The sequence below is a fragment of the Rhinopithecus roxellana genome, chromosome 2 (genome assembly GCF_007565055.1).
Source record: "Rhinopithecus roxellana isolate Shanxi Qingling chromosome 2, ASM756505v1, whole genome shotgun sequence".
NCBI lineage: Eukaryota > Metazoa > Chordata > Mammalia > Primates > Cercopithecidae > Rhinopithecus > Rhinopithecus roxellana.
The window spans coordinates 31,030,173-31,168,984 of record NC_044550.1 but is presented as its reverse complement, the minus strand read 5'-3'; the positions used below and the strand labels follow the sequence as shown (position 1 = coordinate 31,168,984).

Genomic DNA, 138,812 nt, shown 5'->3' with positions numbered 1-138,812 from the left:
ACATCCATTATTTCTATTCAATTGAAGGCTGTTTGCATTTTTCTTCCTCTTACCAACAACAGAAGAAGAAACACTATTTTTTAAAATATAGGCTAGGTGTGGCTCACGCCTGTAATCCTAGAACTTTCAGATGCCAAGGCAAACAGATTGCTTGAGCCCAGGAGTTTTGGGACCAGTCTGGGTAGCATCAGGAGATGCCCTCTACAAAAAATAAATAATTAGCCGAGTGTGATGGTATGTGCCTGTGGTCCCAGCTACTCAGGAGGCAGAGGTGGAAGGATGACTTGAGGTTGAGGCTGCAGTGAGCACTTCAGCCTGGGCAACAGAGTGAGACCCTGTCAATAAACATAAAAAGTCAATAAACATAAAATAAAATAAAATAAAATAGCATATATATTCGAAATAACAATCGAGTAATTTATATGCATTCCGCTATAAACCATGGCTTAGTGCGAAGTTTTGCTGGTAAGGAGGACTTCATTATCCTGTGTTAGGTTGTATAATCCCCCCTAAAAATCTATATGCGTCTCAAAACTAGTATGTGTAAACTCCAATGAACAAGAAGATTTTGGGTTACTTACTTCAAAAAATAATTATTGAGAGCCAATAATGTATTTAACCCTATTAGATGATACAATAACTAAAGAGATAATTCATTTCACAGGACATTTTCTGAGCACCGAATATGTTACTTGCACACAGTGCTAGGCACTTAGGATAAAGCTGAAAAAACATATATGGTTCCTACCCTCAAATGACTCACTGACTAGTTGTGAGGTCAGGTATAAATGCAAATCACAATATACCGTGTGACATGGGCTAGAAGAGAAGTATAATACATCCACTATGTTATGGTATCCCAGAAGATAAACAAAGAATTTTTCTGGGAGTTGTGATGAGAGGGCTACTTATGAAACACTGCCAAGAGAAGAAATTATATTTGAGCTGGACTTTATAGACCGAAAAAGGGAAAGAGAAAGAGAAAGAGGGAGAGAGATCTGAGTGCTGCTTGCGTAAGGATATATGTATGTAAGAAATCATTAAGCTGTAAGTCTGGTGGACTTTATGTAAGTTATATCTTTAAAGAGATAATGTAGATAGTAAAAAGATATAGACAATAATTATTGTTATGACATCTTCACCTACTTTAATCTGTTTCTTAGCCATATACATCTCTAATATCATGTCACTGGCATTTTCCTGAAAAATGTTTTATTTTACTATAGTCTAATTATTTTGTATGGGCTTCACAAAGTTACTGGTAATACTTAAAGTGGCATTTTAATGGTTAATATATCTGAAATTATTGACATCTTCAATTGATTATTCTCTTTCAATGAAACTTTTTTAATATGAAAATATTGTCTCTACAGTCATGCAACAGCTACTCAGATAAAAAGTAATCCTAAATTGAGAATATTCTCAATTACAATTGCTTTGTATTGAAACATACTAATACCTCAGTTAAAATATTTTTACTGTCTTTTTGTCTCCATTGACAGTAATTATTTCGACAAATAATTCATCAAGCAAATTGTCTATATGATTCTTTTGAATGCCTACCATATTTAGATTCTCTTAAATTTCATTCTATTTCAGCACAGAGATTTTTTCCAACTAAAACTAGAAGATTTATCAAAAGATTCTTTTAATGAGTCAAAACATTACAAAGCTCTACCATCAAATTTCAAAATCAAATATTGCCCATCATTTGAACCTTATTTAATGTGTTGTCTTTTTTTTTTTTTTTTTTTGCTTTAGTAAAAATAAATTGGAACGTCATCCCGTTTACAAGTATTGTTGTCATTCATTGCACTTGCTAAACCCTTCACTAGATGAATTTTGGGTACTCTATTTACTGACAGTTTTGATTTTGAACACTTGCAAGTTAGTTTGATATTATTGTGTAACACTTAGATCCATTTACAAAAATGCTATGGGCTCAAGCATTTCTCAATTTGATTAATAATGAGTAGCAAAGGAGAAAGTACCTACTTCTGTGCTGCATCTGAATTAGTTTTTATTTCAACATTAGGTGTATAAAAATTATATAGTTCAGTTACTCTGTGGATATGTACAAAGTATTTTTACAATTTGACAACTATAACTTCAATTTCAGTTGTTAGCTCTTTCAGGATGCCATTATGCCTTTTTTATATACCACAACCAATTATAAGCATAATTTCTCCTTATATGTTTGTTAATTTGGTGGAATATTGTTTTTATAATGACAAGATGTTTCACTAAAATTTGTATTGATTTTATTGCTGCATAAGCAAAAAATTTTATCTTCAATGCTGAACTTTTAAAGTAAATTTACAATGGCTTTAACAATAGTATTAGACGTTTCCTGACAGAATGAACTTAAACTAGTTTTACTTTGATTCCTTGATTCATATAGAAAAAAAATTGAACCATTTTGAATTGGCGGTTTTCTATTTGTAGCATCTAATATGTTGCTATAAAATTCTCTTTTAATTATTTGTGAACTTATTCTGTTAATGGAACCAATAAAATCATAGTTATTGCTTTACTTTTTGTATGATTACAAGAAAACTTGGGCTTTAAAATGAATAAATGGAAAGTCATGCTTCACAGAGTGACATGTTAATACATTTTCTGCAGCTGTACATGTTAAATCATGATCTCTGGGCAGGTACAATCATCTTAAGGTAACATTAACTTCTGAAGCAGATTCTTTGGCTTTTGTGGAGTTAGCAATTATGTTCCATTGTTGGATGGGAAATTTCAACATTTTTCTAGGTGACACTTTTGTCATTAGCTTTTTTGAGAAACAGAAACTCAGTACTTAATTTTTCACTAAATACTCTTAACTTTTGGTTCATTGCTGCCAGGAGAGTCTACTGCATTTTTTTAAAAAAAGCGTTGACAACAAAATAACATATGAAAGGTTTACACAATAGAATACTGACAAAACAGCTATTGCAATAGCATCAGACCACTCTCTGTACAAAGTATGGTATCCAGCCTCTATTTCCTGCACATATTCCATGGACACCTAATCTATAATTTCCCACATTTCCCCATGACACTGCTGATTGGCAGCCTGGTAGCCTGGCAACTTCTTACATATTGAATCTTGCAGCACAGGGCATGGCATAATTGGCTAGAATGCCAAGAATGTAGGAGGCAATGATGTTGAAAACTTCTCTGGCTACCCCTAAGACCAGAAGGATTTAACCCTCCCTAGCCACTTGAGTCCAAGTCCACATTGTTTTACCAGTTATGACTCTGCACACTGTCCTGAACATACTGTCCTAAAGCAGGCATTAATTATTCTGTAGTTAGAAAAGTTCTAAACTAGAGAAAGAGGCTTATCTCTGTCTTTATGTGGGTTAAGATGAAAGTTCTGTTTTCTGAACCACAGTCTCACACTTCTGGGTGACTAGAATAGAAATTGAAAGTGCCAAGTTCAGGTCCATCAAATTCATGCTAACATTCTATTGCAATGCTTAATATTACTTATTTAAATCAGGAGGGGGGCAAATATCCTAAATTTGATGGTATATGAAGAGAATACACGTAAGTGGGGATCATCTTGGGCAAACTGGGACATAATGAAACCCTTACAGCAGTTGAAATTCACAATGGAAATAAATTCAATTAAAATCTACAAACATCTGTTGATAACCTACTAAGCCCAAGAACTTTTGCTATGACCTGAAAGGAAAATACAAATAGGAATGAAGTCAACTTCTTCCTCTTATCTCTAGGCACGTATGCAAAGAATTCATATTTAGAGGAGAATGGCATGACATTTTCTTGAAAATTAATGAAGTGACCCTCTTACATCAAAGAAAAAAACTCTCATGTTTCTTGCCAAGGATATAACTTCAGCTTTCAAATAAAAATAAGAATTTGGAAAAGTTGTATCTGCCACTGTGAGCTTAACAATTTCTTAATATTTAAAAGCTTTTCTGATGAAATTGATGGTAATATTAACAAAATGTAATAATGAAATATGTCAACATTTGGAGGACTTAAATAACCCAGCACATCAATTTTTTAAAATTTAACTTTTAAGTTCAGGATACATGTGTAGGTTTGTTACACAGGTAAACTTGTGTAATGGGGGTTTGTTGTACAGATTATTTTGTCACTCCGGTATTAAGCCTAGTACCCATTTGTTATTTTTCATGATTCTCTCCCTCCTCCCACCTTCCAGCCTCCAACAGGCCCAGTGTTTGTGTTCCCCTTTATGTGTCCATGTGTTCTCATCATTTAGCTCCCACTTATAAGAACATGTAGTATTTGATTTTCTGTTCCTGTGTTAGTTTGCTGAGGATAATGGCCTCCAGATTCATCCATGTCCCTGCAAAGGACATGATACTGTTCTTTTTTATGGATGCATGGTATTCCATGGTGTATATGTACCACATTTTCTTTATCCAATCTGTCATTGATGGGCAATTAGTTTGATTCCATGTCTTTGCTATTGAGAGTACTGCTGTAATGAACATACGTGTGCGTGTTTCTTTATGATAGAATGATTTATATTCCTTTGTATATACACCCGGTAATAAGATTGCTGGGTCAAATTGTATTTCTGTCTTTAGGTCTTTGAGGAATCACCACACTGTCTTCCACAATGGTTGAACTAATTTACACTCCCATAGACAATGTATAAACGTTCCTTTTTCTCCACAACCTCTCCAGGATCTGTTATTTTTTCTTTTTAACAATAGCCATTCTGATTAGTGTGAGATGGAATCTCATTGTGGTTTTGATTTGCATTTCTCTAATGATCAGTGATACTGAGCTTTTTTTATATGTCAAATCAATATTTTCTAAGTGACAAATGTGTGATGTTGCAAAATCATACATGGGTAAAAATTCACGATTCAAATTGCATGATAGACCAATGAATTTTAGTATAACAGTTTGAAAACTTTCTTGATTTGTTTTCAGATTCCGTGTTGTAATTAACCTTTAGGGGGAAAAAAAGTTCTTGCTGAGTTTTGGTGTGGTATCAAAGAAGAATATCCACAGTTTTCTGAAAAGACTATTAAAATACGCCCTTTCCCCCGCAACTACATCCCTGTATGAGACTAGATTTTCTTTCCATATTTCCACCAAAATGGCACATCACAACAGATTGAACATAGAGGTGGTTATGATAATCCAGCTGTGTTCTATTAAGCAAAACATTAAAGAGATTTGAAAAAATGTAAAATAAGGCCACTATTCTCGCTACACTTTTGTTTTAAAAAATATAGCATTTTTAATCAAAATGTTATTTACATTGACATGCAATGACATTATTGCTATTTTAAATAAGTTAATAAATATTGTAACAATATGTGTTTTAATTGTTTTATTCTGTAATATTGATAGCTATATCTTATATAAGCAAAAGCTCTTTGGGATCCTCAATCTTTTTTTTTCTTCAGGTGGAGTTTTGCTCTTGTTGCCCAGGCTGGAATGCAATGGTGCAATCTCAGCTCACCACAACCTCTGCCTCCCAGATTCAAGCAATTCTCCTGCCTTAGCCTCCCGAGTAGCTGGGATTACAGGCATGTACCACCATGCCAGGCTAATTTTGTACTTTTAGTAGAGACAGGGTTTCTCCATGCTGGTCAGATTAGTCGATCCTCAATCATTGTTAAGAATGTAAAGGGTTCCTGAGACCAAAAAGTTGTTGAAAGACTGTCTTAAATAAATGTTAAATTTCATGACGCTGGGGTTACTAGGACAATGTGAGGAAGAGAGATCATGATAGTGGTCAGGAAAGTTCTGACATAAGACCTGGTGTTCCACTTAGACTCTGAAAAGCGAGTAGCGTTTTAAAACTCCTTTTGAAAAGATGAAAGGTATGAGTAAAAGCCGAGAAACAGTGAAGCACCTGATATTTGCAGGCAATAATGAATAATGAGTTCAGGTGACTGAAATATAAAGAGGACACGATTCATCTCCACTTCTCTTCCTACCTGTGTAACCATTCCTCTTGTCTCATCTCCTTTGTGGGAGGCTTTTCTTCCTTTCTCATTCCTCAAATATTGATGCTTCCTATGGTTCTGTCCTTGGATCTCTCTTCTCACTCTATATGATGGTCTCCCTCCCCAGTCTGATCCATCCTCAAGATTGGAGCTTTGCTTCTGAGCTGCTGAATTCACATCTTTACCTCACCTTCACTCCTGAGCTCCAGAACAATATGTTCTGAATATTTTGAAGGCCACAGATTGAAAGTGAAACAAACGTTTTCCTGGAAACCACTCTCTTCCTGTATCCTCTTTCTTGGCCCCTCCCCACCCAGCACATCACCTTAGTTTCCACACTCACCTTCCTCCGCCACATACATTCAATTGGATGCCGCTCTATTAACACTGTTCCTTGTTTTTCTTTTCTATATTATCGTGCTGTTTTCTTAGTTCTTTTTGCCCCTAGTCTCGCAAGCTTCCATTCCATCCTCTACATTGCTGCCAAAACCAATAGTACAAAAGCAACAAATCATGCTGTTTTCCTGTTTTGAAACCTTTTGATGCCTCCCTCCAGGATGAATCACTAACACCTCAGTGGTACTTAAAATGCCATTCATTATCTGGCCCTTGATTGAATCTTCATGCTGTTGCTTGGTGAGGCCCCTCCTCAGCCATGACAAACATGTTCCTTGCTGCTGCGGTATCAAAAAACTTGCAGTTCCCCCTAGATCTCCAGGTTGCTTTACATTTCTATACTCTTGTTCAGATGCTTTCTCTTTCAGGAATGCCCTTTCCTGCTCTACCAACAAAGAATAACAACCACTTTCCAGATTGTTCTTTCTAAGAACCCATCTCTTCACTTTGGGTTAAATAGTATATTTAACTCATTTTAATACAAACATCTTGAAAATGATTACAAAAGATCCACAATTTAGGAAGATTCCACAAAGGTGATACAGTTAATAAAAATCATACTTTGAATTTTGAATTTTGATTTTTTTCCAGAGTGTGATATGCAGTGCAATGCTACTCTCTTGCAGGATGTTGGGCAGTGGCAGTAAGTTGCAGCTCTCAGTCAGCTATATGATCATGAGGTTAAATACCCTGTAATATACAGTTTACTGTGCTGCTAGATGATTTTGCCCAACTTTAGGCTAATACAAGTGTTCTGAGCACATTTAAGGTAAGTTAGGCTAAGTTATGTTTGATAGGTTAGGTGTCTTAAATGCATTTTTTTTTTTTTTTTGAGACGGAGTCTCGCTCTGCCGCCCAGGCTGGAGTGCAGTGGCCAGATCTCAGCTCACTGCAAGCTCCGCCTCCTGGGTTTACGCCATTCTCCTGCCTCAGCCTCCCGAGTAGCTGGGACTACAGGGGCCCGCCACGTCGCCCGGCTTGTTTTTTGTATTTTTTAGTAGAGACGAGGTTTCACCGTGTTCGCCAGGATGGTCTTGATGTCCTGACCTCGTGATCCGCCCGTCTCGGCCTCCCAAAGTGCTGGTATTACAGGCTTGAGCCACCGCGCCCGGCCTTTAAATGCATTTTTGACTTATATTTTCAACTTACAATGGATTTATCAGGACATAGCCCCATCTTAAGTCAAGGAGTGCCTGTATTTGCATTTGAAACCTATTTCTAATACTATTTTTAATCCACTTCTCCTCTCTAGATCCAGAGAAGATGAATTCTCCTTGCATGCACAAAATACTATGGTATGAGGCATTTTGTGTAGACTCACATTATGTTAAATAAAGAGCAAAGAAGACTCAAATGTCTCACAGAAAGTACAAAATTTGGTAGTTCTTCTTACATTCCAACATATAACCTGGCAAACAAAGAGTTAGGGTTTATAAAATACATGTCCAGTATACAAGCATGTATTATGCCCTTGTTTCACAAATTATTTAATATTGCTAGAATTCCTTGAATATTATGTAAATTAGGTTTTTTTTTTTAAACAGATTTGACATTTCTTTAATTTCATAAGAGGGATGTTGTTTTGTGAGATTTCTTTCCCCAGAGTCAACTTTCTAGTCTTTTATTTTAACATAGCTGGTCATTCACAGTTCTTTTGAAAAAGGATTAAAATTCTTAAGTACCAGCATCATGGCCCTATTTGCCATCCCCTGAATTCAAGTGATATCAGTGTTAGTTACAGATAAGCCTGCCAGGGACTTACTTCATGATTGGGCTCAAATCCCCATAATCAGTGAGCCCTTGCAGTTTTCTGTGAAAAGTATAGAAATTTGGAAGGGTGTTTTATGAAAAGGGTGTTTTAGAAAAAATGGGATATTCTTAGTTTATAAAGCACTTTCAATTAAATTATTTATCTACACCTGACACTGCATATGAACTCATAATGATCTGAACTTCATTAAGTTTTCTAATTCTATGACTAAAAATAATCTGTAAGAACAATTTTGTCAAATAAAAGGTTTATAATAAGTGATATAAGCAAGGAGGTTGTTCTCAGACTTAAATCCTCATTGTTCTCTATTTTCCTGGTCTTAAAGACAGAATGCTGGCACAATATTCTTAGTAAGGCGCCTAGAGATCTCGTCAATAGGTGCTGCCTAAACACAGAGCTAGAAATAACTTGTTCAAGACAAATTTGGCCCAGGTACAGTGGTTCAGGCCTATAATCCCAACACTTTGGGATCACTTGAGCCCAGGAGTTTGAGATCAGCCTGGGTAACATGGCGAGACCCCATCTCTACAAAAAATTTTTAAAAATTAGCTGGGCGTGGTGTTGCGCAACTGTGGTCCCAGCTACTTGGGAGGCTGAGGTGTGAGGACTGCTTGAGCCCAGGTGGTAGAGGCTGCAGTAAGCCATGTTTATGCCACTGTACTCCAGCCTGGGCAACACAGCAAGACCCTGTCTCAAAAAAAAAAAGACAAATTTGGGCAGAGATATATATAAATTACTGAGGAGATGCAGAATATTCAAGTTTTTATGGTAGATTTTACCAATAGGACATTATTTTACTTTTAGAAATGAGTGATACTTTTATACATAAAGACTCCATATCTATTCATTCATCCTCAGAGCAGAAACAATAATCACAAAGGCAGGGGAGGCATCACTTATTTGCTACTGGGGGGATTCAGTGACATTGGATTTGTAGTAAGCTTGTTATAGGGGTGATGCTTTTCGGTAACTTGTAAGCACTATATTCATGAAAGCAGGGAGCTGATTTTTTTAAAAGGACTAGTAGAGAAAGACAAGAAAAAAGAAAACAAGAGAGAAATTACAGAAGAAAAAAAGAGATGTGAAAATCATCTAAGAAATTAGTCAACATTTGTGGAGACTATATAAGAATACAAAAGTTAGGGTCCTTAATATTAAGAATGAAAAAATCAAGACTTACTGAAGTCTGGGTGTGGTGGTTCATGCCTGTAATTCCAGCATTTTGGGAGACTGACACAGGAGGATTATTTGAGCCCAGGAGTTTGAGACCAGCCTGGGCAACATAGTGGGACCCCCGTCTCTACAAAAAAAATAAAAATAAAAATAAAAATTAGCCAGGCATGGTGGTATGCACCTGTGGTCCCATCTGCTTGGGAGACTGAGGTGAGAGAACAGCTTGAGCCTGGGAGTTTGAAGCTACAGTGAGCCATGATCTCCCCACTGCACTCCAGCCTGGGCAATAGAGTAAGACCTGTCTCAAAAAACAAACAAACAAACAAACTTATTGAAGCGAAGTTTTATGTAGGAGTGATGAGATCTTCAATAAACTAGATGTTTTTTCCACTTATTTTTCTGTTTAAAATATTGTTTTATTGTAAGCTGTGTGGTCAGTTTAGTGGGAGTAACAAATGGTTCGAAAGTATGGTAGGGAGAGTAGAGGAAAAGGCATTAGCAATTCATTTAAATAGGAAAGATAGCTCTCAGCCTCAGGAACAGGAGGAAGGAGGCTGTCTCGCCTCTCTGAAGGTGTAAATGGTAAAATCATCCTATCTAAGGAGAACAGTTTGGTTTTCCAACTTCTACTCCCCACTCAGAGACACTTTGTTCCTGCTTTATGCAAAGATGAGATGTTAAAGCTGAAATCTGGAGGCAGAAGAACTGGCTTTTATAGTTAAAGCATCAGGCTACAAAAGCAGTTTTGCACCTTCCTTTGGATTACTTAGAAACAGTGGATCCCAGCCACAGAAAGAAGGCATAGAGCCTAGAAAGGCAGAAGCTGAGAGCCAAATCCTCAGGTTATCAAGGACTGTACAGTGTTGGGTAAAGCAAGCCATAAATGGAAGACTTTCCCTTCCTTTCCCTTCCCTTCTCTCCCCTCCCCTCCCTGAGTTATGTCTGTGTGTGTCCGTGTGCATGGGTGGAGGTGGGGCCATTTATATGTGTGTGTGTGTGTGTGTGTGTGTGTGTGTGTGTGTGTGTATGTATAATTTTTTAAGAAGCTTATTCTGTTTTTTAAAGTTGGTTTCAAAGTATCCACTTAACATGCAGTTGCAGTTATAATTTGAAATTAAACTCTTAAAAGAGGCTTTTGAATGAAAGTAAAGTACAGGAAATGTGGAGAAGGTTTAGAATCATAAAAAAGACACTGGAGTGCAAATTGAGATTTAGGTTCTAGTCCCAGCTCTTCCAAAATTCATGGCACTATGAGCCTGACTTTCTGAACCTCAGCTTGCCTATCTGGGGAATGAAAGTATTGGGCTAGAATGATCTTTGAGGCTACAGCTCTGATACTTGATTATCCTGTGAATTCTAGGTGATGTTAAGTAGACAGCCACTCTTGCGTGGTACATTAGCACCTGGTAAAGAGACACACCTAAAAGAGTAAGAGTAGGGAGGGGCAAAATCAGCTTCTGAAATATTGAAATTACTCCCCTCAATAAATGAGTAGCTTGCTTCATAACAGACAGGAACAAAAGAGATCACAGTAATAGCAACATGTAGTATTTCTCATAAGTAAATAGGGCTAAAAGTAGCAAAGCCAAGGGTACATACATAAGTTCACCAAAAGACAAGAACCAGCATATGTGCTGGGCTGCCCTCTTCACTAGAATTTCCAGATAAAATAGATGATGCAAATAAAATTTAGAAATTTAATGCAGTTGCAATATGGAAATAAATCCAGTGCGAAGCCAAAACTCTCATTGGAGCATTGCAATGGTTTAGGGATTAAGGGGTCAACAGATCTGGTTGGGTGTACTTGGCTTGGCCACTTACCAGCAATATGTATCTGAATAACTGAATTATGGGTTAATTGTAGAAAATTTGGAAAATACAGAAAAAAATCAGTGAAGTTTTAAAACCCTTAATGCAAGGAATTTTGGAAAATGTAGTTTTAGCTTTCTACTCTCTGCTAAAGGAAAGCAAGCAAGCCAGAACGGGTGTTTCTGTATTTGCCATGCCCTCTACTTACACTAGTCAGGGTTCTCCTGGGAACAAAAGTGCGGATGGCAGATTAATGTTTCAGCTCAGTAGTCAGCTAGAGAGAGAATTCAACTTTCCTCTACCTTTTTGTTCTATTCAGGCTCTCAACTGATTGGATGAGGCCCACCCACATTGGGGAAGGATATCTGCTTTACTCATTCCATCAATTCAAATGCTATTCTCTTCCAAAGACCATCACAAACAAACCCAGAAATTGTGTTTAATCAGATATCATGGCACAGTGGGGCTGATATATTAAAATATTATTCTAAATGCATATGCTAAAGTCATTTCCTTTAAAAGCACAACCAGAGAGAAATGTTCAACAGCAAGTTTATAAATCAATATTAGTTATCAATATTATTTTGGGGTTTCTTGCAAGTGCAATAAGAAAAAAATGCTGATGAGGTTGCTGCACATCTAGAAAACCCCAAAATTGCAATTTTAAAGTAATAATATAAGAAAGATAATTTGATAATTTGATCACTCATATATATTTAGAAATTTCTTTACTGGTAACAAACACTAGAAATAGAAATGGAAAAAAGCAAATTCACATAAAACATAATAGTAAAAAAATAGGTTAAAAAATACAGGACCTATACATTAAAAAACAAAAACACGGCCGGGCGCGGTGGCTCATGCCTGTAATCCCAGCACTTTGGGAAGCTGAGACGGGCGGATCACGAGGTCAGGAAATCGAGACCATCCTGGCTAACACTGTGAAACCCCGTCTCTACTAAAAATACAAAAAATTAGCCAGGCGCGGTGGCAGGCGCCTGTAGTTCCAGCTACAGGGGAGGCTGAGGCAGAAGAATGGCGTGAACCCGGGGGGCGGAGCTTGCAGTGAGTGGAGATTGCGCCACTGCACTCCAGCCTGGGCGACAGAGCGAGACTCAGTCTCAAAAAAAAAAAAAAAAAAAAAAAAAAAACACCTAACTTATTGAAGGGCCCAAAGGCAAAAAACAAAACAAAACAAAAAAACAGGTTATGTTCTGGGTCCAGAAATCTTAATATCACAAATATATCAAGCCTCTAGAAAAAATCATAAATTCAATGAAAAAATGTTAACAGCTTTATTGAAGTCTATTAAAATACAATGAACTACACATATTTAAAACATACAATTTGATACATTTTGATATATGTATATATACATATACACATCTGTAAAACCAATCTAGATAATGAACATATCCATCACTTCAAAGTATCCCATTCTCCTTTATAGTGCCCCTCACCCACCTCTCTCTGCCCTAGCCTCAGTTCCATGTTCCATGCAACTACTGATCTACCTTATGTCACTATAGATCAGTTTGCATTTTCTTGAAATTTATGTAAATACAATCATATATTCTTTGTATGTCTGGCTTCTTTCATTCAACAATATTGTGAGATTTATTTATTTGCTGCATGTACCAGTAGTTCATTTTTTTCATTGCTGAGTATTCCTTTGTAAGGATATCCCACAATTTGTTTGTTCACCTGTCCGTAAACATTAGGGTTAATTTCAGTTTTCAGTTATTATAAATAAAGCTGTTGTAACCATTTGTATATGAATCTACTTATGAACATAAACTTTTTTTTTTTTTTTTTTTGAGATGGAGTCTCACTCACTCTGTTGCCTAGGCTAGAGTGATATGTGCGATATTGGCTCACTGCAACCTCCACCTTTTGGATTCAAGTGATTCTCCTGCCTCAGCCTACTGAGTAGCTGGGATTACAGGTGTGTGCCACCATGGCTAGATGACCTTTTGTAGTTTTAGTAGAGACAGGGTTTCACCACATTGGCCAGGCTGGTCTCGAACTTCTGACCCCAGGTGATCCGCCCACCTCGGCCTCCCAAAGTGCTAGGATTACAGGCATGAGCCCGCATGCCTGGCCTATTTATGGACATATACTTTTTATCCTTTTGGAACTTAGAAGTATCCAGGGAAAAAGGAGAAAATCTTTGTGATGTGATCTTAATTTTCATTTAGGTTTATACTTTATTTTGAATTAATTTTTTTATATGGTGCAAGGTAGGGATTGAGATTCTTTTTTTTTTTTTCTTTTTTGCCTGTGTATACCTAATTGTTCCAGCACAATTTGTTAAAGAGACAAGAAAAGTGTGTCTACACCTGTGCCAAAAATCAATTTATATATATGTGGATCTATTTCTATCATGCTAACCTGTTTTCTTAATATTTTTATCTTGATGGCAATACTATATTGATTTGACTTTTGTAGCTTTTCTTTACCAGAACAAATGTTGACTCTTCTATTGCACTAAATGAGAACAATTTCAACCTGGAAATAAATCTTGAAAACTGAAATCTAAAAAGTGTGTTCTCAGAAGACAATATGATACTATCTGCTAGTGATATATATATAATGGGACAAGCTCCTGTCTTTTCACTGAATTCAGTCCCCACTTAAGGGTGACACAGTGATTTCTGAAGATTCTCCAGGGATTGAATTATAGCTATTTCTGAGTGCAGTCCTCAGATTTGTCCATTCTAGCCAGATCTTACCACTGTGCTTTGCCATCTGCATCTCCTCCACTCCTCAGGTCTAAAACCAGAGAGACCCCTGCCCCTCGGGATCAAAGAGTTGCTCTTGACTCTTGTTAGTGGTGATGGAACTCAGAACTGCCCCTGTGGGGCTGAAGGGCGCTGACACATGGGGCTGGCCCAGAAATGGCCGCCCAGCCTCACTGCTGCCGCTAACACAAGCACTGGCTTGAGACCTGTCTTCCTGTGGCTGAGATTAACTCTCGAGATGTAACTCTCTCAAGTGGCACAGTTGCAGACTTTTCAGTATCTCTCAGTCTAGACTCAATGTTTAGACCTTGGAGGAAGAGGAAGGGGAGCCTCTCCTTTCTCAATCCAAAAAGTCACCTTCATTCTTGGCCAATGAAACAGTATCCATTGTGATTAACAATGGGAACATCAACTCTCTTCAAAAGAGAAATCCACCATCAGGGTATGTTTTTACTGAACAGCTCCATTAAAACAATAAAATCACCAGTCTATGTATTTCCCTCTTTGTGGCTAATTCAGTTTTATCCATAGTCCTTTTCTTACTCTAGTAGATTATGATGTGTTATTTGATTGTTTCTTGTGGTAGATTCACTCTGACTGGTACAATTTACAAGTATCTCACTTAATTTTTAAAATATGCTAATAAGTGGCTCAAACTCCATAAAGTTTCTTTTTCTCTCATGTACCAGCTCAGAGGTAGACACAGGGTTCAAGAGGGGTAGGTGGCCCTTGTTATGAAGACAACCAGAGACCAGGGTTCCTTATTGCTTGCCATCAACCCTAGAGGATTATCCTCACCTGGAGGGTTAATTTGGCTTTACTGCTACCATGTCTCCATTCTAGCTTGCAGAAAATGAAAGACTCAGGAAGCGACTTTTAAAGATGAGACAAGTTGCACACATTATGTCCACTGTACTCTGTGAGCCATAAAGCTACAACCAGCTACAGGGGAGGCCAGGCATCCACACACCAGCCACAAACTCAGAATAATGGATATTCCAGAAAAATGTCCAGTCTCTGCCACATATACAATATTCCAAAATCCAAATTTCTGATATTTCTTATTTATGCAACAATATAGTATTGCATTATTTTTCTAGGTAATCACATAAGTAGATTTGAGGAAAAAATCAAAGGAACATCATTTCTTCCTACTAATGATCACATATTCAGGTACTGACTTCAATTAGATCGTTAGTACCATTTTTACCTCTTCCTATTATTATGGTGACTTAGGGGCTTTTAATTTCTCAGTTCAATACTACTAGCTTGCCTGAGGTCTCCTTAGATCACTCAAGAAAATCAGTGCAATGAAAACATTGAATCACATCTTACTCACTTCATCAACTGGAAAATCTTTCAAATCACCAGGAATGTGGTGGGAGTGAGGGGTGAGCTATGAATACAGAACTGTGGTCGTGCAGCAGTCACAATTCAGTTTACCACCTGCTTTCATAGTTCAGTAGGCTCCAAAACACTTCCTGTTCTTCTCAATTCTTGGCCATGACCAAGAAAACCTGTGTGAAACCAAACGATTAGAGAATACATTTCTGAGGCCTGAAATCTCACTGAGACTATAAAAATAAATATTGTTCTGAACACCTGCCTCCCATATCAGTAAAAAAATATTGGAAAATGAGTCAAATCACGTCATTCCTCAGTTCAAAACCTGTAAGGACTCCTTTTTCATCCAAATTAAAAACCAAACTTTAAAATAGCCTAAGGATCCTATACTATCTGCTCACCCCCTTACCTCTAGCCCCTCCTCTCTGACAACCTTCCCCTCATTTCCTCTTCTCCAGTCTGTGTGGCATCCTTCTACTCCTGAAACATGCCAAGCACCTACTTCCTGACATAGGAACTTTTAGGGGCTCTCTCTTCTGCCTGAATTCCCTTCCCCATGCCAGGTGATCTGTGTCGCTAACTCCTTTACCTCCTCCAATGCTTTGTTCAAATCTCACCTTCTCAATGAGGCTGTCAGGCTAGGTCAGATGAAAAGCACACAACAACATGGAACGAGATATGTAAGAGATTTATTGGGAGAAACACCTATAAGAACAGATGAGCTAGGGACCAAGAGGAGGAGAGAAAGCCTTCTGGTGCATGCAGATCTGACACCCGTGACAAAGAGAGGGCAGGAAGGAGGACGAGGTAGGATGAATCTCAGACTGCAGTGCAGCTCTGAGAAAGTCTTGGCCAGGGCAAAGGGAACCCCAGAGAAAAGATTTCCCTCTAGATGTGTCCCCTGTTAGGCAAAAATGCTGACTTCATTAACTCCACCAAGTGCAGTCATTGGCTAGGGGCTGCTGAGAGAGTGGCTTTGTGCTAAGTGCCTTAGCAGCTCCAAAGGGGTAGCAGCTGAAGGTTGTCAGTCACTTACATTCCTCCGAGCAGGTTATATTGAAAGGAGAGCTGAGTGGCACTACTTCCTGGCCCCAAAAGCCCTGCCTACCTACGCCGTATAACACTACTGATCACCAGCTCAGCATTCCCAGTGCTTTTTACCCAGGGTCTACTTTTACTTGTTTTACTCCATGACAATGAGAGAAATGTAATATTCCTAATTTACAATGAGTAAACCAAGGTTTAGTAAACTTAGAACATGCATCTATTCTAGGGTTCCCAGGCGTTTCATCCTTTGACTTTACTCATGTGGCTTCAATTGTCACTTACATGTTATTAATAATGATTGGGATGATGATGCCACAATGGTAACATTATTGATCAGTTGCTATGTGCCAAACATTGTACTGAGTGATTTACTTGTATTATCTCACTTAATCCCCACAACGACTTTGAGATTATTATTATTATTCCTTCAATTTTTTAAAGATAAAGATACTAAGGTTCAGGGAGGGTACACACAGCTTGTAACAAACAGAACCAGAAGTCATGACTTGGTCTGACTGCAGAGCCTGATTGATCTCTTGCCTGCCAGATTGATTTTCTAATTTTCATTGCTGGCTGCCTTCTATTGTCTCCAGTTCACATTTATCTCCTAGCTGCAGACACACGTATCTGACAGGTGACTGGACACCTCCACGTAGATGTACCACAGATAGCTCAAAACGAACTTCTCCAAAACTGAATCCATCCCCTCCCCATATCGCTCTTGTTTTTGTTTCCCTAATCACTTATATAGCTCTACCATTCATCCACTAATTCTCCCAGATCAAAAATCTGAGTGTCTGTCCATATTCTGCCTCACTTTCCCGATTTCTGTACCCAGTTCCACTGATGCACCTTATAAACCTCTTTCCCACCTGTCTGTCCTCTCCACTCACATCTCCACTACCTTTGTTTAGGCCACCATATTCTCATCTGGATTATTGCTGACGGTGTCCTAATTCTTCTTTACCCCACCAGTCTTGCCTTTTCCTCTCTTCCATTCTTTCACTAACTCTAGACTGATCTTTCTGGAAAGAAAAATAACAATAATCCACTGTGTCATTCCCATGCTTAAATTGTTTCATTCCCTTTCCAGTGCCTTTGAGGGATCCATGAGCTACCCTAGCCTACCTGCTTAATCTCATTTCCTTTAGAAACCCATGTCCAAGCTGTACGGGAATTTTAGCACCTCTAAATGCCCTATGTTCCTCATCTTCCTTAACTCACTCAAGCTATTCCCTGCTGCTCTTCACCCCTTTTCTTTTGGCCTTATTACTGTCCTCAGGTCCTCAGCTCAGGTGCCACCTCCACCACGGAGATGTCACTCACTTTCCAAATCTGGGTTAAGTGTCCCTTCCTACATGTTCTCATGGCAACCTGTGTCTCCTCATAGAATGAAAATGAACTATATTATAATTGTACATCCTGCCAGACCAGGGGGCAGCAAACTTTTTTCTGTAAATGGCCAGATAGTATGTATTTTAGGTTTTGCAGGCCTTGTGGTCTGCAAAGTTAAGTAAAAAATAATTACTTAACTCTAACATTTACAGTACAAAAACAACCACAGAATATATGATAATAGAAAAGCATGGCTGTGTTCCAAGAGAACTCATTTATGGCCACTGAAATTTGAATTTCACATAATTTTCATGTGTCACAAAATATTAAAAACTTCAACTATGTAAAACTAAAAATGCCATTCTTAGCTCGAAGGCTGTACAAAAACAGGTGGGTGGGCCAAATATAGTGTACAGGCTGCCACTGGCTGATCGTTGCACTATTCCATGAGCTTCTCACAGCCAGGGCAGTGTCTCATCTGACTCTGTATTCACAGTTCTTAGTACAGTATCCTGTTTATAGTAGGTGCTTAATAAACATTTGTTGAATAAGTAAAACTTGCACAGCTAGTAGTAAGTGATAGTGTCGGGATTTAAACCTGAGTCAATTTGAGTTAGCAGTGTGATGTCTCACTGTCCATTTTGTGATTGAAACTGTATGTGATGTAACATACTTAGAACATATTTGAGATATCAAAAAAGTAATTCTAGAAGCACCTTGGGTATTACTTGAACTCTTTCATTACTGTTATTAGCTGCTACTCAGCCTACCGTACCATGTACCCTTTCCATCACCCCCCTATAACTTGACCTTATTTACTCCATTTCCAGGTGTTTAAAATAGTCCAGGATTCGGCCACTTAAATTTTTTTTTTTTTTAAATAAAGCTTCTAACTGTTTTCAGCTTTGGAAGCAGAAACCTCCAAACTTTGTAAGTTACATAAATGCTTAGAGCATCATAACCTTCAAAAGGTTGCCAATTAGAAGAAATCTTAAGCATTGTCAGGAAATTCCTTCTCTCTATATACAGTCTTATGTATAGTTGACTCTCTGCTTTCTTTCCCTTTAAAAGTCGGAACACAGAATATAGAACTCCACTACATGGGCACTGTGAGGTCCTTGTGACCTCACCTTTCAAACAGGATATGGTTACCTGGGAAACTAAGTTAATTACATATGGAACATCAGAGGTTAAGCTCAGGTGGCAACAGGATGGGTCAGATCAAGGAAGACTGAGACTCCACGCCAACCCTCATGGCTGGTGAAGGCCAGGGACCCAATCACAGGAACAAGGTTAGGAGTTTGTCACCTAAGGCATGGGCACTTGGGGACAGGACAAGAGAAGCAGGACGCAAACCAGAAGCCCATTTCATTTAAAAAAGAGATTTGTGACAAGTAACTCCAACTGTTGGTGGAACTATGCAGTCAGTTAATAGTTATTTGAGAACTTGAATATAAGGCAGTCACAGGAGAAAAAGGCAGAACCAGTTAAAAGAAAACAGCAAATCAGAGTATCAGAAGGTAAAAAGCATAGGGAGGTGAGGCCAGGCATGGTGGCTTATGCCTGTAACCCCAGCACTTTGGGAGGCCGAGGTGGGCAGATCACGAGGTCAGGAGTTCAAAATCAGCCTAACCAACATGGTGAAACCCTGTATCTATTAAAAAATACAAAAAATTAGGCGGGCGTGGTGGTGCACGCCTGTAATCCCAGCTACTCAGGAGGCTGAGGCAGGAGAATCATTTGAACCCGGAAGGTGGAGGTTGCAGTGAGCCAAGATCGCGCCACTGCACTCCAGTCTGGTGACAGAACGAGACTCCGTCTCAAGAAAAAAAAGCATAGTGAGGTGAAAAGAGCTTTGGAATTGGAAGGGATGACTTCCAACTAGCTATAAATGACTAGTAAGTCATTTAAATTTTCTCAATAAACCTGTCTATTAGTCTATTAGATGATTAAACTGAATTCAGTTCTCACTGAATATTGAGTTGAATACTCATATCTCTAAAGTCCCTTCCAGCTTTAACATTTAAGAATTAAAAACTGTTTTAGAATTGAAACCACAAATTGTCCTGGTTTCAGACAAGTTTGGTACCTGAGCAGGAGGCAAGGAAGTATTTACAATTCAAATGTAGTGGTTTTATAGGAGTAACAAGTCAAGCAGGTCATCACATGTTGTGACTGTTTCTGACTTTACTCTCTCCTATCTTTGTATCATAGCTTCACTCGCTCCTTGTAATGTAGCTGTTATATGACAACTTCTTTCACTGCTTTTACAAGCTGTACTGCTTCAACACTGGCCAAAACTTCCTAAACTTCCACCAAACATTTTCATCACATTGAGAATACAAGAAACAATTTGAAACAAAATTTTCAGTGTGGTTTTTCAAACCTGATCAGTGATGAAGCTGGATGTAGGCAGGATATCTCACCTTAAAATCTTTTTTTCTTTTTCTTGAGACAGGGTCTCACTCTGTTGCCCAGGCTGGAATGCAGTGGTGTGATCATAGCTCACTGCCTCCTGGCCTCAAGCAATCCTCCCTGCTTGGCCTCCCAAAATGCTGGGGTGACAGGTGTGAGCCACTGTGCCTTGCCACATACCTTAAAAACTTATAAGAGTGAGAAAAAGGGACCATAAATTTTTACGGCTAGAATGACTTAAAATTCCTGCACAATTCAAGTAGCATTTCAGGAGTAGCAACATCCCCACATACGCTTTTACCTAGGCAGTTCATCAGTAAAGGTATTTGTCAAGTAGCTTTCTTGCAGCCTGGAAGAAAGTACATGTTAAAAACAACACCGGGGCCGGGCGCGGTGGCTCAAGCCTGTAATCCCAGCACTTTGGGAGGCCGAGATGGGCGGATCACGAGGTCCGGAGATCGAGACCATCCTGGCTAACACGGTGAAACCCCGTCTCTACTAAAAATACAAAAAACTAGCCAGGCGAGGTGGCGGGCGCCTGTAGTCCCAGCTACTTGTGAGGCTGAGGCAGGAGAATGGCGTGAACCCGGGAGGCTTGCAGTGAGCTGAGATCCGGCCACTGCACTCCAGCCTGGGCGACAGAGGAAGACTTCGTCTCAAAAAAACAAAAAACAAAAAACAAAAACAAACAAACAAACAAAAAAACAAAAAACAAACAAACAAACAAACAAAAAACACCGGGCTGGTTTTTACTTGGTAAGTTTGAGCAAAGTGGTAGCTATACCAAACCCGGGGGTGGCTGAATGTCTTTCTATTTAGCAGTGAAAGTGATGGGAAACCAGCCAGATGGTCCTGATTTTAGGGTGAAATAGAGAGGTAAGCGCCAGATCTCATATAGGTTGCCTTTATTTCTGAGCGGTTTCTCTCAGGACGGTGAGCTAAACGCTGGGTGCTTTTACAGGCAGAGATTCCTGTTTGGGGCTAGGATCAGCCATCCTACTTCACAAACAAGGAATATGCGGACGAAGGAGTATACAGAACGCTAACAACCCCAGTATCAATGGAAACCCCACTTCCCAAACTTTTCCTTTGGGACATCTCCCCCACCCCCCACTCCTCCCGTGTTACACGTTGCCAGGCTGCTTTGGGCGTTCCTTCCTCTGTAGTGCATTGCACGGATACATCATCAAATGTGCGTGTACACGTGCCAGATTCGCCTTTAAAAGGTAATTTCCTCTAGTTCCAGATCGTGTACTTTCCTGTATGTAACGGTAGTGCAGTACCTGAACTATTAGTTATTTAAGTAATACGTAATGAATGAAGAGCTGAAACTGCAACCTGTTGATGGAAGAATGAATGAACGCGCTCCCCTCCTTCCTACCGGGCTGCGCGGAGAAAATACCGTTCTGATTTAGCCATGACGTTAAAGGCTTTGACCTGTAGGGGGAGGGTAAAGAAAAGACGGGAAAAAGAAAACCAAAACACAAAAAAACCGGAAAAAGGCAAAAAGCGAAAAGCGGGAGGTCGCTTGGCTGCTCGCTGGCCCAGTCCGGTGGCCCCGCCCCGCGGCGGCCGGTAGCTGTGCGCGTGCGCAGGCGGGAGCGCGGCGGCGGGTCCAAGCCCGGCGCTGGGGGCGCGCAGCCGGGAGAGGGTTTGACGTGGCAGTTCCCAGCCCAGCTGCAACTCCGAGCGTGAGACCAGGCTGAGGGGACGCCGGCCGGGTAAGAGGCTCGGGGGAGAAGCGGCCGCAGCGGGAGCCGGGCCGCCGAGGGCTGCCGGCAGTAGACGCAGAGCCGCCAGCGCTCCGAAGCCCGCGGGGTGAGGGAGCGGGAGCAGGTAAAGCCTCTCACCCGCGGACGCGCTCAGGCGGGACAGTCCCTGCCCAGGCACAGCGGAGCGGGTTGCCGCGCCGGGCCCGGGGACAAGGCGGGAGACCGGGTGCTCACCTGAGGCAGGGGCGGCGGGAGAAGACCTCATTCTTTGTTCCTTTAGCCTTTTAGTGCAGTTTAATAGTGGGGCGGGCGGGATGGGGGAGAAGGAGGTGGGGTGGGCGTGGGCATTTTTTACCCGCCCCCACCTTTTGCCTTGGGATGCAGGAATTGCCTAGTTAGGATCCTCAGTGACCACCATTCGAATGTCATTGACAGCGGTTTTCTCGTCTCCTTATCAACTTTATTTCCTTTTTTGAAGGAAGGGAATGTTGGATGTATTCATGGTGAAAATGGCAACTATATCTTGAAGCTTCGGGACATCCGAATAGTGAAACTGATCTGGCCAAATACGAACTTGTTCCAGGGTTAGAAGTGCACCTTGGCTAGAGTTGCTGGGTGACAGTGAGCCAGGGGGCCGTTCTGGGATTGGGGCTCCCCAGATTTTGATCCTAGGCCTGCTTATGCCAAGTGGCTTTCTGCCATGTCGCCGCTTGAAGCTGAGTCAGGTTTCTTTAACTTGGTGCTCTGTGTGAGGAAGTTTGACGTGGCAAACTGGGTAGCGTGAGGAAGCTGATTCCTCTCAGTACCAGTTCAGAGGGACCTGTGGCTGCTTCCTGTTCTTTGGAGTGACCATCTCAGCCTCTCTTTTCTGTCACTCAGCAACAGGCTGCTACTTAGGTGTGTTCGTGCCGACTTCCTAAGGGCTCTTGGTTGGATGAGCTTGACCAAAGCTCAGGCTGCCACGTCTCTCTCTGCTAAGTGGGAGGAGGAAACAAGGGTTGTCAGGAACAAAGTGGACCAGAAGGCCTTTGCCTGCCTCTCTCCTCTTTTTCAGTTCTCCTCTTCCCAGAAGGAAGTGATCTCACAATATTTTTACATGGTTGCTTTTATTTTGTAAACTTATAGTTTAATATGGAAACAAAATCAAATCACAAATTTTAGGCTTCACATTTTAAATGTGAGATGTTATTTCTTGAGTATAGACAGATTCTAAGTCTTAGCAGGTACCACCGATCTCTTATCTTAAATTGTAGCAAATAAAAGAACAAAAGGAAGAATATGCCTGTATGGGGGCAAATAAACTGGAGATAAATTGTAGAATCAGTGGAAATCTGAAAAGGCTTCATTTCCTAAAAGAAGGAACTGAGGCTTAGAGAGGTTCTTCAGCTCATTCCATGTCACACAGTTAAGTATGGCAGATATAGAATGAAAACACACTTCTCTTGCCAGGATTCAAAGCATTTTCTGCCGTATTTAAAATTTTTTTTTTTTTTAAATCATCAGTCCTATGAAATATCTCTTATTTTGTTAAAACCTGGAAAAAATGGAAAATTTAAAGCAAAATTGAGTTCTGATTAGAATCAAGATAAAAAAAAGAATCAAGATGAGTCTGTTATATTTGTGATGTGTGTGCCTACACACTTACAAAATTACACTTTTTTTCCTTAGTCCCTTAAATATAGGTGCATATGTTCTTAGAGATGTGATATCATTTAAATTAGAAAGAAATTCTGTCGCCTTTGAAAAACCACTGACAATACTCAAGTGGTTATAGTGACCACCTGGCTTGGTCTAATTATGACTCATAAAATAAGCCTATTATCAACTTTATCTGTTGCTATGTTTGTTGGACTATGATTTCTCTTTGTCTTAATGACTAGATTAAAATAACTAATTAGAGGAGCACTAAAAAGACATAAGTGATAAAACATCTGATTGCAGACTACTGGCAGTTGTGGTGGTCAGTCAATTGAATGGCATGGTGTGCTCTGTGCTGAAATGTGACCATGGAAACCAAAAGCACAAAATCATAGGAACACTTATGAGAGACTATCTGCGAAATGCTTCAGGCTTCCGTTAAAAAAGTGGTTGGGAGCTGTTATTCAAGTCTCATGCTTGAGAATTTGCCCAGAATTATTGAAGTGATTTACTGAATTTCAGAGAGCTATGGTTAGACCCTTTTTAGGGGATAATGATACATTGTATAATACAAAGATTTCTCATGTACCTGATAATTGTACTTTTCTTCAAACCATCATAAACATGTATTAACAGTGTTTATATTTTTAATATTTAAACACTAAATAAACGTTTAAATTAAGTGACTAAAACTCTCTTGGTAACATGTTTCTTGTTTCTCTGTTGCAGAGTTCTTTTGTAGATTTATCCTTTGGAATGATATTTTCATAATGAGTCAACAAGGTTACGTGGCTACACCCCCATATTCTCAGCCTCAGCCTGGAATAGGCCTTTCTCCACCTCATTATGGGCACTATGGGGATCCGTCGCACACAGCATCTCCAACAGGTAAAGTGTGTTATTTTGACTTGTATGTGATTATTTAGTTCTCAGGCTCAGAGGCGTAAGATGTTCTGAAAGAGGAGATTTGAAAGCATTGAATGATCATTATATAATGAAATGGCTTGAGATTACAGGATCATTTGGAAAAGGCTCTCATAGCAGAGCTCTACATCACTAGTTTGGTTATTGCATGGAATACAAGTTTGGTTTTTAAATATAGACTAAAACAAACACTTCCTGTTTTATTTTTACTGTGAGTCTTGTTCTTGCTGTTAATTAGTGATATAAGATTATTGTAAACATTGAATAAAAAAAGAATTACATTTATAAATGAATTAAATTTGCATATCCTTATCTAGGATTGGCCCTAGATAAATCTGTCCATCAGTTATATGTGAGGATAATTCTTTGTACAATTCTTTATACAAATGGACCTTGTATAAATCAATGAGTAACTCTCAGAACTCACTGGAACTAGCTCAGATATCTGGGATCCAGGCTGTGCTAGGTAGAATGTATATGGTACAAAGTCAGCAAGGGGTAAGGACTCCCTGTAGCGGGGCTTGATGTTAGCAGCCACACAGAGTATGCTGCAGAAGATGCTCTGAGATTGTGAATTACCTGTGGAAAGTCACTCTTATGATTTATTCCTCCCCAGATTTTAAAGATGTCCAGATGAAGCCTCCCTCTTCTTGTTCAGGACAATTCTCTCCAGAATGTTTATAATCTTGCCTTACTGGATCCTGTAGAAACCATTAACCCCTCCACTTTCTATCTGGTGGTTCATTTCTCCTCAGCATTTATTTATGAAGATAATTATAAATTATTCTTTTTTATGATCTATCGAAGTCTGGCCCTAAAAGCTTTCCCTGTACTGTCTTATTTAATCCTCATACAATGCTATGAAGTAAGTTATTTTTGCAGGTAAAAAAACTGAATGTCTGGTGTCGTGGTGTCATGTGACTTGTCTGAGGTCACAGATAGCAAGTAGTAGCACCAGGATTCATACCCAGATCTCTCAAGAAGACAAAAAACAAACTGCATACACACCTAAGTATAACACTTTGTATTGTTCACTCTTCCCTCTTCACAGGCATCTTCTTGAGAAAGTACTCACTATGCTTGGTGATCTCCACCTTTGCCTCTCCTTCCCTCCATGGCTCAGCATAGTTTACACTTCATAGTTTGTCACCCCATCCACACTTCCACTTCCCTCACCAGGACTATCGGTGTCCTATTTCTCAAGCAGAAGACATTGTGCTGTCTGTCCTCTTTTGTATTTGACACTGTTTACCACTCTCATTTTTATGAAACTCTTTTCTCCTTTGGTTTCAATGACACTATCCTTTTGTTATTGTTTTTTGAGGTGGAGTCTCCCTCTGTCCACCAGGCTGGGGTGCAGTGGTGTGATCTCAGTTCACTGCAACCTCCACCTCCTAGGTTCTAGTGATTATCCTGCCTGCCTCAGCCTCCTGAGTAGCTGGGATTACAGGCGCCCGCCACCATGCCCGGGTAGTTTTTGTATTTTTAGTAGAGATGGGATTTCTTTTTTTTTTTTTTTTTTTTTTGAGACGGAGTCTCGCTCTGTCGCCCAGGCTGGAGTGCAGTGGCCGGATCTCAGCTCACTGCAAGCTCTGCCTCCCGGGTTTACGCCATTCTCCTGCCTCAGCCTCCCAAGTAGCTGGCCCGGCTAGTTTTTTGTATTTTTTAGTAGAGACGGGGTTTCGCCATGTTAGCTAGGTTGGTCTCGATCTCCTGACCTCGCGATCCACCCATCTCGGCCTCCCAAAGTGCTGGGATTACAGGCTTGAGCCACCGCGCCCGGCCGAGATGGGATTTCACCATGTTGGCCAGGCTGGTCTCGAACTCCTGACCTCAAGTGATCCACCTGCCTCCGCCTCCCGAAGTGCTGGGATTATGGGTGTAAACCATTGTGCCCGTTTTTTTTTGGTTGCTTTCTGGACATTTCTTTGGAAGGGGTTCTACATGACCCTTAAGTGTTGCTGTTTCTCCCTCCATGTTCCATCTTCACCACTGTTCTCCCACGCTGTAGATTTTTCCCTAAGCTGGATCATTCACAGAAAGTGCTTGTCTCTCAGATCTATTTCTCCAGCCCAGATGCCTCTCCTAAGCTCTAGACCAGGGGTATCCAGTCTTTTGGCTTTCCTGGGCCACACTGGGAGAAGAATTGTCATGGACCACACATAAAGTATACTAACAATAGCTGATGAGCTAAAAAAAAAAAAAATAATAAATCAAAAAGATCTCATAATGGTTTAAGAAAGTGTTCAAATTTTTATTGGGCCACATTCAAAGCTGTCCTGGGCCACATGTGGGCCGTGGGTTGGAAGAGCTTGCTCTAGACCCATATTTCCAGTTGTCCGCCTTTGTTGAGGCATATCACAATCACCATACCCAAAACAATTCCATATTCATCGTGGAAGCCTATGTTTTTTGGCATTTCAGATCTCACTCATTAGCATCACTTATTTGGTGATCCACACCAGAAACTTTATTTAAAAAAAAAAAATAAAAACAAAAACAAACTTGGTGGGGTGTGGTGGCTCACACCTATAATCCTAGCACTTTGGGAGACCAAGACAAGTGGATCACTTAAGGCCCGGAGTTTGAGACTGTCCTGGCCAACATGGTGAATCCCAGTCTCTACTAAAAAAATAGAAAAAAATAATTTGCTAGGCATAGTGGCACATGCTTGTAATCTCAGCTATTTGGGAGGCTAAGGCATGAGAATCTCTTGAACCAGGGAGATGGAGGTTGCAGTGAGCCAAGATCATGCCACTGCACTCCAACCTGGGGAACAGAGTGAGACTCTCTCAAACAAACAAACAAACAAGCAAGCAAAAAAACCTCTCCCTCGTTTTTACCTCCTCCAGTGCAATTGGTCTCCCAAATCTTTTTGGAGTGATTGTAAACAGCTTTCCTACCTGCTTTCTCCTTTCCATTCTCCTGTCACTCTTTTTGTTCAATCCATCCATCTCTCACATGGATTACTAAAATGATCATGTAACTATTATCCCTGTCTCCAGTACTGCCTTTTTCCAAACCATCAACTCCTGAGCCAGAGGGATTTTTTATACCATGCAAATCTAATTTGAATTCTACTTTTGTGTTCTAATACTTTTGCAGGCCTCTATACTATTTGCCATACTGTGTTATAATAGATGTTCCTATAGTAGATGTTCCTGGAGCAGAGAAGGCACTCATGACTACTTTAAAAAAACTTTTTTAAATTTGCAAATAAAAAACTATATGTACATATATATTATGTACAACATATTGTTTTGAAATATGTATACACTGGAATGGTTAAATTGAGCTAATTATAAATGTTTATTCAGTGAAGTGAATGACAAACTGTAGCACTCATTAGCAAAACACTCTGGTATTCACCAATATTTAATTAAATTAAATTAATTTATTTATTTGAGACAGGGTTTTGCTCTGTTGCCTAGCTTCCGAGTAGCTGGTAGAGATGAGGTCTCCCTGTATTTCTCAGGCTGGTCTTGAACTCCTCAGCTCAAGTGATCCTCTCGCCTTGGCCTCGCAAAGTGCTGGTATTATAGGAGTTAGCCTCGGCACCTGGCCTTACCAGTGTTTTTAAAAACTGTCTTTGTTGGATTAAATCCTTCACACTTTAATTTAAACTGATTTCTCCTTACTTAATGGATATTAAATATCAGGTGAATAACCAGGCTATTATACTCTCTGCAAATATACCTTTCTATGCATATTATGGTGTTTTAGTTTAATTATTTAAGACTTTCACTAAATTACCCCACCTCTTATATCTCTGATTATATTCTGCTGAATAACCTTAGATACCTTAATCTTCAGTCTTCATGTGTCTTGTCTAACCTTTTAGTGATCCTTTTATTGGTCTCCTGACAGACACAAGCAAACTTGTTGTGATTCCTTGAAGTATCTGTTCCACTGTAGATCTGGCCAGTGCTAACTCTTGCTTTGTGTTGCTCACATTATCATATCTCCATTTATGCCTATTCATTGTGTTTTTGTAAAGCTAGTGCTGTATACTAACACCTTTTTTTTTTTTTTTTTTTTTTTTTGAGGGACAGGGTCTTGCTTTGTTGCTCAGGCTGGATTGCAGTGACGAGATTATAGCTCCCTGCAGCCTTGAACTCACAGGCTCAAATGATCCTCCTGCCCCAGATTCCCAAGTGGCTAGTACTATAGGTATGCTCCACCATGCCCAGCTAATTTTAAATTTTTTTTGTAAAGATGGGGTCTCACTATGTTGCCCAGTGCTGTCTCGATCTCCTGGCCTCAAGCCATCCTCCTGCCTTGGCCTTCCAAAGTGCTGAAATTACAGACATGAGCCACTGCACCCAGCCACAAATTTAACAGATTTATTTGATGAACAAAATAATTGTGGTAATATGACATTGAATAAAAGAAGCCTAATCTCAGTCCTCATAGTGTTTACTTTGTGAGAAATGCACTAAATAACAATGACAATTTTGGGGGGAAGTACTGTTGTAAAGGAAGTAGAGGGTGGTATGGAAGCACGTGGCAGGGGCGCCTAAACAAGACTTAGGGTGGAAGGGCTGCTTCCTGGAGGGAATGCCTTGAAACATGAGTGAAAATTAGCCAGGTCAGGAAGCAGTTTGCTGGGACTGGAAGGCGGTACTTTTCAGGACCTGCAAGACATTTGGCATGGCTGGGGAGTAGCATGGGAACGGTGAGAGATGCCACTGGTGGAGAAATGTAGGATCATTTTAAGGAATTTAGGCTTTATTGTAAGGGCAGTAGAGTACCACTGAAGTGATTTAATCTGGGAAGGGTCACAATCCAATGTATGCACATTTTAGAAAGCTACATAGCACATTAGTAAGTGTGGAGAAGTAATTACAGCTGTGCGTACTGCTCTCTGCAGTAGGGTTTTTCAACTTCAGCACTATTGACATTTGGGGCCAACGAATTCTTTGTTGGGGGAGGGTAGCAGGGTGCCATCCTGTGCCTTGTGGGATATTTAGTAGCATCCTTGGTCTCTATCCATTGGATGCCTGTAGTACCTCCCCCAACCTTCTGGGAGTTGTGGCAACCAAAAATGTCCCAGACATTGCCAGATGTCCTATTTTAGGGACAAAATCGCCCTTGGTTGAGGACACTGGTCTGGAGACTGACAGTTAAGAATTATTAATGTCCTATAACTAGGACGGGGCTGTGGGGTGGTGATAGGGCTCCTAATAGTGAGCTTATATAGGTGCACCATCCAGCACGGTGCTTTAGGGACCATAGCCATTACAATTCTACCCATATAATAGGGAGTTTATCTTTGTTTATTTTAGATAAACATTTTTGCCCCCAACAAATGGCTTTTACTTTTGGTTTTAGTTTGTCAGGTCCAGGACCAAATTCAAGGCATGCTTTTCTGTGATGTGGTTTGGTGAGTGTTCCTTTGCTGATAACAGTACCCTCTAGTGGAAAGGGATTTGTTAAAGGGTATCAGGAAGCAAACAAAACATCAGAAAAAGGCAGAGAACCAGACTTGGGAGTATGTGGTCCATGAAGATGAACATTGCCCATGCAGTACCATTCCACCAGAAGTCACCACCTTTCTTCCCCAGGAGAATCATCTCTGCCACCAGGCTGACCAGAGTCTCCCAGAGGTGTGCTGCTTTGCTGAATTTAGAGCACATGGCAAAACAAATTGTAAGGCAGTCTAGGAATTTTCACTTTTCCACCTCAAGACCGTATATTAATATTAATAGAAAAGCAAGTAAGAAGGGGATTGGAATTGTTGAGTTTACTGGTCTATAGTATCTGCCACTGTATTAGAGACCAACTTGTGATCTTAGATTTTTTTTTGATGGGGTTTGTCTAAGAACAGTTCATTCTCATTACATGGTGTTCCTTTCCTATTAAAATTCTTATACTGCTCTATAAAGAACCTGATTCTCTTTGTGTTTGAGTACTTTTGAAAATGCCAGTAACATGGCTGGGGGAAGACTATGACTTTGCAGATATCAATGATACTGACTTCCCTTTGCCCTGGGGGTGGAGTGCAAGTGACGCATAGGACTTTGCAGTCTGATCCCAGCCAACCTGGACAGCCTCCACTCTGGCTACTTTCCCTCCCAGCCTCTCCACACCAAGCCTTTCCTCTGTCCTGATTGTGCCATCTCTCTCATGTCTTTGCTCAAGCTTTGCCTTCTAACTGGAATCCCTTATCCTGTCTTCTATATGAAGAAAACTGCTTCTCCTTCAAGATTCAGCTCAAGCAGTCCTTCTTTGAACTCTTCTCAATTCCCCCAGGAAGAGTTAGGTAGTCTCTCTGCATATTGTAACAGTCATCACAAGACATTGTAATGATTTGTTTACATGGTTGTCTCTTCTCTCAAATGGCTCAAAGGCACCTTAAGTGTATGTTGAATAATAATGAGAATGATTTGAGAATGCCACAGAATGATTTGAATCATTGCCATAGGGTTGATTCCCAAACAAAAGAGAGAGCACAGTAAGATTGATGTATAAATTCTGCGTGCATCTATCAGAGCTGTTTTTTTTTTTTAAATTCTCTAGACATGTTTATAGGGGTTTTCATGAAAATTGCTATTATCCTACTTATTTTTTAAAAAGGGGAATATTTTTGGGGAGCCGGGAGGCAAATAAGAAAAAAGAAAAAAAAAAGAAGAAAAAAAAGACCGAAGTTGAATGTATATTAATGCTACTGTTGTGAATTGCCTACTTTTGTCCAAAATAATGTTTTTAAAATGAAAATATAAATGTGTTTGTAATTATGGTGCATATGCTTTGTTAGAATAAAAATGCTCAAGAAAAGAGTGCAGGGGCTATGGCCAGGGAAGACGAAACAGCTGTTTTGAAAACTGTCATATCCATTGCTTCATTTAATTCTCAGAACAATCCTTGGAGCTAGGGAATATTATTGCCATGACATGGGATTACAAGTTGAAGCTCTGAAAAATAAAATATCTTATCAGAGTCACAAATTCAAACTTGTCTGTGACTGCAAGTCTCATGTTTTTCTAACTTTGCTGGGTTTGGGGTTTAGAACTTTGTATTAAAATGTAGTGTTATAAGGATAACATTTATTGAAAATAGTGGTGTATGAATTTGCTAAGTAAAACTATGTAGAATTAATATAAAAATGTCCTCAGTTTAAGGAATCCTATTTTAAGAGAAGAAACCTTGAAAAGTTTCAATATTATTCACGAAGACTGGCACTTCACTGGATACCTGTCATTTTAGATTATGCAAACATCTGAAAGCATTCTCTTGAAAGCAATATGACAATATAAGAAACTCTTCCTGGGTGACTACACGTCATCAGTCAATTCCTTTCTATCCAAGGGAATAAACTTTCTATCTGAGGGAATAAAGGAAACGTTAATATGAAATACCACGACGAAGTGAAAGCGGGGAGTGCATAGCAGGCAGCTAGGTGGTCATCGAAGACCTTGCCAGAGAGCAGGGTATGGTCAAAAGTAAATTGAACGAGTGAAAACAAGCAAGTGGAGAGAGCAGATAGAATAATTGAAGTTTTTCTCTTTTTTTCTTTCTAGAAGCTAGAAAAGGTCTTAGGTAATCTAGTCTAAGCCTTTCATTTTGCAGGAAGAAAACTGAGGTCCTTAAAGATAAGCTTCTTGCCAAGGGTCATACAACTAATAAGTAACCATGTGGGGCCTTGAACTGCTCTAACCCAAGCCCAGTGATTGCTCTCCTCTATTGCAATTTCTCAAGAAGAAAAGAGAGAAATGTCTGAAGACAGTTCCAAAGAGAAGTCTTTAAAGGTCTCTATTTGAGAAGAGCTGCTAATAAATGAAAACAGTCATTCCCAGAAGCATTCATTAATTGCATGTGGTCCCCTATTTTGTCTGAGCAAGCATGATGAGTCTGACTGTCAGTGAGCAGTCCCCCAGCTGTTTATCATCCAGCTGTTTAGGATCCTGGAAAAATTATTAAGCTCTGAAGGAAGTGCTCAGGATTTTTAGAAAAATAGACCCTACTCCCCATCTGCTTTTGTTGTGCTGTAAGTCAAAAGCATTTCTAGTGTTCTCCCCCATGCCCCATTTAGTTACAGTTAGAATGCTGTACCATGACCCTTCCTGCTTTTTCCAGGTTTATTTCTGATATCTAACTGCCGTTTTTCATTGCGCGTTCTAGTATTCTTTGCGTGATAATGTGCTTTATCAAATGCCTCTGTCATATGCAAATTTATTTTTTTCTGTTTTAGTTTCTGTTTAGTGATAAAATGGTTCCCTTCTTTTCTCCTCTTTCATCATTATGATAGTCAAATACTCATGCCAGAGCCTGGTGTTGACAGGTCTGTAGGTGATGGTTAAGCTTGAAAGAGATTTTGTTCTAATCCATTTATTTCCCTCCTCCTCCACCTAGTTTTCATTTTTAACCTAATGACTTTGCCTCATCTCTCTTTGTACTTTAATACACTTCTAAATTCATGCCCCTCTCTTGTAGGTATGATGAAGCCAGCAGGGCCTTTGGGGGTCACTGCCACTGGGGGAATGTTGCCTCCGGGTCCTCCACCTCCTGGGCCCCATCAGTTTGGTCAGAATGGAGCTCATGCTGCTGGTCACCCTCAACAAAGGTAAGCTAGGTAGATTCCAGCCTTCGTTTGTATATTCTCCTAATATGATTTCAGAAATACCTTCTAAGCTTGTATGTTTATTGGTTGAAAGTTTGACTGAAATGTCTACATCCCTGAAAGGATCTATTAGATAACTGCCCTAGGAAACAAAGCAATAAGAAAAGTTATGGCTGGGCATGGTGGTTCATGCCTGTAATCCCAGCACTTTGAGGGGTTGAGTTGGGCAGATGGCTTGAGCCCAGGAGTTTGAGACCAGCCTAGGCAACATAGTGAGACCCCGTGTCTACAAAAATAGAAAAAATTAGCCGGCCTGGTGGCGCATGCTTGTAGTCCTAGCTACTGGAGAGGTTGAGATGGGAGGATCCTGTAAGCCCGGGAAGTCAAGGCTGCAGTGAGCTATGACTGTGCCATTGCACTCCAGCCTGGGCAACACAGTGAGACCCTGTCTCAAAAAAAAAAAAAACAAGAAAAGTTATGAAGAAAAAGACAATATTAGTAGGTATTTTAAAATGTATCAAAAAGTACTTGTGTCAATACCATACCTTTTAGTTTTGAGTTATGTTCATTTTAGACTTTCATGTCAGTTTCTAATTCCTTTAGATGCCCATGGCCTATATTCTTGAATAAAATTTTAAATCATTCTATTTTCTTAGATCCTTCACAGAACTGAGCTCAGTGCCAATGGGTGCTTAATAAATATTTTAAAATTAAATCAGATTGTTGCCAGTGGTAAAGTCTAGGAGCTTGATGTGGAAGGCACACAGATGCCAGTGAGGGATTCTCAAAAGGCAGAGCTGTAGTAAAAACAACACAGGAAATAAATCTTGTGTTTGTATTTATAATAAATTGAGGAAGGGAAAAGTTGGAAGCAGGCCTGGAGAAGCCAAGATGTATGAAATATTTAGAGCCTGCAGCCCACTAGGGACTAGTCCCTGGGAAAGAAGCCAGCATCAAACCTTCCCTGTTAGAAATCCCGTTATTGTTTATCCGGTGAGGTGTAGCTGCCGAGAACCTGTGCCAAGCCAGTGCCAAGCCACAGGCAGTGTTTGCTTTGGAGTGTCTCCCAGGATTACCCAGAGGCTTCATTTCTCAGATTCCTTCCCAGGTAGCAAGGTTTGAGGGTGGGGGGGGTGGGCAGTAACCCCTAGGTATGACTCTAGACCCTCCTAATGGTGAAGCCTTTTAGTCATGGCCTTTCATGAAGCCTATAGTCCTCCATAATAGGAAAACTCCCTCTGGGATTTTTTTTTTAAGTCATCAGGTTAATTCTCCTACAGGGCATTTGTGAGTTAGGCACTTGCTGACTCTTGTTTGTCATAATAACATTTGCCGGTTGAAATGGTAGCTATGGGATGCAGAGGGTAGGTCATTAAGTGTGATAGTGGTTTAAGCTTGGAGCAAGAAGTCAAAGGGCCTGACTCGGGACTTGACTCTACTGCCCTGAGTCTCAGAAGAGTGACAGAAAGGCAAGAGAGGAAGAGCAAAAAGACGGAGAACCAAGATGCCTCTTCTGGTTCAAGCAGTTTGCCACCTGTGGACACTGGTGAAGTTCCTTGGCCATGCCCGTCCTCATTTTCCTCACTTGTAAAATGAGAATATAGAATTCTCAGTCCAGAAGTAAAGGGGAGAAGACCTAGAAAAATTCATCATTGCTGGGTGTGGTGGTTCACGTCTGTAATCCCAACACTTTGGGAGGCTGACACGAGAGGATCGCCTGAGCCCAGGAGTTCGAGACAGCCTGGGCAACATGATGAGACCCCATCTCTACAAAAAATTTAAAAAATTAGCCAAGCATGTTGGCATGCACCTGTGGTCCCAGCTACTTCAGAGGCTGAGGTGAGAGGATAGCTTGAGGCCAGGAGGTCAAGGCTGAAGTGAACTGTATTCATGCTATTATACTCCATCCTGGGCGACAGAGGGAGACCCTGTCTCAAGGAATGAAAGAAAAAAAAAAAAAAAACATTATTGTTGTGAACTTCTAGGGATCTCAGATTTTTTTTTTTTTTTTAAAGAAATGCAAAGATTGAACAGCTGGTTTCAAGTTGAGAAAAATGTTTTAGTCACTGGTATTAGCCTGGAATTGATTTGTTTTGTTTTGTTTTGTTTTGTTTATTGCCATTTATTTCACTTGAGTAGGTTGCTTAGGAGTGAGTAAACCATGGACTTTGCCATCAAGCAGGCCCTAACTTTGTGATTGTGAGCCCAGCACAGGGTCTGGCCCAGTGAAGAGCAGAGGACTCTAGAGTCAGGACATGTTTGCTCATCTTGGCCTAGATGGTTACTAGCTAGATAAGTTACCTAACCTCTATGTGCCTAGGTTTGCTCATGACGATTTTAACAATAATACATGGTTTTGAGGATTTTAGTGATTAACGCATGCAGAGTAACCTTTCCCAGTGCACAGTGCCCATGGACTCAGCACCTTAGCATTTGTCAGTATCATTTCCATTGAATCTGAAAAGTCCACTGTTTATAGCATGTCCATCCTTAGCTCAATGTAGTTACTCATGACAGCTCAGAAATCTCTTGACAGCTTAAAGAAGCTGCTTTTATGGTGATTCCTAGGGAAGTACTGACAGATTTTACTCTCTCTCTTCTACTGTTCACTTGCTACAACTTGCATACTGGTTTGAAGGTTAGAATTGGGGTTAAAAACTGAAAAAGTCAGGGAAAAGTGTAGTATTTCAGGCTGAGCCTTCCTGCTGCCTTGCCCTCATGGAACACACTTCTGTGAATGTAGCGCAATGCAAGGGTAAAGTGCACCGTGATTGTGCAGGTGAATCATACCAGTCTGATGACAGAGGCTGTCAAAGAGCATAGATGGCATATGACTTTTCTTTGTGGATTCTAGCATTTTATCTGTGTCACTTGTACTTAGTATACCAAAGAAATATTTTAATTTTACTGTATCTAAATTATCAAACAGAAACAAGATATAAAAAAGTTACTACATTGATTTGAGTTTAACATGTAAAATTTTTATATGTAAAATACTGCTATTTTAAATATAATGTTTTATAAAATTTAAAAGTCATACCTAGTTATTTGTCTTTTTGATTTGACTGAGGAAGAATAAATTCCTTAAACTTGCAAGCAGTGCTAAAGTTATCTATATAGAGTTACTACTGGGTAGGATATTAAATAAAATCTGCAACCTAAAAATCAATGTTTTAAATTATAAGATAAAAATTCAATCAATCAATTGTAAGTGATGTATTCTGATGAAGAAACAGTGAATTTGAGGGAACAGGGGACCCATCTTCCCAAATTGAAGCTAGTATGTGTGAATCTACTAAGAAATTGATTGCAACAAAAGATGAAGGAAGGAGCAATAAAAATATGAGAAATAGTTGTTTTTTCTTCAATTTTATTTAATGTGGAAAACGATGCTAGGATGTAGTGGAACTTTCATTTTTTCTACTCTATGGGCTAGGTATTCAAAATTCTGATTTTGTTTCAACCAGATTTTGAAAAATTTGGGATCTTAATTCCGCATACAAACTTCAGCATACATCTCATTTCTTGAGCAATTTGTTGCAAACTTGAAAATGGGAAGTGTTTGAAGTTGAACAGGCCACAGAAAACGGAATCAACTCTACAGAGGATTAGGATTAAATCGAGGCAAAATTTTCAGGTTTTATTAATCATCTGGTAGTAATTCTTTATTGAATTCTTTCTGATGGTGAATCTGCTCTTCTCTGACATTCAGTGAAACAGTAAATTAAAATATATACTTGACATTCAATGAAACCATAAATTAAAATATATAATTGAATGTTTTTCAGTCTAGAGCCATGTTAAATAAAGGCAGTCAACATGATAAACATTTATTTAACTCTGTATGGTTCTTCATTTTAACATTATAGCAAAAAAAAAAAAAAAGGGGGTCATTCCATTTTACTTGCTCTTTTTCAGAATTTGAAAGCTTAGAGCTACAGAGATTAAGTGGTTTCCATGCTACGGCAGGAGGACCTGGATTCCCACCTCTGCTTTGTATGACATGCTATGTGACTTTGAATAAAGTAATGAAGTTAAAAAATATGGGCAGGGCGCTGTGGCTCACGCCTGTAATCCCAGCACTTTGGGAGGCTGAGGTGGGTGGATCACGAGGTCCAGAGATTGAGACCATCCTGGCCAACATGGTGAAACCCTGTCTCCCCTGTCTCTACTAAAAGTACAAAAATTAGCTGGGCATGGTGGTGCATGCCTGTAATTCCAGCTACTCGGAAGGCTGAGGTAGCAGAATCACTTGAACCCGGGAGGCAGAGGTTGCAGCTGAGATCTTGCCATTGCACTCCAGCCTGGGCAACAAGAATGAAACTCCATCTCAAAAAAAAAAATAAATAAATAAATAAATTTGTATATTTAAGATGTTCTTTCATCTCTTTCCTCATTTATGTGAGGGTTTTGTTAGCCATTTAATACTATTCTGTTTATTTTAAAATTGATAATAATTGCTTTTAAAAACCAAATCTATTTAAAACTTACCATATTTAAGTTGGTCAGAAAGAAATAATTTATTTGTGAATTTCTGAAATCTAACTCCTGGGCTACATGTTAGGCACTGAATGATAAGTAGGCATTTATGGGTTGAAAGTAATAACTGATGGTTATACAGTCTCTCATTCTCTATTTTAAATCCTTAACTTTTGTTAAGTTAAAAAAAAATACTTGAAGCTGCTTGTGTTATAACTCCTGTTTGAAATATATTTTGTCCTACCTGTATTGTAAAAACAAAAATGATTCACAGAATTGTATATTTAAAAGTATTAACATTTATGAAACACCTTTGACATTGTTTTGGGGGGCTTTTTTCTCCATATAAATGCAGCATCCCCAGTTTCTGCTTATCAAATCCAAAGTGTGTAACCATACCTCACTGCATCCATGAATATATTCTGTAGTACATGTGTATTCTGCCTGTGTGCAATTACTTCATTTATTCCCTATGACAAAGTTTTTTTTGTTGTTTGTTTGTTTTGAGACAGAGTCTCGCTGTGTTGCCCAGGCTGAAGTGCAGTGGTGTGATCTCGGCTCACTGCAAGCTCCACCTCCGGGGTTCACGCCATTCTCCTGCCTCAGCCTCCCGAGCAGCTGGGGTTACAGGCACCAGCCACCACGCCCGGCTAATTTTTTGTATTTTTAGTAGAGATGGGGTTTCACCGTGTTAGCCAGGATGGTCTCAATCTCCTGACCTCGTGATCCGCCTGCCTCAGCCTCCCAAAGTGCTGGGATTACAAGCGTGAGCCACCGTGTCTGGCAGACAAAGTTTTTTTAAAAGATGACAAAGTATTATTTCTTAAAAAGAAGAAATGTTTTCATCTTAGGAAACAATGGATTTACAAAACAGACCTTTAATATAATTCTTGAAATCATTTTTTTAGTGATCACAACATATTTTAAATGTGTCATGTGAGACTAGAATTAGATTTTTTGTGCTTGTGTTTCACCAGTGTCATTAATTGATTAGAGATATAAAGAAGACTTTTACTGTGAAAAGTTAATGTTTGTATTTTCTGTCTTTTATTCATTTTCTTCCAAAAAGTATTTAAGTCAAACGGTGCTTAGTCTAATTGTGTTGGGCTTTTTGGAAAATTTGACAGGAGAGAAATTGGATAGTTTTGTTTAACAATATTTTTGGGTTACAATGTTATTCATTCAATCATTTCTAGACAATTTTCTGCTATAGGATAGCTTGTACTTGTGGGTACATTGGAAAGAGCATTTTCTTTCTTTCTTTTTTTTTTTCTTGCAACATGTATTTTATTAGGCAGGCTTTTCTGCATCATTGCAGAAGAGTCCTAAATTACAAAGTCAGTTCCGGCTTCCGATGAAACATACACTGCAGAAATAAGCTGTTCAGAGGTATGAGTGGAAAAGAGAGTTTTCATCACTCACCTATTTATCTCAAAGTGTGAGATATTATTCTGCAAATATGCTAAATGTCGTTCACTCAGAGTAATGGTTAGAAGGTTACTTTTCTGTTTTGTTTGTAATAATCAATTTAAACATATGGAGAAAAATGACAACATAAAATTAGTGTGATGCTTTGAAAAGTGCACTCACTGAAGACCTGGAAAAACGCTGGTCCTAGTGTTTTCACAAATAAATTGTGAGACTTTAGGCAAGCAATGGCTTCCCTCAGGCTCTGCTCCTAACCTCTCAATGGCAGTAGGAGGCAGAAGGCAAGACATGGGCCATGGGGAAATAGTTTCCAGTTTACAGAGAAATCGAAAGCAGAGTATACCATTTGGGAAAATTCAATTTTATTTAAAATTCATAAGAATTTATAATGTGACTCTCAGGCAGGCTTTAATCCCATTTGGCAGATTAACCATGCTAGGTACACTGTCCAGATAGTGGCCATTGTTTAATGCAGAGCAAGAAAAAATAAATAATAAGTTCAAGCTAAATCAAAGGTAAAGCATGATGTACTTTTTAGATTTTTTTTTTTTCTCTTTGGGACAGGGTCTGGCTCTCTTGCCAGGCTGGAATGCAGTGGCGCAGTCTCAGCTCGCTGTAGCCTTGACCTCCTGGGCTCAAGTGATCCTCTTACTTCAACCGTCCAAGTAGTGCCAGTACTCTTGGCTAATTTTTTATTTTATTTTGTTTTATTTTTTGTAGAGACAGGGTCTCACTATGTTGCCCAGGCTGGTCTTGAATTCCTGGGCTCAAGTTGTCCTCCTACCTCAGCCTCCCAAAGTGCTAGGATTATAGGCATGAGCCACTGCTTCTGGCTGTATTGTTTTCTTAATTTTCGTTCTACTGATGATTAACTTTAGTATAGATAAGGCTCTGGTGGGCTCAGTTTCCCAAACTGATTTCCAGAACTGGTTTTATGCTCACAGTAGGATTTTTTTTCTGTCTTGGCATGTTCAGCATGTGAGCATAAATATAAGATGATGCTACATGATCATATTGAGCTCATGTCAAACTTAATTAAAGATTTAGTATATAATATCAGTCATTTTCCTAGGCCCACTAGACAGGCTTATTTAATTACATTGTTGTATGTCATTTGCTTGAGATGCTATGATATTGTTTAACATCCTGTTTTCCTTGCTCAGATTTCCAGGCCCTCCACCTGTCAACAGTGTGGCATCCTCATATGCACCATACCAACCCTCTGCACAATCATCTTACCCAAGTCCTATGTCCACTTCATCTGTCACCCAGCTGGGCAGCCAGCTCAGTGCTATGCAAATCAACAGCTATGGTAATAGTTTTATTATTAGTGTTTATTGACTGCCTTGTGTCCTGGTTATTTTTAATGAGGGAGGTGTTCTTCATTTTTAAAATAGATGTAACTAGGGCATACTGTGTTGAAGTAGTATTTGGACATTTTAATAATAAAGCATCTATCTTATGTAGGGCTATAGTTAATTGTTTTCTTGATCATGCTGCCACTTATTTCAAGGTAATTGAAGGACCCTCAGAATACCTTCCATTCAATGATCAAACAATAAAAAAAGACAAAAAATCCTGACTTAACAAATAAGCATTAGAACAGTGAAATTATTTTAAGAAATAAAATAAGGATAATTTAAACCTTGTATTTTTTGTGATGGGGCCCCCAAATCAGAAATATAGTACTCATTGTTTCACAGTGCATTTTAATTATGTGTTTAGATCATGGAAAGAATGGAAGCTCAGATGTTATGAGGCAGAAAAGAGAAGAATAAGAGAGGAAAGAGTCACAGTACTGAGATTTACATCAACAGAAATGCTGTATATCCTATGAGTCATGGAAAGCTCCACTGTAATGACAGCACAGTCGGCCATTTATCTAGATGAAGAATATTTCCATGTTACTTAAAATTAGTTTTCTGAAGTGTAATTAGAACCCCTCTATTTTCTGTCTTTTACTCATTTCAAAATGGATAAGTCTCCAAAGAAGCAACCCAGTTTCCCATAATCAGAGAAAGGAAACATAATCTGGTTTTACAGCTGTTTCCAATATGATTGGAGAGCATGTTGGTGGCCCTTCTCTTCTCTCTGGTTATTTCTACCTAATTCTGAAATTTGTTTGATCAAGTCACGCACAGGATGCAAATAATTTATTGAATGTGCAATTTACCTGAGTAATGCTTGTTATGTAATAGAATTTTTATACGATTTTCTAGATTTTTGTACCAGATACAAATTCTTTAATTAATGTGTACATCATGTAATTACACAACTGAGTTAAAATTTATCCTATGAATTCCCTTGCTTAAATTATAAATGTTGCTTTTACCTTTTAAAAATTTTCCAGACCAGGCATGGTGGCTCACACCTATAATCCCAGCACTTTGGGAGGCCAAGGAGGAAGTACTGCTTGAGCCCAGGAGTTTGAGACCAGCCTGAGCAACATCATTAGACCCCATCTCCACAAAAAAAATAAAAAATAAAAATAAAAAGAAAATGAACTTGGCATGGTGGTGTGTGCCTGTAGTCTCAGCTACTTGGGAGGCTGAGGTGGGAGGATCACTGGAGCCCTGGATGTTGAGGCTACAGTGATCCATTATCTTGCCATTGCATTGCAGCCTCAGTGACAGAGTAAGACCCTGTCCTAAGAAACAATCCCAGTTGTGTAAAATAGTATTTGTTCTGTTTTCTGAATGAAGATTTCAATTTGTGGCAAAAAAACCCAAGCATGTATTTCTAAGGGTGTCCTCTTGCTTTATGTCAGGAAGACAAGCATCTCTATCATGTACTTTGCAGAAGTCAGAGAATTAAGAAATGTGGTATTTAAGTGGGCTGGTCTTCTTTCTCATGCAGGTTCAGGCATGGCTTCTCCAAGCCAGGGACCCCCTGTCCCTCTGTCAGCCACATCATTGCAGACTCCTCCACGACCTCCACAGCCGTCCATTTTGCAGCCTGGATCTCAAGTTCTTCCACCACCACCCACCACACTCAATGGTCCTGGTGCCTCACCTTTGCTTCCACCAATGTACAGGCCAGACGGGCTCTCTGGGCCTCCTCCTCCAAATTCTCAGTACCAACCCCCACCTCTTCCAGGCCAGACCCTGGGTGCTGGATATCCTTCACAGCAGGGTAAGGTAGACAGGGTGCAGGGAAATGCTTTGGGTTACCCAGGGGAACCCTTAACTGAAAATCAGCTTTGTTCCTATGTTACTAGGTATTTATCACTTACTTTTAAGAAACGGTAGTTTTTGAAGAGTTTTGGCAAGAGCAAAGAAATGGGGAACCACATTCACACTTGATTCCTTGCCTTTTTTAATAAGATGAGAAATACAACATGCTTGACTGAACAGCATAATATCGTCACAAGTCTTACATGCTGGATTTGGGATGATAGTCATTTCTCTTTAAATTTTTTCCAAGCAGCCAACTCTGGCCCCCAGATGGCAGGCGCACAACTCTCTTACCCAGGAGGCTTCCCCGGAGGTCCTGCACAGCTGGCTGGTCCGTCACAGCCCCAGAAGAAGCTGGATCCTGATTCTATCCCTAGCCCAGTAAGTGCTCTACTCACTCTCAGAGTCTCACTCACAAAGGAGCATTCATTTTTCTCAGCAACTCGTCAGTTTGTTAGCATTTATCCTGTTCATTATCACAGAAGTTAGGAGATACTCATCACATAGAGGGAAGGCTTCCTTCCTTATATGTGTGTATGGGGGGAGGTATGCTAGGGTTATGGGCATACTAAAGGTCTCCATGAAAGAGCAGCCTATGTTAACTTTTTTTTTTATTTTTATTTTTTGGTGTTGTATAAACTGGGAAGTGTCTATAATGTTTACATTGACATATTTTGGCAGTATCTATTGCTATGTAATGAGTAATTAACAGACTATATCCTATAGAAACATGCTATTTTAGATAACTAAAGGATCCTTTTCAATAAGAGAAACCCATAGAGACTGAAAGTATATTTTACATCTTGCACATTAAAAAAACAAAATTTGTTTATGTAAAGTTAGAACTAAACTCTTCACTCAAGTGATTTTTTTGTAGGGTTACTCTTTAATAATTTTATCAGTCAAGCTTTACAAGGCTATTCTGCATAGCAAACAATCCCCAACTTTGCTTACAACTGCAAAGATGTATTTATCACTCAGCTTACATGTAGGCTGCAGCAACTGCAGATTGGCTTTAGGCTCTGCTTCATCCGTCCTTATCACTCCAGAATCCAGAGTAAAGAGGCATCCACTACTGAGGACATGCTATTTTGTGGCGGAGGGAGGAAACAGCTGGCCAAAATGTGCAACAGCTCTTAAAGCTTCCACTCATGTGTGGCATGTGTTATAACCACTCATGTGCCCTTGGATGAAGCAAGTCATAAAACAAAGCCCAATGTCAATGGGGCAGGGAAGCTGCCAATTTTATGGCATTGGGATGTAAAATCCTTTTGGAATAATAATGAAATTGGCTACAGTTAGTTTGTGTCTTTGAATAGGTTCTGTAAACATAAGTAGAAGAAGTTAGAAATTAAGGAGCACGAAAAGCTACCATATTAGCTAACTTTTGCTGTGTAACAAACTGCTACAAAACAGTAGCTTAGCGCTACTATTTAATTAATTAATTAATTAATTTGTTATTATACTTTAAGTTCTAGGGTACATGTGTACAACGTGCAGGTTTGTTACATATGTATACATGTGCCATGTTGGTGTGCTGCACCCATTAACTTGTCATTTGCATCAGGTATATCTCCGAATGCTATCCCTCTCCCCGCAACCCCACAATAGGCCCTGGTGTGTGATGTCCCCCTTCCTGTGTCCAAGTGATCTCATTGCTCAATTCCCACCTGTCAGTGAGAACATGTGGTGTTTGGTTTTCCATTCTTGCGATAGTTTGCTGAGAATGATGGTTTCTAGCTTCATCCATGTCCCTACAAAGGACATGAACTCATCCTTTTTAATGGCTGCATAGTGTATATGTGCCACAGTTTCTTAATCCAATCTGTCACTGATGGACATTTGGGTTGATTCCAAGTCTTTGCTATTGTGAATAGTGCCTCAATAAGCATACATGTGCATGTGTCTTTATAGCAGCATGATTTATAGTCCTTTGGGTATATACCCAGTAATGGAATGGCTGGGTCAAATAGTATTTCTGGTTCTAGATCCTTGAGGAATCGCCACACTGTCTTCCACAATGGTTGAACTAGTTTGCAGTCCCACCAACAGTGTAAAAGTGTTCCTGTTTCTCCACATCCTCTCCAGCACCTGGTGTTTCCTGACTTTTTAATGATTGCCATTCTAACTGGTGTGAGATGGTATCTCATTGTGGTTTTGATTTGCATTTCTCTGATGGCCAGTGATGACGAGCGTTTTTTCATGTATCTGTTGGCTGTATGCATGTCTTCTTTTGAGAAATGTCTGTTCATATGCTTTGCCCACTTTTTGATGGGGTTGTTTGTTTTTTTCTTGTAAATTTGAGTTCTTTGTAGGTTCTGGATATTAGCCCTTTGTCAGATGAGTAGATTGCAAAAATTTTCTCCCATTCTGTAGGTTGCCTGTTCACTCTGATGGTAGTTTCTTTTGCTGTGCAGAAGCTCTTTAGTTTAATTAGATTACATTTGTCAATTTTGGCTTTTGTTGCTGTTGCTTTTGGTGTTTTAGACATGAAGTCCTTGCCCATGCCTGTGTCGTGTCCTCAATGATATTGCCTAGGTTTTCTTCTAGGGATTTTATGGTTTTAGGTCTAACATTTAAGTCTCTAATCCAGCTTGAATTAATTTTTGTATAAGGTGTAAGGAAGGGATCCAGTTTCAGCTTTCTACATATGGCTAGCCAGTTTTCCCAGCACCATTTATTAAATAGGGAATCCTTTCCCCATTTCTTGTTTTTGTCAGCTTTGTCAAAGATCTGATGGTTGTAGATATGTGGTATTATTTCTGAGGACTCTGTTCTGTTCCATTGGTCTATATCTCTGTTTTGGTACCGTTTTGGTACCAGTACCGTGCTGTTTTGGTTACTGTAGCCTTAGCACTACTATTTATTAATGCTCATGACCCAGTGGGTTCCCTGGACAGCTTTGCTAATCTGGGCCGGGCTCACCTGATTTTGGCTGGGCTTGCTCACGCATCTGGGGTCAGCTGGAGGCTTGGCTAGGGTATGGATGGTTTAGGATAATGTATTAGTTTCCTATGGCTGCTGTAACAAATTTGTAACAAATTACCACAAATCAGGTGACTTAAAACAATAGAAATTTATTCTAAGCAGGGCTGTGCTGCCTCTGAAGGCTATAGAGGAGAATCTATTCCTAGGCTCTTTCAGCTTCTGGTGGCTTCAGGTCTTCCTTGGCTTGTGACCATATGACTCCAAGCTCTGCTTCTGTGGTCACATTCAGTCCTCCTTTTCTTTGTGTCTTCTTCTCTGGGTGTCTGGCTCAAAATTCCTCTACCTCTTTCTTATACATGTGATTCCATTCAGGGCCAGGATAAGCTCCTCCTCTCAAGATCCTTAATAAAATTATTTTGCCATATGAGGTAATGAAATGGAAAAGGTTCCCTTGTCCCTTTCTCAGGACATACAATGGGGATGTGGCTCACTTCTTCAATGCCCCAGTGCTCAAATCTCTAGGGGAGCATACAGATGGGCAGGCTGTGGGGCTCCAACTCCCACGGCAGTGTCTAGGAGTGAATGTTTACAGTTGAAGCCCCAGTGGACATGTGTTACAGGGTGCTCTTTTAGTTGCCATCTATAGGTAACTTGTATTAACCAGCTCAGTTAGACCCCTTCCTTATCACAAGGACAGAGGGATTTCTGTATCCCAGGTTTTTGCCTTGGTGTACTGGAAGAATTGGATCACTCGTGGGCTTGGAGAATGAGTGCAAGGTTTTATTGAGTAGAAGTAGCTCTCAGCAGTTGGGGGAACCAGAGGGAACCTGGAGTCCTACCACTCAGTGGCCCGGGCTCTCCTCCGACTGCCCCGCCCAAACTCTGCATCTGACCATGTCTGTCAGTGTGCTCTTCCACCGGTGTTCTCCCTCCACGTCCTCTCGCCGTTCAGCCGCTTGTATCTTTATCCGCTGATGTCCTCCTTTCCACATCTGGCTGCCTGTGTGTCTGCCTGCTAGGGACTTGGGTTTTTATAGGCCCAGGATGGGGGCATGGCGGGCCAGGGTGGTCTTGGAAAATGCACCATTTGGGCATGGAAACGAGTGCCTGTCCTCACCTACGTCCCTGGGAGTAGAGCCCTACCCGGGGACCCACCTTTCTCTACCCAGCACTTCCCTGCCCCCCTCCTGTATCAGTAATATTCACAGATTTCAGAGATTAGGACATGGACGTATCTTTCTGAGGGGCACTGCTCTTCCCATCATAGGTAGTGTCATTTGTGTATCTTGTGTTTGGTACCCATCTGTTCATGGGGGATGACCAGGCCACGTTGTCAAGCAGGGTACACTGGGTTTGTTCATGGGGTGGCAGACATCCAAGAGGGAAGGTAGGAGTGTGCATGGTCTTTTGAGGCTTAGGCTTGGAACGGGCACATCGCTGCTTCTGCTACATTTTCTTGGCCAAAGCAAGTCACAAGACTGCCTCAGATTCAAAAATGGACTTTGCTTCTTGATGGGAGGAGGGGCAAGGCAACATGGAAAAGAGCATTTATATAGGGAAGTGCAGATAATTTTGACTGTTTTTGTAATCTGTTACTTATTCTATATTTATTTGAATTTAACATTGAAGATTTGTAATACTGTCTACTGCTGTAACATGTTAGAAATTAAATTTTGACAATTCTTAGTGCCTTTATTGATAATCATATTCCCAGTCATTACTTTTATGGCTTAAAAGAATGAACGAGGGAGATTTATTTTAAGTAATGGTTTTACTTCATTATGGGGACTGAATTGGAAAGTTAGGACAGTAGACTGGAGACCTAGGGAAGAGTTGATATTGCAGCTCAAGTCTAAAGGCATCTGGAGGCAGAATTTTCCTCTTTCTCAGGGAACCTGTTTCTCCGAAGGTGGTCCACTGATTAGATGAAGCCTACCCACGTTATGGAAAGTAATCTGCTTTACTCAAAGCCTGCCTGTTTAAATGTTAATTCGATCTTAAAAAATACTTTAAAAATGCCTTGACAGCACCATCTAGAGTTAGACTAGTATTTGTCCCAAAAATGGCCTAGCCAAGTTGACACATAAAATTAACCATCACATTCCCTTTCTCTTGCATCATCTACACTTCTTTGAAAATGAACTTAAGTTTTTCTCTGTCTAGTTCATTCTCGTCAGAATATAAATATCCTATGATGCCTCCCATCATTAATAAAAGAAGCTTTCTTTGGCCTCTCCCCAAACCTGGATTCAGTTTCCTCCCATCTCTTGGCTTTCTTTTATAGCAAGAAATCTCCCAAAGAGTTGCCTATATCTGCTGTTTTCAGTTCATCTCCTCCCACTCACTCTTGATCCTATTCCAGTTTAGATTTTATCACCACAACCCCACAATACTGTGCTAGTTCAATTACCAATGACTTCCTGTTGCCAAATCTAATGGTCATTTCTCAGCTTTCATGTGACTTGACATCAGCAGCAATTTGACACATCTGTTTACTCCGTTCTCCTTGAAATGAAACTTTTACATTTGCCTTCTGGGATTCCACCCATTTGCTTACATCTCTGTCTACCCCACTGGAGGCTCTGTCTTCTTTGTTGATGTCTCCCCATCTCTCTGACCACCTAGTGTTAGAAGCATCCTAAGACTTAGTCTTTGGACCTGTCCCTTTCTCCATTGACGTTTACTCTCTAGATAATACTTCTCAAAATGTGCTCCCAGGACAGCACCATCAGCATCATCTGGGAGCTTATTAAAAATTCATGTTCTCAGGCCTCAGCACAAACCTATGGAATCAGAATCTCTAAGGGTAAGGCCTTGGAATCTGTGTTTCAACAAGCTGTTCAGATGATTCCTAGGCACACCTAAGTGTGCAAAGCACCACTCTAGATAATTCCATCTATTTTCGTGACTTCGAATGAGTGCAGATATTCCTAGTAAAGACCTTTTCCCTGAAATCCAGATCCAATTCCATTCTTCTAGCTCCTCAGGCCAAAAACCTGGGAATCATCTCTGATTCTTCCTTTCTTGCACATCTCACATTTAGTTCTTTAGCTAATTCTCTTGGTCCTACCTTGTCTGTTCATCCTGTTCCAAGCCTCTACTATTTACCTATCTAGGTTTTTATAAGAGTCTTCTAATTGGTCTCCCTGCCCTTTCAGTCTGCACAGAGCAGCCAGAGTCATCTATTCAAATTCTAAGTCAGATCATGTCATGGCTAAGGAAACCAATACTCCAGTTAAAAAACAGAGTTCTTACAGTAGTCTACAGGACCCTACATTATTTGCCACCCCTGGCTTCCCTCACCCCCTGCCACATGCGCGCGAACACACACACACACACACACACACACACACACACACACACACAAACACCCCCTACCCCTGACCTTGTCTCTTACCACTCTTCTCCACCCCCTTTGACCAACCACACCAGCCTCCTTATTGTTCCTTGGCAGGCCAAGCATGGCCCTAACTCAAGGCCTTTGCCTTTATTCTGCTTAGATACTCTTCCCCTAGATGTATGCAGGGCATGACTCATGTCCTCATTTCCTTAATGTCCTCATTGCTCATCCTCAGTCTCCCTGGCACCCCATCCATATCACTCCATATCCACAGCACTGATTACTGCCTGATGTTGGGTGTATTACTTGTACATTTGTTTACTTATTGCCTTTCTTCTGCACAAGAATGTCCACTCCATGAGGGCAAGGATTTGGTTTTGTTCACTGCTGTGTCTCTAACACTTAGAACAGAGCCTGATACATAGTATATGTCCACATATTCCTTGAATGAATGAATGAATAAATAAATAGGCAATGAAAGCAAGAAGGAGTAGATGCTGTGACTCATCCAGGACCCTTATAATACATACAGACAAATCAGTCCAGTATTTATTTTTATCTTAAAACTAATGAAATTGTGATGGTCAGATGGAGCCTGTTCGTGTTCCTATTACCAAAGGAATATGCTTTTGCTAACAAAATAAATTTTTCCTTCTGGAAAGAAAGATGTAAAGTCACATTTACTGAGCTTCTGCTATACTCCAGTCCTGAGCTAGGTGCTTAGGTGCTTATTACAACCCTTTTGGGTGGTGGTTTTAAATAAATTTTGAAAGTAAGGAAATGTATCATCATCAAAACTCTTCCTCTCTCCTTTTCTGTGTCCATAAGAGGATTATTCAGTAGTTGGGTGCTTTCTACTCCCTTTATCTTACCACTCCAAAATTCACATGATCCTGCTAAGCAGCCTTTCTTGCATGGCACACACATCTTCCTGTTTTTCCCTTATCCTTGTTCACTTATCTCAAGATAATCACTTTCTTTTTTTCTCTTTTCCAATTCTGTTTTATGAACTCAGAATGCTCCACTCATAGCAGATAAATGTAACCGTAATTCTAGCAGTACATCTTCTGAAGGAAAAATAAGTCTATAACTTTTGAAGTAGTTTTGGAATTATCAAGAATCACTGTCATTAAAGCTAAACCCTTCAAGTACAGAGTCACAGTCAAAATTGCTGTTGATGCTTCTTTATCTCTAAGCCTGTTTTTCAAGAACATGCATTTGAGGTAAATAAAAAAAGGCAGAGTATTTTTTAGCAATTATCAGAACTACTTTAATATCTCCCACTCTTTTCTTTGTAGTATTCCATCCAAGATATAAATTAATTTAGAAATGTAATTACTACTGATAACATTGTTTCTTTGGAGGCAGGGCTTTGTAAATTGCAAATGGATAATTTAAAAATAAACTTTTTGGAAATATAGTCTATTGAAGACTATATTCAATGTGTTCTGTATATTATGCACACTAATACATTATCATGGTTTTTACCTCACTTTCATATTTGAATCTTTGTTGGTTGAAATGATTGCAATAAATACTGATAATATAAAAACAACTCTAAGCCAGGTGCAGTGGCTCATGCCTATAATCCCAGCACTTTTGGTGGCTAAGGTAGGAGGAAAACTTAAGCCCAAGAATTTTAGACAAGCCTGGGCAACAAAGTTAGACCCCATTTCTACAAAAAATTTAAAAATTAACTGGGCATAGTGGTGCACACCTGTAGTCCCAGTTACTTGGCAGGCTGAGGCAAGAGAATGACTTGAGCCCAGGAGATTGAGGCTGCAGTGAGCCCTCTTCATGCCACTGTACTTCAACCTGAGCATCAGAGCAAGACCCTGTCTCAAAAAAATAAAAATCAACTCTATTTTTAATGAATTCGATTAACCTTGTGGTCAAAATACAGAATATAATTACAGTGTTTCAGTTTCTCTGCTTCTTGTCTCTGCTCATGGTAGCTTTAGGCTTATCTGTGTCTGACAGCAGTTACATTTGGAGCCATTTTATGTTTTAATCTAATAACAATTCACATCCTATGAAATTAGGAGAGAAGACCTGTAGACTTAAAGGCAGGCTAAATCTGTCATCAGCATTTCATAAAACCAATGTTGTCAGTACCAGCTGGGGACTGGATTGGATGGAATGGGAGGGAAAAGTAGAGACAGCAACATTTCAGAGTTTGCAGAAGGCAGTTTTCATATCATTAATGGTTTTAGGAATATTAAAAACTGCACCCTTGGTGCAGTTTGGACACACTACTCCAGTCTGGACACACTTCCTATTTCTCCAGTTTTTTCTTCCTCTTCTTACACCCTCTCCATTTTTTTTTTCCTTTTATTCCTCCTTGTTTCTCCTATGAAGAAAGAAGCGAGGGAAGGGAGAAGATAAAGAGGGACATAATTATCGGGATTCTTTCTTATTCTCTTTTTAACTGCATACTACTAGATTTTGCTCATAATTTTCACTCCTAAACAATCAGAACAGAAAGACATTTTGTATCTCTTATAATCTTCATCAATAACAATTGTTTTTAAGAGAGAAATACCAGATGTTTCCACATTAGATGACAGAACTTAAGAGTCTTTTGCTCCTGTTGACTTCTCTATAGTGGGCAAAACCCACATGGGATTGCTTTATACCGTTTGTGTCTTACATCTCAAGGAGCCAGGGATACAGTTGGGGAAACTTGAAAAGGAAATTGAAGATCAAAAGACATTTGAGGAGAACGTTAAGGTTTTTTATAGGTTGTATATTATAAATAATTTCTTCTGAGATAATTTTTAGCCTTTTGGAAGTTTCTTTTATTTGAAAAAGTATTTCCTTTCTTTGTTTATTTTGAGATACGATCTTGCTCTGTTGCCCAGGCTGGAATGCAGTGGCACGATCATAGCTTATTGCATCCTTGAACTCCTGAGCTTAAGCAATCCTCCTACTTCAGTCTCCAGAGTAGCTGGGACTACAGGCAGATGCCACCATGCCTGGCTAATTTTTAAAACCTTTTTAGTAAAGATGAGGCCTCACTCTGTTGCCCAGGCTGTTCTCGAACTCCTGAGCTCAAGTGGTCCTCCCGCCTTGGCCTCCCAAAGTGCTGGAATTACAGACATGAGCCATTGTACCAGGCCAGTATTTCCTTTAAATAGTTGTTTTCAATTTCTTTTGTTACCAGATTTTTTTTTTTTTTTTTTTTTAAGAAAATGCTGACCAGGTACAGTGGCTCACACCTGTAACACCAACACTTTGAGAGGCCAAGGCAGGAGGATTGCTTGAGCCCAGGAGTTTGAGACCAGGGCAACATAGGGAGAGGAGACCTTGTCTCTGCAAAAAGATGAAGAAAAAGAAAATTAGCCAGGTGTGGTGGCACCCACCTGTGGTCCCAGCTACTCGGAATGGCTTGAGTCAGGGAGGTGAAGGCTGCAGTGAGCCATGATTGTGCCACAGCATTCCAGAAAGAAAATGCTTACCTATGTTCCTAACTAACAAATTAGATAAAAATAAAGTTCTCTGAAGGGTCACGTTGTTAGATTTGAAGCTAAAGAATTACAGAATATAATTGGAAATTACTATTCTAAAATTGTAACCATTTTGACTGAAGACACGGTAGGTTTTTCCATGACAATTTGATCTGAAATGAACAGAAAGGATTTAGAAAATGCCAGTTTGTGTGAGTGTGTGAGACTGTGTGTGTATGTGTGTCTCTGTGTGTGTGAATATTGAGAGGGAGGGGAAAAGGAGGGAGGAGAGAGCAAGGGTACTCTCTAAATGGAATGTTGAGAAGGACCTGAACCTACTTTAACGAGCTCTTGATGTCTTATTTATCAGATCCAGGTGATCGAGAATGATAGAGCCAGCAGAGGAGGACAAGTTTATGCCACCAACACCAGAGGCCAGATCCCTCCGCTGGTCACTACAGATTGTATAATACAAGACCAAGGTATTTGTTTTTAATTATGCCGTTTATTAAGGTTTTAAAGCTTCCCATCGTTTTTAAAGCAAATACACTGACACCCTTCAATAATGCTCTTAATAATGGAAAACCCCATTATAGCTGATAATGAACCAGTTCTCCATTAATCCCTCAAGTACTAAGAGGGTGCTATCAACTGAATTTTATTCTCTGTGTATAGAAGTCTGGAGAGTTTCCAGTGAGGTACAGAGCAATATATCTGCTTAAAACAATTATTTATTTTAATTTATGGGTTTAAATTAGTTTATACCCTACTTTGGTTTAATTTATTCACTATGTTGGAAAGCTGGCACAAGCAGAGCAGTAAGGAATTACACTCTTTGAGATGTCAGCAGACCTGGTTCTAGCCCCAACAACATTTTCTAAGCAGATCTTTTTAACATTTTGGGTTCTATTTTCCCACATGTAAACTGGGAAGAGGAGAAGCTGAGCTGCATCTCTACTGTTCCATACCTCTAAGCTCAAGAATATATTACCATATTGTTCATGACAAGTTAAAAATATAACTCGATGAAATCTGATGTCTGAGATTCTGAATATACCATTTTAATGAATCGTGTACTCAATCCTAGAAGCGTAACATCAGTATACAAACAAGTATTTTGTCTCATCCCAGAGTTGTTGAGCTAGCCAAGCTCTAGTTGAGGATCCTCTCTCTATCCTCTGTGCTGCCTTCGGAGCTAAGCTTATAGAGCAGATAGTACAGTGAGGTAGAAAGAGGTTTGATTGGGAGAATTCAGACTCCACTCCTTACTGCCCAAGTGAGCTTTGTCCATTTCACCTCTCTCTCAACCGCAGCATCACCCTCAGTAATATGTGGAGACTCAGACTGGCCCTGCAAAGCCAATGTGAGAATTAGAGGTGACTGTGTGCATGAGTCTTTGTGTGTGTGTGTGTGTGTGTGTATGCACGCACACATATAAGTATGCTTATATGTGTATAGAGGGCTCAATACACAGAAGGGTTTCATGTAAATTATAGGTGTTGTAGATAGTAATATTAGAACAATTCAGATGACTTCATTTATTATTCTAAAAATAATTTGTTCTTCTTGGCCTTTTGGCTAAGATCAAGTGTAAAAATAATTTTTTTCTTCCTCATTACTTACAGAACCCATTCCAACTAGTTAGATGAGTTTATATTTGTAAAGCATTTAGGGCTTGGTAGATAGTAGGTTGAGCTATATGAAATTGTTGATTTTTTTCCTATCACTGTGACCCATAAAAGTGGCAATTTAATTTCAACCTAATGATAAGTGTTATATAAGTGTTTTAGTATCTATTTATTTTATTTAATATTTAAAATAAATATAAAACATTATGTGGGGCTTTTTCTAACCTAAAGAATTTTCCTGACCAGCCTCATCTCCCACCTATTTCTTTCTTTACAACTGCCTTCATATAGCAAACTCATCCTCTTTCTCCTCATGCCTCTCATTTTCACATTGTACTGTTTTCTGTGCAGCAGCCTGAGGATGGTTTTTTGTTTACCACTGTATCCTTAGAAATTCATCTGGTATCTAGAACATACTAGTTGACCAATATTTATCAGACCCATGTACTTGGAATATATGACTTTCACCCCTTTATTTGGGAAACATTTAGTTCTTTCAAACTTCCAAACTCAATTTAAATTTTCTTTTTGAAGTCTTTTCCAGTGTCTTTTCCCGTAATACTTCATATATATTTCACCCCATCACATTAAATTTTACTGTGGTTTAGATAAGTCTCTCCCACAAATCTTTGAGCTAACAGGGATCAGAATTCCACTTGTTCGGAACTTCACTCATTCGTGTGTACATCCAGAAAATGTTTGTTCAGTACCTATTATGTGCCAGGCCTCTATGCTAAACCTGAGGTTAATAATATAATCAAAATATACAAATTAACATTATTATAGCTAATAGTTGCAGGTACTTAGTATGTATCAAGACAATTTTCTAACCACTTTATATGGAATAATTCATTTAATCCACCTGTAATGTTATGAGATAGGCATTAATATCATTCTCGTATTACAGAGTGGAAAACTGAGGCACAGAATGCTTAGGTTAATTTACCTAAGAAATGTAGCTAGTAGGAGGCAAAGCTAGAATTTGAACTCAAGCATTCTGATGCAAGTGCCTGTGTTCTTAACTTCACTGCCTCTATTCAGAAATAAAAGACACGACTCTTTTTTTATATGAGTGAACAATCTGGCAAGGAAAAAGAGATAACTAAATATTAATTCAGTGAGATAAATGTTATAATAGAAAGATAAACAACATGTTGCCATGGGAACTTAAATGTGAGGTCACCAACCAGATAACTGACCCAGCCTGTCTTGCTCGAGGCGGGGACACCCACACTGTGTCTTTAGCAAGCAAGTGTAACCCACAAGACTAGGGAGGTGGGGGAGGGGAGGGTTGCCAGGCAGAGGAGGTGAATGTGCTAAAGTATCATAGTGGGAGAGAGCATAGTACATGTCAAGTAACAGCATGTGCATAGGTTTTTGTTTTTTGAGGGACTTGTGGGTAGTTTTTAAATTGTGGTCAAATCTATATATATAACATAAAATTTATTATTTTAACAATTTTTAAGTGTACAATTCAGTGGCCTTAATTACATTCACAACGTGCAACCAAATCATTCTTATTACTTGTTTCTAGAACTTTAAAAACAAATCATCCCACCCTGAAACTCTGTACCCATTAAACAATAACTCCCCATTCTTCCACCCTACCCATCCCCTGGTAGACTCTATTCTAGGTTCTATGTCTTTGAGTTTGCCTACTCTGGGCGCCTCATTTGAGTGAATCATGCAGTATTTGCCCTTTTCTGTCTGGTTTATTTTACTTAATATTTTCAAGGTTCATCTACCTTGTAGCATATATCAGAATTTCATTCCTTTTTAAGGCTACATAACATTCCATTTTTTATACATACCACATTTTGTTTTCCATTCATCTGTTGAAGGACATTTGGGTTGTTTCCACCTTTTGGCTATTGTGAGGAATGCTGCTGTGAATATTTATGTACAAGTATCTGTGCGAGCCCCTGCTTTCATTTCTTTGGAGTATATACTGTACCTAGAAGTGAAATTGCTGGATCATATAGTATGGAAAGAGTACGAGGGAAGGAGTGGGTGAGCAGGCAGGACTAGTAAGGTGGCAGGGTTTCAGTCATTGTTCTCTCTCCTTAGCCTGCAGTCTAACCCTTGGCAAGAGGAGAGAGCTGCCTAGGTATGAAGTCCCAAAATTGGCCCAGTCATACCCTTTTGCTATGAAGCCCCTTTGTCTGACCTGGCTTATTTGCCAATAGTAATAAGCTTTTTAGGATGTAGCTCAAGATTCTCAGACATGTACAGACATTCACAGATATAAGCAGAACACAGAGTTGGAAGGAACCTTGGACTTTCTTTGCTCAGCTCTCTCACTTTACAGATGTAAGGGTAAGGCCCAGGGAGGTTAAGTGGCTTGCCCAAGGCCGTACAGCTGGTTAGGATCAGAGCCAATAAAGAAAAGTTTAAAATATTCTTAAACTTTAAAATATTACTCCTTTGCCTTTGGCTCCAGGATCTTATTTTAAGATTCCACTTGTCCTTTGGTTCGCATCCTTTAAGACCCTGTTCAATGACCTCATCCTTTGTGTAGTCAGTTCTGGTCTAAGTGACAGAGTCATTGCCTCCCTTCTTCTATTTCTTAATCTATTTGCTCTTCTGTGATGCTTACCATGCTATGTTGCAATGATCTATTTTTACTGTTACTCTTTCCAACTAGATTGCGAAGCCAGAGACTTCACTCTATTCTGTTTCTAAGCCCTTGCCTGGAGTTTAGCTTAGTAAATGTTTGTGGAATGAATTTGTTGAATGTTTTCAGTAAAATTATCCCATAATGCTCTTTATGAAGCACTCAAAAAGTTTCAAGTTGTAGTTCCTGAGGTTGCTAAATTATCCACGGTAGCTAGACTTTTTATGCCCCACTGTCGTATACCTGTTTATAAAAACAAATTCTCAATTGCTTTTTCAAATTTTATTCTTTATGTGCATTATCTTCCTGAACGAAGCATTTGTTTAGTCACCTTCAGAGCTCATTCATTTATGCATATTTCACTATCAAAAAATAAACCCTTTAAGGGTAACAAATATCCAGCTTCAATATTTTATTGGTAATTCTAAGGAATATAATTGAGTGCAATGGAAAATTAAAATAAACTTTAAAATACTTTTAAAATTCTTAGTTCATCATCTATATAACATTTTGTGATGATGATAATAAAGTTTTGTTTAAATATGAAACAAACACTATTAAGCGTTCAAGTGTATTTACATTTATCAATATTACCTAAGAGTTCCTTTACTTTTATTCCTGCTGCCAAAAATCTGGTTTCCTCCTCTATTACTGCTAACCTGGGCTCTTAAAGCAATGGACCAGTTTACCTGTCTCTATTCTTTTTCTGTTCCTAGAAGCTATCTAACTTTGGGCAGATTGATTTTCTTCAATTACTTATTTGATCATTTTACCCTTGCCAAAAAAAAGTTCTGGTTGGTTCATTGGTTGGTGGTGGTGGTGGTTTTTTTTTTTCTCCCTTGCTAAAACAATGTCACTGTTGCCCATGGGCAGACAGGGTTGGTCTCAACTCTCATCCAGCATTCCAGGCCTTGGTGACCTGGACTTAATTTTTCTGGGATGTTGTAGAAAATTATAATTTGTTCTAATCCCACTTTTGCCACTTACTAACTCTGACTTTTGGAAAGTCACATAACCTCCCGGTGTCTCAGTTTCCTCCACAGTAAAGTGGATTATAAATATATTAATCCATAGAGTTATCGTGGGGCTAAATGAGTTTACATGTAACAGCCTTAGAATTATGTCTAGCACATTGGCTGCTATTATTATTATTATCCTTGTTGTTAGTACTATATCTTCCCCTTCTCTCAGATGCTCTGCAGTCCAGCCCAAGGACTGGATTCAGCCTGCAGTCATGTTAATTTGTCCTACACAATAATTTCTTTTGTTTCTGTTTGAATTAATTGTCATTATTTAAAAATCAGAGTACATTATATAAAAATCCAGATTTCTAGTTTGTCCTAAAATCTGTGAAATCTAGCACTAGTAGCTTGGAAATGAGCAGAATAAAAGCTTTCTTAAGTCCAACCTTCCATTCATTTCAGGCCTGCATCTGTGCAGCGAAACATGGCCAGAGAAAGGCTCACAACCCCGCCGCAACCTCTATTTAAACTCAGGACCATAAACTTCCCAACACACTCTATTTCCCAAGTCTTTTCACTTTTCCAGCCTCCTTAGTGACTATTTCACACTTTTTCAAACCTGCATTACCTTCTCTCGCATCTTTCTTTTAGCTGCTTTACATCCTCCTTTCAGAAAGGAAATTCTGTGTACCCCACCACCACATGGACGCCCAATCTCAATGCATCCTCCCACTGTGCCCGCCTGCATTTGGCCCTTGGTGAGCAATCTGTGCTCCAGCCGAAAGCCAGTCTCTCTCCCTGTGCACTACTCAAGTATACATTTCCACAGTAAGGCTCCCCTCTTACTCTTAAATCATCAGTGTTTTTCTTTCTACAGAATGATTCCCATCTTTTTTTAAAAAAAAAACCTTCTCCCATCTTAAAATATAAAAATGTTTTCTTGATCCACTTCCCTTACCAGCTAGCATTCTTTTCTTTCCACCCCTCTACAGCAAAACTTAAAAGGACTATTGCCAATTCTTCTCCTTCTGTTATCTCTTAAACTCACTCTGAGCAGATTTTCCCCCAGCATTCCACCAAAACTGCCTCTTTTGGATCTCCAGCAGCACCATCTGGCACAGATGATCATGCCTCCGCATGAAATACATCCTACACTTCACTTCAGGACGCTAGGCTCCTCGTTTCATCCTTCTCAGTCCTTTGGCTGCTTTCTCCTCCTTCTCTGACCTCCTTATCTTGGAGGACCCCAGGGTTCAGTACTTGGTCATCTTTTCTTCTTTGGCCATAATTATTCCCGTGGTGGTTTTAACCTGGTTTCATGATTTCAGATACCATCTCTATATGCTAAGCATTCCCAAGTGTGTATCTCCAGCCCAGACTTCAGCCCAGTCTCCAGATGTGCATATCTAATTGTCTACTCAGCATTGCTGTTCGACAGTGTAATAGATTTCCCAAATTGGACATGTCCCAGACTAGATTCCTTATCTCCACCCACACACCTGTTAAAACATCCCTTCCCTTCCTGCAGCCTTTCCTTTGTCAGTTGATGGCAATTTTATGCTTCTGGTTTCTCAGGCCAGCAACCTTAGAGTCATTCTTGACCGTCATGCTCTCTCACACCTCACATCTTCACACCTTATATGCCCTTTAACAAATAAGTCACTGTACCTTCGAAATATATCCAGAATTTAGCCACATCTCAACACTTCTACTGCTGTTGGGCTAGTACTGCAACAGCCTCCACATGGTCTCCCTGGTTCTACTCTTCCCCACTGCAATCCATTCTGAAAATGCAGGCAGAGGAACCTACATTACAGCATGACACTCCTCTGCTCTAAAACCATCAGTGGTTCCTCATTTCTTTGAGAGAAAAGCCAGAGGGCTTAAAATGGTCTCAAGAGTCTACCTCATCTGGCCTGTTGCTTCGCTGAACTCCACACCAGTTGGTGCCCACCACAGTGGCTCCATTCCAGCTCCATGGGCCTCCTGCTGTCCCTCTACTCTGGGCGTGTCCTTCCCCAGATACTCGCTTGGGTAAATCGCTTGCCTCCGGTGACTCTTTGCTTGGATGTTACCTTTTAAATAAGGTATACCTTGTAAGTATTTAAAATTGCAAGCTGCCTCCCACTTCCTGGTACCCCTTCACTAGATATGCTCTTTTATTTTATTTTTTTTGAGACGGAGTCTCGCTTTATCGCCCAGGCTGGAGTGCGGTGGCACCATCTCAGCTCACTGCAAGCTCCGCCTCCTGGGTTCACACCATTCTCCTGCCTCAGCCTCCGAGTAGCTGGGACTACAGGCACGCACTACCACGCCCGGCTAATTTTTTGTATTTTTAGTAGAGATGGGGTTTCACCGTGTTAGCCAGGATGGTCTCGATCTTCTGACCTCATGATCCGCCTGCCTCGGCTCCCAAAGTGCTGGGATTACAGGCGTAAGCCATCGCGCCCGGCTAGATTTGCTTTTTTCACAGCATTTATCACCTTCTAGTGTCCTATATAATTTACTTTTATTAGGCGTAATATTCATTATCTGTGTCCTCTGCAAGAACATAAGCTCTGCAAGCACCTAGGACAGGGCCTGAAATGTCGGAGACACTCAGTGAACATTTGATTGATGATTACATTTTTTTAGTCATAATATTTTATTTCAAAATTTATTTTAGACAAGTTATTCTAGTGATAAAAATATTCTTTATGTCATAGATATTGTTTTAACACTCAGATATGCCACGAAGTAAAGATATTTGGTCAAGAAGCCTAACATCTATTAAAAATAGATTAGGGTGTTTTTGAAAACAATACTTCTATTACAAGTAGAATTTTCATTTCTAAATTCAATATCCAAATTTAGAAAAAAATAGTCAAATGGAATCATATTTGACAAAGTATCACTTGCTAATATGAAATGGTATAGAAATGCTTACCTTTCGCATAAGCAAGTAGAAGAGGATGAAGAAGAAATGACTTTGATTCAAAAATTTTGTTCTTTCGTATTTGTGTGTCTTTGTTTAATTTTTTCCATTGAATCTAAATACCTCTCAAATCCATAGTAATGCTATATTAAGACTGCTTATGGAAAATAATAGTAACTAAGATACTTACATCTTTGCAGTAGGAGTCAGAGTATTTTTATTTTGTAAGAAATTACAGTGTACCTAGAATATAGATTGTAGAATTGCACAATACTACTTTTTAAAAAAACAAATCTTGAAGAGAGTTTTACAAATAAGAAATAATGCAATGCGTTATCTAGAAGTACCTTTATAAATATTTGAATATCTTAGGGAAAGTTTTTTTCTAAATAAATTTTAACTGTATCCTTTTGAATGTTTCAGGAAATGCCAGTCCTCGATTCATCCGTTGTACAACATACTGTTTTCCATGCACGTCAGATATGGCTAAGCAAGCTCAGATTCCATTAGCTGCTGTCATCAAACCCTTTGCCACCATTCCTTCAAATGAGGTAAGAATGATATATAATAGCAATTCAACAATTTATCAATTCCAAAATTACTCTTTTCTTACAGAGCTCTTGTATGTTATTCCATCATATAATCAGGAAACTGGAATATATTTTTATAATACAAAGCATCTAGTGATTGAATTCATCAGGAAAACAAATAGTCCAACAAGCTATGGTTTTTGGCCTCCTGTACACCAAATACAGATGGACTAAGTCAGTTTTTGGCTTATTGTGGTAATGCACATATATACAGAAAATATAGAGTGTCCCACGGTAAAAGTATCATGACTTGTCATGAGGCCCTGATACCCTAGTTTAGAGCCCTTACATTGTGAGTGTTCTGCTGAGGGAAGATGATAGCTCCTATAGTCCTTGATCTATTAGAGCAGATCTTACTACATCTGCTTTAATTATCACTGGGCCAGGATACTCATCAACTCCTACCTAAAGGTTAGAAAGCATGGGGTAGATAAATCTGTATATATTGGTTTGAAAATATGTGCGCAACATATAGTTGAGTGGGAAAAAAAGATAAGTGGTTTACATTGAAAATCTGCAGTTTTGTTGCCAGTGGGTATTTGATCTAGGCTTCCAGAAATAACCCAGTTCCAACCTACACTGCTGCCATTCCTTCTTTTGATGCCCCTGAATGGTGGATGCCCACATGCGCACAGAAACACAGGGACTGTAGCAGAGCAAGTCACACAGGGGAAGAAAAGCTTGACTTCCAGCTGGAGCTGTGACCATTACCCATTGCAGTATCCCAGTAAGCTAGGGCAAACCACAGATTCCTCTTGCTGCACTAAAGGCTGGAGCCCCAGTATTCCCTCCCCTCATGAACCTCAGTCTTGGATCTAATGAAGTAGGCTGATCTAATGCACACCTAGCAGCATCTGAGCAAGAGGTAGAGCATCTGCAAGAGAAAACAGATTCGTTCCCTTTCTTGGGCTTACCATACCAGCTGGTATGGAGAGTAAAGCAGTGTGGGGAAGGGGAGGAGGAAGCTGTGGTGAGTGGGGCTTACTTTATATCCTGTGAGGGAAAGAAGAGAGAAAAGAGAGATGTGTGATGTGTGCAGTGGCTTTCATACCCTTTGGGATCTTCACTCACTGTCCTTATGAATGTAGTGTAGTCCTGCTAACACTTCTTTTTGGGAGTAGAGTGAACTGGCTTAGAGTAGGTCATGGGAGAGGCATTTAACTGTTTTTAGAAGCCAAACTGACGTGTGGTATGGTTTCATATTTGTAAATCAAGATGTACATTCGGTATTTGCTTTACATATTTTAACCATAATCTCTTCCATGATGGTTCTAGAAATTTAGTATAATATTTATAAATACCTCATTAAACTCACTATGCTTAGTATGAATGTGGTAGACCAATATGTATTGACAAAGAGATGACACTATGTACAATGAATGCATTTTAAAGAATAACTTAACTAGAAATACTTTCAAAGCTATTTTCAACATTTTGTTTTGAAAGTTTTCAAACATACAGAAAATCTAAAAGGATTTCATAGTGGACACCTACATCCCTGCCACCTAGATGTTACCATTAGCATGTAACTATACTTGTTTTGTCACATATCATGATGTTCATCTGTCCATCAACCCATCTTTTTTCTTTTGATGCATTTTAAAGTAAATTACAGACATTTAGACACTTCACTCTAAATACTCCAGAATGCACATCATTTACTAGTGTTCAAAATTTGCTTGCAGATTATTTTCTCATTTGAGGCAAAGTTCATTTACAATAAAAATGTACATGTCTTAAGTGAACATTTATTGAGTTTTGACAACTGTATATACCTATGTAGCCCAGACACCTATCAAAACATAGAACATAATTGCCACCCCAGAAAGTTATCTCATGTCATTTCCTAGGCAACCCCCACCCCTTCACGTAACCTTCCTTCCCTGGCAGCCACAATTATGATTGTTTTCTGTGATAGATTTGTTTAGCCTATTCTAGCACTTCATGTAAATAGAATCATAACGTATGCACTATTGTACGAAGGTTCTCTTACTCAACATAATGTTTTAAGAGCCATTATGATGTTGCATGTATCAATAGTCTGTTTCTTTTTTATTGCTGAATAGTAATTCATTGTGTGAATATACTGTTACACCCTGGTCTCCTATAAGAGGTTTTAGGCTGGGCGTGGTGGCTCGCACCTGTAATCCCAGCACTTTGGAAGGCGAAGGCGGGTGGATCACCTGAGGTCAGGAGTTTGAGACCGGCCTGACCAAGATTACGCGACAATCTTGGCTCACAAGACTGGCGACGGAGGGAGACTCTGTCTCAAAATAAAAAAAGAGTTTTTATAGACTGACTTCATGTGCAGGTATCCATAACAGTATGTATTATTGGTCTTTTCTTTTGAAAGAGTCAAATACTGTACTTTTAAATAAGTGGAACATAAACAATCAAAAGATGAAAAGGGTATACAATGAAAAATAGGCCTCGGCCTACCTCTGCCTCCTCCCCTTTCATACAACCCTTACCTGTTCTTTGTGATTCCTCTAGAAATAAAATATGCATATAACAACATAAAAGTATCTATCCTTTTTTAAAAAAGAAGTATGTAAATGTAAATGATAGAATGGTACACACATTGTACTTCTTAAAATTAATATCTCTGGCACTGATTTCATATTATTGCCTACAGAGCTACCTCTTTTAAAACAGCTGGGTAATATATTAATATGAGAAACATTATTATAACTATACATACAAAATCAATTTTGAGATGCATACAGATGTCAAAAATGTGAAACCATTATGAATCCTAAAATTGAGGAAATGTATTGCCATCAGTGTGCCTAGAAGAACCATCCCCACAGCTTCTCTCAGGGGGATGGGATTGCTACACATGTGCAGCCTCTGACTTATTTATTCCTTTGCTCTCTGAACCTTATCAAAGACATCTTTTATTTTCATAAACAGAAGATAATATTTCTACCTTGACGGAAACCTGCAGCATATCTAAATAGCAAAATATCATAGGAAGCAATTCTATTGTATATCTGTATTGTGGATACATGAGATTTCTGCCCATGAATAGTGTCAGTTTTGGCTGCATCTCATTAGTGGCAATAAGTTTGCATGGTTTTCAGCTATCTACTAGCAAAAACCCCCCTCCCTACCCCTTCCTCGTGATAAAGCTGACCCAGGTCAAATATGCATGAAGCAGAAAAAAAACTCAGAGTTTGGAACCTTCTTCTTGTTATCGTCACTTAGTATTAACAATAAAATTATTCACTAATATCTTCTGGAAAATAAAGCCTGGCATTTCATGTTTTTGTCGCTGTTGAAAAACATCTTTCAAACATTAGTTTAAGCTTTCTCAAAAATGTGTATATGCATTTTAAACATAAACTGAGTGGGCATGGTTTCTATTTTCCAAAGTTGTTTGTTTTAACCAAATACTACCTACCCAGCAACATAAGATGTGTTTTTAGTAAGGACTTGTGCTGCATTTTCATCTCTGTGCTTTCCAAAGTATTAAACAGAAGAGGTTAGAGTGGTAACTTATTTCTGGAATCTGACTTAGGGAGAAGGTCTACCTGTGAAAATAACTCACTCTATTCCTTTAATGTTGTTGGAGACTCTGAATACTGACCATGTAAATGTATTTGACAGTACTGTTTTCACCACTCAGGCTCTCTCTACACAAAGCCCTTTCTTTTCCCCTAGACATTCAAGAATAGAATTACTCTGAATATATTTAAGAATTACTTTCCCTTATATAGCAGTGCTTCCTGGTTTGAATGAAGACACTCTTTATGTAAAGGAGTACTTTTATATTTATTTGTCGAAATAGACTTAGAAGTCAAAAAATAAGGACTGTGAAAGGGATACTGCCACACCAGGAAGAAGTTCCTCAGGGGCATGTGCTCAAAAGTGTCTTCCTTTTTGGGCATGTAGCTGGACCTAAACTTGGAGAGCTACCAACATAAGGGAATTATTGCTGCCCTACTACACCAGCTAGCTAGATACAAGTCTGTATACTACCAAGTGTTTGGCCTTCTTGACAGATTCTCTCCTCTTTTGGCTTCCATGATACCATCTTGGTGTAATTTTTCCTACGTCACAGGCAGGGAACATTTAAGTTCCCTTTATTGTTTTCCTGATTTCTAATTTGGGGGTTCATCAAGGCTTGAACTTGGGATCTTCTTTCTGCTCTCCTTAGATACCCTGTCCCCTCCAAAGGCTAAGTATCTGTAACAGCTGCTGCTGCTACTGATGGGAATAATAACAGTAAAAATTTATAATAAGCAAAATTATAAGTTTTAAAAATATTTGTTTATTTACTTAATTCTCACATTAGTCTACTTATTATCCCCATTTTACATATAAGTAAACTGAGGCACAGAGTTAGATAACAAACTTAAGGTCAACAGCTGCTAAATAGCAGAGCTAGGATGCAAACCCACACAGACTCTGGTGTCTAAAGTACTCTAAAGCACAGCGCTGTTACTTTCATTCATTCGTTTTTACATTTTCAGTCCCATACTCACATATCCAAACGCCTCTCTGAAATCTCTCCTTGGATGCCTCATAGAAACCTCAAACTTAACATGTCCAAAAATGATTTTCTGATCTCTGCACCCCAAACCTGTTTATTTTTCCACATATCAGTAAGTGGCACTATCGTTTAATTGTGTGAGGCAAACATAAAAAACTAAACAGTTATAGTTAAGTAATAACAGAAAATGAGGGATATGCTGATTTTAGATATTTATAATCCATAATCAGGGAAATAACAGTTTAAAAGTATCTTTTCTAAGCAAATGTATTACATGAACACTGTTATTCTACATATAAAATCATCCTTAATTATTTTCCTCTACTATAAATGATTTATTTTGGGGTTAGTAAAATTTTAGGATATGTTTGCTTATCCAGTATTGCCATCATTAGTGCAATTTTAAAATCTTTCCTTGGAGATAATCTGCTTTGGCATCTACCAAAGTATTTATTTAGTACAGTGTTTTTTAAAGTTGGTTCCATTGTTTGACAGGTTTCAACATTTATAAGTGTGCTATTGTGTTAGCAACAGCCTATAAAAATAAACCTAACCCAAGCAGTTTGGACGAGAGGATGTTCCTTATGAACATTTGCTTTGGAGATGTTTGCTATTTCTAGGGGCATATCTATGTTGTCACTGTTTAAATTTCGTATTCCTTACCATATGTTTTAATTTTTTATGTCTTTTAAGTGAAACCCATCCCTACAGTCAGTATAATTAACTGTAAGGTATATATTTTTAGCAAAAGTAATTGGTTATGCTGTAAACCCTTTTGTTTAGTAAACTGTGTTTTAATTTTTGATGCTGTATTTTAGGAACTGAGGTAGTATGGCATAGAAGTTCAGTGCAAAAGAACTGAAGATTATAACTAATTTAATTTTGCATTTTTTTCTCTCAAATAGGAAATGTTTATCTTTTGGACAAGTGCATAGTCTAATATACATGCAATTAAGTGATTTCACCTATATAACAGATGGTAGAAGCTTGTACTCCATCTGTGACTAGATTCAGGAATATCTGTGTGTAGTTTTTGGTTATAAATGGATATAATAGTCAAAGTAATTTCCTTGCTTATTGAATTAGCAAGGATAAACTGTCATCCAAGACTCAATATTTCAGTTGAGTTTTAATCCCTTACTTACTCTGTGCTAGGAACTCTGCTGAACTTTAGGGATTTGGCAAACAAGAAAAACAAGACCGGTTACTCTTGCCTAGGACTTCTAAAAAATTTTCCCTTATGCAGCTAGCTTTCGTACAATGTGAAAAAGGCTCTGATGGGGATAGCTTCATTGTTATATGGAGCTTAGTTTCAGGGAAAGTTTTACCTGAATTATGACTTAACAAATAAATAAGGACTTTGTCCTATTAATAAATACTGTTTAGGCTGGGTGCGGTGGCTCACGCCTGTAATCCCAGCACTTTGGGAGGCTGAGGTGGGTAGATCTCGAGGTCAGGAGATCAAGACCATCCTGGCTAACACGTGAAACCCCATCTCTACTAAAAATACAAAAAATTAGCTGGGCATGGTGGCACGTGCCTGTAGTCCCAGCTACTTGGGAGGCTGAGGCAGGAGAATCACTTGAACTCGGGAGCAGGAGGTTGCAGTGAGTGAGTTTGAGCCACTGCACTCCAGCCTGGGCAACAGAGTAAGACTCCATCTCAATCAATCAATCAATCAATCAATCAATAAATACATGCTGTTTAAATCTTTCTTGTTAATGATTGTTTATATATTGATTCTGTAGGTCTAAAGAAGGTATCGTTGTGGGGGAAAAAGGAATGGATGTCAAGGAACTAATTAATGGAATTAACAAGAAAGGAAAATTCTGTTAGAGAATAAGCCCAACACCAGTGCGTTATGTCAATGATGGTCTTTACATCTGTCACCTGCAAAACGAATTGCTGGTTATACATTTGACTTTTCAGCTAGTCTTGCTTGCATGGGTTGACATAGTTCTAGCAGAATTTATAGTGCCTCACTGTAGTAGTTTATTCACGATGACTATGTCTCCTTCTTTTAGGAAGATAGCAGCTTGTGTGGTAGGTGTAATCCCACTTTTATAGATGATGAAGCTCCACAGGTTCTGGGGCTATTAAAGTTACTCGCTGGTAAGTGATACTGCTGAAATTCCAAATTTCAGTAAAAAACTATTTATTTTTCTTGCTGGCTAAAGTTTTAGCAATGAGCCTCTTGCTCTTCCTAGAAACTTACAAGTTATCTTGAAATATCTTGAAACCATTTTAAGTTCTTAAAGTCTTTTTGACTTTAAGCCTCTGCTTAGTACTCCTTGAAGGCAAAGACTATCCAGAGTTCAGCAGTGGGCTGGGCATAGAGGTCTTAGTTGAATAAATGCACTCTCCTCAGGGTTGTAGAGACATTTAAAAGACAAAAAATAAACCGTATCACAGAATGGTGGGTGATTTGTAGGTATTTTAGGCCTCTAATTTTTTTTTAGCATGGTGAATCTTAGTTGTTCCTTGGTAGCAGTTGGGTCTACTGATAAACATGTTGCTAATGAAATAAACATTTTTTTCATCCTACTTTGGATATTTCATGTCTTACTTTTAAATGACTACAAACTTCATTTATAACCCTGTTCACCTCTCTAACAAACTCTGTGGGTAAAGAAAAAATCATTTGAAAGACAATGTAATTTTTACAAGTTCCTCAACAGTGTGGGAGAATTAACTCAGTTTCTTCTATCGCATGTTCATGAGAAAGGTTCTGTTTCATTATAAAGGACAGAACAGTAAAACAATTGGATGAATTTTGGACCAAGATATTTTCAGAACCAATAAAAACTGGCTACTTTTTCCAAAGCACAGTAGCCAAATGGTGGAACACTGGATTAGGAGCCAGGAAATGATTTCAGGTCTCCACGGTGCCTTGTATTGTGACCGTGGGGCTCCATTTCTAAGAGGGAGAAGTCTGGTTCTGTTATCTCATAAATCCGGAAAGCTGATAGTGTCTGTCTTACTTTTCCAGTTTTATTGGACATTCACCATGGATGCCATTTATGAAGTCCTGTATGTTATTAGAAATTAATGTGAACAAATTTCACAGCCCAACCCAAAGTGATATCATATGTATAGCACTTTCAGTGTAAGTCTGGAGTGTATTATATTATTCATTTAAAAAGAAACAAATGGCTAGGCATGGTGACTGACACTTGTAATCCCAACTCCTTGGGAGGCTGAGGTCAGATAATCACTTGAGGCCAGGAGAGTGTGCCCAGCCTGGGCAACAAAGTGAGACCCGATATCTACCAAAAAAAAAAAAAAAAAATTTTTAAGTAGCCAGGTGCAGTGATGCATGCCTGTAGTCCCAGCTACTCAGGAGGCTGAGGCAGGAGAATCACTTGAGCTCAGGAGTGTGAGACTGCAATGAGCTATGATAGTGTCACTCTAGCCTGGTGACAGAGTGAGACCTCGACTCTAATTTTTTTATTTCATTATTTATTTTTTTATAAACAGACAGTTTCACTCTGTGACCCAGGCTGGAGTACAGTGTGCAACCTCTGTTCACTGCAACCTACACCTCCCAGGGTCAAGCGATCCTCACACCTCAGGCTCCCAAACAGGGACCACAGCCACATGCACCACGCCTGGCTAATTTTTGTACTTTTTTGTAAAGACAGGGTCTCGCTATATTGCCCAGGCTGGTCTCAAACTCCTAGCTCAAGCAAACCACCTGCCTCGGTCTCTCAAAGTGCTGGGATTACAGGCTTGAGTCACCACATCCAGCCTCAACTTTAAAAATAAAAAGAACACATGAAGGCTGGGAGACTATACATTTTCACATATAGCCTAAATTTAGCTAGTTTAGTGATAAGTATGCTCTGAAATTAAACTGATTACTGTATAATATCATGGCCTGTAAAGAACTTAAAGAAGACTTACTTGTTTTTAAATGAGAACTTCAAAAACCAGAATTTATTTTTTAAGTTGTATATCATAATCTTGTCTGCTTTAATGAAGTATTTTTAAAGTATCAACATAAAAACTTGGAAATATAAAATGCACGTATTTAGAAATAAAATGATGAATATAACATTTAAAACACCTCTGTTTTATCAAGTTACTTTTGAAACTGAATCTCATCTCTTAAGATTTTTGGTCACTGTTTATATAGTGCTACGAAAAAGTACTATGAAAAAGTTTGGCAGCTGAAAAACAGAATATCATCCCCTTTTAGAACAGTGTTCTAGCCTTATAGCACATGTGTAGGGAGAGTCACATTTGTCAGGGCAAAGGTCATTTGAATTCTTTTTAAGTTACATTTTAGAAGTTAAATGCACCAAGCTTGTTTTCTTAATCACAGAATGATTCCTGTACATCTGTATTCTTTTATTAAATGGGGAACAACTTCGGGAGAAACAATGCAAAGAAAACATTCTGTCATGGTTTAGTTTTCAGTGGATGTAAGTGTGGGTTTGACGACTTTCTGTGCCCTAGTGGTTGAGGACCCAAATCAGCCTTCTTGGATGTGGAACAGTGGAGAGAATTGAGAAGCCACCACAAACGAGGAACTGAGTTAGAGCCTTTTTGCTGCTATTTCTGTCAATTCTAAGACCCATATTTTCTCATATTTTAACATTTTAAAAATAGAAATATGCCTTATTAACAAAGGCTTCTTAGCAATGTGTCATGTTGACCTGGAAGGTTTGGTGTCTCTTAGAATTGAAGGGATTTTAGAATCAATGAAATATACTATCTATACCTTGCTTCATGCTTCTAACTTCTGTCAAATTGTGTGGATATTTAGATAATTCAAGAACACCAGGATCTACAATGTGTGCAGCTGTGCGTCTTTGCTGATCGAGTACAAGAAAGTCAAGTATTTTAATGTTTGTATTAAAAAGCTTCATAGGAATCAAGTTCCCATTGAATAAAAGGCTAAAAAAGTTAATAAACAAAATTATACTTTTAAGAAAGAAGAAAGAGAAAAATGTAGGAAAAGAAAACCCTGTCTAAACTTTTAATTTGACATTGTATCTTGAAATGTTTGAAAGCACAGATTATTTTTGAAGTGATTTTTTTTTGTCAGGAATACAGCATTGTCATGAATGTGGTGGCTAGGGCAGGAATTTGGGAGTTAGATGGAGTTAGGTGCATGACTTGACTCTATTTTAGCAGAATGACCTTGAAACATTTACTTTTTTGAGCCTTATTTCTTTCGTAAGTAAAATTACAATAGTACCCCTTAACCTGTAGTTGTTTAAAAATAAACCAGTTTTATCTTTATCAGTATTATGATTATTTGCTGTACAATATTAAATTTCACCATGGAAAGTTTTATTTTAGTCTTATAATCTTGATTTTGGGTGTCTGCTATATACAAGAAAGAAAAGTATGAAAACTTCAGACAATTTATATTGACTTAAAGTGTATACATTTAAGAGGGATGTTATCAAACCCATTCAGTGGTTCTAGCTACATAGTATTATATAAGTCTAAACTGAGTTAGACTCCACAATTTATATTCATATATAAATGGGAAAGAGGCTTAATTACTCTGACTTTAAAGGAATGTTGCATGGTATCTGTCATTTGATATTAGATCACTATTTTCTCTGTTTCTTATTATTTGAATGATAAGCATCACCATAACATAAACATTTATATAGACTTTATTTTTTCATAAGGTGTTTCACGAGCATTTGCTGGAATGGTTTTTCCTCAACTCCCTCACACTATTCTGTCCTTTTAGTCACTTCCTGAGGAGAGCTTTTGGGATACTTCTCCAGCCCCATTCTCCCCTGTAGCTCAATTCATACCATGAATCCCAGTTTGCAATTTTGAGATGTAGATTTGACTAACATCTTTTTCCTGCTGGGTTCACAGGGGTAGGGACCACATCTGATTTTTCTCACTATTGCATTTCTAGGACCTAAAACAGTATATGGAACATTTTTAGCTAAATAATATTTAACTATGATATTTTAGTCATACAATATCATTTATATATAGAAGTACAGAATTTTGATGCCAAGTAATTTGGTGACATTTTTACCAGAGAGATCTGCCTATGCTCAAACATTTATTGAGCTTGTTGTATACAAATGCCATATTTGGTACTAAAAGTGTTACAAAGTAGGTAAGAAAGGAATTGACAATTTAAATGCCAAACTAAGGCCAGGATCTTGTATTTAGGAGTCATCTCTTTATCCAGCTGTCTGCTTGAGTTCAGTTTCTGTGGTCTATAGCAATGAAAATATTTTATTTCCCACACATATGTTCTTATAAAAAACAGCCCTTTAGGGACCCACTACAAATGATTATTGCTTTAGTGTTGCCAGCAGATAAAAACAGCTGCGCTGACTAGAATAACAGTTGCATAAGGAATTTGCAGGACAGTAAAATTCTCCATAAAGTTTAGCTTAGTTTTCACTTTTATTCCCCTCCACTGCAGTGTTTCTCTCAATATCATCTCACAGAGGAAGGTATATAGTATTTGTGACTGTGTGTTTGTGTGTTTGTGTGTATTTGGTGGGTGGGGTGGAGGCAGGGAAGGATGTTATGAGCAGTATGTGTAACAAAAAAGAGCATTTAAAAATCTTTAAAATGTTATTTGTTGTTTGGGAAAATACAACCATCATTTACTTTCTTGAAAAATATTTCTGTAAAATGCAGGTAAAAGAGAAGAACCATAATTATCAAATCTAGTGTCTGTAGATATCCTGGAGTTCATCTACCACAGATACTACTTTCTTTTATCCTAAACTGTAAATTAAAGTACATTGTAGTCTAACATGGAATGAGATTTAAGTTTTTTTGGTTTACTACATCCCATACTCCCTTGTCCTCTATGGTTTGAAAAGTTTTGAAAAATTCTTTAAGTAGTTCAAACATAATTTTGTCTATATTTCTTCTTTCTTACAGAAAAGAATAGAAAATGTTTCATATTTATCAACTTTTATTTCTGATAAGAAGTCGTCTTTCCTCTTATTTCAGTTTATTGATATCGAATAAATATATAAATGTATTTATTTCTCAAAATGCTTTTGAATTGGTCATCTGTTTTTTCAATTAAAATTTTTTCTCAACTTTTTTTTAACCCTGTTTTCAAAAATGCTCTCCTTCAAATGATTTTTGGCTGTATGCCCAAATCAAATTAACTCACCAAAGATGATTTGCTGTATTACTGGAAGTAGCCCAGCCAGAGCACGGAGGATGATTAGTCAGCAATGTTTTCTTCTGTTTAAATAGAGATGAGGTTTCGCCATGTTGGCCAGACTAGTCTTGATCTCCTGAGCTCAAATGATCTGCCCGCCTCAGCCTCCCAAATTGCTGGGATTACAGGCATGAACTACTATGCCTGGCCAGTCTCCAGTGTTTACATCGATAACAGATTGAACTGTGTGACCCTTAGAGTCCTATATTTTTTTCCACTCTGAAAGGAATTTGTAGAGAAAATTTTAGACATATTTGGACAAATGCATAGCTTCCATAGGTGTCTACTCTAAAGGCAGTTGATCATTTGGTTTGAGTTCTGTTAAGCTTCTTTACGGAAACAGTTTTATACTTGTATTTATAATTGTATAATCACTCCTGGGATTTTAGTGATGTTTTCAGTCATCTCATATACCATAATCTGGACAATAATGCATTGTTATTTGATATGATAGTTTATAAAGCGTGACCATTTTTATGAAAGACTTTGTTTATGTCACTTGTATAATCACTCCTGGGATTTTAGTGATGTTTTCAGTCACCTCATATACCTTAATCTAGACAATAATCCATGGTTATTTGATATGATAGTTTATAAACTATGACCATTTTTATGAAATACTTTATGTCGCCTTATTTCAAAATGAATTTAAGAATAACCAGTTCAATTCAATGAATACTTATTGTTCTCCCAGTATGTGCCGGATACTGTTCTTGGCACTTGAGATATGTCAGTGAACACAGTGGACAAAGATCTCTGCCCTCACGGAGCTTACATTTTAATGGAGACTAGACAGTGAAACTGGTAAGGTTATCTGAGGCTATGGAGGAAGGAAAAAGTAGAGCAGACTTGGGGAATGACATCTGCCTGGGAGAAGGTGGGGTGTGGGTTTTGTCGATTAAATAGGGTGTTCAGGGCAGGCCTTATTGAGAAGGTGTCATTTAAATTCAGACCCTCAGGGGTCCGTTCCAAGATGGCTGAATAGGAACAGCTGTGGTCTGCAGCTCCCAGTGTGATCGACGTGGAAGGTGGGTGATTTCTGCATTTCCAACGGAGGTACCCGGTTCATCTCACTGGGACTGGTTGGACAGTGAGTGCAGCCCATGGAGGGTGAGCCAAAGCCGGGTAGGGCATCGCCTCACCTGAGAAGTGCAAGGGGTTGGAGGATTTCCCTTTCCTAGCCAAGGGAAGCCGTGACAGACTGTACCTGGAAAAAACGAGACATTCCCACCAAAATACTGCACTTTTCCAACAGTCTTAGCAAACGGCACACCAGGAGATTATATCCCGTGCCTGGCTTGGCGGGTATCACACCCAAGGAGTCTTGCTCACTGCTAGTGCAGCAGTCTGAGATTGACCTGCGACCTGCGAGGCAGCAGCCTGGCAGGGGGAGGGGCATACACCATTGCTGAGGCTTGAGTAGATAAACAAAGCAGCCAGGGAAACTTGAATTGGGCGGAGCGCCCCACAGCTCAGCAAGGCCTGCTGCCTCTGTTTTCTCCACTTCTGGAGAAAGGGTATCAGTAACTGAAGATCAAATTAATGAAATAAAGCAAGAAGAGAAGTTTAGAGAAAAAAGAGTAAAAAGAAACAAACAAAGCCCCCTTTTTTCATTATGTGAAAAGACCAAATCTGCATCTGATTGGGGTACCTGAAAATGACAGGGAGAATGGAACCAAGTTGGAAAACACTCTTCAAGATATTATCCAGGAGAACTTCCCCAACCTAGCAAGACAGGCCAACATTCAAATTCAGGAAATACAGAGAACACCACAAAGATACTCCTCGAGAAGAGCAACCCCAAGACACATAATTGTCAGATTCACCAAGGCTGAAATGAAGGAAAAAATGTTAAGGGCAGCCAGAGAGAAAGGTCGTGATACCCACAAAGGGAAGCCCATGAGACTAACAGCAGATCTCTCAGCAGAAACTCTACAAGCCAGAAGAGAGTGGGGGCCAATATTCAACATTTTTAAAGAAAAGAATTTTCAACCCAGAATTTCATATCCAGCCAAACTAAGCTTCATAAGTGAAGGAGAAATAAAATCCTTTACAGACAAGCAAATGCTGAGGGATTTTGTCACCACCCAGCCTGCCTTACATGAGGTCCTGAAAGAAGCACTAAGCATAGAAAGGAACAACCGGTACCAGCCATTGCAAAAACACGCCAAATTGTAAAGACCATCGATGCTAGGAAGAAACTGCATCAACTAATGGGCAAAATAACCAGCTAACATCATAATGTCAGGATGAAATTCACCCATAACAATATTAACCTTAAATGTAAATGGACTAAATGCCCCCAATTAAAAGACACATACTGGCAAATTGAATAAAGAGTCAAGACCCATCAGTGTGCTATATTCAGGAGTCCCATCTCACATGCAGAGACAAACATAGGCTCAAAATAAAGGGATGGAGGAAGATCTACCAAGTAAACAGAAAGCAAAAAAAAGCAAGGGTTGCCATCCTACTCTCTGATAAAACAGCCTTTAAACCAACAAAGATCAAAAGAGACAAAGAAGGCCATTACATAATGGTAACGGGATCAATTCAACAGGAAGAGCTAACTATCCTAAATATATATGCACCCAATACAGGAGCACCCAGATTCATAAATCAAGTCCTTAGAGACTTACAAAGAGACTTAGACTCCCATACAATAATAATGGGAGACTTCAACACCCCACTGTCAACATTAGACAGATCAATGAGATAGAAGGTTAACAAGGATATCCAGGAGTTGAACTCATCTCTGCACCAAGCAGACCTAATAGACATCTACAGAACTCTCCACCCCAAATCAACAGAATATACATTCTTCTCAGCACCACGTCGCACTTATTCAAAAACTGACCACATATTTGGAAGTAAAGCACTCCTCAGCAAATGTAAAAGAACAGAAGTCACAACAAACTGTCACTCAGACTACATGCAATCAAATTAGACCTCAGGATTAAGAAACTCACTCAAAAACCACACAACTGCATGGAAACTGAAGATCCTGCTCCTGAGTGACTACTGGGTAAATAACGAAATGAAGGCAGAAATAAAGATGTTCATTGAAACCAATGAGAACAAAAACACAACATACTATAATCTCTGGGACACATTTAAAGGAGTATGTAGAGGGAAATTTATAGCACTAAATGCCAATAAGAGAAAGGAGGAAAGATCTAAAATCGACACCCTAACATCACAATTAAAAGAACTAGAGAAGCAAGAGGATGCCCTCTCTCACCACTCCCATTCAACATAGTGTTGAAAGTTCTGGCTAAGGCAATCAGGAAAGAGAAAGAAATAAAGGGTATTCAATTAGGAAAAGAGGAGGTCAAACTGTCCTTGTTTGCAGATGACATGATTGTATATTTAGAAAACCCTATCATCTCAGCCCAAAATCTCCTTAAGCTGATAAGCAATTTCAGCAAAGTCTGAGGATACAAAATCAATGTGCAACAATCACAAGCATCCCTGTACACCAATAACAGACAAGCAGAGAGCCAAATCATGAGTGAACTCCCATTCACAATTGCTACAAAGAGAATAAAATACCTAGGAATCCAACTTACAAAGGATGTGAAGGACCTCTTCAAGGAGAACTACAAACCACCGCTCAACGAAATAAAAGAGAACACAAACAAATGGAAAAACATTCCATGCTCATGGATAGGAAGAATCAATATTATGAAAATGACCATATTGCCCAAGGTAATTTATAGATTCAATGCCATCCCCATCAAGCTACCAATGACTTTCTTCACAGAATTGGAAAAAAAACTACTTTGAAGTTCGTATGGAACCAAAAAAGAGCCCGCATTGCCAAGACAATCCTAAGCCAAAAAAAACAAAGCTGGAGGCATCACGCTACCTGACTTCAAACTATACTACAAGACTACAGTAACCAAAACATCATGGTACTGGTACCAAAACAGAGATATAGACCAATGGAACAGAACAGAGCCCTCAGAAATAATACCACACATCTACAACTATCTGATCTTTGACAAAGCTAACAAAAACAAGAAATGGGGAAAGGATTCCCTAATTAACAAATGGTGCTAGAAAAACTGGCTAGCCATATGTAGAAAGCTGAAACTGGATCCCTTCCTTACACCTTATACAAAAATTAATTCAAGATGGATTAGAGACTTAAATGTTAGACCTAAAACCGTAAAACCCCTAGAAGAAAACCTAGGCAATATCATTGAGGACACAGGCATGGGCAAGGACTTCATGTCTAAAACACCAAAAGCAGTGGCAACGAAAGCCAAAATAGACAAATGGGAACTAGTTAAACTAAAGAGCTTCTGCACAGCAAAAGAAACTACCATCAGAGCGAACAGGAAACCTATAGAATGGGAGAAAATTTTTGCAATCCACTCATCTGACAAAGGACTAATATCCAGAATCTACAAAGAACTTAAACAAATTTACAAGAAAAAAGCAACCCCATCAAAAAGTGGGCAAAGGATTTGAACAGACACTTCTCAAAAGAAGACATTTATGCAGCCAACAGACACATGAAAAAATGCTCACAATCACTGGCCATCAGAGAAATGCAAATCAAAACCACAATGAGATACCATCTCACACCAGTTAGAATGGTGATCATTAAAAATTCAGGAAACAACAGGTGCTGGAGAGGATGTGGAGAAATAGGAATGCTTTTACACTGTTGGTGGGACTGTAAACTAGTTCAACCATTGTGGAAGACAGTGTGGTGATTCCTCAAGGATCTAGAACTAGAAATACCATTTGACCCAGCCATCCCATTACTGGGTATATACCAAAGGTTTATAAACCGTGATACTATAAAGACACATGCACACATATGTTTATTGTGGCACTATTCACAATAGCAAAGACTTGGAACCAACCCAAATGTCCATCAATGACAGACTGGATTAAGAAAATGTGACACATATACACCATAGAATACTATGCAGCCATAAAAAAAGGATGAGTTTATGTCCTTTGCAGGGACATGGATGAAGCTGGAAACCATCCTTCTGAGTAGACTATCGCAAGGACAGAAAACCAAACACTGCATGTTCTCACTCATAGGTGGGAATTGAACAATGAGAACACTTGGACACAGGTTGGGGAACATCACACATGGGGGCCTGTTGGGGGTGGATGGCTGGGGGAGGGATAGCATTAGCAGAAATACCTAGTGTAAATAACGAGTTAATGGGTGAAGCAAACCAGCATGGCACATGTGTACCTATGTAACAAACCTGCACGTTGTGCACATGTACCCTAGATCTTAAAGTATAGTAAAAAATAAATGAATAAATAAATTAAGACCCTCACATAGAGAGAAATCTCTTTTTATGGCCTTATAAAGAAGTAAGACTAATGGAGGAAATACTTTGACTAATTTATAATTCTGCCAGAGAGACAAAGATAGTTTGCCTCTGGGCTTATTATTTTGAACACTTTTATCTTTAGAGTATTTCACAACTTTCCTTTGAGGAGCAGAAAGCTGCCAGTTGCTCTGTCATAGAAGAAAAAACACTAGATATAGAAGGGTTTCTAGTTTAAGATATATTAATCTTCTGTAGAACATTGTGCATTGTTGTAACAATGAAGTATGTTTTCTGCTAGTGGTCTGTAACTAGACAACATGTAATTTTCCCATAGAGATAAAAGATAAATTGTAATAGGTCAAAGATTGTAAGAAATGTGGCAAAATGTTGCTCAAGTGTAAAATTCTGGAGAGACAGTATCTTACTCGAAGTTTTAAACATCTGTTCTAGCAAGAGAAATAATGCTGATCTTTGCAAATATGCCCATAACTTGCAACACTGTGTCAGCATAACCGGATCCAAACAGACCATTTTTTGCTTAAGAATCATTACCTACCATTGATAGTTTAGTTATGAACTAGGACAGGAAACCCGATTAGGGTGCTCTCTTAACTGCATTGGTATTTATTTTCCCTTCTGAAACTAAGGATGCCCTCTCACCAGGAGCTGCCCTTTCATAGATTTCAGTGTACACTTTAACGTGACCTTCCCACCAAAAAGCCCTCCTGGCGTTAGAGGCCTGGGTAGAAAGGTTACAGCTGTGCTTGCTTTAAAGCATTTTTGGCCATTCCAAGAGATGAATCTCCAAGTACAGTTATCAGTGCATATTTTGGGATGAAAGCACATTAGGGTTCATGACACCCAGATCTTCTGTGATAAAAGAGCTGGCAGGTATCCTCAATTCCAAAGGAAACTTCTCTGTCTCCCACCCCTTCCCCTCCCCTCCACTCCCTCCCCTCCACTTCCCTTCCTTCACTTTTCCCCTCCCTCACTCCTTTCCTATCTCTCTTCCTTGTCATCCACTCAAATATTTATTGAGACTTTACTCTGTAATGTAGGCCCTTGGGATCAGTGGTGAAGGTGAAACTAACATACTGCTGTTAAGGGGTGAAGTTTTTTAGTTAGAAACTTAATTTAAAAATTATTCACAGTATTCAAACATTTTGAGTTTATTTAAAAAATAAACCCAAGAATTTAATGAATTGAGTGAAATATGAGATGATGAAACAAACAAAAATTCTTATAACCCTTCATGATAATGTTAAAACATGTGATAGAATTTGCTAATTTATAAGCAGGTTTCAAAATTGATACCAAATGTACTATTTTTCCAAGGGTATCATTTTAATGAATGGTGAAATATCTTACTAACGTCTATCAGAATTCCTACCATGTAGTAACAACCGATTTTAGGTAGGGGTGTGTGTGCGTCTGTCTGAAACCTGCTGGGTCAGTGTACTGCTACCCTACCTGGCTTTGAAGGCTCTCCTCAAAATCACTCCAGCCTTTCTCTTTATCTCCCTTCAGCCCAGCTGTTTGAGGCTACCTGCCTGCTGGTCACCAACAAACCCTGATTTTTCTTCCTGTGTTAAGCTGTTCCCACTGGTTGAAATTCTTACCTTCTCTCTTTCAGTGAACAAATAGCTCCTCATAAGTGCCCATATCTTCCTTGAATGAAGGTTTTCCTGACCCCTCTGAAGGTTTCTTCTGTTTTTTTTTTTTTTTTTTTACCTTTTGCTTTAATACTTATCACAAGTTATCCTGAGCGTGTATTTGCGGGTAGCTGAGATATTGTGTTTTTTCATTCAGAAACCATTGACTGACTCAGGTATTGTGCTACAGGAGATACAACAGTAAACAGGCTGGACCTGTGAGTCATGGATTTGAGAATGTAGTAGTGGTTTTGAAAAGTAAAATAGTGTTATGAGTGCTTTCAGGCACAAAGTTATATGGGAACATATAGCAATTAAATGTGTCCCCTGCAAGTGGCCTGGAATTAGACAACAAAATATAATTCTCCCTTGTGGATGAAAGGATCTTGAGGGGCCAGATTTAGACATGGTACAGGATTAGACAAAGTCTCTGAGAAGTCAGAAGACAGGGGATACCTCTTCTATTGTAACAGGAGGAGAGAAAGGAAAATGTTGGAGAGATGCTGGTAAATTAGTGGGGAAAGGCAATAGAGTTCTTACCTGAGATTTTTTATTTTCTTTGTGAAGAAGAATGTAAATTTAACTGCCAAGGGAGGGGAGAAGGAGCTTATGGGGAGGAGCTTAATAAGGATGCAAAGGTATATGGCAGCTCCTATAGAGAATGAGAGAGAGAAATGACCAGAGACAATTAGAATGCTTACCAGGGAGCATGGTTTAAGGGCTTCATTCACGTCACAGACCAGCGAGAATGGTACCTTTCTCTGAAACCGTATGCTTTTCTGCACATCCAGTCTGCAAGCTGTTTCTTGCACATATAGCATAGGGGACATAAATAGTTGGAATAAATCAGAATTCAAGCTATAGCTCTGCAGTTTGTTGCACAAGTCATTTCCTATCACTCACTGACCTTGCATTCCTCTGAACAATGTGGATGGGAATTCCCCACTCCCTGGGTTGTTAGCTCCTCGATATCAAATTGAGATTTTATAAATGAGAGCATTTTAAACTACAAATGACCATAAGACCATAAAGAAAATAGTTATGCTCTTACATTTATTATGAAAAGTCTGATTCAGTAAAAATTTTCAGTATTTTTCAATGAAAAGAAACCCAAAAATAAAAAACTAACTTCCAAATTAAACAGGTATTCAAATCTAATACAAGCTGTAGACACAGTTAGAACAAATAGACTCTCTAATAGTATTGTTCAAAGGAAAAAGGGAAAACAATCTCCCAAGTGTCACTAACAAGCTAACAAAACTATAATCTTCTGAAAGTGCAAAAAAGCAAAGTTTTAGGTTAAGAAGAGCCAACTAAAAACATTAAATTTTTTAAATAAACATTATTTTTAAAGATATAAATATGTTCTTAGAACTAATACAATGTATTAAGTGTCTTATCCTCAAGCTCTGTTTGTTTTTAGAAGACACATGATAGGATTTTATTTTTTAATTCAGAAAATATTCTTTCATTTCACACTTATTTTAAAAAGTCTAACTAGAATAGTACTGCTCTCTCGAAAGCCCTTGTACAGTAAATAGCCTATTGAACTGTACCTTTTTTGTCCATGTAGGCCTAGTGAATGTCATATATGGTAAAGCTAAAAGTAGAAAGCACATATAAGCTGCTTCTCATATCTCTTTCACATGGAAATGTCTTTAATAAATGCAGTTGATACAAACTCTTTTCCTTTTAGCCTCTGGGCATAATCCTTTGGGAATCTGACTGACTCTGCTCATCTTCCAGCATGCCTAATAGTCTGAATGTTTAACATTTTTACAGGGTAGTTGTTCATCACAGGTTCTGGATTATCTTTTCACATACCATTTCCATGCTTCTACTTATATCCCCCAATTAATCCAAATTACCAACTGACCTCCTCTTGAGACAGCTCCAAAACAGAAGCAGCACTCCAATTCCGAGAAGTAGCCGCTTGCCAAAGTTACACTGCCGATAGGAAATCACTGCTGCTAGAGAGATACATTTACAGTGATTTCCTGGGAAATACAAGTTGATGCTGAATATGATCTTTAATCAGGCTGGAAAACTGTGTAACATTTTGACAGGTCTTATTTTAAATCTTCTCATCTTATTTAGGTCTCATCGTAGGTAAAAATTTCTTTCCCATGACCAGTAACTGCTTAGCCAAGGTATTTCCTTCAGGCACTTTGTAAAGTAGAATATTGGTGCTGTGGGGACAACTGTAGAGTACCAGGACGCTGATTACTTTCCTGAAGACTTCTAATGAAGGAAATAAGGAGAGAAAAAAAAAAAAAAAAAAGAAGGGGAGGAAGAACTATACATTGAAAATGTAAAATAAATTTTTTTAAAAAATTAGTGAATAAGTTTTAGAGGGGAAAGTAGGTAGTTGAAGAGTTTGTGTGTGTATATTAGAACTTACATGAACTCTGGTGCTGAAAGATAAGGAGAGTGGGTAGTGGGCAAATGAGAGAAGAAAGGAGAGATGGGCCCAGTTTCACCCAGCAGTGTCCTGGGTGTGGGCAGATATGACATTATTCATTCAGAGTATTCCTGAAATCTGGGCTTTGGCTACTCTGTCTCTGCCCTTTACCAGCGCCATGTCTGTGATAGGATGTTCCAACGGGAAGCTGGCGTTTGCTTTAGAAAATCATTTTTCTTCATCGCAGTGTACTGCCGAGTGCCAGGACGCACCAGATGTCACTGTTGCTTTGTTATTTTGCACCATGATGGCTAATGTGGGGAGTGGGCATGGACGCGGGCAGCAGGGCATTCGTGTCCTTGTTCTCTCTGCTTCCCAGGCCGTCATTAGGTTGCCTGCTCCACTCTGTGGCTCCCTATCCCAACCGCACCTCTGTTTCCCTACACATACTCAAGGAAAGTCGGCAGAGGATTAGGAACTTTAAAAATAAGTTTTTCTTGGCTATTAGTAAATTTGGCACATTCTATAGTTTCTATACAATGTATGCATAAAATAGTCATGTATTCCATGTTTATTTGTATTTTGTTTGGCCCAGAATATTTTTAAACCATTATCAAAAGTTTCTTCAAGAAAAGCAAGTTCAGTTAAAAGTTATTAGAGTTACATGTAATAAATGTAGCATGATTATCTTGGTGGTTTTCTTGCCTACTTATAAGGTGTGTACAGCTTTAATTTTTAGTTGCACAGTGCCACCTATTGGATCTATGGGATAAAAACACTTTGGTATTTAGCTGCTTTCTTTAGTTCCTCACTGCAATTCATTATTTTCCTAAAACAGAAATACTGTAGCCAGGCTTGGGTATTCAGATTTTTCTTAATAATATAGATGCCAAAACAAAAATGCACACAGCCTACAAACTTGATACAGATTTTTCATGGTGGGTCTTTCTACACTGTACTTTATTTTCTTTGAGCATCTGTGTTTGTTTTGGAAATACAATCTGTGAACAGTTTAGCATCGCCTTTCTAAGCTGAAAAGAGCCTTAAAAAGAGCTCTTGTTTATGATGTTCTCCCAAGTATTGTTTCTCCTCATACCCTGTTTTTTTTCATTGCATTTGTGTGTACTTTTTTGTTTCCTGTCTTTCTACTCCACTACACTGTAAGTCCCTCAAAGGTACCTGTGGTACAAATGTTAAAGTTACCCAAGAGAATGGCAGGAATACTTGGAAAACTGATAATGTATTCAAATAAGAAGACTTAAAATTTTACTAGAGGTATTAAGAAGGTATTGGTAGATACATGTTGAGGTCTACTTCTTTTATATGAAAAAATAATCAAAAGTTATTTTGTTTCTTGATTGTTGGATATCATTTTAGTACTAAGCCTCATTTCTTAGAATGATATTCTCACTTGTGATCCAAAATCAACCAGTATTATATACATACACAAGAGATGCATTTTATTCAATTAAAGCACTTTTAGTAAAATTAATATCAGCATAGTATTTGGCACACCCCTGTTAATCCAAAAATACGAGGAAAAGATTCACATTTTTCCTCAGCCTCCCTATCACTTTCATGTTGTGTAAACGCATGCCACACAGGGCCAGAACCAAACAATAGCCAGGTGAGGTTTTTATAGCCTGTCTTTCTATCCTTTTCCTTTTCCACTTAAGAGAAAAACAGAAAAGAAAGGGCAGACAACGATATACTAAGAGCTAAATATTAAAGTACATTTGTAAACAAAATTTTTAAAATCGGAAAATATTTCTGAGGTAAATATAATTCCCTTGGTAAGGAAAAAAGATAACTTTAGGCAATTTTTGGAAAAGTAATTTGATTTTTTTAAAAAGCCATACACGCCAAGATCGAACTCAAAAGAAAAGTAAGGTTAGCTGTTTATGAGCTCATGCACACTACTGTGGTGCAGATAAGCCGACATCTGGAGACTGCAAAAGGAAATCTCTGATGGTTTTCAACATGGCCCGAGAGAGATGAAACAAGCCAGTGTAATTTAGAAGCCCTTGCCCTGTTGCCTGAAAATAAAATGTAAACAGTTAAAAAGCTTTTAACATTCTTTACTGTCACCTCAGTTGTCTGAAGACCTTACTTACCTATCCATCATCTGGTTTCTAAAAAAGTGAAAATTGAAAAAACTGTAAGTGTATTTAATAGCCTAGACACAGTCATGACTTGACTCCAGTTTCTTGTTAGACATTTGTTTTCAGTCCTGCAAGTTTGAATCTGCCAGGACCGGAATGCATAGGTGTTTGTTGCCGACAATTTCACAGTAACTTTGGGCTGGGCCTGGCTTTGAGCAAATCATATCAGTGATAATAAGGTCAAATTTCCTTCCATTACTTTTGGCTCGTCTAGCAAATAATTAGATCATATTTGGTTTCTAAAATCAGGGGATTTGTTACAGCCTTTGAACTTTTTGAAAATAAAAGGATGAGAAAAGTAAACTTGGCTGAGTGAATGGAAACTGCAGAATTTCTCCCAATTTTAACTTCTGAAAGCATCTCCTGGTCTCAGAGGTTGGAGTTGTGGAACAGAGCAGTAACTGAAGTCATGATTGGTAATTGCACTTTTAATCCAGTGGAAGCTACCTGAACAGCAGGTTCTTATTCTCCCGCTTGTTATTCTTCTAGGTCTGCATTTATTGTTCTAAGAATCTTTTTTTGTACCTGCATGTTTCTGCTTCTCTATTGCCTCCTCAAATAATTTCTTCCTATTACCAGCTGAAGAGAACAAACATTTGTCACTATATGCCTTTCTAACAAAAAATTTGTCTGAAAGAGTGGTGTATACATCAGCTATTTGAATCTGTATGTGTGACTATGTATTTAAATAAAATTCCTAGAGTGTTTTAAAAATGCATTCTGCCTCTCAACTTTTAACCATTAGAGTGTATCAGAATCTCCTGAAAGTTTATTCGCTGTCTTCTAGATCATTTTAACAATAATGTTTTACAGTAACTGACCAGGTAGCCTTCAGGACCTGAAGCCCATCTCATACTTATCCTCCTGTCAAAGATGACTCTGTCCTGAGCTGAGTGGTTTTGAGAGAGGAAAGACTGTTCCGGATAAAAATTTTCCAATTACTTTTCGCCAGGCACAATGCTGTGAACTGCACATGTATTACTCACCTAATCCTTGTCACAACCCCTAACAGTGGGGCACCAGAGTCAGGCCCGTGCTGTGGATCAGAAGCGACCATAAACAAGAAAATCCAATCTGTCTTCTGGCTTTCTTGAGGCAAGAAGTGAGGAAGAGGGCAGTGCAGAAATAGAGGGGAATGATTAAAGAAAAAAATTAAATCCTTCCCCTGATTCTTTTGAGTATAGTGTTAAACCTGTTTTTTTCTGCTCTGAGACCACCCAACTGATTTTTGAAACCTCAGCTTTCATGTTGAACATCTGGGCAGGGACAATGGGGGATCTCGGTTTTCTAAGACTAGAGCAGAAAACAGCCTGATACTGCCACTCCACTGACCTCCTGCTCTTCAGGCCTCCATTCAAAAGCAGTCTGCTTTATTTATATCTTTTTCAGTAAAGAAAAATTAAATTGACATGCCAAAGCCTGCAATTCTCAGGTTTTTCTTTAAATGTTATCTTTAAGGAGATTTACAAAAACAAGGATCTCTGTGGTTTTCTCCTGAAAGCCATAAGTGTTGGGAAAGCAGACTTAATGCTGAACTTTTTTACTTTTAAACTGTAAAAGATGTATCATGCTTTCTATGTATGTTTATGAGGAAGAAGCAATTGAATGATTTATTTTTTCAGTTCTGGCACACTGTGAGTATTCTGTGAAACATTTCTTTCTGATAAAGTAACAGAAAAGGTAGAATCAGCCTCCTTGCCTAAATAAATGAACATTATTGCGTATTTCTTCAAATAGTTGCATTTTTGAAGAAATAGTTGATGTGCTTTGGGGTAACTATGTAGGCAGCATACTGCTCTGCAGCTAACTCTCTTTATTTATAATCTATGAAGAAACTTAGCAAAATGTGTGACGCAAGTTGTCTAGAATGTTTTTAATGTAAGAATAATTAGGTATTATTACCATCACTGTATGTTCTGTCTCCACACACATATTGGCAAATATGCATACACACATAGACATAAATATACATATATTGATATATCCTTATAAATGAGATAAATTAACTTTTGTTTGAATATTCTGGACAACATCTTATGGCTTTGAATTCATGTGTTATCAATAAAGACATTTTTACTGTCTTGGGGCAAAAGCTAAGAGTTGAGTTCCTTAAAAATTGCCACTAGGCCAGGTGCAGTGGTTCACGCCTGTAATCCCAGCACTTTGGGAGGCCAAGATGGGTGGATCACCTGCGGTCAGGAGTTCGAGACCAGCCTGGCCAACATGGTGAAACCTCGTCTCTACTAAAACTACAAAAATTAGCCAGGCGTGGTGACGGGCATCTGTAATCACAGCCACTCGGGAAACTGAGGCTACTCGCTTGAACCCTGGAGGCGGAGGTTGCAGTGAGCAAAGATCATGCCATTGCACTCCAGCTTCGGTGACAGAGCAAGACTCTGTCTCAAAAAAAAAAAAAAAAAAAAAAAAAAAAAGAAAAAAAACCTGCCATTAAAAGACTTTCCAAATTATAATACCTAGAAATCCTACACTCACCTGTTCATTTAATTTTTCTTGTTTCTCCATAGAGTCCCCTTTACTTGGTAAATCACGGTGAGAGTGGACCAGTCAGATGCAACAGGTGCAAGGCCTACATGTGCCCATTTATGCAGTTCATCGAAGGAGGAAGAAGATATCAGTGTGGATTTTGCAACTGTGTGAATGATGGTAAGCAGTGCCGTTAAAAGCTCTTTGTGAAATTCTTTATTAAGTCAAATGTGTTGTACTTCTTAGTTTAGGAAAAGCATACAATCTTTTTTCTATATAGCAGTACCTTCTTTATAATTTCTCTAGAAGGAAACCAACTATGACAGGCTCTGTTTGGGAAATTTAAGCCCCTTTGAACCTTAGATAACTACATGAGCCACACATGGAAGTTGAAATGTTTCTTAGAAAACTAAATGTAGGGAGAAAATTTTTATTTCTTAATCCCCTTCCACAAAGCCTCAGTGAGAAAGAAAATAAGATTTTTACCTCTTGTGATTACAGATGATAAACTTCGGAGACGTCTCCTCTTTTTTCACTCCTCAAGGTTATTCTTGAATATGAGCTCATTGATACTTGGGAAAAGCTTAGGTATAACCAAGGGCTTTAACACTTACGTAGATTTTTTTTTTTTTCACGCTGATGTAAATGTTGGATTGTTTAAGGAGGAAGGAACATAGGGCTTTCTCATATTCATTGTATTTTGTTTTATTCCAGTATGAATTTACTGATGTTGAAGAAAACTGCAGCATTGCTGAAAGTGTTCTCACATCTATTACATTTATAACATGTCTCTGTATTTTTCATTATTTGTTGTTAAATGAGGTACATACTGATGCTGAGAACATTCTTATATTCATTGACATTTTTTGAACCATGTGATGATTATTATGAGTTTTCTTCTCTCTTTCTTATCTTTGTAGACAGGCTTCCCTGCAGGTAATTAGATCTGAAGAACATATAGCACTGTCTGCCTGTGAACACGTGGTTCTACACATGGGTGCTGGCTACTCCCTAATGCCAACTGAGCTGGGGACAGTGTTCCTCCTACATCGTTGCATTCATGGCATCTTGCCTGTGTGAGCATTCTTTGGTGGGAGAGCGCTGCTTGCCTTCTTGTTTCCCTGCCCTCTTATCTCGCACACACACAGTCCATGACTTTATCCAACTTAGGGTGCCAGAAACTGGCCTTGCAAGTGCTTCTCATGCAGACCTTTGGTCCGTTCTTAAATTCACGTTGCTGTGGAGTTGAATCATTGGCTTCTAGACTCATCCCAGACTATGGCCTAAGCCTCTTGGTACGTCTCTCTCCTTGCATTAACTGTGGCTTCCATGCAGTGCAAATTGGATATCCCATTGAGACCAGATTCTGTTAGTTCTCTACCCTTACTTCTCTTTCTAAGGAAGATCTTGTTTCCTCTCTCAACCTGGATGAAATCTGCATCCAAATTCATGGCTATCATTCAGTCTTGGGACCTGGATTTCAGGAACCCTGTGACAATTCATTTCTCTGTGCTTTAGTTTTAGAGGAAAAAATCCTGAGAAGGGACAGAGGCTTCTCCCAAAGCATTTGGACAGAGTCCTCCAGCGAGCCCACCAGCTCCTCAGATGTCTCCACCCAAGCCCCCAACTTCCTTAGAAAGGTGACCAAAATCATAACCACCATGAAGAACAGCAAGGATCTTCAGTTTGCTGTGACTCTTTGGCCTCCTACCCAAAGTGTCGGCTCAGGGCCTTAAAAGGCCCAGCCACTTCCAGGAGGAGAAAAATGACTCAGAATTCTTGTGTCTCAACACAGCAGATTATGTTCCCTCAGGTATCCATTTCTAGGAAGCTGCCATGTTTATTTTCCAATAGAATTATTCATACTAGGCTTAAATATTTGTCCCTATAAGGAAGCCGGACTCCCATAGATGTATGCTGACACCTATCTTCTTCATTTAGGTTTAACAAAGACAGAGGTTTGTTGGAGTTAGAAAGGATCCAGCAGGCTTGCTTTCGTGGTTCCACTCTTATTTCCTTGCAAAGTGTCCAGAGATTGCCCAGTGGGGAGTGTGTGTGGTCAGAGACATGCAGGAAGACAGGGGCCAAAGGGTGGTGCATGATTTATGGTATGACTTGAAAGTTGGCTTATAAAAGATGATAGACAATATTAAATGCTAATGAATATAAAATAAAATTTAAAAGGAAAACATTTCACATATTACATTTCTGTGTGTAGATGAGAATGAATTGTATGTTATACTATGTGGAAACTACTGTACTATGCATTCTAAGATAGCCAAGGCAGCATCCTCCGTCTCATCTAAATGTAGCAAAATAGCAATTGAAGACCCTCAAAGCTTACTTAGCTCAGCTGAGCCTGTCAGTTTTTACTTCTGTAATCTTTTCAAGAAGTTGAATCTTCCAAATTCAGAGATCCATATGTGCATAAGAACCTTATAAAACCTACTTTAAAAGAAATGGCCATGATACAGTAACAACATAGAAAAATCAAGCCTCGGTGGGTTTTTTTTTTTTTTTTTTAAAGAGAACAACCTCAGAAAACAGGCTTGTTATTCTTATGTCAGTTTCACAGCTAAAAATAAATAATGCCGAATTGTTGATTTAAAAACGAGATGCATTATTTGTACAGTTTTTACGATGGTAATGTTGTTCTTTACAAAAAGCTTAAAACCAGAGCATTGGTAGTTTTTCTGAATACTTTTATTGGCAGTGGTTTAGTAGCCAGCCCTATTAATCTCAAGGCAACAGGAGTTCGTTATTACAGAGATACCAGGCCATATTTGTCCAAGTGTTCAGTATGTGACTCATAAGTGTTCCTGTGCTATTGGATGACTTCCAGATCTTTGCCAGAACTAACCTTCTTAGACATTTGAATCAAATTAAAGTTCCTTAGCTGAGATCTTAGTGGTGTAGTCTTTCCCTAATACAGTAATCCTCTCCACTTTAAGCCCAAACATTAAAAGATTACCATGCAAACTCCACATGGGTGAAGACATCTCTTAATTAAAGCATAATAAATATTGTAGTTCATAGTATAGTTCAAATAACGAATGTTTATTTCTGTTAGGTATATTAAAAATTCAAATAGAAAAGCCAGAATTCTTTTTAAAAGAGGTAATAAAATGGGGACAATTGAATTTGGGTTGTGACAACTTAAAAACACCAATACTTTTATACCCTGTTTCTCTAGGATGGTCTAAATCATAAACGTTCTTTGTCATCAATAACTTATAGAAGAGGAACCCTCCTCTTTTCCAAGACATATTTTTGAAATAGTAGGTATTTACGATATGCTACATTCCAGCTTTAAAATACATTTTTTCTGATGCTAACTCCTTTCCTCCCATAATAAATTTTGAGAACTTACTAAATTGTCTGTTTATGAAAACAAAATATTTTCTTTCCTATTTTGTTTTTATTAGTTCCATCATTCTATTTCCAACATCTGGACCACATTGGAAGAAGACTGGACCACTATGAGAAACCAGAGTTATCTCTAGGATCTTATGAATATGTTGCCACTTTGGATTATTGCAGAGTAAGTGTTCCCAGAACTTCAAGTGTTTATACATTGATGTTAAATTCAAGTGAATAACTTTCATATGTAAAGAACTGACTCTTGATTCGCAAACAAAGCATTTTGTGGTACCGTGGAGTGATAGAAATGCATAACACACAGATCCCATCTTCTAGGTTGTTAACATGATTCAACTGCCAAACCATCTACTGGAGGGATTATTTTTAAAAGCTGAAATGTGATGTTAGAAATAGAAAATAATAATTTCTGTTCCCTGCCAGACAGAATATAGCTGGTTCTTAATGCAATAGTTCCGTATGGTGCCTCTGCCTCCCTTATTCTGTAAAGAGTCTCAGAAAACTTCCCATCCAAGAGAAGAGCTCAACCAAACTTGTTAGTAGGACTATTGACGTGTTTCTGTGCCTCCCTTCACTCCTGTTGCTACCACAATGGTTTGGGCTCTCAGAATCCCCCTTACACTGTCTATCTCAGCAGGCTGAGATCCTCGCCTTTGATTTTTCTGCTCTATAATGTGACCATAAGACACGCCCCCACACTCACTGCCTCCCATAAACCTCTATTGGTTATTTCTTTTCTAAAAAATTAAATTTAAAAAGATTTAGCTTTCTTTATAAGGCCGTTAAGCATTGCCCCCCAAACTATCACCTCAGCTGTATCTTCAGTTATACAAAACTTTTCACAATGTACTCTGAACTCAGCCCCTTTGACAATTCCATGCCTTTATACCAGATGTTCATTTGACCAGAATATCTTTCCATTCTCCTGTCATATCTATACATACCCCAACTGGCAAACCCCTCCCTTTTCTGTAATGCCTGGCTGAAATTTTATTGTGTGTATGCATATGCAACTTTCTCTGTCTTTTTCATGGTAATTATTTACTATAGCTTCTGTTTTTTCACGGAATTTGGTCTGTATCTCTATTTTAGCATTTATCCCCATGGAATTTAAATCTTCTTACATGTCTGCCATCTTCATAGATTCTGATATCCTAGTCATCTTTATGACATTTACCACACTATCTGCCACAGGATAGGAGTTGATCAGTGTATGTGGAATGAATAAAAGAATGAATTTGCGGATATCACTATTCCCAGGACTAGCCATTTCCCTTGTCCAGTATCACAATGACACCATTATGGGTACCTTGCAGGGCTTTAAAATTCTTCACTGATTTGAAAATCACATCTTCTTGGGTATCGTTTGGATTTCAGCACATATCTGAAGCACCATGTGTGGACTTGAAGAAACAGGTCATTCTAACTTATTTTCTTATTTTCTCTTCTAAAAATGAGTGCCTACTAATGCCCAATTCCCAGAAAACAGCTTGTGACCCACAGATTTCTTTCATAGATGTTTGCAAGGGGAGCAGTCATGTATTGAGTATAGATGATAATGAACATTTTTCCTAACTAGAATTTTTTTCAGTTGACTGGGCCTTAAAATTTTTTCTGTTAACATAACTTATTGCATTTATTTTGCTGCTTCATATGATTATTTTGCAATATATTACACAGAACTAGTTGTTAAAATGTAATGCATTATTAGTTTAAGATATTGCAACATCTGAACATACTTGGGGAAATTTAGGAATATTTTTGCTACAGATGCTTTATTTTAGGCAAGAAGCATGTCCTAAAATACAGTGACTTTTAGACAGTTTATGTGTTCCTAATTGCTGTTAACTGAAGGAGAATCATTGGGCAACACACAAACATTTAATGTTTTAATTAAATGTAAGAAAGCCATTGTAACTAATGATGGAAAATTTGTTCGCTGATCTTTGCAACCATAGTATAAATCTAACCCTGCTCTCAGTTTCTAGTTCTCTGCCAAAAAACCGACATGATCTTGATTATATGCTTTTTTAGTAGAAACTTAGGCAGAGAGTCAAATCTGTTTCTGGGAACAAAAGTCTTAGTATCTTCAAACTCTGTTATCTGGAAATATTCCAGAAGTCTAATTGATGGGAAATCTCGCCCAGCCAGGCAAGGAACCAAATAAAAATTGTACATTTTGAAGAACCTTTTGTAAGCATAATCTTCCTTTTATTATTCCAAGTAGAGTTCATAATAAATATGCTGTAAACATCTTCAAATTTAATTATAATTTAAAATGTAAATGAAGTATAATGATGAGTTGGCTTAGCTATTCAGACAATGAAAAAACTTATTTAATTTGTACGTGTATTTTTTACACCATGCACTTGGAAAGAGGAATTACAAAATCACATTTTCCTATTCATCTTGGCTCACCTTAATGTTGATTTTAGATAGTAAAATTAACATTTATTGAACATTTACCATGTGTCAAGCTGTAGGCTAAATTCTTTCTATGTATCGTATCGTTTAGTCCTCACGGTGAACCCATGTGGTGCGTACCATCATTATTTGAGGAAACTTAGGCTTAGAGACTGCGTAAGTGCCAGCTTCAGGCCATACATCCAGAAAGTAATGGAGCCAGACTGAAAACCGTATCTGTGTGACCACAGAAGCCCTATTTTCTAATCAGTACATTGTGTATATGTGAGCAAGTATTAACACAATCATCCTGGAGTTGCCTTGGAAAAAAAAGGCCTCAGCTTTGTCATATAACTGAGAGTTCGTCATTAATAAGTTTATGGAATATATCTACGTGTAAAGTGTACTTGAAATGTGAAGTCTCCTTCCAAGTCAGCTTTTTTTTTCTTTTCTTTTCTTTTTTTTTCTGAACAAAAATGTAGTTTCTTCACTTAATTCACTTTGACATTACCAGATGCCTAACATGTCTGAGGTACTTGTCTGTGTGCTGTAAGGCATAACAAAATTAGCAGGATGATAAACCTACTCTCAAGGTACTTACAACGTATAGACCTGATAAGAAATGTATATAATTTTGATATAAACTCAAATATGATAAATGCTGTAAGAATAGAATAATCGTAGTGCCATAAGAAAACAGGATTGGGAAGGCTTCATAGAGGAAGTGACGTTTGAGCTGATTAAACTATGAGCCTGGACACGGTAACTAGAACAGTGAGCAGAAACAGTTTCACAAACATATTGAGAATTTACTCAGATTTCTTTAGGGGCTAGGCAGACATTGTAGATGAAGTGACGTGGACCAGGATAATTACAGAGTATATTTCCCCTTCCCTCAAAACACATTCAAATTCAAATATATTTTGAAACACTATGCCAAGCAAAACACTTTCCAGCCAAATTCTTGGCTTAAGCCCACTAGTCTGTGACTTCTGGACAGGAGATATTTTGGAAATGTCAGCCACTTAAATTGTTGGGAGAACGCGTATTGGGAATAATGGGAAATAAAGCTGGGACGTTGTTTTGAGACACAGTCTATCTTTTTATTTTCCCCTGGGTCCAGCATCGTATCTTTGATTTCTTAGGTTTCTATACATGTTTGTTAAATGAGTCATGGTAGGTCTTGAGTGTCAGGCCATTGAAGAACTTACATTAATTCAGTAGGCCATGAGAACAATTAAAGGTGAAGGTGGAGTTGTTCCATTCATTCATCCATTAACTCAGTCAACAGTTAATGAACACTCTTTGTGGTGCCATGCTCTGTGCTAGGCTCTGAGGACTCAGTAAACTTCCTGTTCTCAGAGAAGGTAGCATTGTGATCTATATTGAGCATCAGACAGTTTATTCTGACAGCAGTCTGTATAATGAGAGGAGATATTAGAGGCAAGGGTGCATTAGAAATTAATGTAGTTGTCCAACTAAGAGAAAATGAGGGTAGTATGATAATTCCCAAAAAAATTAAAAATAGAATTACTGGCCGGGCACAGTGGCTCATGCCTATAATCCCAGCATTTTGGGAGGCCAAGACGGGAAGATCACGAGGTCAGGAGTTTGAGACCAGCCTGGCCAACATAGTGAAGCCCCATCTCTACTAAAAATACACACATACACACATAAAAATTACCTGGGCATAGTGATGGGCGCCTGTAATCCCAGCTACTTGGGATGCTGAGGCAGGAGAATCGCTTGAACCCGGGAGGTGGAGGTTGCAGTGAGCCAAGATCGCACCACTGCACTCCAGCCCGGGTGACAGTGCGAGACTCCATCTGAAAAAAAAAAAAAAAAAAAAAAATTGAATTACCATATGACCTAGCAGTTTCACTTCTGGGTGTATACCCAAAATAATTGAAAGCAGAGTCTCAAAAAGATATTTGTATATCCATGTTCATAGTAGCAGTATTCACAATAGCCAAAAAGGAGGAAGCAACCAGGTATCTATCGACAGAAGAATGCATAAGCAAAATGTGGTATATATGTATAATGGAATATTATTCACCCTCAAAAAGGAAGGAAAGTCTGACCCATGCTACAACATGGATGAATGTTGAGGATGTTATACTAAGTAAAATAAGCCAGCCACAAGAAGGATAAATATGGAGTGATTCTATATGAGGTATGTAGAGTAGTCAAATTCCTAGAGACAGAACATGGGATGGTGATTGCAAGATGCTGGAGAGAGGAAACAGAGGTTGTTTAATGGGTACAGTTTCAGTTTTGCAAGCTGAAAAGCATTCTGTGATGGATGGTGGTAATGGTTGCACAGCAATGTGAGTGTACTTAATGCCACTGAACTGTACACTTGAAATGGTTAAGATGGCAATTTTTATGTTTTCTTTGCCACAATTAAAAATAATAGAAAAAGAGAAATTGAGGATCTAAATTTGGCTACTGGAACTAAAAGAGCCACATGGGCCTTCACAATTAACTGGTTGTGGATGCTAAATGAGGTGGACAAGTCCATGGAGACAGAGAGATTTCGAGCCCAGGTTATTTTAGCTTATTGTGTTTTTTTATAAGTTTCTTATAGGAAAGACCAGTATAGTGGGAGAAATGTTGTCATAATCTCTAAAATTTTCAGTCTATAGTGCTGGCAGAACTTTTATATGGATGTGTAGTTAATTGGAATGCTGGTCTTGAGCTCAAAAGGAATCACGATGAGAGAGAATTTGAAGAGTTGCCTATATAGAGGTGCTGGTTAAAACTGAGCAAATGAACAAGATTTCTGTGATGGACGTGGGTGGGAGGAGAGAAGTTGGATAAAGATGAGAAAATAAAAAACAGAAGCAACAGTTAGAGAACTGGGAGAGGAAATGATGTTCCAGTGTCCTGGCAGCTAAGAGAGCCAAAGTGGTCTGGTGTGCCTAAAGTTGCAAGGAGATAGAAGAGATCTAGGATGAGAGCTGGATTTTTATTTCAAGTCACTGTAGTTTGCAGTCTGGATGGTTCAGTGACCTTAAAGAGGGCAGTTTTAGTAAGCCGGCATAGAAAACCAGCATTTTATAGAGTACAAACATGTTAAGCTTGGCTGGACAAAGCCAGCTGGATTGAATGGGTAGGGTAATAGATTAAGAAAGCTAATGATAAAGCCCTGACAGTTACCTAGGCACAAGATGACAAGCTTTCAGATGGTTATGAGTAGGGATGGGCCAAAACATCGTTAAAGAATCATTCTGAAACTGAAAACAATGGGACTCAGTTATTGAAGGAAAAGGAACAGCCCAATCTAATTTCACACTTTCAAGCCTTGAGTTGGCATGTAGTGATGTTATTCCCATATAGAGAAATGGGAAGAGAATGTGATTTAGAGGAGTGATGAACTAATTTTGAATATTTCAAAAACCAGTTATAGTGAAGCATTTCTGTAGAAATGTGCAAATTGGAGATATGGAAAATATTCCATGAGGAATTGGTAATGCTGATAGAAGAGATTACAAGAATGGTACAGCACACTTGGGTTTGTCACAAAGAGGTTTGGTTTAACTAATGGAAATGGTTGTTATTTTCATCCATTATATATGCTGATATAAATCAGCATAAGTCTATGCTGTGAATTAAAGTAGGTGTGAACCAGGAATGATTTGCAATAAAAAGTATTCACATAGACAGCAGAGTTCCTTCATTTCTTTGTTGGTCTGATTTTGGTAAAAGTTTTCAGGATGATGATTTTTAAGTCCTATAATTTGTTTTTATTTAAAATGAAGGATTTTGTTTTAAAAAGTTATATCTAGCCTTGTAGTGGATATAGAATGAATCAGTAAGATAATTTACAGACATTGTTGTCTAATTTTAAAATAATTACAATACAATTTTAAAACATTTTTGTTTATTTATTATAAAGTTAAAAATTAAGCTGGTCTAAATTCTTTATTCTGTAGTGTAGGTCACTAGAGTTGTTTGCCTGTGGCTCTCTTTTCTAAATATTTTGTAAGATGCAGCTGAAGGATCACTTCCTAAAAGCTGTTTGAACACCAGCCAGTAAAGGGACCAGCAACTAAAAAACATTTTCATAGCAGCTGCTGTATGTCACAGTGATTGTTTTAAACAGATAAAAGGCCTAACATTCTATGTTACCACAAATATGTAAAAAACTAGGTCAGTGCTTAAAAATATAGTACAGTTTTTAAAAGTATACAGTTATATTTTCCTAAACAATTTCATATCTTTAAAATGGAAAGAGCTGATAGAAGAAGAGAGTCTAAAATAGTGACATCCAAGTTAATGAAGTTTTATTACAGTTTCAAAAACGAACACTATTGTGTGTACTCTTTTTTAATATAATTTGTTAGTGTGCCAAACATATTTCGACCTGTAAGGCAGAGAGTTACAAGCAAGTCTGGCCTTAATTCTGTACTTTCCCTTTAGCAACTGTAATAATAAAGCTTTGCAAAAGTGAACCTTCTGTGCTAGATGTCATAATAGTGTCTAATTCAATACTGACCCAAGTCATACCCTGAAAAATAAACAACTTCTTTTATCTTTTTAATAGCATCTGAAACCAGATGCTCTAGATATTCTGGAAAAATGATTTAATTCCACAGATGCTATATCGTAAATATTAAATGAAACATCTAATAACTTTCAAGAATTTCTGATGAGTATTGACATTTGATTATGCAATGTATTTACTTTATATCTATTTATGTGATGTGTTTGCTTTCTATAGAAGAATAAGCCTCCCAATCCACCAGCCTTTATCTTCATGATTGATGTTTCATATAGTAACATAAAGAATGGACTTGTCAAGCTCATATGTGAAGAATTGAAGACCATGCTGGAAAAACTTCCAAAGTAAGGGAACTGTCATTCTTTTTACAACTTATACATTATTGCCTCATTAATTTATTGGCCGGAAGATAAGTGCTGAATGACCAATTGATATTTTTTGCTAATGAGGACATTGGGTAATTAGTCATAAATCAAACAGCACCATTGTTTTGAGTCCTTAGAAAGTTAGAGTGATCTTTTGTACAAAGCAAAGGAAACAAACTGGTAAAAAAAAAAAATGCTATGGTAAAAAACATTCAAAGTACATTATAAATTATGAGAAGAATCCCAACAGTGTGGTGGAAAAGACGTTGGATGTGTTACTCACTTTTCAAAGCATTGATTTTCCAGTGGAAACTAGTAGTTGCTGAGCATGGCAGAGTTCGAAGGGATGACAGGAAACTGAACTGTTGTCTTATGGCAGAGATGGTAGATTTTTAAGCAGTTTCCTTTTGCCCTTATGATAAGTTGTCCAACCCATTTGCAGCTTTACTGCCTCTGTGTCCTGTAACTTAACAGCCTGAGATGCACCACATTCCTTGCATTGCAAGCGGGCAGCAAGGAAAGGTGGGAAACTAATTCTAATAGCTAACAGATGAACATACCCTCGACCTTAGTCAAGACTTCAGACTGTGTTTTAAAAAGGCTGTTTGGCATATTACCTGCTTTAATACAAAGAAGTAAATCAAACTGATGGCAATCTTACCATAAGAAGTATAAAGTTACACACATGCACAGCCCAAAACAAATTTCAGGGGAGAAAAAACAACCAGATTTGTTTTGAAAGATAAAGAGGAAAAAATGTATCTTGGCTTGAATAAAAGCTTTTAAGAGAGATATTTAGAATCTAGCAGGGAATAACTAGCACTATCCTTTTATTTTTCTGTCTTATTGCCTCTCCTGAAACTAATATCAAACATGGCTATTTTCAAATTATCTTATTATAAAAGCTAGTTGTTTAGGATGAGGAATAACATCTAGTAAGGAGATTCATGAGCAGGGAGAATGCCATCCCTCATGCGAGGAAATACGAACAGGCTGGGAAATGTTGTCTGTAACTTAGTCCCTACGTGTCCCATCCTCTCCCTGAACATCAGCAATCTTTGTTCTGGAAAAGGATGTTTTTCTGGAGGGTGGGATGTTGGCTTCAGCCCTTAGAGCTCCATGAATCTTTGGGTCCCCACCCCTCTATATTCTTTGCACGTATGACTGGTGCTTTGGGAGGTGTGAGGCTCAGATAAACGAACTCTGGACCTCCCAGGAGTAGTTTTGTTTGTATCTGTGAAGCTGAAGTCATAATATTTTCAAAGATGGTTTGGAAAAGCAGTGGGGATGTTTAAAAAACACCGAGTTAATTTCAAACTAAATTATAAAATGAAGAATGAGCTGGGCGCAAGTTGAAGATGGTGGCATAAGAAAGTCATCTGATGCCTGCAGATGTGTTTGTGACTGTAGTTTCCCTTACCTTATTCTTAAGGAAACTTGAGAAGTATGGATTTTCCACTGAATATGATATATTTTATTACAGAACTCTCTCATGGGGCTGGTTTAATCTGAATTTTGAACTTGATTAGCATGAAAGAAAACTACTCTAATTTCTGGAAATGGTCTTTCTCTCTTTTCCTTCTCTCAAATTAATCCATTATCCTAGACAGTTACTTCACCAGTCCCTTGTTCCTTATCAACGCTGGTGATATGAAGCTAATAGCCTTTGATATAAGTTATGAAATCACACTCTTTCCTTTGGTGTCATTATAACTTTATTTCCCATTGGAGCAGAGATGTGTGACTTTGTAAAGATAGGAGAAAAAAATGAAAGGATACTGTTGGTTTTTCTCTGCCACTATTCCGATCTCTCTTTTAAAAGATTTTATTCAAGCCAATTACCTTTTTCTCCTTTATCTTTTAAAACAAATCTGGTTGTTTGTTATCCCCTGAAATTTATTTTGGGCAGTGCATATATGTAACTTTGTTTTTTTAATGGTAAGATTGTCATCAATTTGATCTACTTGCCAAACAGCTTTTTGAAAAGCACAGTCAGAAGTCTTGATTAACATTTTAGGGTGTGTTAATCTATTAGGTGATCTTTTGAAAAAGGAAGGCCTCATTCTTTACTATTTAACTTTGAATTTATACCTTTGGCCTCTCAAGGTCACCAGACTTTTCTGACTTCTCTGGAACAGGAAAGAAAAGATTTGAAATGTTTCATCTGTTATTCAGTTCAAACTCTTTAGTTAATTTGGTTTTTTTTTTTGTCTGTCTGTTTTTAATGCTGCTGTAACTAAAATGTTCCCAATGCTAGATCTTAAAATTTTCTGGTTCATCTAGTTACTAAAGTCTTCTGTATTGCTCTGTCAGGTTCATTCCATGATGGGGCAAGCATGAGAGAAGTAATCATTGAAAAAAAGAACATCAACGTATTAGTCTTTATGAAATCTCTTATATAACTTCATAAAACTTGTCTAGAATTAATATAAAGGAGAGGCTGAAAATTAGTTTTCTTCTGGATATGATTTAATAAGGCAGTTATACTGTTGAAGAAAATTTTAGGACAGTTCTGTTTCTCAAACAAATTAAAAAAAAAAAATTCCCATGGAGACCAGGACTAATATTTTGCAATAATGTAGGATGTTCTGATTAGATGCTTTTAAAAAACATTAATTTTGATCTTAAGTGAACCCTGTGAATCCCAGGATACTCCTTTCCCATCACTTGAAAATGTCCAAATCCAATGGGAAATAGTAATCTAGATTTTCCTCTGTAGATTTTCTTTTGTGTCTTTTGCCTTAGTTGATTCTAAATTAACTATTAAAAGAGAATAAAAGCCCTTTGTGATTAGCTGGGATATTTTTCACCTAATGTCATAAAAAGTTTTACTGGGAAATGGGAGCTTAACTAGTGGAGTGCTGGTAAAAAAAAAAAAGTTCTCAAAAAAAAAATAAATAAATAAAATAAAGCCTTGATTTGTAGTGTTAGCTCAATCCATGGTGTCAGTGCTTCTAGCCAGGCTGGTTCTAAACTATCAGGGTGACATCACTAAACTGGAGTTGGGAAGAAATGTATACTATTGAGTTATCAGTTGGGGCTCTAACTTGCCATCCCAAGTCCAGTTTTTCACCATCATTATAATCATCCTCAATAAAATACTGAATTCCCCACATTGTACTTGACCCTCAGGGGACAGATAACATAAGCTTTGGATCCTGCCCTTTATTAGCATGTAGTCAGGGATTCATGAAATGTTTACTAAAAGATACCTTATGCTAAGAGCCCAATGAGAATGATTTATAGGTGTTTAGAAGAGGAAATGACTTCTAATTGGTAGCATCAGGGGAGATTTCACAGAGGAGGAAGAATTTGCAATTGGTTTTGAAGAGTAAGATTCAAATGAATCGGGTGGGGGTTGGGGCGAGCATGGATGCAGTATAACATAGTGGTTAGTTGCATAAAGTTGCACCATTTAGGATATTGAGGTGTGTGTGTGTGTCTCTGTATGTGTAGTTAGAAAGAACAGGGATTCTCATTTCTGAAAGCTTTGCAACTGTCCAGAATATAAACAGTTTCCAAGTGCTTTTGGAAGGGATTATGAGAATCTATTTAAACTGCCCAGTGAAGAACAAATACCCTCAGTTAGTGAAGGAAATAGAGAAGAAAACACAGTTCAGAGTCAGTACCTTATCAGCCTATACTCTGTTGACATATCAAAGAAATTGGTAAGTCTGCAGCAGAATCAGCAATTTGAACTTGAGATACTTCCATCTAGATACTTCCATTTTCCTCTCCCTTGTACTCTTTAGGCCATATACAAAATTTAGAAGCTGGGCAAACCAGGTTCCTTTTCAAGAAAGTTGTCCTTTAATCAAAATAAATTATGCTGACATCTAATGGTCAAAGAAAGTGGCATGTATGTTTTGTGTCTTTCCCTTAACCATTGAGCACTACATAATATTCTCCACTGAAAATTAGTAAGGGCATCAATAATATCTAGGTGTTTTCTTTTAGAGGAGAGAAAAATAGACTGTACAATGCACTCAGCAAGCATGAAACTGAAATTCAGACCATGAAATTCTGAATGTACTTACTATAGACTGTAGACTGGAATGAGAGCATTCATGTCTTTACACTTAGAATACTAAGGCCTCATTTTGGAATTCCTTGAAAAAGAAAATCTACTTTTTGTTAAAGTTTTGGAGCTTTGGAGCTTTTTAAAAGTGCTTTGCCATGACCATCATAAATGGTCACCTAATAACAATTACACTGTCATTTTATAAATGTAACTTACTTTATATATTTATACTACATGTTTATAAGGTATATAGTTCCCCAAATCTAGCCTGTTTTCTGTTGAGATTCTCTGATGTGTAAGAAAAGAATCAGAGAAGAGGAGCAAGTGTTTTCTCAGTAAAAGCAGCTGTCCTCTTAGTAATATGAGTGTGGCTTCCTCATCCCTGGCTTCAAATATTCCATTTGTTCTTCTGACCTTCTGGTGACTTTTGAGAGAGCCTTGTTTATAAGGAATGTAATAAGCCTAGCTTATTCATGAAAAAAGCATTATTGTTTTCTATAGATTGAAAATAAATATATTACAGAAATATGAACAAGTGTTTACTTGATTTTTACCTAGAATTTTGAGGATTTTTTTCCTTATCAGTTTATTTTTGTAATAACTCCTATCCCCCATTGCCATGACTAGTATTGTTTACACCTGGTAACAGAAAGTAAGATAAAAACTTTAAACATGTCTTTATGTATTTTATAGAAGACACACTTACTGAATTTCAGGTAGAAATCTCCTTTTCATTCTAAATTTATAAAGCATCTCAAAAACTTTTTTTTTTCCTTACAGGGAAGAGCAAGAAGAGATGTCTGCAATTCGAGTGGGTTTTATCACGTATAACAAAGTTCTCCATTTCTTTAATGTGAAGAGTAATCTGGCCCAGCCTCAGATGATGGTGGTGACTGATGTTGGAGAAGTCTTTGTTCCTTTGTTGGATGGTTTCCTTGTCAACTATCAAGAATCTCAATCTGTGATTCATAAGTAAATATCAAGTGTATTATAATTTAAAAGTAAATCAGGTGTCTGTCTTTCATTGCACCATGTTTTGATTCAATCATACATTGTTTTATCATTAGCAAGGGGGTTTTAAGGCATGGATTATTAAACTCTATCATTTATGTTAAGTCCGTCTTTTTAAAATATAGACCAGTATCTAAGAGAAAGAATTTTTTAAATACTCAAACATTCAACCCTATCGGTTCTTCCTCTTTTTCTGGAAAGGTATTGCAAGGGAGATATTTCCTGTATGTGGATGAATGTATTAATGATGATGGTCATAACTGAAGATATAGCCACTGTTCCAAGAATTTATGGTCTAAGAGATCAGTAATGCAGTGAATAGAAAAAATATCTACAAAGAGTGATTTTGTAAATGTTCCATTCAAATCATAGATTTTGGTGCCAAGCCATGCTAAGATGTCATTTTCTAAGGAAAATTACCTATAGGTGTTGGTGTCAAATAAATACCATATGTGTTTAGGCTTGAAATGTCAGTGATTTAATGCTTGAAGTGTATTAAAATATGCTAAACATTTCAAACCTTTTGCTTACTCATGTCTTATAGTTTGTTGGACCAGATTCCAGACATGTTTGCAGACTCTAATGAAAATGAGACTGTCTTCGCTCCTGTCATCCAGGCTGGCATGGAAGCACTAAAGGTGAGAAGAATCCACTTCTGATTGCTAGTAAATACATTTTAAAAACAGAGAGACACAAAGAAAGAAAGTTTCATTTATGAAAGAAAATATAGTCTTCATTAAAACACGTGGGTCACTAGAAGCTATTCCAAACTTCCACTCAAATCTCAGGAGGAAACGGCCAAAACCACAGATTGCTCCCAGCGTGTCCATTCCAGCACTGTTAGCATCTGAGCAACTCATTTTGCCAGGATTTCCAGTTTAGCTCCTCCCTCTGGCTTTTATATGAACTTTATATGGTCTATTTTAAAATTAGTCCAACAATATCAGATCTACCAGATTACCATATCACCCTCCACAGCCATGGAATTTTCAAACATGCCAGGCCAAGGTCTTGTGACAGTCAATGACAGAGATGTGAATGCTGATTGCCAGAAGTAGATGAGAGGTTGGCCATGTCTTCAGTTGGGAAGCTGAGCCCAAAATGACTCTGATCATTCTCATAGTAATGAAGACAGTAAACTGAAGAAGGCATAATGATTAAAAAGCACTCACTCTCGTGCCTGTAATCCCAGCACTTTGGGAGGCCAAGGTAGGCGGACCCCTGAGGTTGAGAGTTCGAGACCAGCCTGACCAACATGGAGAAACCCTGTCTCTACTACAAATACAAAATTAGTCATGTGTGGTGGCACATGCCTGTAATCCCAGCTACTTGGGAGGCTGAGGTGGGAGAATCACTTGAACCTGGGAGGCGGAGGTTGTGGTGAGCTGAGATCGTACCACTGTACTCCACCCTGGGCAACAAGAGCGAAACTCCGTCTCAAAAAAAAAAAAAAAAAACCCTCACTCTAAATCATCATTATTACCTTAACACAAGAGTCAAACCACTTTGGCCATGACAGCTAGTTTCTAAAATTAATTTTAAAATGTTGTTATTAAAGCTAAATTTAAATTAACTTTTAAAATAAACTGCTTAGTAATAACAACAATAACAGCAACAACTGTATTACAGAACTGAGTTTATGAAACACTTCCCACATAATTTTTTATCTAAATGCATAACTTGGTTCTAAGACAGTGATTCTTGTTGGGTTTTTTTAATCTGCAAGAGTATTCATTTATGGGATCAAAGGCTATTGTGGATATCACTCAAAAAGTCTCAGAATATATGTTAATTTAACATAAAATTAATAACAAATATCATAAAGCAACTTGAAGATATTAGGGCTCACCTAACAGAAGCAAACAAATAATTGGTTGGTCTTCAAAAAAAAGGGAATTTGTTTTATTCCATGTTACTACAAACAAATATCTTCTGTTTCAGTTTGAAAGGATTATTTTTGTTATACATCACCATACAAGTTTTTCTACTCTAAGAAGTTAGGACTGGGAATAATATTACGTTCATGGATTTGTGTGTGAAAGGAAGGATGAGTAGATAGTCATTAGCTAATATTTCACCAATTAAGAGAGCATAGTAAAGTAGAATTGTACAGCCCAGGCTGCCAGAGGATCTGAGTGTAGAGTCCCAGCTCAACCCCATGTTTCATTTCTAAAAGGGAGCAATGCTGTCTTACAACAATGGTTTCCACACTGGCAGTCCACAAGAGGTCTAGACGCTGCTTGACAGCTTAAAAGGAAAGATGTATAAAGCAAATTGTGTACATGCATTCTATGTATCTGAAATTTGATACTAATTATGATACATTATGAAAAGCACTATGTTCTTTAATAGCCATGTTCTCCAAGGTTGCTTATGCAGTCCAACGACTGCAGCAATCAGTATAGTCAGCTATCAGCCAGTTTACTAGAGTCCAGCTCTTTTCAGCCGATGTGATGTTTCTTCGTATCTTTTGCATCTTATTTTTTGTTATATCTGTAATTTTATTGTGATAGTAATGTATATTTTTACCTTGACATTTTAAAATGAGAATAAACATATCTAAATATATAACAACTCATGATAACTTCATAAATACAAAGTTAATGAGTAGTATAATAGTGTTCTTACAAAGTAGAATGAACTATCTTTATAAAAGGTACATAACTCTTTTTAAATAGATAAGGAACTACCTTTACAAAGTGACACTGTTGGACGTAATGTCAATGGCAGTTACTGCCATCCCTGCTGGCACAGTAAACATTGTTCTCCCCAGTGCCAGTTTCATGCAGAGGGTGCATGATGCTCCACTGCTATCCCTGCCCCGAGGCTGCTTACAGTGTGTTGGAAGAGATGTAACTCTGTCATACAAAACATAATGTTCATTGGTTATATTTTTTTAAATGGGGGTAGGAGAAGGGCAAAGAGTAACTTTGGAAAGCCCAGGACTGTGGCTGGCCAGCCAATTAACTCAGGATATTCTGCCCGGAAGACCAGAGATGAGAGTCTCATCCCCTGTGCACAGGGAGTAGAAATGGAAAGAACATAAAGTGAAAGCTTTCTTATTGTGTATTCAAGTGAAAACGTCTCAGAACTGTACTCCCCTATTTGAATTAAAGCTTTGTTTTCTATCAGCTAGATGCCAAGTAAAATCTATATATAATCAGGAGTAGTAAACTTCTTGAAGCAAACAAAGTAGACAAAAACTGTGCTAATTTGTCATGAAGATAAACAGCAACTGTTTGGAAAGTTCTTATGTGTCTTTTTAAAAAGTCCTTGAAATATCCAGCTAAAGGCTTCAGTGTACTCTTTTCTGTTGTAAATGCTTCCATATCCACAGCATCTTGTACTCATAGCACTTTTTTTCCCCACAGTCTTTCAAAATCTGCATTTATTTCAAAATCTGACCTTCATAACTCAACTATACATGAATTGCTGTCATTGTCATTTAACTTGGCCAAAGAACAGTTTTCTGAGTTAGCTATTATTTCCACCATAAAGTTGGGGGTAAGATTTGGCCAAAAAAAAAAAAAAAAAAGAAAAAAAAATGGGAGGAAAATGACCTTTAGTGGTTATGTTTAAAATACATGACAAGTTGGGGGGAATTTATCTTTAAATTATCCATAATACATACTAAATGTGATTGCAGGGGAATGCATCACAAACAATGCTCCTTGCACAATGGTTTATGGAGCACCATAGAATGGAAAGTGGTAGTCTCAATGGGGGTTGGAGAAACACAAAATCAAGGTCCTTCCTTTTCAGGGAGCTCTTGATCTACAAGAGAAGACAGTAGAATACTTAAAGTTGTGATACAAATGCCTTTAATTAATTCTCGAATAGTCTTTTCTATAAAGAAGAGCAGATGGAGATAATAAGCTCTGTCGAGGGTGTTAATAACATGTCTCTCAGAGGAAAGGGTGTCAGAGCTGAATTTCAAACTATGAGTTCTCCAAGCCAGCTTCTCTCAACCTGTTTTCTGCCATGGTAAGAATGATATGTGGCATTCATTAATTCTGTATGAGTCACTCCTATAGGCAGAGTCAGGCTTTGGTGAAAACACAAATTTTTGTAGGGAATAAAACATTTAATACATAGGAGCTTTATCTTTTATTAATTTGCTACTTATAAAAGACTATATAATGGTGTGTTTATGAAATTATGGATCTAAAATTAACCATTTTATAAGAAAAAATAAATAAATATGGCTTTTTTAAACAATATAGACCTTTTTTCCTAGTGGGCCCTGGTTTTTTTTTTTCCCTCAGAGTTTTACTATAGGTAATTTTTTTTTTTTGACACAGAGTCTCATTCTATCACTCAGGCTGGAGTGCAGTGGCGCGATCTCAGCTCACAGCAACCTTCACCTCCCAGGTTCAAGCGATTCTCCTGCCTCAGCCTCCCAAGTAGCTGGGACTACAGATGTCCGCCCCATGCCCGGCTAATTTTTTGTATTTTTAGTAGAGACGGGGTTTCACTGTGTTAGCCAGGATGGTCTCGATCTCCTGACCTCGTGATCTGCCAGCCTGGGCCTCCCAAAGTGCTGGGATTACAGGCATGAGCCACCGTGCCCAGCCTACTGTAGGTAATATTAACAAGATAATTAAGTATGTTTAATTATGATTAATACCATGTACTAGATGATGTAATTATCCCAACAATATTTTGTATAGTTTAATGTATTGCCTGTGTCGTGGGATAACTGAGAATTAGACAAGTTAAGTAATTTGTCCAGTGTCATTCAGATAATAAAATAGCTGATTCTGATCATGGCAGGTGGGACCCATGTTCTTTACTGCTATAGTATAAAATGGCAATATTAATATGAGCAGAGACTATCTAAATGAATATTATTTTTGACAGTGAATGCCTTACAGGAATTGGGTAGGCCAGGCAAGAAAAGTTGAGGAGAAGGTAAACTTGTTTAAAGCTTTATACCCTCTTTGATATTTGAATTTTTTAAAAAAGCATTTTTGTAATAAAAAAAGCTACAGGCCTGGGCATGGTGGCTCATGCCTGTAATCCCAGCCCTTTGGGAGGCCGAGGTAGGCAGATCACCTGAGGTTGGGAGTTCAAGACCAGCCTGACCAACATAGAGAAACCCCATCTCTACTAAAAATACAAAATTAGCGGGGCCTGGTAGCACTTGTCTGTAATCCCAGTTTTTCGGGAGGCTGAGGCAGAAGAATCACTTGAACCCAGGAGGCAGAGGTTGTGGTGAGCCAAGATCACACCATTGCATTCCAGCCTGGGCAGCAAGAGTGAAACTTCATCTCAAACAAGCAAACAAAAGCTACAGAAATGATAAATTCACAATCGTAGAATTTCAGAGTTTTCAACATGCTTAACATTTTATAATCAATATTATTGTAAATTTTACTCTGATTTGGTTATTGGAGCTTATGTGTTTTTACTGACCAAAACCTTGCTAGTCTCTTTCTCCTATGCAATATATATATATATACCTGTAGATTCGTACATGTGCTTCTTCATTTATCCTTATGTTCTTATTAATGTTGCATCTATCAGTAATTTTCAGTAAAAGATACATGCAACAATAAGATCAAAGCACACACATTTTTGCTCACTACTGGCCATAGCAGAGACAAGACAGCAGGCCCCAGGTTACACCCCTTCTCAGTGTGTCAGCTGGGTCTTCACCTCTCTGACCCACTCCACAGAGCTTAGAATATCACTCACTGAGAGAGACATTGAGATTCTGACCTTGAATTCTGACCTTGAATTCTCTCTCTTTGTTTTTAAGAGAGCTATTCACAAACCTAAGTACCTTATTATTAGTAGCACTTACTGCACATCTTGCAACTGTGCCTTTGCAAATAACAGCTGCAGGCAGAGAGCTGGAGAAATGGATTCCAGGCCAAGGGAACAGAATGTGCACAGATATGGAGGTGTGTAAAGCGTGTGGTGTATCCCAGGAAAGCAAGAAGCTTGTGTGGCTAAAACTTCCAGTGCAAGCAGATGTCAGGGGTAAGGACATGTTGGAAATAAGACTGGAAAGATAGTTTCAGACTCAACTTCAAAGGGGCTTTAAAGCTATCATTTACTGGTTGTGTGACCTGGGGCAAATTGTATGAGTCTCAGTTTTCCTCTTCTTAAAATGCAAACAACTTTCTGCTTATGGCTAGCCAATTTTCCCAGCACCATTTATTAAATAGGGAATCCTTTCCCCATTTCTTGTTTCTCTCAGGTTTGTCAAAGATCAGATGGCTGTAGATGTGTGGTATTATTTCTGAGGACTCTGTTCTGTTCCATTGGTCTATATCTCTGTTTTGGTACCAGTACCATGCTGTTTTGGTTACTGTAGCCTTGTAGTATAGTTTGAAGTCAGGTAGCGTGACGCCTCCAGCTTTGTCCTTTTGACTTAGGATTGTCTTGGCAATGCGGGCTCTTTTTTGGTTCCATATGAACTTTAAAGCAGTTTTTTCCAATTCTGTGAAGAAACTCATTGGTAGCTTGATGGGGATGACATTGAATCTATAAATAACCTTGGGCAGTATGGCCATTTTCACGATATTGATTCTTCCTATCCATGAGCATGGTATGTTCTTCCATTTGTTTGTGTCCTCTTTTATTTCACTGAGCAGTGGTTTATAGTTCTCCTTGAAGAGGTCCTTTACATCCCTTGTAAGTGGGATTCCTAGGTATTTTATTCTCTTTGAAGCAATTGTGAATGGAAGTTCATTCATGATTTGGCTCTCTGTTTGTCTGTTACTGGTGTGTAAGAATGCTTGTGATTTTTGCACATTAATTTTGTATCCTGAGACTTTGCTGAAGTTGCTTATCAGCTTAAGGAGATTCTGGGCTGAGACAATGGGGTTTTCTAAATATACAATCATGTCATCTGCAAACAGGGACAATTTGACTTCTTCTTTTCCTAACTGAATACCCTTGATTTCTTTCTCTTGCCTGGATCCTTTCCTTACTCCTTATACGAAGATTAATTCAAGATGGATTAGAGACTTAAATGTTAGACCTAAAACCATAAAAACCCTAGAAGAAAATCTAGGTAGTACCATTCAGGACATAGGCATGGGCAAGGACTTCATGTCTAAAACACCAAAAGCAATGGCAGCAAAAGCCAAAATTGACAAATGGGATCTAATTAAACTAAAGAGCTTCTGCACGCAAAAGAAACTACCATCAGAGTGAACAGGCAACCTACAGAATGGGAGAAAATTTTTGCAATCTACTCATCTGACAAAGGGCTAATATCCAGAATCTACAAAGAACTCAAACAAATATACAAGAAAAAAACAACCCCATCAAAAATTGGGCAAAGGATATGAACAGACATTTCTCAAAAGAAGACATTCATACAGCCAACAGACACATGAAAAAATGCTCATCATCACTCGCCATCAGAGAAATGCAAATCAAAACCACAATGAGATACCATCTCACACCAGTTAGAACGACAATCATTAAAAAATCAGGAAACAACAGGTGTCGGAGAGGATGTGGAGAAATAGGAACACTTTTACACTGTTGGTGGGATTGTAAACTAGTTCAACCATTATGGAAAACAGTATGGCAATTCCTCAAGGATCTAGAACTAGATGTACCATATGACCCAGCCATCCTACTACTGGGTATATACCCAAAGGATTATAAATTATTCTACTACAAAGACACATGCACACATATGTTTATTGTGGCACTATTCACAATAGCAAAGACTTGGAACCAACCCAAATGTCCATCAATGACAGACTGGATTAAGAAAATGTGGCACATACACACCATGGAATACTATGCAGCCATAAAAAAGGATGAGTTTGTGTCCTTTGTAGGGACATGGATGCAGCTGGAAACCATCATTCTTAGCAAACTATCACAAGAAGAGAAAACCAAACACCGCATGTTCTCACTCATAGGTGGGAACTGAACAATGAGATCACTTGGACTCAGGAAGGGGAACATCACACCCTGGGGCCTATCATGGGGAGGGGGGAGGGGGGAGGGATTGCACTGGGGAGTTATACATGATATAAATGATGAATTGATGGGGAAAAAAAATGCAAACAATAGTACCTGCTGAACAAGATTGTGGGTGTTAAAGAAAATATGTGTGAAGAGCCTGGCACAGAGCTGCATGCAGTAAATGTTGGTAGCAGCTCATCTCACTGTTTCTCACCCTTCCTGCTCCCACCCAGATAAAGGACTGTGGACATTATCCTGTACTAGAAAGCCTTCAGGATTCTTTTCCCTCTTCCCCTTCCCCTTCCTTCCTTCCTTCCTTCCTTCCTTCCTTCCTTCCTTCCTTCCTTCCTTCCTTCCTTCCTTCCTTCCTTCCCTCCTTCCTTCCTTCCTTCCTTCCTTCCTTCCTTCCTTCCTTCCTTCCTTCCTTCCTTCTTTCCTTCCTTTGTTTGAGACAGGATCTTGCTCTGTCACCTAGGCTGGAGTGCAGTGGCACGATCATAGCTTACTGCAGCCTCAAACTGCTAGGCTTAAGCAATCTTCTCACCTCAGCCTCCTGGGTAGCTGAGACTACAAGAATGCACCACCATGCTCAGCTAATCTTTTTAGTTTTGTAGAGACCAGAGTCTCAGTATGTTGCCTGGGCTGGTCTCAAACTCCTGGGTTCAAGCAGTCCTTCAGCATTGACCTCCCAGGGTGTTGGGATTACAAGCATGAGCTACTGTGCTCAGCTCTTCAGGATTCGTAAGGATAAAAGCCACATATCTGATCAGAGCCATTGTCTTCACTTCAGAGGCAGTGCTCTGGAGCAATGTGCAGTGTGGTTTGGTGAAAGGCAGGGGTTGGAAGGACAATATATTGAATCATACTTAATTCCAGGAAATTTTGCTTAGTAGGTTACTTCTTAGCTCCTTAAATAAGATTTTAAATATTGATTCTTAATGCTGACTTGACTGTCATGGAGCTTGACTCTTCTTTTTGTTGCTTATATAATCTTGATCCCACACTTTTCCTTTTGGCATCCTGCCTCGTAGCTGGTTCCTGGTGTCTACTGTTGCCACACCACCACTACGTTCTCATGCATTCTTCCTCAAAATACCACTGTAGCTTTAATCCGTGTTTACTGAAGATCTGAAATAAGAGCTTCTCTTGCATCATCATCCTGGGATTTCTACCATCTACTTTACATTATGGGATTTACCTGGTCCTGAAAGACTATACTGTAGGCTAAATAAGAAAGTATTTCATTGTAACACATCATTTTAATAGTTTTCTTAAAGCGTCATGATGCACAGACCTATCTTTAAGTGTTGGCTCTCTTTCATTTACAAATTTTATGACTTTTGGCTTGTCCTCTCCCAGCTTCAGTTTTCTAATCTATAAAATAGAATAGTACCTGCCCAAGGACACAAAGGTTATTATGAGGGTTAAATTAAATGAATATAGTGCTTAGCTCATAGAAATAACTTATATTTTATTTCTGATTCTCTTAAAATGTTCCTACTCAAGGCATTTTCTGTGGGTTTTTGGGTTTTTTTTAGGCAGCAGACTGTCCTGGGAAGCTGTTCATCTTCCATTCTTCCTTGCCAACTGCTGAAGCACCAGGGAAGCTCAAAAACAGAGATGACAAAAAACTGGTTAATACAGACAAAGAGAAGGTACTTTGTAAACAGTTACTCTTTGAGTGTCCATATGTCAGTTATTAAGAGGAGTTAAAGAGGCAATGTGTTCTTCATGTAAGAAAAAAGGGGAGAAACTAAATCTCATAAATTAAGTCCAGGGCATTGTATATTATAGGAATATTTTGGATTACAAACAACTTAAAATATTTTATATTCCTAGAAAAACCAATGTCTGAAATATGTAAATTAAAATAATGCCCCAGGCCGGGCACGATGGCTCATGCCTGTAATCCCAGCACTTTGGGAGGCCAAGGCGAGTGGATTACGAGGTCAGGAGTTCGAGACCATCCTGGCCAACATGGTGAAATCCCGTCTCTACTAAAAATACAAAAATTAGCCTGGCATGGTGGCGAGTGCCTGTAATCCCAGCTACTTGGGAGGCTGAGGCAGGAGAATCCCTTGAACCCGTGAAGTGGAGGTTGCAGTGAGCCAAGATCATGCCACTGCACTCCTAGCCTGGGTGACAGAGTGAGACTCCATCTAAAAAAATAAAGGGTCCCAAACTTTTTCATGGATAATCAGCGTAAGAGAGACTGAATGATGAGACCATTATAGAAATGGAGGAAGTGGGGGAAACAGCAGATTGAAGATAAAGGGTGGAAGAAGAATCTAGACTGTACCATCTTACAATACCCTTTGGAGGCAGAGGCCTGAGGCATGAAGCACAGGTGTGGGGATCTCAAAATATGCCTTCACCTAAAACCTCTGACAGTGTAGGGGAACGTCTGTGGGAAGGATAAGGCTATGGATCTAGGGACCCAGCTAGTGCTTGCATGACTACACACAAGTTGCCTCATCTAAGTCTGTAAAGTAAGGGCTGCAGTATCAGCTCCATTAGGATTGATGGAGTATCAAATAAAATTGAACACACAATTATTTCACACAGCATGGACCTGGCACAGACTGGGTGCTCAGCAGGTGGCCACTGCACTGATGGTGACCACAGTGTGTTTCTTCAGCCCAGTTCACTTAATGGGAAAATGTCTATTTCTCCATTTTGAAAATTCAATAAGAATTCAATAGAAATTTAAAATTTAAACCAAAAACATTTTGTAATTTTTATGTTTTTTTTTTTTTTGCATCTTTTTTCCAGATACTTTTCCAGCCCCAAACAAATGTCTATGACTCATTGGCCAAGGACTGCGTGGCTCACGGCTGCTCTGTGACACTCTTCCTCTTTCCTAGTCAGTATGTGGATGTGGCCTCACTGGGGCTGGTTCCTCAGCTCACTGGAGGAACCCTTTATAAATATAACAATTTCCAGGTAAATGCCAGCAATTTGTTCACCTTGGTCTTGTACTCCCATTTTAATTTTAGTTGTTTAGATTATGAATTTAAAAAGCTGTGTTCCCTGGTAGATGACACATATAAATTCAAGAGCAGATGGAAAACAAGGTATACTGTTGGTCCTTCTTATCAGGAGAGTTCTGTGTCTTGGCTTCAACCAACCTCGGATCAAAAATACTCAGAACAAAATATTGCATTATACGGAATATGTACAGACTTTTTTCTTGTCATTATCCCCTGTAGTATAACAATTATTTACATAACATTCACATTGTATTGGGTATTATAAGTAATGTAAACTGAGCGCAGTGGCCCAATGCCTGTAATCCCAGTGCTTTGAGAGGTTGAGGTGGGAAGATCACGTGAGGCCAGGAGTTCAAAATCAGCTTGGGCTATATATATAGCAAGACCCTGTCTCTACAAAAAATTTAAAAATAACTAATCTAGAGGTGATTTGAGGGATATGTAAAGTGTGTGTAGGTTATATGCAAATATGCCATTTTATGTCAGGGACTTAAGCATCTGGTAGATTTTGGTATCTGTGGGAGGTTCTGGAACCAGTCCCCCACAGATAACGAGAGACGACTGTGCGTGTGTGTGTGTGTGTGTATATATATGAACCATATATATTTATGGTTCAGCAATTCCATACTTCCTAAGTATTTGGTCATAGAATGAGCTCATTCATCCTCAGAGTTAAATATCAATATGAGCTTTCATAATGGGGAAAATATATTTTATGTAAAATAGACTTAAGATAATATTTTTAAAAGTGACTGCATATTTGTTTTAAATTATTGGGATTTTAGGGATCAATTCTTTACACTTCTCTTTTCCAAGCCTGAATTGAGAGAGAGATTCAATAGACAATCAAAATGTCAGCACTATAATGGACCTGAGTCTGCAGGCAAGTGGGCTTGCTGATTCACCCTTGAATTTGACAGACTTATACACCCAGGCACACAGTGGGCACAATTTGAGTTTCTCCTGTGGATCCGTGTGCCTTGAAAACATACTGTATTGAGGGACAGAAAATATGTGCCTCCTGCAGGCAAACTGCCTTCCTATGAAGAGGACACAGAAGAGGCTCAGCTGTGCCCACTCAGTTCCTTTTCCCAAACTTATTAATCAGATGAATCACTCCCCCTCACCTAAGGAGAAGGGGTCAGGGGTGTGCCTCTAATGTGTGTGGCTGGGCAGACATGGAGGCATGGACTGGGAAGGTGTGTTCTCCAACATAAATGACATACGTTAGTCATCATCTATTTTTATTAATCATCAATAAAATTATTAATAGAGACTAGTTACATATTTATATTATAAACTAAGGGACTTGATAAGACCAAAGATTATAAATGAAATGAAATTGAAAAAGCTTTAACAACTCTTTCTAAGACTTTTGGATAAAAGTATGTTTTTTCAGGCACACTCTAGAAAATAAACTCTTAATAATCATACAGAATTCTAACCCTTACTCATTCTACCCACATTCTGGCTATTGAGGTACATGAAGCCTATCGTGCTGATCAATTTTAGCTCCTTTTCCAGCTAGGGGGATAAATTTCATAGCTTTTTCTTCCCACTTTTCCAAAAAGGACTTGATCATCTTCCATTCCTGGCATATGTGAATTGTACTGGGGTTCTTACTAGGTTGTTTGCTATGTACTGGTGTGATCATCTACGTGGCAGTGACTTGGCTTCAAAGAGCAGCCTACCAAGTGATGTGTAGGCAGGGAGTGCTCTGCAGTGTAATCATCCAGGCTTATTACTTTTTTTTTCCCCTATTTCTTTAAGTTTTTGAGTTACGTGCCAACTCCATGTAGTTTCTGATATAATAAGGAATATTTACTTGTACCTCAATGTATTCATAATTATTACTGATTCCTTCAATGTTACTAAAAAAGAAATGTTATAATCCAGCAGAGGAAAAGCCTATAAGATGTAAACAGGCAGTAAAATGTTTTATAAAAAAAGAGTGTTAATGTTGCCTATGCTGCTATTCAGTTGTTTGTATTTACTCCAATTGTTGCAAAACTGAATCCTACCATAGCATTTCTTTCTCATCTTCAACAACACAAACTTTAGTAGTCTTTTTCATTCAATAACATTATAAGATAAAAATGATGATCAAGAACTGTGCGGGCAGCACCCAGTTGTATGTAAGCAACTACAGGGATTATTATAAAGATTGTGTCTGTAATCTCCCTCTTTCCTTTCCTCCTTCATTCCCTTCGTGTTTGGGACTGTGGGGAAGGGATGAGATGCATGTGTCAGTGTCAAATAGTAGTGAGAATTTCCTAAAGAGCTTCACTGACAAGGTCAGATGAGAAGCTTTAGAAGCTCAGCTAATTTGTTTACTCTCTTGGGTGACCTCTTGAGCTCAGTATTGTGCACATGTGCATATTATATGAATGTTGCTTAGTTGTGGAATGTGGACAGTTTTCAGAATTATGGTGATTGTAGAGTAGTTAACAGGGCTAGGAGAAAGGGTTTCTACTTTTCCTGACATAGGTTCACAAAGCTCTGAATGTGGTCAGAGTTTTAAAAAGCCCCAATTGCAAGGCCTTTTCCCAGCCTCATTAAACGAGTATTATACATTGGATCTTAACCTTGTCTCTAACCCTAAGCCACTGAGTGGATCACTTATGCTCTCTTAATTTTCCCATTTGCAATTAATAACCGATTTTCTTATCCAGATGTTAAAATGAAAGAAAATAATAGATGAGATTGTAGTTTCAAAAGTTAGAAACACTCTCCAAAGATGCTATATTTTCTTCAACCAAAGAAGCATATGATATATACAAAAATATGCCAAATCAGGATTTTAAAAATACTTATTTTAACTCAGGATTAAAATGAGAACTGTTATTTTAAGTATTTTACTGCCATCTGGTGGACATTGATCAGACTTTATTTTTTAGATGCACTTGGACAGACAACAATTTTTGAACGACCTCAGAAATGATATTGAAAAGAAAATAGGCTTTGATGCTATTATGAGGGTTCGTACCAGCACAGGTAATTATCATTTATACAATTCTTCAAGTCTCTCTTGTATAATTGTTTCTTTTTCAAATTAATAACAGGCCAACAAAGAAAATAACAGTAAAATAAAGAGAAACAAAATTTCCCTTTTTCCCGTTTTAGGTTTCAGAGCCACTGATTTCTTTGGTGGAATCTTGATGAACAACACCACCGATGTAGAAATGGCTGCCATCGATTGTGACAAGGCAGTGACCGTGGAGTTCAAGCACGATGACAAACTCAGTGAAGACACTGGAGCCTTAATCCAGGTGACTAAGAGTTTATTCCCATCTTTCGTTTTTTAGTTTGTTGTCGACAGTGATCAGTGGGGAGACTGAAATACCATCAAATGTGTTAGCCTCTTCATAAAAAACTCAGCTGTCTTTCTCCAAAGTCTTCTCCAAAGTCAAAAGTCAGTAGATTAAAGCACTCAGTTGTGAGGATTCTCCATACTCATTCATATTTGCTACTTACATGAAGTGACAATTATGTGTCATTGCATGCAAGTCCAGCAAACTTGTGGTAAGTATCACAGGCATTAGCAAACTGACTTCCAACAGGATTCATTTCTGTTAGCCTTCAGCACCTATTTACGTCTACCATATGTATATTAATTTGCTAGGGCTTCTATAGAGTGAGCAGCGTAAACAACAGAGATTTATTTTCTCACAGTTCTGGAGGCTGGAATTCCAAGATCAAGGTTTCTGAGGGCCTAGAGGGAAGGATCTGTTCCAGGCCCCTGTCCTTGGTTTGTAGATGGTTTTCTTCCCCCTGTGTCTTCACATCATCTTCCCTCTGTTACATGTTTATATCCAAAGATTTTCCTCTTTGAGGACACCAGTCATAATGAATTAGGGTGCACTCTAATGAACTCGTTTTAATTAATTTACTACTTTAAAGACTTCATCTCCAAATACTTAGATACTAGGGGGTTAGGACATTTGAGGAGCCACAGTTCAGCCCATAATACCATGTTAAGCACATTGTCATAGTATAAGCAAGTGGAATAGGATTTGGCTTTGTTTAAAGTGAAACTAACTAGAAGCCATGGAGACTTTGAATTAAAACAAGAAAAACTATGACCATGAGATACACATGGTCATAGTTTTCAAACATTAGCATCATCTTTAAAGGATGAAGAGAGGCTGGCATTAGGTTGAGGGAGAACTTTTAATTAAAGTATTTTTTAATCACAGATATTTGGGGAAGTGCTTCTATCTATGCATTCTTCAAATGTATATCATCAGCGTAAGATCTAAGTCCATTGTGAAAGCTAGTTGTATGTTTTTAAGACAGTGAGCCTTGAGCCTCTGAGCACCTGGAGGTATTGTTTCGGGACCTGGATCTCTGGTAATAAAACATGAGCTATGAAAAATGCAGACTAGTTGTAGAAATGTGAATACATATTTACATGTGAATCACTCAACAATTTAAACCAGTGAAGTGCTACATTGAAATCCAGCAAATAAATGTATCATTATTCTCTCATACTTCCTGTTGTTCATTCTTTATCAATAATAGAAAAAAAAAACTGTGGAAAAATAGTTAGAGGTCTTTTATCTATCTGTACACAGTGTTTTGTAAATGCAAATAAGATCAAGCTAGCTTGGGTGGATATGTTAATCAGAAAAACATGTGACCTCAATGTTGCTTCTACAGTGTGCTGTGCTTTACACAACAATCAGTGGTCAAAGAAGACTTCGGATTCACAATCTTGGCTTAAACTGCAGCTCCCAGCTAGCTGATCTTTATAAGAGCTGTGAGACAGATGCTCTTATCAACTTCTTTGCCAAGTCAGGTAACATTGCCAATCCTGAGGTTCAGTAAACCTTGCTTAGTAAATCAGTCAAGATATGTCAGTAGCTGAAAAGCACTGTAGTTTTGCAAACTTTTGGTGAGTAAATTCAGAACTAATAAAAGCAAAGGTTGAGAGAGAATAGTCAACATTCCTAACTCTAAATTAATAAGTGAGATAACTCAGTTCAGGGCCAGGCTATACAGACTTACTTAAAGTTAACTCGTAGAGTGGCAGTCTGAGTTGAAATTTAGCAATATTATGCTTAGACCTTTATTATGGTATGTGATCATGCCGTCTGACACATTGGGTTAATGGACGGAGACCATCTCTAATGTTAGACTCAACTTGCTTATCCATACCATGATAACTATGAAATAGAATGGGCCCAAGGTGGAATTTTCTTTGGCTTTCCTTGAGAAATTCTACACTAAGGTTTGGAAAACATGGCAATCCAGCCTGTAAGAATTCAGGACATCAAAAAACGACTAACTGGCCTGTCTTTTTTTTCTGTGTGTACAATTCTAATATTCTGAAGATAAATCTGGCCAATATAACCTTTTGCTATAGGTAGACCAGTGTTCTCCATTAGTTAGATCATCATATTTAGTCAAGAGGAGACCATTAGCAAATGACTTGAACAGATTTAAATGCTATTATTCTTGCTGGGTGGTCTGAAGATAATAGCAACTTGTTCTTTTTTATTTGATTATTTGAAGAGATCAGTGTCTGAGCTAAAACTCGTGTCCTTTTCATTGTTTTGTGCACATAGCTTTTAAAGCAGTTCTCCACCAGCCTTTGAAGGTCATCCGGGAAATTCTAGTTAATCAGACTGCCCATATGTTGGCATGTTACCGGAAGAACTGTGCGAGTCCTTCTGCAGCAAGCCAGGTGAGCACCTATTGTACATAGCTGTTAAAGTGTTACAAACGACTACTCATTTCTTCAGCACGTAGCTATTGAAGGCTTATGATGTTGCAGGCACTTCGATGCTGTTATAGTAAACTGTGTAGCTGAGAAGATTAAGAATGCAATTTGGGGGGCTGTGGGTTTTTTTTTTATAGCCAACATTTAAAAATTTGAACAAAAAAAATGGATGTACATATTTAGTTGACAGTCACTACGGTATGTATAAACAAAAGAATGTTATATGTAAGAAGTGTCCTAATATAAACGGGATTCTCTTTTGTATCCAGAGATGGGTATTTTGTTATGAAATGTGTATGCTTAAATGTATTTTAGGCATATTGACATGAACTGATGGCAGTAATAACATATTTTATAAACAAATATAATTTATAAATATAAATACTGGAATTCTTTACATTTAAAAGTTATTAATAAGTGTGAAGAGTTTTCAAAGAATTGATTCCATCATTTAGTAATTTGAAATTTTAGAAGATTATTTGAATAAACCTCATGTAGTCTCTCTCCTACAAAAGGAAAAGCAGAACCTCAAGTCCACATTTATTTTTGCATTTGCTCTCTCGTTCACATTCTTCTCTATGTCAATAAAAGTTAGATGGAATTTTTATAGCTGTGTATCAAATATGTGAATATAGACTTTCAACTAAAACAGCAACAGATGGGAAAATTTTCTAGTTCATTCATTGTCAAAAGTGAGTGCTGAGAGGACATCGGAAGCCCCACCTAAAAGAAAATCCTCAGCAGAAAAGAATACAGATAAATTCTGGGCCCAAATGTGCAATCTGGGCAAAGAAGGAAAACAAAACAAACACATTTACCAGATGGACTTTTCATAAAAGTTCCTTTCCACGCTGTCCAAAGTGATTGAATTAGTCATCCATTCTTTTATCTCCTGTGTTGATAATCATATAAGCAACTCCTGAATCTATATGAGTATTCAGTCTTCTTTATTATTCCGAAGATTTGCCATTTTGGTCAACTCAGATATCAGTACTATTTCATAGCATGCTTGTTCAAGTTACGTCAAAACCCACCAGGTACACCTGGAGTCTAGCCAGAAGGTAGTCCAATCATGAGCACTGTAAACATTGACCTCATTTTACTGTTTGTCTTAGAGCTACGGAAACATGATTCTGTTTCTGGAGTATCTCACACTTCAGGAGCATTAGTTGAAGCAGTGCAGATACAGTTAGGGTCCTCTCTGGACATTCATTTGTTAACTTTGAAACAACTGGATTCAAAGACTTTAAGTTAAAAACAAACTTACTGCCTATTTATGGAAGAAAATAAAACCTGTCATTTTATTCTGGTTTAAAAGTTAAAAGCATTGTCTTTACCACTGGATAACCTGTTTGCAAAATTAAATTATTTCTGGAGTAAAAACATTATGATGTTAAATTTTCTCTGAATAAGTCAATAGAGATTATTCCTGTTCTTATAATAAAGTGTTTCCATTAGCACTTTTCAAGTGTGCCTTTCAACCAATGGTATGTTTTAAAAAAATAATGTAACTTAAGTACCTTATGATTAACCATCATGGAGTCTAGAAAATGTGGAGATTCTAAAACAGTATTGTCTGAAAACATAGAATAGTTGGACTTAATGTTCTGTTCAGAAAATCTAACTGTAAACTTGGTACTTTCCTACAGTTCACTTGTGAAAAATAGTATCTATGAAGATGGAGAGATTACTAAAGGAATTCCAGTATTTTACCATAGAGCCCAAAGTTTCCTTGACCCAAGCAAGACCATCAAGGAGCTATTTGGATTATGTGATACTGGACCTCAGTAGAACTACTTTTACTGAATTGCTGGAGCCAAAACTAGGCTGCAGCAAGAGAAGGCAATTAGGGTACAAAATCTAAGGAAACTGTCACTCTGAGGATCATATGATAGATGCTGGGTTAAGACATATGGCTGGGCATGGTGGCTGATGCCTGTAATCCCAACCCTTTGAGAGGCCAAGGCAGGTGGATCACTTGAGGTCAGGAGTTCAAGACCCACCTGGGCAACATGGTGAAACCCCGCATCTACTAAAACTACAAAAAATTAGCTCGGCATGGTGGCGCGGACCTCTAATCCCAGCTACTCAGGAGACTGTGGCAGGAGAATAGCTTGAACCCAGCAGGCGGACATTGCAGTGAGCCGAGATCATGCCACTCCACACCAGCCTGGGCAAAAAAAAAAAAAAGACATATAACTAGAAACTAGAAACAAGATAAATTAGGCTGGGTGCAGTGGCTCACACCTGTAATCCCAGCACTTTGGGAGGCCAAGACAGGAGGATTGCTTGAGGCCAGCAGTTGAAGGCCAGCCTGGGCAACATATCAAAACCTCCACCTCTACTAAAAATAAAAACTTATCCAGGTGTAGTGGTACATGCCTATAATCCCAGCCACTCAGGAGGCTGAGGCAAGAGGATCCCTGGAGCCCAGGAGCTCGAGGATGCAGCAAGGTATGATTATGCCACCATACTCTAGCCTGGATGACAAAGTGAGACCCTGTATCTTTAAAAAACAAACAAACAAAAAAGCAAACTTTAAGGCTTATAAGGCTTACATAAGCAATGTAGATTCTTTTTAGTAAATCTAATAGCTCACTGTTCTGAGCTTAAATATATTAATATCATATGGGAGTGCATTGATTTCAAAAGGCAAGTCAAATGACCTTAACTGCAAAATAAGCTTTTCAAAAACAAAACAATACAAAAAAAACCTCATTACCACTTCTGTCACTTCAAAACCTAAAGAAGAAAAGAATTTTCCAAATTCAAGCAAGCTCAACTTACATGAATTACTGCTCCCACCTCACTCTCATACCTTACTCCCAAAGAATAATTTATTTATTTATGGAGGGGGTCAGTGAGGTAGGGAGATTTTATAGTGGTAATCTGTGGCCACATTTTCTTCCTCACCTCTAGAACATTGAATAAGACTGTCTTCTTGTTTTCTTTCATTCTTTAACTCCATTTTTTTTTTTGTTTTCATGATTAGATTTTCCTTCTCATTTACCACCTGTTTTTCTTCCCCCTGCCTCCTACAGTCCAACCTCCTCTGATTAGACTTTTTAGTCGTAGTAGTGTCATTGTGGGCCAACCTCACCCCTTTGTGGTATTTAGGATCACAGATTTCTGAACTCGTTTAATATGACCTCATTAATTAGAAGCAACCAGTGAAATTTCAATCTGATATTTTAAAACCAAACGGACATGCTTTATACAGGAATCTAAGAGCATTCTTGACCCTTGATCTTTTTTTTTTTTTTTTTGAAACGGAATCTCGCTCTGTCGCCCAGGCTGGAGTGCAGTGGCCGGATCTCAGCTCACTGCAAGCTCCACCTCCCGGGTTTACGCCATTCTCCTGCCTCAGCCTCCCTAGTAGCTGGGACTGCAGGCGCCTGCCACCTCACCCGGCTAGTTTTTTGTATTTTTTAGTAGAGACGGGGTTTCACCGTGTTAGCCAGGATGGTCTCAATCTCCTGACCTCGTGATCCGCCCGTCTGGGCCTCCCAAAGTGCTGGGATTACAGGCTTGAGCCACCGCGCCCAGCTGACCCTTGATCTTTATAACATGTAAAATGCCTAACTAGCAACTAGATCAGAAATAGCATCGGGGCCACATGGCTCTGGAATATGACCATGATCTGGTTCCTACATCTTTTTATCATAGTTTTCCTTGGCTGAGAAAGTAATCCAGTACCAAATGTTGTTAAGTGAAGATATATTATGCTAGAGAAAAAATTAGAAGAAGAGAGTGTTCTACTTTTAAGAATAAACATACATTTAACTGTCCTTGGTTCTTTGAAAGGAGATTAGAAGTCGATAGGGGAAACAAACTGCAAAGTAGAATCATTCTGAAATATGTCTGCCTGAGCCAGTTAGAAAGTTCTATCCCACACATTCCTTACTTAGTACATCATGAGAAGACACTTATGATATAAATTTAAGTTGCAGAATAAATTCTAACAGAGCCCTCAGGGACATTTTCTTTTCAGTGTGGATTCTGATAACTGTATATCCATTTTAATCATTAAGATAGAAAGCTAAGCCAGGGATGGTGGTTCATGCCTGTAATCCCAGCAGTTTGGGAGGCTGAGGTGGGTGGATTGCTTGAGATCAGGAGTTCGAGACCAGCCTGGCCAACATGGCGAAATCCCATCTCTACTAAATAAACAAAAGTTAGCCGGGGGTGGTGGTGCATGCCTGTAATCCCAGCTACTCAGGAGGCTGAGGCAGGAGAATCACTTGAACTTAGGAGGCGAGGTTGCAGTCAGCCAAGATTGTGCCGCTGCACTCCAGCCTGGGTGACAGAGCGAGACTCCATCTCAAAAAATAAAAATAAAAAGAGAAAGCTAAAAAGAAACCATTTGGTTATAGATCAGATATTTCGTTTATCTGTTTGCAAGTTATTATTATCTCGTATGTATAATTTTTCTTTTGGATATGTCCTTGTTCACTGACTTGTGCTAATCAAACTTGATTATTAGCTATTCTTACAATATTGATTAAGGATAAAGTTAAACAATGTAGGACATTATCAGGACATTATCTATAATTTCTTAAATCATCAGGTTGTGTTCCTAGAATTGCTGCATTGTGTTAGGTTGTAGTATCTCACAAGGGCATATACTTTGGGGCAGTTAGAGTGAGGTCATGTGAGCCAAAGTGAGGATGGAGAGAAGGTACAGGTAGATTATGAAGGTGGAATTAAAAGGATTTGTTTATTAATTGAGGGTAAAGAAATAAATGAATGAGGGTTCATCTGGAAGTTCTACACTGAATAGGAAACATGGGAGGAAGAACATGTTTGTGGAATTGTAGGAGTTTGATTTTGCAGGTTATAATTCGGTAGTGACATATCTAAATGTATGAAGCATTTCCTTTTTTAATCTATAATACTGCAATCTCTTTATTATGTTTTATGTATTTACGTGTCTATCCCCAGTGAACTTCAGGCATCTTACAACATGGACTATGCCTTATTCCTTTTTATATCCTTGACATTTTGTACAGAACCTATGACACAATGGCATTTAATATTTGTCTGATGAGTTTAAGATGCATAAAAAGCATAAAGGAAGAGATATCCTGTGGGCAGTTAGAAATGCTATTCTTGAAGTGGAAACATAGGTTAGGAAATAACTTTTTAAAAAATTTTATTAAACATGTATACATCTAAACATATATATGGTACATCCTATGTGCTAGGCACTATTGTGCTTTATAGATCATTTAATTCGCATAACTCAATTATCATGAAGTAGATATACTATTCCATATTCAGCTAAAAAAAAAAAAACTGAGAAAAAGACAGGGTAAGTAATTTGCTCAGGGTCTCACACCTGCTAAAAGACAGAGCTGGGACTGCATCCTAAGCAGTGAGTGGGTAGTGCTGATAACACCTACACCAGGCTGCTGCAGCACTAGATAAAATAAAAAACAACTGCTGCTCTTTGAATGCCCACTCTCTGCCAGTTACTGTGTGCTCTAGGTGCTTTACATGGTTTACCAGTTAATCCTTACATCCTTACAAGTTCAAAAGCAAATGATGTTTCAGTCTTACAGATGAAGCTCAGGGGATTGTTCTCAGTAAAGATCAAGTATATGAAACAAAAAATTGTCTTTTTCAGCTTATTCTACCAGATTCCATGAAAGTATTGCCAGTGTACATGAATTGCTTGTTGAAAAACTGTGTGCTACTCAGCAGACCAGAGATCTCAACCGATGAACGAGCATACCAGAGACAGCTGGTCATGACCATGGGTGTGGCTGACTCTCAGCTTTTCTTCTACCCACAACTTCTGCCCATAGTAAGCATGCTGGGGTGGTGCATTTCCTAGAGGAGGCTAGAAGGGAATCATATTTTGTGCTTTCCCATATGTTATATCTGAAACATGTTGTTCTTAAGAGGAAAGTTAAAGTCACAAATGCCTTCAAAATATATGGTGTGGGATTTCGAGCAGGGGCTCTTTCTGCAAGTTGCTTATGTGCATCAGTATGTGCTCATTATGGTGAGGGGAGGGAATCTGAGGAGTTCTGCATTCCCTTCAGTCTGTTTTCAGCACAGAAGTTAGGGCATCCTGTTAAAATAATTATCAGCTCTGGCCGGGTGCAGTGGCTCACGTCTGTAATCCCAGCACTTTGGGAGGCCAAGGCGGGCGGATTGCCTGAGGTCAGGAGTTTGAGACCATTCTGGCCAACATGGTGAAACCCCATCTCTACTAAAAATACAAAAAAATTAGCCAGGTGTGGTGGCATGCAACTGTAATGCTAGCTACTCGCGGGGGCTGAGCAGAGGAATTGCTTGAACCAGGGTGGTGGAGGTTGCAGTGAGCTGAGATAGTGCCTCCAGCCTGGGCGACACAGCAAGACTCCGTCTCAAAAAAAAAAAAAAAAAAAAAAAAATTTGTCAGCTCGTATCACTCCTCCGCTCAAAACACTCCAGGATTTCTCATCTCAGTAAAAGCCAAAGTTCCTACCATCCTGGCCCAGTGCTGTGTGTCCTCCCCTCCCCTCCCTTCTAGAAATCTTCTGTTACTCTCCCTTTCCCCATCCCACTTCAGCCACGCTGGGCTTCATGCTGATCCTCAAGCACTCCAGTCGGGCCCTTGCTTTAGGACCTGTGCACTAGCTTTTCCTTCCATCTGAAATGGTCTTCTCTAGTTGTCCCCATGGCTCCTTCTCTTACCTCCTCAGGTTACCTTCTTAAAAGTTCTTGGGCTCCCTGGACTACCCTAGTTAAAATTGTCCCCACCTTTACCAGCGACACATCCCATCCCACTTTCCTGCATCTTTTCTTCATAACTCTTAACACCATCTATATTCTGTATATTTTACTTATTTTATGTGTTGTCTCTTCCTGCACAAAACCATTTGCTGCACAAGGTGGGGATTATTGTCTAATGACTGGAATAAAGTCTAGCACATGATAGATACTCACTAAATATGCACTGAGGGAGTGGGGGGAGAAAAAAGGAAAGGAAAAGAGAGAGGAAGTAGGGAAAGGAAGGGGAAGAAAGGAGTTTCTAACTCTCTTGTCTGTGCCTGCCCAGCACATGTTAGATGTCAAGAGTACAATGTTACCTGCTGCTGTTCGTTGCTCTGAGTCCCGTCTTTCAGAAGAAGGAATATTCTTACTGGCTAATGGCCTACACATGTTCCTATGGTTGGGAGTAAGCAGCCCACCAGAACTGATCCAAGGAATATTTAATGTGCCATCTTTTGCACATATCAACACAGATATGGTAAGTATTTTTTTCATTGCTTTTGTGGTAATATGAAAAATATCAATTTTTCATATTACCACAAGTGTTTTTACTTATGTGCAGTGAAATATTATAGAAAGAAAAATAATAAGGCATATATTTCTGTATATGAAAGAATTTCATGTTTTGATCAATATCAGTTAGCTTGTATAAGGTTATTTGTATACTTTCAAACAACTAAAATATATGACTTTAATAGAAAATGCTAATACTTCCAGATCATTAACTATGTGCCAGTCTCTGTACTCTAAATACTTAAATATACCATTTCAGTTAATTGTCGTAACAAATTAGTGAGATGGATATGATCTCAACATTTTACAGAGGAATCAGTTGAGGCTTGGAGACAAGTTCCTTCAGGTAATAAAATGGCAGAGGTGGGAACTGAATTCAGTTCTTATGCTGTGGACTCACCCCTGCTGCTGAACTGCATACTTAAAAGAATGTAGAAATCTTTCATAGGTGTTTGGCTACAGACTAAATCAGATTACTGAGTTAACAAATAATAATTCCATAAAAACAGACTATACACCCCTTTGTTGCAATAACAAAAGAAATTGTGAGTTTAATGTTAAATTAATACAAATGACCATTTTAAAGTATCTTAGGAAAACCCAGCTTATAATTTGTACAAGAGTCAACATTTATTGCAAACCTTATTTGTAGACCATTGTTGTGTGAGCATCACTGCCAGATGGCTGTTGTCTGACTCTGATAGTGGATTCCAGTAGAGTTCAGCAGATAGTTTCCTGAAGCCTCACTTACGTTGTGGCAAGATGGCTTAAGTCTAGTTGTTGAACCCAATTGTATGAAGTACGGTGTATCAATATATATAGCATCTTGCAGAAAGAGGCAGGATTAAAATTCAAGGCCATGACAGGTGATCAGTTTAGAGAGCCGCATATTCATTAGGAATGTCGAAAGTGTATTTTTAAGAGAATTCAAGGGTATCCATATTCCAGTTAGAGATTGGTTTTAAGATGAAGATTTGGAACTTGATACCTGCATATGTTTGAAATTAAGAAATGATTATAAATGCAATTTTAAAAAATTCAGTAGGCAAAGAACTATGAAAAATTTTTATATAAAAGTTAAGGAAGCTTCCTCTTGTAGTATATTGACATAGTAAATGCTGAATGCATAGTTGCTGAACTGAACATCCACAGGAAATAGCCAGTGTCTCTATCACAAGGCAGCAGATTGGTAGGTCTGCACTTACATCAGCATACTGGTATTTCCTTGACTTTCATCAACAAAATGAAACAACGTTAAAAACCAAATGTAAGCTACTTTCTTTTTAGAGGCAGTTGGCACTTTAAAACATATACATGAAGAATCCTTATGTTGTTTGTTGAATTAATAGATCTACCATAATATGCAACATAATGCATATAGGGGATGGGAGTGTGAATATAAATAATGAATTTTTTGTTTTCCTTACTACTGTGAAAAATATTGACCATAAACTTTCCCTGACACTTGAGGTTTATGGTGAAACATTCAAACTCACATGTTCTCTGGCTAACTCATGATGATGCATTGGCTCTTGGCATCTTCTTGCTGAGAAGCAAACATTAGCATTTTACTCTGTCTTAATGGAAGAAATGTAAGTCAAAATCCTTCATATCTCCTGGATGCCATGTGCAGCTGGATTGGCCTGTAGACCACTAGCCAGATTTCCAGAATATCTAAGAGGCTGCATTCCCTTTGAGAAATCAACATTTGGTAGTTTGTTTTAATGCTGGAACAGTAGTACTTGGATGGAATTTTCCATCCACTGAAGGAATAAAGTACATTCTTTTCTCTCACAACATAGCCTTGAATCTTGAAAAGGGATCAAACTTTCACAGGAAGTTGTTTGCATAAAACATATACTGTTGTCTCTAGGTATCCATGGGGAATTGGTTCCAGAACTGTCTATAGATACCAAAATCCACAGATGTTGAAGTTCCTGATATAAAATGGCATGGTATTTGCATATAACTTGTGCATATACCCCCATATATTTTAAATCATCTCTACATTACTTATAACACCAGCTGGGCACAGTGGCTCACGCCTATAATCCCAGCACTTTGGGAGGCTGACGAGGGAAGATTGCTTGAGCTCAGGCGTTCGAGACCAGCCTAGGCAACATAGTGAGACCCTCTATTAAAAAAAAAAAAAAGATTACTTGTAACACCTAATACAATGTAAAATGCTATGTAAATACTTGTTGAACTATATTGTTTACAGCATAATGACAAAAAAAAAAAACCAATATCCATGCTTTTTCAGTACAGATGCATTTTTTACAAATATTATTTTTGTCTGTGGTTGGTTGAATCCATGGATGCAGAACCCATGGATACAGAGGGCTGACTATGTCTGTGCTGTGTCACTTCAGTGATGTGCATGTGTCAAATTCCAGAGGAAGAGTTTTTTTCAAAAGACAAATAATTGTCTTCTGTCATTTATGGTAATGGATGCCAATAATAATTTTTACTGCATTTTCCCCCCAGTTTTGGTTTTCAGGTAATGAACCACACCAATATTCAAGTACATGGTTTTAGAAGGATGTTTGTAACATTGTGATAATCTCATATTGCTACTTCTATCTAAATGTTATAAACTGTACTAAAACTTTGATTTTCTTATATTTAAGACATTGCTGCCTGAAGTGGGAAACCCATACTCTCAACAACTCAGAATGATAATGGGTATTATCCAACAAAAGAGGCCATATTCAATGAAGGTAAGAAAACGATTTTATTTTTCCCTTTATTCAAGTGTTAAACATTTTATTAAAGATGTAAAATGCACACCCCATGTTTTTATGAAGTGATCTTTGATTTTAAAAACTCACACCATCACAAATCTAAAATAAAAGTTAAAAAAACCCTCACATTAACCTCTAAGTATATCTACCTACTTATCAGTCACAAACATAAACAGCTATTACCATGGGTTAACTATGGGGTATCTTAGTCAGTATTAACTTCATGATTTAATAGCAATTGGTATCATTAACAGACTTGGAAATGACTTTTCTTCTGGTGCCTAAAATTACTTAATTATAGAAGTATCATTTAGAACATTTGTAAAATTTGATTTATTACAATGTTTAATTTATGATCTCTGAAAAGTTTTGTTATTCTTGTCCTTCCAAGCCCTTCTAGCCTTTTCTGAGTTTGAGTAAAAAAATTTAATATGTCTAGAACCTAAGAAAATTATATCTTGTTGCCACCTTCCAGATACTTACTTGTTTTCCTTCCCAAGCTCAATATTAGAGTCTCCTGGGATCTAGAATGTATAGATGATGATGTGCTGTGTAACACTGCTTACTGAAGAGCTATAAGACACTCACCTGGAGGCACGTGTCTACAAGTGCCAGTGTATTTATGGGGCCAATTGTCTCCTGAAATGTAAATGTGATGTCAGTCTAAACCAACATTCGTAACTGTGAAAGTAACTCATGCATGCAAACATCAACTTTAGGTAGAGCTTAGGTAAATTGAACTTAGGTAAATCTGGATGAATATACAACTTTTCTAGAACAGTTTTCACACCACACAGCACCTATGTGGGTTCAGTTTAAGCCTAGAAACATGTAACCAGATCTTGAGTCCAATGAAATGCAAATTGAAAGCCACTGGTATTTAGAATGCATAGCAATAATAATTCACCTTCATCCCAGCTGCAGCAACTGCATCCCTCCAACTGGCCATTTGCAGAGAAGAGGCAGGACTGAGCATGGAGATCATCCTTGTGCTCAGTAGTTCCTCCTTCAGGGAAAAACATTAAACTTTCTCTGCTTTCTCCCACCTGTTCCAACCTCTTACCAAAGTTATGTCAGCTTTGGTTATAAAACCATCTGGGGGTGAGCTTCAAATATTACATGTGAATAAAATATTAAAGACCTGTGTGATAAAACAATTTTAGCTTGAATACTTAAAGAATCAGATTTTCTTATGTATTACCTGCAAATGTATCCATCTGTTCATAGAGTGCTATCTCTATAAAGAATTTGAAATATTTAAAATTCACAGACGTCAGAGTTGAAAGGAATCTGGGAGATTACCCGGCTTCCTATACCTACCTGCACATCACAGACATGAAAGTGAGGCTCAAAGAAGCTGACTAGCTTGGTCAGGGTCTCACAGCTGGATCATAGCAGATACAGGGCTTGTACTAGGGGCACTTAGCATTCCACCTTTTCTCTGACACTTGAAAACTGACTCAACAAAGGAAATGAAAACATACTTTTAAAAGGTTAAGATTAAGTAGGAGAAAAGAGTTGGTATGGAAGGATCAAGAATAGTAAAATCAAATCTAGAAGGAAATGTTACCTTCCAGATTATGCTAATTACTTTTCCAAAAACTCAGTCCTCTTAGACCTTATTGTCTGATTATTCTCATACATGTGGGGGAACAACAAAAAAAAAGATTTCTACTACAGTATGTCTACAGATGACCGAAACCAAGTGCCTTCCTGATAAATTCTAGTCCTGCCCTGCACGGTTCTCTGCAAATGTTTTTTATTCTCTCTCCTTTCACTTGTATTTCCTAGAGTATTCCTTTACCATTGGCCCTTTTCCACAGTTTACAAGCTGTTCAAATCTACCTTCATAGAAGCTGCCACTTCTCCAAGATTCTGCTTCCCTTTCCTCATTCATTCTACAAGTATTTATTGAACACTGGCAACATCCCAAACATTCTACAACCAAGCTCCTTGAAAAAGTCTCTATTAACTGCTCTTTCCTTCCCATCTCTCCAGTTCTCTGTAAACTGCCAACTTGCTAAAGACAATTGATTCTCAATCCTTTTACAGCATGTACAAGGTTGACTACTTCCTCAAATGCTCTCCTGTCAGCTTTTAAAACATCTCCTGCTCCTGATTCTTCTTTCTCAGTGACTCTTTTGCATTGGCTTCTCTTCATTCATCTGTCACTTAAGAGTTGGTATTCCCCGAAGGTTGTACCATGGCTCTTTTCTCGCTGAACATGTTCTACCTGGGCCTTCCTAATCACTGCTTTAGCGATTCCCTGTGAGTCAGCCAATGAAAGATGAGATTGGCTTTTGAAGCACATTAATTCTATAAGACCTCTGGTAAGGTGACCCAGAGAATGTCACATTCAGAGTTAGCCAGTCTTCCCTTGGAGAGGGCACACAAGCAAGGAGGTAATAAGCAGTGATTATTTTAATGTTCTCCTCCTACTCTATAGGACCATCCCCCCCTTAAGAAATGTAAAGCGGGGACATAAAGACGGATCTGCCAATCCATACCAGCATGCTTTCCTTTTATTGGTGTGGGTGTGCCCCTTGAAGAGACCATCACTGTGTCAAGACAGGCCAACACCACTTCCATGACTCCACTCCCCTGAGACCTTCCACTATACTTTCTGTGTCATCCAGACACCTGTAGATAGTCAAATGGTGGGGTAGGATATTAATCACTATAGTTTAAAGTTAAGTTTCTCCCAAGGCTGAAATCCAGTCCCTGTTCTACTTACCACCTCAGCTCATAGCCAGACACTTTGTCAGAGGAAGTTGTACAATGAGCACCACACAAAAACAAAAACGAAACAAACCCAAGTGAATGGCAGCAATAGAAAATACTTCAGATGAGCAACCTGAACTTATTTCTATTAATTTCCATAAAGAAAGTAAATTCTAAAGAAATTGGAACTTCAAGTCTTTCCTCCTTCAGTGTCTTATCCTGCCCAGTCTCAGCCCGAGTTGTGTCAGAGGCTAGACCCACACTGCCCCTACCAATCATGGACAATAGTAAAGTTGTAGTGGCATGTGGGAGAGGGTGGATAAAACATAAAATGAAAAGAATCTTGACTTCAGGTTCATCAGGAGGCAAATCTTAAACTTTGGAGCGTGTAGGAGTGGAATCTGCCTATGCACACAGCTATTCCAGTGCCAACTCCCAGTACCTACAGCTAACATCCAAAAGCCAAGGCATCACGCATATCTGCATCCACATGGAATTAGCTGAGTTGCAGCAGCAGCAGTTGTTCTTATGTATTATTTTTACTAGGTCAGGGGCAATTTAAGACTTAACAGACTTGGATCCAGGCCAAAATGTTATAAAAGAAAAAAGCAAGTGGTGGTGACAGAATTATTCTACTTGATAACTAAAAAGCATAGAATGCAAAAGTAGGGAGGGCCTTGCCCTCCTAGCCAAAATTGCACATACCTTCCCCACTGCAGCTGGTGAAGGGGCTAACCGCATGTGCTTCCCTATTGCAGACCTTTCTGGTGGGTTTACCTCCTGAGAGGAAGAAGTGAGAAGTACCCTGGCTCCTCTTAATTATATAGGAGGCAGGTGGAGAGGCACTGTTGTGCATGTATAGATCAGTTAACCCCACTTGTGGCGCAATAAATATGAAATTCTGACCATTCAGATCATCTGCCTTGACTTCCTCAAATAGGAATACAGGTGTAGAAAGAAGGGCTCAAAGTGTTCATGACAAAACTGGCTCTCTTCTGGGCTTCTTCCCTCTGGGCTTCTTCTAGAGCGGCACTCTCCAGTAATGCAAATGCATATGCAATTCTATGTTTTCTGATGACCACATTTAAAAAGAAAAAAATCATTTAAATAATTAATTTAACCCAGTATATCCAAAATATAATTTCTAATGTAATCTGTGTCATCAATTATTGAGATATTTTTACATTTTATTTTTCATACTAAGTCTAGAAATCCATTGTGTATCTTATATTTACAGTACATCTCAATTTGGATGAGCCACATTTTAAGTGCTCAATAGTATGTGTGGCTGGCTGTTGTACTGGACAGCACAGGTCTAGAGAATCATGATGAGCAAAGAACAGAAGTTCTCCCAATTTTCCCTGCATGTTAACCTCTCTAGCATCTCTCCAATCCACCCCCTTTCCACCTCCATTGCTCTAATTCAGAACCTGATCATCTCCCACCCAGACACTTCAAACCACTTCCTATCTAGTGTCCCTGTCTCACGAATATATTGTACATACTGCTGCCACTTAATTGACTCATTTCATTCTTCTGCACCTTCACTGGATCACATTTCCTACAGAAGCCCAAACTCATTATTATGATAATTTGTCCCTTTTAGAAGCCTGTGATAATTTACATGCCAGCCATAATTGTATCTCTGGTACATGGTACATGTATTCCAGTATGGAATACTCACTAGCCCTACCCCTATCCTTTAAGGCTCAGGTGACAGTTACTATCATTGTGAAGCCTTTCCCATAACACTCTGCTTAGGTTTCATTTTTGCCACTTAAAATTGTATGTCTTGGGTTTTGGGGTTTCGGGGTCCATGCCTCTTTCCACTCTAGATATTAGGCACTTTCCCATAATCCTCCATAGCCTCACACATAATAGACATTCAATAATGTTTGCCAAAATTGAAACAGACAAAATTGAGACATTTTCAAATAACGTTTATAACCAGGTGCTGTTACTGTTTGGTTTTTTCCTAGCTCACAATTGTAAAACAGCGAGAACAGCCAGAAATGGTTTTCCGACAGTTCCTGGTAGAAGACAAAGGACTTTATGGAGGCTCTTCTTACGTGGATTTCCTTTGTTGTGTTCACAAGGAGATCTGTCAGCTGCTTAATTAATTGAAACTTCTGTCACTGATGTTGCATTTCTAAGGAGACAGCCTCCTTCTTGGTGCCTAATTTTCTAGATGATAATAGGCTAGTTTTGATTTCTTGCTCATTTTCAGAATAACTTTCCAGGAAGAGATGGCATTTAGAACTTCAGCTTTGGTGCTCAGGTATAAAGCCAATTAAGGTACAATGGAACCTTAAGGTATAAAGGGAACAGTCTATTTCTGATTGCACAGTTTCTAATTTTTAAAACTGATGTGGTTTGCATTTCATAAAAGGCAAAGTTTACAGAACCATAAACATTCTCAATTTTCTTTCTTTGTGCTAGACATATAAATTATTTCTCAAACTGTATAGATTTGGGGTAAAAAGTTGTCTCAGTTCCTCTCCCAAAATCAATGAGAAAAAAAAAAAAAGCTTAATTTTTACATTATACCTAATTTTTTAAAACCATGTAACTCCATTGAACACATTTTTCAACTTAAGGTTTGCATAGCAGACTTTTAATAACCTTGGGATTTATCTGGTAGAACAATATGTGTTCTACTTTTTTTTTCATAATTATATATTGTGTATGTTCAAACTATTTTCCAGTTGTTTTGTCTATAAAACTGTGTTTATCAATATGCTTAATGGTTCTTTGTACAATTTGGAAAGTTTCTACCTGTATATAATGGATCTAAACAATATCAATAAATCACTTCATATACTCTTGGTAGTTTTATTTATTTATTTATTATGTATTTTTAGGTCTTGAGAAATAAGGGTAGTATTCAAAATGTCTTGGCAAAAAGTTGTTTGGGTAGCTCACTAAGATCAAATCAGGAAAACAAAATTTTCTTTTTTTGTTGAGGGTTAAGGAATACTAGGCAATAAATCTAAGAAACATCATAGTGTGCTTGAGAAAGGCATTTCAAAGTTCTCTAATATGTTTTTGTGGGCAAAATAAATAGAAATAGGCTACGTGAAACCATTATTAATGAATATGACTAAACCTAGGAGAACGATTTTGAGTGATGTCACAAAGGCATCTGCCTCTACCTGCCCTATTTAACTTTGTTATCAATTATATGAATAATAATAGATAAAATATATTGAGTACATATCATGTCCCAAGAACTGCACTATGGTTTTTGTGAACATATGCAGATGTATTCTTCACAGCACCCCTGATCCTGTTATCAACCCCATTTACACATGAAGAAACAGGCTTAAGTACCCTGTCTGATTATATGGCTAGTAAGGTTTATTTATAAATTAGATATCATGAAGTAGGTAGAAAAACAAATACAGACAGTGACAGGACTAAAATCCCCCCATGTTAGTCAACTGGCATGTTGCTTCAGCATCAACTTGGATGAGTTTAACATCATCAACTTGGATGAGTTTAACATCATCAGCTTGGATGAGTTTAACATCATTAACTTGGATGAGTTTAACAAGAAGAAACGTAAGTTCCTAGACTTGTGTCCAAAAAACAAATGGGTATGCAGGAGATCATTCTTAGAAACAACACATGTTAGAAAAAGAACTTAGGGAGTTTGCCATTATGAATCACTAGTGGAATGAAAGCAGATATGATCTCAATCTACCTTATTACAAGGATAGGCTGTCAAATGAGCATAGCGATGGTCCCACTCTACTCTGAGGTCAGACCACACCTAGGTGATTGTTCAATTCTAGGCACCATACCCTATGTGGAATAGAAGCACAGAGCACATTCCTTTATTTATTTGAAGGCTGTCTAATGATTTGTTCTTTGTGTTCTTTAGGGTATAGAACCAGAACCATTAAATAGACAGGCCGGGCGCAGTGGCTCACGTCTGTAATCCCAGCACTTTGGGAGGCCAAGGTGGGTGGATCACTTGAGGTCAGGAGTTCCAGACCAGCCTGGCCAACATGGTGAAACCCCGTCTCTACTAAAAATACAAAAAATTAGCTGGGCCTGATGGCAGGCACCTATAATCCCAGCTACTTGGGAGGCTGAGGCAGGAGAATTGCTTGAACCCGGGAGGCAGAGGTTGCAGTGAGCTGAGATCGCACCATTGCACTCCAGCCTGGAAGACAGAGCGAGACTCAAAAAAAAAAAGTGACAAAGTGCTGCTTAACACAAGAAACTTCTAAATAATTAGGTGCTCAAAGAGTATGCCATTGGAAGTAGTATCTTCTCATTTAACAAATACTGATTGCACATTTTCTAGGTGCCAAACACTAGGGGAGAAAACAGCAGCACAAGTAAAGTCCTGACCATCTCTACAATTACAGGAAAGTTTCAGAAATGCCATGAAATGCTACAGTAAGGACCTAGCAAGGTATATCTGACCTAGTCTAGCTGGGGGGCAAGTTGTAGTGAGTAAAAATTTTCCAGAGGAAGTTACACTGAAGATTAGACCTGAAAAAAATGTAATCACTTGCCAGGTAATTGGCAATATTGGTAAATATGCCAGCAGAGGCGAAAGTAAGCATGAAGGCTCAGAGTGGAGACGGCATACATCACCCTTTCAGTAAACTAAAGAACTTAAACTTGGCAGGAACTATCAAGGAGAGACAAAGTCGTAAAAGATAAAGTTGGAGAAGCAAGTAGAGTGAGACTTAGCCAAGGAGGAGTTTGGACTTAATCCTAATGGCAAAGTGAAGACATTCAAAATAATTTAAACAGGAGCAGCAGGATCACTCTAGAAAGATCACTTTGGGGTTGTAAGGTGATGTAACTTGCAGCAGACAGATCATTTATGAGGCTATCAGAATAGTTAATTTGAGTTCACGGTGACCTGAAATAAAATAATGGTTTTAGTTGGGGGTGGGGGAATTGGGGGAGAGGTGATGTAAGGGAAGAGAAAGTGTCAGAAAATGATTTGTTTTGAACAACTGGGTACACAGATGATCTCTGAGAGGAAACAGAAATAAAAACAGCTTGTGTATGTCAGTGTGTATGTGAAGGGTATAGTTCAGATTGTACATATTTAAGGTAGCTTGCAAGCTATCCAAGTGAGATAAACTATAGCACCTAAAAATACAGATGTGAATCTCAGGAGAGAGCTGTGAGCTAAAGATTTGCAATCCATCTACATGTATATTGAGAAAACGAAGCCAAACAAGTGGCTGAAAAAACTTAGGCTGACTCTGTAGAGTGGGAAGGAAGCAAATCCCTAGGGCAGACAGTCACTAGAAATCTTAAAGGAGACTGGGAAGGGCCAGAGAGGTAAGAAGTGAACTTGGCTAGAAGATGTCACAAAGCTCAAGGTAAAAGAGGGGGTGCATGAAGAGTGTGGGCAGCCAAGTTACAGGCTTCCAAAAGACAAAGATGAAAATGTTTGTTGGGATTAGTAAAAAGGTCATGGGTGACTTTGGTGAAGAGCAGTTTCTCTAAATTAGTGAGACTAAAGTCTAGATTAGAACAGGTTGAAGAAGTGGGGGCAGAATGGAGGCAACTCAAAGGGGATGAGCGGGTGGGTCAGAGGAAGTGGGGAGGATTTTTTAAATGTTAAGATTTTTAAAATTTTAAATTTTAAGGGATTTGCCATTTAAATACTGGTGGAAAGAAGCCACCAGCATTATGTTGTGTTTATTGAATTATGTTGAAAAAATACAGATAGAAACAATACTGTACTACAAAGGATGCTGAAGATTGAAGACAGAGAAAAAATATTCAAAAGAGCAAGACCCTTGGTAAACAGAGGGAATATAATATAAATGGTGAGGTTAGCTTTCATGGTAGAAGAAACTCAATATGTAATGGAAATGCTCCAGTGAGTCCTGAATGACCACTTGCCAAAAATGGTCTAAGTGGTGCTCTGAAACGGTGCTCCCCCTCCCCACACTGGAAGAGGCGGCGGCGCACAATGGCTCACAGCACAGGCTCTGGACCCAGCAACATGGGTTTCTATACTAGTTCCACCACTAGCTGTGTGATCCAGGGCAAGTTAGAAACTTTTCTGTGTCTGTTTCCTCCAGTTTTTTCAAGAATTAAAGTTTATAAAGGGCCTTGAACAGCACCTGACACATAGTGCTGCTATTTAAATGTTCATTGCTGTTACTGTTTTACTAGGTTTTTTACTAAACTTGCTAAGGATCATAAAAACTAGAACTAATCTGACTCCTAATTGGATTTGCTGCTATGCCACCAGTATCATAATTGACATCCTCCAAATCAAGCTATCTTTAAATGCTATAGAAATTCCGATTAACAGATGGTTTCAGAGATTAGAATAAATTTGCCATATGAGAAACTTGCAGCCTCAACTACTTTAAATGCTAAAAACCAAAACCTCAATAATATATAAACTAAAGACAAGAACTTGTATTTCAAATGTTAAGGAATCATTATTTTAAAAAAGAAATGAGTTCACTCACTTTTTGAAGGCACATCTTCGAGGTTACCAAATGGCAACTTTCCTAGAAGGTTCACTTTTAAAAGTCTAACATAATGGTAGTAGACTGAGAATAATTAAGAATCATCTAGACTTGTGTCCAAAAAAACAAATGCATATGCAGGAGATCGTTCTTGGAAACAACACGTTAGAAAAAGAACTTAGGGAGTTTGCCATTATGAATCACTAGTGTGGAATGAAAGCAGATATGATCTTAATCTACCGTTGGCCTCAAAAGACAAGAGAGTACTTGTACCAAAATGAGAAGTTTTAGGGAAAGTCCACCAAATATAATTTTCTAACAGAACTGTTCATAAATGGTTGCTTGGGAAAGTAATCTTCTCATCACTTTTTTTGTTGTTTTTTGAGACAGGGTCTCGCTTTGTTGCGAGGCTGGAGTGCAGTGGCAAGATCATGACTCACTGCAGCCTCAACCTCCTGGGTTCAAGTGATCCTCCTGCCTTGGCCTCCTGAGTATCTGGGACTATAGGCATGTGCCTGGCTAATTTTTTGTAGAAATGCGGTTTCACCACGTTTCCCACGGTGGTCACAAACTCCTGGGCTCAAGCAATCCTCCCGCCTCAGCCTCCCAAGGTGAATTCCTCCTCTAATGAATAGCAGTTTTCAGACAGTTCAAAGACATATCCCTATAATGTTTCTTGTGCAGGTTAAACTCCCTCAGTTTCCAAAATGTCCCCTCATAAACATTTCCAGAGCCACTGTTATCCAAACTTAATACATGAGAATCTAGTTTTAAATCACATAAAGAACAAAGTCAATTGGGGAGATAAATTACTCGTGTTTCATTAAGGAAACTTTAAGTAGATTATAGATGCAGTCTCAAGAATACATGAGTTGTGTAAGATTTTTTTTTTTTTTTTTTTGGAGATGGAGTCTGGCTCTGTTGCCCAGTCTGGAGTGCAGTGCCTCAGCCTCCCAAAGTGCTAGGATTATAGGAATGAGCCACTGCGCCCGGCCGAGTTGTGTAAGAATTTTTAGGGAATGCTTTTAGATTTTATTTTTCCACTTTTTAATTATTTGAGATGAAGCCTCACTGTGTCATCCAGGCTGGTCTCCAGCTTCCACGCTCAAGTAATCCTTCCATTTCAGCCTCCCACACAGCTAGGATTACAGGCCATCATGCCTGGCTTTGATAATTTTTTTAAAATTATATTACAGAATTACCATTCAACCTATGACTGAGTATATGCCCAAAATAAAATAAATCATTCTACCAAAAAGACACATGCACTCC

The 138,812-nt window shown here is 38.5% G+C and overlaps 1 protein-coding gene across 3 annotated transcripts; it reads left to right on the top strand.

The window, feature by feature from the left end:
* Positions 1-21,569: 21,569 nt before the first annotated feature.
* Positions 21,570-133,901, top strand: SEC24D (SEC24 homolog D, COPII coat complex component). 3 transcript variants are annotated; one of them, XM_010364856.2, is made up of 23 exons: positions 21,570-21,824; positions 24,068-24,226; positions 32,696-32,825; positions 39,893-40,041; positions 41,586-41,861; positions 42,156-42,283; positions 51,987-52,098; positions 60,158-60,285; positions 86,046-86,184; positions 89,430-89,545; positions 96,509-96,633; positions 101,456-101,647; positions 102,231-102,324; positions 111,163-111,279; positions 112,397-112,567; positions 115,512-115,608; positions 115,738-115,883; positions 117,274-117,412; positions 118,182-118,300; positions 123,963-124,142; positions 125,385-125,576; positions 128,242-128,331; positions 133,056-133,901. In XM_010364856.2, the coding sequence occupies exons 2-23, from the start codon at positions 24,109-24,111 to the stop codon at positions 133,194-133,196; spliced, it is 3,099 nt and encodes a 1,032-aa protein (XP_010363158.2). In that variant the 5' UTR covers positions 21,570-21,824; positions 24,068-24,108; the 3' UTR covers positions 133,197-133,901. The 3 variants fall into 3 exon arrangements, with proteins under 3 accessions (XP_010363158.2, XP_030773474.1, XP_030773482.1); XM_030917614.1 differs by having other exon boundaries at positions 42,153-42,283; XM_030917622.1 differs by having other exon boundaries at positions 21,589-21,709; positions 42,153-42,283; positions 133,056-133,701.
* Positions 133,902-138,812: the final 4,911 nt, after the last annotated feature.

Bases quoted from the DNA above. Each gene is read 5' to 3' on its own strand.
- SEC24D (XM_030917614.1), top strand. From the start codon at position 24,109: ATGAGTCAACAAGGTTACGTGGCTACACCCCCATATTCTCAGCCTCAG. The intron at 115,609-115,737 runs GTAATTATCATT...TTCCCGTTTTAG, and splicing joins GAGGGTTCGTACCAGCACAG to GTTTCAGAGCCACTGATTTC. The intron at 128,332-133,055 runs GTAAGAAAACGA...GTTTTTTCCTAG, and splicing joins AGAGGCCATATTCAATGAAG to CTCACAATTGTAAAACAGCG.